The 132,783-nt window shown below is 57.8% G+C and overlaps 28 protein-coding genes across 28 annotated transcripts in view; 14 read left to right on the top strand and 14 right to left on the bottom strand.

Annotated features, from left to right (window-relative positions):
- VOLCADRAFT_106207 (uncharacterized protein) overlaps nucleotides 1-723 on the top strand; it is a gene marked incomplete at its 5' end in the record, with an annotated part of 4,173 nt that extends 3,450 nt beyond the window's left edge. The window contains one exon of the mRNA XM_002953982.1: nucleotides 551-723. Within this exon, the coding sequence (XP_002954028.1) occupies nucleotides 551-641 (91 nt within the window). The 3' untranslated portion in view covers nucleotides 642-723. The remainder of the gene's footprint in view (nucleotides 1-550) is intronic.
- An 853-nt stretch (nucleotides 724-1,576) lies between these two features.
- Nucleotides 1,577-2,511, bottom strand: VOLCADRAFT_94807 (uncharacterized protein; the record flags this gene model as incomplete). Its single annotated transcript, XM_002953904.1, has 2 exons — nucleotides 1,577-1,968; nucleotides 2,367-2,511. 2 exons carry the CDS (start codon nucleotides 2,509-2,511, stop codon nucleotides 1,577-1,579), a joined length of 537 nt encoding a protein of 178 aa, XP_002953950.1.
- A 3,971-nt stretch (nucleotides 2,512-6,482) lies between these two features.
- On the bottom strand, nucleotides 6,483-14,636 carry VOLCADRAFT_106206 (uncharacterized protein; the record flags this gene model as incomplete). The annotated part of the gene is made up of 13 exons (XM_002953903.1): nucleotides 6,483-9,365; nucleotides 9,513-10,390; nucleotides 10,541-10,612; nucleotides 10,794-10,908; nucleotides 11,028-11,078; nucleotides 11,273-11,619; nucleotides 11,973-12,337; nucleotides 12,487-12,635; nucleotides 13,034-13,225; nucleotides 13,676-13,747; nucleotides 14,058-14,093; nucleotides 14,363-14,450; nucleotides 14,518-14,636. The coding sequence occupies 13 exons, from the start codon at nucleotides 14,634-14,636 to the stop codon at nucleotides 6,483-6,485; spliced, it is 5,367 nt and encodes a 1,788-aa protein (XP_002953949.1).
- A 12,375-nt stretch (nucleotides 14,637-27,011) lies between these two features.
- On the bottom strand, nucleotides 27,012-28,773 carry VOLCADRAFT_33187 (uncharacterized protein; the record flags this gene model as incomplete). Its single annotated transcript, XM_002953902.1, has 5 exons — nucleotides 27,012-27,072; nucleotides 27,316-27,470; nucleotides 27,771-27,962; nucleotides 28,156-28,358; nucleotides 28,632-28,773. Coding segments are annotated over 5 exons (753 nt in total), but the record flags the coding sequence as incomplete, so codon positions are not given.
- Nucleotides 28,774-33,973: 5,200 nt separating this feature from the next.
- Nucleotides 33,974-36,437, top strand: VOLCADRAFT_94804 (uncharacterized protein; the record flags this gene model as incomplete). The annotated part of the gene is made up of 6 exons (XM_002953981.1): nucleotides 33,974-34,029; nucleotides 34,096-34,184; nucleotides 34,460-34,620; nucleotides 35,383-35,446; nucleotides 35,719-35,856; nucleotides 36,118-36,437. 6 exons carry the CDS (start codon nucleotides 33,974-33,976, stop codon nucleotides 36,435-36,437), a joined length of 828 nt encoding a protein of 275 aa, XP_002954027.1.
- A 1,493-nt stretch (nucleotides 36,438-37,930) lies between these two features.
- VOLCADRAFT_106205 (uncharacterized protein) lies at nucleotides 37,931-41,149 on the bottom strand. The gene is made up of 7 exons (XM_002953901.1): nucleotides 40,922-41,149; nucleotides 40,452-40,519; nucleotides 40,227-40,296; nucleotides 39,714-39,831; nucleotides 39,102-39,298; nucleotides 38,702-38,770; nucleotides 37,931-38,503 (listed from the first exon to the last, which is right to left on the bottom strand). Exons 1-7 carry the CDS (start codon nucleotides 41,000-41,002, stop codon nucleotides 38,318-38,320), a joined length of 789 nt encoding a protein of 262 aa, XP_002953947.1. The 5' UTR covers nucleotides 41,003-41,149; the 3' UTR covers nucleotides 37,931-38,317.
- Nucleotides 41,150-41,311: 162 nt separating this feature from the next.
- Nucleotides 41,312-45,479, top strand: VOLCADRAFT_109910 (uncharacterized protein). Its single transcript, XM_002953980.1, has 7 exons — nucleotides 41,312-41,504; nucleotides 41,590-41,636; nucleotides 41,699-41,758; nucleotides 41,871-42,071; nucleotides 42,599-42,667; nucleotides 43,095-43,163; nucleotides 43,300-45,479. The coding sequence occupies exons 1-7, from the start codon at nucleotides 41,360-41,362 to the stop codon at nucleotides 43,426-43,428; spliced, it is 720 nt and encodes a 239-aa protein (XP_002954026.1). The 5' UTR covers nucleotides 41,312-41,359; the 3' UTR covers nucleotides 43,429-45,479.
- Nucleotides 45,480-49,181: 3,702 nt separating this feature from the next.
- On the bottom strand, nucleotides 49,182-50,901 carry VOLCADRAFT_118559 (uncharacterized protein; the record flags this gene model as incomplete). Its single annotated transcript, XM_002953900.1, has 4 exons — nucleotides 49,182-50,121; nucleotides 50,198-50,464; nucleotides 50,537-50,776; nucleotides 50,848-50,901. Coding segments are annotated over 4 exons (1,501 nt in total), but the record flags the coding sequence as incomplete, so codon positions are not given.
- Nucleotides 50,902-51,148: 247 nt separating this feature from the next.
- VOLCADRAFT_121244 (uncharacterized protein) lies at nucleotides 51,149-54,836 on the top strand. The gene is made up of 7 exons (XM_002953979.1): nucleotides 51,149-51,464; nucleotides 51,684-51,872; nucleotides 52,060-52,130; nucleotides 52,501-52,613; nucleotides 53,086-53,141; nucleotides 53,473-53,520; nucleotides 53,795-54,836. Exons 1-7 carry the CDS (start codon nucleotides 51,345-51,347, stop codon nucleotides 54,083-54,085), a joined length of 888 nt encoding a protein of 295 aa, XP_002954025.1. The 5' UTR covers nucleotides 51,149-51,344; the 3' UTR covers nucleotides 54,086-54,836.
- A 1,407-nt stretch (nucleotides 54,837-56,243) lies between these two features.
- On the bottom strand, nucleotides 56,244-59,741 carry VOLCADRAFT_94799 (uncharacterized protein; the record flags this gene model as incomplete). The annotated part of the gene is made up of 5 exons (XM_002953899.1): nucleotides 56,244-56,541; nucleotides 57,047-57,641; nucleotides 57,846-59,163; nucleotides 59,580-59,635; nucleotides 59,702-59,741. 5 exons carry the CDS (start codon nucleotides 59,739-59,741, stop codon nucleotides 56,244-56,246), a joined length of 2,307 nt encoding a protein of 768 aa, XP_002953945.1.
- A 791-nt stretch (nucleotides 59,742-60,532) lies between these two features.
- On the top strand, nucleotides 60,533-62,021 carry VOLCADRAFT_45493 (uncharacterized protein; the record flags this gene model as incomplete). Its single annotated transcript, XM_002953978.1, has 4 exons — nucleotides 60,533-60,675; nucleotides 61,005-61,197; nucleotides 61,588-61,701; nucleotides 61,941-62,021. Coding segments are annotated over 4 exons (531 nt in total), but the record flags the coding sequence as incomplete, so codon positions are not given.
- VOLCADRAFT_76090 (uncharacterized protein) lies at nucleotides 61,994-64,757 on the bottom strand. The gene is made up of 4 exons (XM_002953898.1): nucleotides 64,348-64,757; nucleotides 64,218-64,277; nucleotides 63,556-63,669; nucleotides 61,994-63,132 (listed from the first exon to the last, which is right to left on the bottom strand). Exons 1-4 carry the CDS (start codon nucleotides 64,645-64,647, stop codon nucleotides 62,950-62,952), a joined length of 657 nt encoding a protein of 218 aa, XP_002953944.1. The 5' UTR covers nucleotides 64,648-64,757; the 3' UTR covers nucleotides 61,994-62,949.
- Nucleotides 64,758-66,199: 1,442 nt separating this feature from the next.
- On the top strand, nucleotides 66,200-66,815 carry VOLCADRAFT_94796 (uncharacterized protein; the record flags this gene model as incomplete). Its single annotated transcript, XM_002953977.1, has 3 exons — nucleotides 66,200-66,238; nucleotides 66,292-66,375; nucleotides 66,618-66,815. 3 exons carry the CDS (start codon nucleotides 66,200-66,202, stop codon nucleotides 66,813-66,815), a joined length of 321 nt encoding a protein of 106 aa, XP_002954023.1.
- Nucleotides 66,816-69,961: 3,146 nt separating this feature from the next.
- Nucleotides 69,962-79,374, bottom strand: VOLCADRAFT_121243 (uncharacterized protein; the record flags this gene model as incomplete). Its single annotated transcript, XM_002953897.1, has 17 exons — nucleotides 69,962-70,216; nucleotides 70,804-71,720; nucleotides 71,913-72,064; nucleotides 72,403-72,709; nucleotides 73,000-73,056; nucleotides 73,184-73,240; nucleotides 73,320-73,408; nucleotides 74,699-74,846; nucleotides 75,154-75,345; nucleotides 75,561-75,785; nucleotides 76,026-76,151; nucleotides 76,451-76,596; nucleotides 76,956-77,110; nucleotides 77,415-77,521; nucleotides 77,696-77,831; nucleotides 78,267-78,308; nucleotides 79,325-79,374. 16 exons carry the CDS (start codon nucleotides 79,372-79,374, stop codon nucleotides 71,505-71,507), a joined length of 2,205 nt encoding a protein of 734 aa, XP_002953943.1. The 3' UTR covers nucleotides 69,962-70,216; nucleotides 70,804-71,504.
- A 204-nt stretch (nucleotides 79,375-79,578) lies between these two features.
- VOLCADRAFT_94793 (uncharacterized protein) lies at nucleotides 79,579-82,244 on the top strand (the record flags this gene model as incomplete). Its single annotated transcript, XM_002953976.1, has 2 exons — nucleotides 79,579-79,669; nucleotides 79,996-82,244. 2 exons carry the CDS (start codon nucleotides 79,579-79,581, stop codon nucleotides 82,242-82,244), a joined length of 2,340 nt encoding a protein of 779 aa, XP_002954022.1.
- An 837-nt stretch (nucleotides 82,245-83,081) lies between these two features.
- VOLCADRAFT_94792 (uncharacterized protein) lies at nucleotides 83,082-90,752 on the bottom strand (the record flags this gene model as incomplete). Its single annotated transcript, XM_002953896.1, has 8 exons — nucleotides 83,082-83,528; nucleotides 83,786-84,111; nucleotides 84,386-85,118; nucleotides 85,543-85,749; nucleotides 86,103-88,507; nucleotides 88,949-89,080; nucleotides 89,567-90,025; nucleotides 90,317-90,752. 8 exons carry the CDS (start codon nucleotides 90,750-90,752, stop codon nucleotides 83,082-83,084), a joined length of 5,145 nt encoding a protein of 1,714 aa, XP_002953942.1.
- Nucleotides 90,753-90,955: 203 nt separating this feature from the next.
- VOLCADRAFT_48095 (uncharacterized protein) lies at nucleotides 90,956-91,291 on the bottom strand (the record flags this gene model as incomplete). Its single annotated transcript, XM_002953895.1, has 1 exon — nucleotides 90,956-91,291. A coding segment is annotated over one exon (336 nt), but the record flags the coding sequence as incomplete, so codon positions are not given.
- A 5,546-nt stretch (nucleotides 91,292-96,837) lies between these two features.
- Nucleotides 96,838-98,163, top strand: VOLCADRAFT_121241 (uncharacterized protein; the record flags this gene model as incomplete). The annotated part of the gene is made up of 3 exons (XM_002953975.1): nucleotides 96,838-97,085; nucleotides 97,170-97,441; nucleotides 97,848-98,163. Coding segments are annotated over exons 1-3 (822 nt in total), but the record flags the coding sequence as incomplete, so codon positions are not given.
- Nucleotides 98,164-98,903: 740 nt separating this feature from the next.
- Nucleotides 98,904-99,799, top strand: VOLCADRAFT_121242 (uncharacterized protein; the record flags this gene model as incomplete). The annotated part of the gene is made up of 3 exons (XM_002953974.1): nucleotides 98,904-98,957; nucleotides 99,067-99,222; nucleotides 99,411-99,799. Coding segments are annotated over 3 exons (267 nt in total), but the record flags the coding sequence as incomplete, so codon positions are not given.
- Nucleotides 99,800-100,570: 771 nt separating this feature from the next.
- Nucleotides 100,571-105,788, bottom strand: VOLCADRAFT_94790 (uncharacterized protein; the record flags this gene model as incomplete). Its single annotated transcript, XM_002953894.1, has 8 exons — nucleotides 100,571-100,858; nucleotides 101,036-101,092; nucleotides 101,365-103,152; nucleotides 103,546-103,621; nucleotides 104,087-104,846; nucleotides 105,255-105,472; nucleotides 105,619-105,688; nucleotides 105,767-105,788. 8 exons carry the CDS (start codon nucleotides 105,786-105,788, stop codon nucleotides 100,571-100,573), a joined length of 3,279 nt encoding a protein of 1,092 aa, XP_002953940.1.
- A 1,172-nt stretch (nucleotides 105,789-106,960) lies between these two features.
- On the top strand, nucleotides 106,961-115,103 carry VOLCADRAFT_94789 (uncharacterized protein; the record flags this gene model as incomplete). The annotated part of the gene is made up of 8 exons (XM_002953973.1): nucleotides 106,961-107,036; nucleotides 107,125-107,267; nucleotides 107,555-108,353; nucleotides 109,302-111,382; nucleotides 111,536-113,355; nucleotides 113,842-113,992; nucleotides 114,545-114,669; nucleotides 114,905-115,103. 8 exons carry the CDS (start codon nucleotides 106,961-106,963, stop codon nucleotides 115,101-115,103), a joined length of 5,394 nt encoding a protein of 1,797 aa, XP_002954019.1.
- Nucleotides 115,104-115,984: 881 nt separating this feature from the next.
- Nucleotides 115,985-116,611, bottom strand: VOLCADRAFT_64140 (uncharacterized protein; the record flags this gene model as incomplete). The annotated part of the gene is made up of 1 exon (XM_002953893.1): nucleotides 115,985-116,611. One exon carries the CDS (start codon nucleotides 116,609-116,611, stop codon nucleotides 115,985-115,987), a length of 627 nt encoding a protein of 208 aa, XP_002953939.1.
- A 181-nt stretch (nucleotides 116,612-116,792) lies between these two features.
- VOLCADRAFT_106196 (uncharacterized protein) lies at nucleotides 116,793-118,490 on the top strand. Its single transcript, XM_002953972.1, has 5 exons — nucleotides 116,793-116,949; nucleotides 117,039-117,144; nucleotides 117,260-117,428; nucleotides 117,552-117,628; nucleotides 117,990-118,490. Exons 1-5 carry the CDS (start codon nucleotides 116,819-116,821, stop codon nucleotides 118,083-118,085), a joined length of 579 nt encoding a protein of 192 aa, XP_002954018.1. The 5' UTR covers nucleotides 116,793-116,818; the 3' UTR covers nucleotides 118,086-118,490.
- Nucleotides 118,491-118,772: 282 nt separating this feature from the next.
- On the top strand, nucleotides 118,773-120,401 carry rps2 (component of cytosolic 80S ribosome and 40S small subunit; the record flags this gene model as incomplete). Its single annotated transcript, XM_002953971.1, has 4 exons — nucleotides 118,773-118,928; nucleotides 119,125-119,283; nucleotides 119,405-119,467; nucleotides 119,862-120,401. The coding sequence occupies 4 exons, from the start codon at nucleotides 118,773-118,775 to the stop codon at nucleotides 120,288-120,290; spliced, it is 807 nt and encodes a 268-aa protein (XP_002954017.1). The 3' UTR covers nucleotides 120,291-120,401.
- A 1,144-nt stretch (nucleotides 120,402-121,545) lies between these two features.
- VOLCADRAFT_94785 (uncharacterized protein) lies at nucleotides 121,546-121,920 on the bottom strand (the record flags this gene model as incomplete). The annotated part of the gene is made up of 1 exon (XM_002953892.1): nucleotides 121,546-121,920. The coding sequence occupies one exon, from the start codon at nucleotides 121,918-121,920 to the stop codon at nucleotides 121,546-121,548; it is 375 nt and encodes a 124-aa protein (XP_002953938.1).
- A 272-nt stretch (nucleotides 121,921-122,192) lies between these two features.
- On the top strand, nucleotides 122,193-127,344 carry VOLCADRAFT_82578 (uncharacterized protein). The gene is made up of 10 exons (XM_002953970.1): nucleotides 122,193-122,541; nucleotides 122,617-122,719; nucleotides 122,911-123,029; nucleotides 124,042-124,275; nucleotides 124,366-124,482; nucleotides 124,913-125,076; nucleotides 125,185-125,320; nucleotides 125,672-125,900; nucleotides 126,066-126,356; nucleotides 126,510-127,344. Exons 1-10 carry the CDS (start codon nucleotides 122,413-122,415, stop codon nucleotides 126,848-126,850), a joined length of 1,863 nt encoding a protein of 620 aa, XP_002954016.1. The 5' UTR covers nucleotides 122,193-122,412; the 3' UTR covers nucleotides 126,851-127,344.
- On the bottom strand, nucleotides 127,338-130,157 carry VOLCADRAFT_76078 (uncharacterized protein). The gene is made up of 3 exons (XM_002953891.1): nucleotides 129,641-130,157; nucleotides 128,213-129,380; nucleotides 127,338-127,983 (listed from the first exon to the last, which is right to left on the bottom strand). The coding sequence occupies exons 1-3, from the start codon at nucleotides 130,088-130,090 to the stop codon at nucleotides 127,610-127,612; spliced, it is 1,992 nt and encodes a 663-aa protein (XP_002953937.1). The 5' UTR covers nucleotides 130,091-130,157; the 3' UTR covers nucleotides 127,338-127,609.
- Nucleotides 130,158-130,995: 838 nt separating this feature from the next.
- Nucleotides 130,996-132,783, top strand: part of VOLCADRAFT_118552 (uncharacterized protein) — a gene marked incomplete at both ends in the record, with an annotated part of 4,675 nt that continues 2,887 nt past the window's right edge. Inside the window, 4 exons of the mRNA XM_002953969.1 lie at nucleotides 130,996-131,189; nucleotides 131,365-131,520; nucleotides 131,818-132,239; nucleotides 132,382-132,550. Coding sequence (XP_002954015.1) covers nucleotides 130,996-131,189; nucleotides 131,365-131,520; nucleotides 131,818-132,239; nucleotides 132,382-132,550 — 941 coding nt within the window. The remainder of the gene's footprint in view (nucleotides 131,190-131,364; nucleotides 131,521-131,817; nucleotides 132,240-132,381; nucleotides 132,551-132,783) is intronic.

Below are 132,783 nucleotides of genomic sequence, written 5' to 3'. Positions count from 1 at the left end.
GAAAGATGTCTATTATGAAATCCAGCAAGCCAGTTACTGGTTGCGGCCCTTTTGTGCTGTACGAGCAACATTCCTTGCTGCGTACACCTAGGAAGCTTCCTCCCAGCTGACTAGCTTACTTGGCGAGCACGCCGCAGCATGGGTATGGTCGCGTCAGGACCCCGGTCGCCACAAGCTCTTACGCGTATGACTTGCTACTTGCATAATTGTCTGTCTGCGCTATCTACAATCGCGCAAAATCCATCAAGTGAAAGATATATTGTTGTTAGGGCAGTGACGTCTAATGCTGGGACAACACAGTAGCTGCAGTTAACAGTAGCTGCAGCTGTCTGCCAGACGGGTAGGGCGTCGAATGATAGGATGCGTTTTTCGCATATGCGAACAGATGAGAGCTCCAACGCATGCGGGCTTATTTCATTTGTATTCGAAAACAAGGCTACTAGGTCAGGATGGCCTAAATTCCGACCACCAAGACTTGTCAGGAGCTCAGAAACGTTGGGGATGTACATTCTTAGGATGAGCTGTGATTGCGTCTGCCTCACCGCCTTAGAGGGCCGTACTGTGTGGTGGACATCAGCATCCACTCAATGATTCTTCCAGTACGGTACTACCTGCCGCTTGACCTTAAGGGCGATCCTTAAGCACGATTATACCATCAGTTCCCAATAAAAGCGTCTCAATAATCGAACTTCGGTCTGCCGTGTGAAAATTCTCCCCGCCCCGTAACTTGCTCTTTAAATGACTTCATTGCGTCTGCCTCCCCGTCCGACAGGTGGTTGGCCATACCTAAAAGGGCTTTGTACAGCTAGGTCGTATGGATATTTTGCTGGCACCCGGCAAGCTAAGGGGTCACAATCCCTAGCATTACATCCCTATTGCACGCGCATTGGTTTGTGTAAAGATTAGTACCTTGCCGCCGTGCGTTGTTTGCGTGAAAGTCAGGTAGGAGACACGGGCAATCACGCCTTGAGCGATCGGGCAAAAACCAGCAGATAAATTTCATACATGCCTACGAACGAAGTCATTGCAGTACACAGGAGCTGAGGAGGCGCCTTACAAACGCCTAGCTATAAAGATGTGGGAAAAGCTAATCAGCAGCCCAGCAGCAGAGCCCACTGCCATCCACCTGTAGTAGTGGTCATAGTACGTCTAGAATATCAACAGACGTACAGTAAGCAAGGGTCTGATGATCTGTACAAGCGACTCATAACCGTACATCTGCATGCTGGCAAGCAGCGTCAATTTCTGCAGTCAACGTCCATCTACGTCCATGCAAGGCGCCGCCTACGGCGAGCATAGGCCCTCCTACCAGTCTCTATCTACATCTGTTTTCGGGTTGGATAATCACGAATACAAGCAACGGGACTGCCCGTACGAGGCTACCTATGTACATGCCTGCTATGTACACGCTACGCTTTATACATGCTACGCCTTATACACGCTACGCCTTATATACGCTACGTCTTATATACGCTTCATCCTATGTACGCTACATCCTGCACGACCCGGTAGGTCATATAATGGAATCCGTGCACATGCACCGACCGACCGCAACGCACATATAATATAATAACAGTCACGGGCAATAAATTGGTTTCGCGTTGACACCACCGGACTTTCCAGCGATGCGGCAGCGGGGATCGTTGATATCATTGGGTGGGGGCCTCTTCACAGGTGGCGGCGGCGGCGGCTTCTTCACAGGCGGCGGCGGCGGTGGCTTCTTCACAGGCGGCGGCGGCGGGGGCTTCTTCACAGGAGGCGGAGGCGGGGGCTTCTTCTGAGGCGGCGGGAAATCCTCGGGGAAGTCGTCAGGGCAGGGCCTCAACGGGAGTACTGTGTCGGCAGGGAGCTGAGCTAGCCGGCGGAGGGGAATGCAGGGGTAGGGCCAGAGGGCTGCTGTGGCGCTCTCCGCGGCGGCCCTCCTTGCGGCCCTCACGTCCGCCGCCTGACCGCTGTCCAGATCAGCTCCTGCATCAGTGCAAGGAGTGGGGCCAGCGACCGCAGCAGCGGGGCGCACGGAGGAGGCAGGCTGAGGAGGTGCACTAGCGATGATGAAGAACGGTGTGCAGTATGTGTATGTTAACTATGGAATTCCAGGAATAGGTGTACGTCAGTGGAGCAATGTTCTTGAGAGAGGCTATCTAATAACTGCTTTTTCAGCAGGTTTCGCGGCTTCCTGACAACTAAACAGTTGAATGAGTTCTCACCCTCCCAGCGCCTAAAGCTACTAAGGACCACCTGATGGAAATTGTGTCAGCAGCGGACTCGCTGCCATGTAATGGCGTAACCCAACCTACGTTGGTTTCAACGTATTTACATAAAGCACAGCCGTATGGCTGGTCGATTAGCTTGTACTATTTGCCTACCTGCCTCATTCCCGTCCAACAGGGCCGTCGTCTCCTCTCTGAGCGCTCCCAGCCCTCGGAGCTTGGCGGCAGTGCTCGTCCGCGCCAGCAGCAGTCCAGGGGCCACCACGAAGACGAGGAAGAACAGAGACGACACGGTCTTCATCGCAGCCTGATGGATGTGGGACGATGGGCCCGTTACAAAGTAAGCAAAAAAACATGGCAGGTAGGGACGAACAGGCCTGAGGCGACCGCGAGAATAATTTATTGTCAAGCTCAAAAACACTGAGCTTGAAACGTCAGTTAGGCAGGGCCATATAGCTCCGAAGCGCAGCATTCATATAATCATCGGGGTGAGGTCGGCAACAAGCAAGGAATTAACCTAATGTACATCTGTACATCTATACAAATGGAATTTCAAGCATAACATGATTATGCCTTACCCTTAAAATTTGCAAAAATACTGTGCTGGCCGACCAACAGACAGTCTGCGCGGAAGAAGTGGCTTCGACTTCCCACCTTACACGGTGCTACGCTTGCTTTGGCACAGCCACGAACGTAGAATAAAGAATACAGAGGCGTTTAAGAACGATGTGTAAATTTCTGTCGGCTAATTTGATGTTGTTTCCGGAGTGAAATGCCGCTTTTTAAGTGGACACCTATTGTACTGCATGTCCGTGCGCTTCCTTGCTAATCACAGTTCTAGCTTGTTTTGCGGAGCTTCCAAATGGAAGCTGCGTTCACAGCAGCTTAGTAAAGCAGTACTTTCCGTGCAACGGCTAGAAGCTTCCTCCCAACCGCTTGACGAGCATGGGTCTGGTCCGCGGAAGACTTACTGCTCATTCTACGTACACAATCTATACGCACTATGATCCGTAACATACAAAAAACATTAATTCTACCAGAAACGATTTTGTTGGCGCAAGGTTTCTCGCTAAGGGTGCATTTCCAGTGCGGATTAAGGCCAGGGATTAGGGCACGGAATTCCTTGGTACGAGCTTACCACATAGTTTTGTTCCATAAGGGAACCAAAGGTTGAAAAGGCGAGGTAAGTTTGCCAACAACTTAGCCGTTTGAGCAAGTATCGATGGAGGACAGAGGGTTAATCCCTGGCCTTAATCCGCACTGGAATGCACCCTAAGTGGAAGCTGTCCGCGAGAGGGGAAGAAGACGTCGAATTCGTACACATAAAATAGAGGACTTACCACCGACAGCCAAGACCTGCCAATCTGGCCTATTAAGTCAATACGGTAGCTTAGCAACACTTAATGTCCAACTGATGTTTCAAGTGCAGTGGCTGCATGTCACGAAATTAGGTTCCTGTCGATTGGCAAAAAGCAAGGGACGTTCGGGATCTTACATAAACGATCTTTTCCAGATCTTTATAAGTCGCCCACACGCACACGCAAATGCCCGGACCAAATCTCACCAGGGCGGTAGGTAGAATTGTCAAGGCTGCATGTGGTTGCCTCAATTCAAGTTGACTGATTAACGTTGTACTAAATCCGACCGGATCACCGGTGCTTCCCGCCGCAAGCCAACCATGAACCAGCAGATAGAGGCCCCCTCCAAGACCCGCAGCTCCGTACCATGACGTGGAAAGCCCCAAGCAACGACATGAACTGCAATGGGCGTCGTCTGCGATGAAGGTCACGGAAGGGGAGTAAGCCTTGCATCATCGCTCGCCATGCACCAGCCACTAACCGAAGATACCCCAGCTGCCCGCAATGCTGTACAGTGCGTGATTGTGCACATGAGTTTGTGAGTGAGTGTATAGCCTATGCCGCGTGGTTGCGCAGTACGCGTGCACGACGTTCCCGCATGCAAGCCGTCGGGAATGTCAAGACAGGGCGTGTCGATTTGATATCAATTCGTTTGTGTGGGGGATAAGCACGCCGCGTACCGGTGGCCTCGGTGTGGATGCCATTGCCTTGGGCGGCATGTACGCTGGGACATCACTTTCCCCATTCAGCAGTGTTCATGAAGATAATTTGGCACCATGCGTGCGGACCTGCAAGTCCGTGCCGGGTTTTGGTTTAGCTGTCACCCCAGGATTTGTCACTTTCACGTTGCACAGCTCGTTCCGGATTGAAACGCAAACTGATGGCCTTGCCAACCTGGAGTGCGTGTTGTGTCGAATTAGAGACCTTATGTAGTTTTCAGACACTAGGGCTGTCTTGGCCGTCTATGTAGCGAAAATGGCTTCGGTTTAGTCACACGTCTAGCCGTACAATTTCATGCACTGTACAGAGGTGAATCATTTTTGGGGCCATGATCCAAACCTCCATGTGCTAAATTCCATCGGACCGGAGTGGTCCTGTCGTAAACCCTGAGGAAAAACCCCCGAGAAGCAAATCATGTGCATGCAACTCTCAGCTTTCTCTTCGGGACACCCATTGGGCCCAGGAAACCCCCCAGCTTCTCGACATCTGTACAAAACCACAGCCGGTCCCAGGATGCCGTGATTGGGCGACTGGCCCCCCGTTCCGAGGCGCCCCCCTTTGGCGCCTTCTGCAATCCCCCTGCGTCCAGGATATGTCCGATCTTCTGCTCGCTCCCGCTCCCCATCACCGAACGATAATCGTCCGCGCACAGAAAAAGCACTGAAACAGTAACCCCGCATTCTTCGGCCATCGTCCTCGCTCCTATCCGTGTAGTCGACCCCCACATGATCGCTGGAGGCATCTGTCGGACCCTGTGTGTCCACAATGCCTTTTGCCCTGAACCCACCACCGCACCATATTGGTGCCTCCCGCCACTCCCACTTTCACCAAGTTATGCACTCGTATTAGCCACACCGTCCATCTTTAAGGCCACAAGCGGCAGACGAAGACCCGGATCTCACTCGTTCGAAAACTGTAGTGCGGCCTCCTGCAGCTCACCCAGGCACCTCTAACCCCCCAAGACGGCTAGGGAAGCTCTCGCGGTACACCACAACAGGAGGCACACAGATCCTGAGCACCAGAGCTGTTAGCCATGCAAGTCAACCCCGTACCGCGGCCGCCCCGTGCTCCTAATTTGCCCAGTGCGACCCACTTCCACGGATGTGGAACTCAGTACATGACCGCCCGGGGAAGGTGGGGTAGGAAAACCAAGGCGCGTCCTTGTCGGACAAGACAGCGCTTCCCCAGCATATATTCGACCCACATGATGTAACAGTCGTACTCATTCGTACCACTAGGCTCGCAGGGCCACCCGTAAAAGGCCAAGACACATGGTTATGAAACCAGAAGCGCCGTCGCACACACAAGCCAACCTTTCCCACATTGGTAATGTTCCTTTATTTTATGCACGCCCTCCGAGCATACATTCCATCTGGATCGCTTGGATATGGGACAAAATCAGCACCCGGGCCCGGCAGCCTGCTGTGGCTGCGCGCCAGGGCTCTTGGATAGATAGAGCCGCCAAGCAGCCTTAGATCGCAGTGGTGCTCACGTACGTCGCCACCCGTACACGTTGCCCCACGGTGAGATGAGGTCCTTCGAAGGAGTCCATTGCCCACCGGCCGCTGAAAGGCCCGCGGGCGGCGCCCGGGACTTCACAGCAATGGTGCGCTTTTCCTGCCTCCTTTACCCTCCCTCAGGTCCCAGTCCCGGAAATGAATCGCCCTGTTCGGATGCAGTTCTCGCATCAAAGCAGTGCAAATATATGCTGGCAAAACAACAAAGCGAAGCAGATCAAGCAAGCGTGGCTTCGTGAAACAGAGCGCGTCCGTCAGCCAACCCTTTGCGTGGCGCCATCTTAAGCAGAGGACCTTTCCATACATTTTCCAAAATCTGCCAATACTCCAAAGGGCCATCTTCGCACAGCTGCAGCATATGAGCGTCCGCACAATGACGACTCAATCCAACTGCCTCGCAATCCATAAAACGCGTGCGGTCTTGCACGCAGAAAAATGAGTTCCATTGCTCTCAAGTTCATATGCTTGCTGCTACTTGAACCACCATATAGCACCATTCCTACCCTAATCGCTGCTACGAAAACGTCGTGTCACATCCTTCTTGTTGCCACCCGACTGCCACTGTTCTGTTCTCCTCCTACCTTCACTTACGATGCTCTTCCTGCTCATGATGATGTTTGATGTGGTTCTTAATGCAGTGTGACTTTGTTGTTGTTAACATGTAGGATGCGGAGTTGCTACTGCTGCTGCTGTTGATGATGAGGGTTGCGCCTATGTGGGCTGACGTTGGGCGAGGAACCCGTCGGTGCAGCGCCCTTACTGCACAACAACCGCAGGATGCCAGAAGTGCCGGCTACACCTCCACCACCACCCTTGGAACGGGAGCCACGCGACGAAGATGCCTGCACCACAGGCGCGCGGGCGGTGCTGCTCACACGACACATCTCATCCCCGGCGCTGGTCGAGGCGGTAGCCCGGCGCCCCCCTTCACTAGCTACGCTACTGCCCCTCAGCTCGCCCAGAACCTGAGCTGTGTCCCCCTTCGGAAGCTGAGGCAGGGCTAATGCAACCGCCGCATCGGACGTGCCGTCGCCGCTAGCCCGTACAGGCGCGGCAGCATTGTCCTCCTTGCCAACGCTGCCCCCTGCGGCAGCGGCGCCGCCACCGCCACCGCCATTTGCGTGCTTAGCTATTGCAATCTCAGCCGCCGCCGCCAGTCCCGCCCGCGACACCAACCCTGGGGCTCCAGCTACCCCGGACGAAGCAGCCCTCGTAAGCGCCCTCTTGCCGTGCCTGGCAGCTGCGCCGGCAGCATGGCAGCCGCCTGCGCCGGCTTCCCCGCTGGCACAGCCTTCACAAGCCCCACCTCCCGGGCCGCTACCCGCAGACAGACCACTCGCCTCAGTGGTAAGGAAAATGTCAGGTGGCGGCACGTACGCTGTATTGGGGAACACAGACACGCCCCACGGCGGCGCACCGTCGTTGCCGCCGCCACCGCCGGAGCGATCCTGGTCACCTGTTGCTCCGACGCGGGTTATGGCTGCCGAGTGTGGGGAGTCGGAGGTGCGCGGCGCCCCCAGCAGGCCGCGCTGTGGCCGTACGGCAGGAAAACAACTGCTGGGCAAGCCGAAATTCCGGCTGCCGCCCGTATCTGTGGCCCCCCCCAGTGCGATACTGCCATTACCGCCCACACTAGCCAGTGCCATGCTCAGTTGTTGCCGTAGCAGTGCCGCTTCCTTCTTCAGATCCTCCAGTTGCGCCGCCACCGCGCCGCCGTTCGGAGCGCCACCGCCGGTAATGCCCAAGCTGTCAGCGCTCGAGCGGCTGCCGTGCGCCGCCGCCAGTGCCTCTGCCAGTGCTAGGTGAGGCTGCGCCGAGTTGCGGGCCTTGGCCTGTACCGGCATTGACACAGCAGGAACGGCAATGGCGCCACCAAGACCCGCGGCCAGCAGTGCCCGCAAGTCCCGTGCCTGACGCCGCCAGCCGTCACGCTCAGCCGCCAGGGTACAGCATGCCGTACGAAGTGCAGCCACGCGTGAGGTCAGCCTCTCAATGTCTGCCTCAACAACGCGGCTTCGCCGAACCTCTGTCAGCACCTCCCGCATCAGCGCCGCTGCACCCGATGGCTCGCCGCCATCGCCACAGCCCCTGCAGCCGCTACTGCTGCCCCCATCTCCGCGGCTGCTGGCAGCGCCCTCGGCGACTGCACCTTCAGAGGCTCCGGAAGCAGTCGCAACATCTACCAGCGCGGCCACAATGCCAGCAGCTGTGACCGAGCCAGCGTCAGAGCTACATCTCCCCGTGCCACTCGTTGCAGCCGGGGATTGGCCGCCAGCCAAACACAGTCCAGGCGTGTTCGCTGTCGACGCCAGCTCCTTCGCCGGCTCGACCATGGTGGCCTCTGGCAGCGCCTCCGGAGGCTTACTCATCCCGATAGCCACGCCCACCTCTGCTGCTGCCGCTTCCGCCAGCCCTGCCGCCGGCGCCAGCGGTTCAACCACCTGCTTGTGTATCGTGTCGCTAGAGGATCCCGGGGCACCAGCTGAAGCAGAAACGCCGGCCGCGCCGGTTAGGCTTCCTTCTACGGGTTGCAGGTCGATCATAGGGGAGCCCAGGACTATGGCTGGTGCCGTTACCGGGTCTTTAAGAGGCCCCTCCCGCAAGCCGGCGTCCCACGGTGTCACCGTTCCCTCCACCAAGCCCGTGCGGCTGAGCATGCCGTCCCGCTTGTACAGGCCCACCCTGCCCCAGCTGCCGTCCAGGCCACCCCGGCTCGCCCCCATGCGCATCTTGATTACATTGGGTGTGGGCTGCTGCAGCAGAAACACGTCCACAGATGTGGGCCTTGCGTCCAGGTGAGGCCCTTGGTGAGCGACCTGGTGGAGCGGCGACGGCGAGGGGGACGGCACCTCGGACGCGGCGCCGCTGCACGCGGGCAGCATCCTCGCAGCGGCAGAGGAGCAACACGCGCGAGGCGTACCTCCCGTCCCCAACCCCGTCCATGCCGTCGTCGTCGACCCAGACGTGATCGGTGCAGGAGGGGACAGCTCCTGCGCAGGCTGCGCAGGCAGCATCGCGGCAGCTGCTGCTGCCCTCGCTGCGGCGTCCAAGATGCTGTCGCGTGTCCGAATCTGCGCCTTGATGCGCGATACCATCTCCGTACGCTTGTACGGCTTAGTCATGTAGTCATCGGCACCCGATTCGAACGCCTCATCAACTGCCGCGGAATCTCCCTTGGCCGAGACAATGATGATGGGCAACTGCGCGGAGCTGAAGTGCTCCCGCATCTTGCGGCATACTTCAAATCCGCTCATGCCGGGCATCATGACGTCCAGTAGGACGCAATCCGGAAGGACGGCAGGCAGCAGCAGTGGCTGCGCTGCCGCAGCAGCCGCAGCCAGGGAAGCCGCCGCAGACGCCGAGGCCCCCATCACTGGCTGTTCCGAAACTGACGCTGACGCGGCAGCGGCGGCGGCAGCAACGGTGCCAGGCTTCGGGGCGAGCTGCAGGTGCGCCAGCGCCTCGGGTCCGTTCATGCACTTGACGACCTTCCAGGACTGGCTGGTCAGCATCTGGCCCGCCACTAACTGGTTGATGGGGTCGTCGTCTACTGACAGCACCTGTATGCAATCACACAATCAGTCATACATGCCGCGAGACAGTGCGTACACTTTGGCGAGGGGTGTCATTCCCACACATCTAACGCCACCATGGCGCGCATTGTCCTTACAATGGGACAAGGGGAAGTGCCGCTGAGGCACACGCACCTGTAGTGTGCCGTTGTTCCGGTGCCGGAAGTTAGGCCGCAACCCGCTCCGCGCCAGCTGGCGTCCTTCCTCCATCGCGTGTGCCACATCGAACGGTGTCAACGACGACATAACGTTCCCCGTAGAGTTTCGAGTCATCGCGGCGGTGGGCGTCGGTGCGGGTGTCAGCGTCGGCGTCACGAGACGCAACGGGGGTACTGTCGTCACTTGGGGCACAGCAACACCTAGACCCGCATCCGCAACAGCGGATAGAATGTCAGTGCTCGCCGCTGCTTTAGACGCAACCCCCAACACTGCAGCACCCTGCGCCGGCGGCTCCCGCCCACAGCATTCCGCCGTGCAGGAGGCTTTGCAGCGGGACCCCGCTGATGCCGATGCCGACGACGGCTGCTTGTGCTGCGGGAAAAGCAGGTTCCTGCGCTGCTCATCCAGACTCATGCGTAGAGGACGGCTATGGAGGGGGCCAGGGGATTCACCCAAGAGGAATGCGCTAGTGGGTGGATGTTGCGGTCCTGCGCTTGCTATCGCGGCGCCGCTCTCGCCATCACCATCGCCAGTGCGACTCCCAGCTGCAGCGGCGCCGGCGCTGAGCTTAACCAGGCGCGCTGTGGCACAGGCAACCCAGGGCTTTGGAGACGATGGCACTGTCGGCTTGGGCGAGGATGGAGCCGCACTGACGCGTTCGGCTCCGGAACCATCGCTGGCGGTAGTGACGGCGGAGACAGGGTAAGAGAAGCGCGCTTCACCGCAGTCAAAACCGGAACCCGACAGCTGCGCGTGAGACCCGGACTCATAATCCGCATGAGACTGCTGTTGCTGGTGGGTCTGATTCGAGACTTCCTCCACGAGTACCACTTGCTGCTGCTGGTGGTGCGGCCCTGTGAGCGGCTGTGGTGGCGATGAGGGCTGAGCGGTCCCGTTCACATGATGATGCGTATGATAATGATGGTGATGATGATGATGGCCCGGATGTTGTTGTTGCGACTGTTGCGCCAACGGCAATCGAAATCTGAATACAGAGCCAATACCTGGTGCCGACTCGGCAGTGATGTCCGAACCTTGCGCCCGAAGCGCCAGGCGTACCAGATACAGCCCCAGTCCTGTGCCGCCAATAGACCGGGACACCCTCCCAGTGGAGGTGGGAGCAAGCCCGTTCGGCGACGACGACTCGCCCGATGCACCGCCAACCTGGGTCTCATGTCCCGTACGGTACGGCAAAAAGAGCTCGTCCAGCAGGTCCTGTGCAATACCAATGCCTGTGTCCTCCACCGACACTTCTACCTGCGTCCCAGCCGGGAAGCTGGCGACACTGGACCAAGATGACACGGAGGACTGGGACAATCGCGGTCTGCCGTAGCGCCAGATGCCGCCACCGCCCCCGTTGGCGCTTGTATTGCTGGTGGTGGGGGCAAGGTCAGCAGTGGCAGCGGTGGCGGCTGCGGCGCCACCGTCGCCGGGCCGCCCCGAGGTAGTCTCCGCGCCTTCAGGCAGTACCATCCGAGCCGCGACACGCACCTCCCCGTGTGTAGTGAAGCGCATGGCGTTGCCGACGAGGTTGTACAGCACCTGTAAACGCATGAAACATCATCACATGTCTCTGTCAGGATGCGTGGGTGGCAGGCAGTCACAGCCGGAACATGAAGAGGAGTACGTCCCAGGCAAACTCCTCGTTGGTAATATAGAATGTTGGTAATGTTGGCGAACAGGTCCATGCTCTTCCGTTTTCACATCCCATCCCGTATCATCCCAACCCGACCGACCTGGCTCAGCCGTGTCGAGTCCGCCGCCACGAGCGGCAGGACGCTGGGCAGGTCGCTCACAATGGCCACGCCGTCATGCGCCAATGGCCGCAACACCGTCGTCACCGTCTCCACCAGCGGCCGCAGATCCAGCGCAACCAACGGCACCGAGGGAGTTACAGGACCAGACCCGTCATCACCAACGTAGGGGGCGCCCCCTGGCTCCCCCACCCGGCGGGCCGCGAAGCTGTCCAATGTTGACGTCACAATGTTGAGCATGCATGTGGCGGTGGCGCGGACGGTAGCCAGGTTCTGGGCGCTGCTGGGCAGGGCGGCGGAAACCTCCTGGCAGAGGCTCTCCGAAAGAGCTGCGGAGTACAGACGGGCAAGGGCATGGAGAGGTGGTGTTGAGGACGCAGAATGGATGGGCCATGGCGTCGCAATGGAAATGTGGGAGCCCAAGGCCATAGCAGTTTGGTAAGTCCACCATGGCGAACCCTGCAGTCCGCCTGAGCCACGCATCACTCCACATTGCCTCCTCAGTCATGTAGACACCACACGCCCCGATATTCCTGCCCTTCATGGCCCCCTCCACCCAGCAACCCCGGACGCCGCTTCCTCCATAATCTGTAACACCCGAACGCATGGCACCCGCCACTCTGCTCCTTGCACAGAGGCCCCCAGAACGTGGTCATCGAGCGCTCCTTCCCATCTCGCTCACCGACAATACCCGCCAGCGGTGTCCTCAACTCATGGCTCAGCGTGCTGAGGAGGTCATCCCGCTGCTTCAGCAGCGCCGTAAGCCTCGTCACCGCCTCCACTCGGTTGCTCGCCTCCCAGGCCTCCAGCGCCCGGTCCCTCCGCAGCTGCACCTCCGTGAGGTTGCTCTGCCACAGCTGGCTGCTAAACACCACCTTGGCCAGGTAATCACACACGCCCCAGCATATGGCCTCCATCTGCGGACCCATCAGGTGCCAGTCGGCCGCCAGCCAAACGACGGGGAAAGCGCTCCACAGCGCCAGCAGCAGGGCCAGTACGGTACGCAGGGTGCTGCGCTGCTCTGGGGATACATCGCTGGAGAGGGTTCTGCAACGGGACAAGGGCGAGAGGAGGGGATGGAGCGCAGAGGGACACGCGTCTTAGGAAGGAAGCTGAGCTTTTTACGAAAATGGCCGTGCCTGCTCTACACAGCCAAACCTGGCGACGGCAGTCCCCCGGGGCTGGGCGGCACTCACTTGTGGAACATTCCGTAAACGTAGTACAGTACGACGATAAAAGTCCCGAATGAGACGATGGTCATGGCATCCTTCAGGAAGCCCCGTGTGTAGCACGCCGCCAGCCCGGAAGCCACCATGAGCACATCGCTCAGCAGCGGCACTGCCAGCTGCAGAGGGAAAAGGAAATGGGGAGGGGGAAGGGGGGCAGACATCCGGTGTGCATAAAGACCACATCACTCAGCAAATGCGTCAGCTCCACCACTGAGAAACCCAGTACCAGGGTGAAGAGGCCATTAAGCACCACCTTCCAACCCCGCCCTCTTCACGCCTTTCCTCAGCGCTTGCCTGCCTGCCAGAGTCGTGATTGCCGCCGTCAACTGATCGCGGTGCTAGAGCTGCACGAAAGCACCGGGATCGGCCGCGTGGGATAAGCCACCGCGCAGCTTAGCACCCACTCAGATACGTCCACCATGTCTCTAACCGCACAGAGAGACAGGCAGCTGGGCAAGGCAGCTGGGCTACAGCCAACCCAACTACCCTCAGCCAACCGAATCCAATCACGCACCTGGCAGCCACCACAGTCTGCAAGTAAGGCCAGCATGTAAATCATGGTGGGAGTGGAGTGGCACCACTGGACGTAACGCAGCGGCGCGAATGGCCGCCCCGAGGATGAGAACATCACCATAGTGGCACCTCGCCACAGCAGCAGGTCCGTCACGAAAGCTACACCGTTAATGAAAAGCAGCAGCAGGTTGCACTGCAATGCCGAGGCAGGAAAACGCTATGTCAGTGTTGGGCATATCAGGTTCACAACCCCCAGTGTGTGCTCTTCATGAATGGACGGAAAAACACGAAGACCTGTGTCGTGCGGCGTTACACGAGCCGGGGGCCAACAGACGACTGGCACACGGGAGTGGCCGGCAATGCAATGCCTCAAAAAACACCTTATCCTTTCTATGAACAGTAGAACAACGCTTTTCTTTTATACGTTTCCCATTACAATCTTCTGTCGGTGAGCCCTTGTCTGGCCCTTGTGCCCGCGGCTCGTATGGCCCTGTTACACCCTTTGAAAGGCCACTCAACGCAACTCGAGGTGTAAAACACACACACACACATGCACATAACAATAAGCTGCGGTTTGTCAATTTTCCGGCGCCTGCTAACCAATTGTTCTTACGCCCCATATCCCTTGTCAGCAACAGCGCACCTTAAAGGGCAGCAGATGCTGTCGCATTCCCAGATTCAGCAGGTTCAGCAACAAAACAGCCCCAAAGGCCGCCTGCAGGCCAGTGGTGAAGAACGCACAAGGGTGTGACAGCAAAGATGAGACAGAAGCTGTCAAGCTCAGGGTTTCGCACGCTTTGTATCGCACGTCAACCATCATTTTGTAGATCATCAACGCAACCCGGAGGCTCGTCATGCCAAGCAGCCAAGCCTGGTAATGCACCCTCGCCCTTTTCCCAACCCGCATTACTTGACGCGCTGTCTCACTGAGATACCGCACCTCGCCAAGCCTCAGGGATTCCACCATTACTTGGCCTAAACGCCCCCTAACGGCTTTCGCGGTAATGAAGGCACAATGTGCTCACCGTTTGCACCTGGAAGGTCCACTCCACGGACGCAACCTGTGCACACAATCGCCCAACGTAATCGCATCTGGGCTCCGAGATAACGATGGCCCATATGGAGACATACCAGGATACGCAACCTTTATAAAGCTTTTAAGAGTCACGGCATAAGACGTCACGGCCTGGACGCCACGACACGCAGCACACGCGGGAAAAGGTCGTTTCTGGCTTCCGCGTGTCTGAACTTCTTACAACCGAAGAATGGCGACTCCCAGCTGATCGTAACGTGTCTTCAGACATCCCACCTATCATGCCCATCGCCGCACCTGCTCCCCGATACCGGCCGCACAGCTTCTGTCAACGTTTTGGCTGGCGAGGTAAATCGCGCATGCTGCGTAGGACAAGCTCCCAAAGCTGCAACGGCACAACGGAAGTGCTGACACACGCGTTCTCACATGGCAGCAAAAGGATATTGCCGCACCTGACCCAGCCCGTTACTGCCATGTCGACAGCATAAAGCTGACTTATAAATGTCCGAGGCATCCGACTGACGGTCTTTAAGACCACACGAGACTGGTGCCCCAGCACGTCGGACTCCATGGTGGGGACCCCTTCCAGCTACGTTTATAACTTCAGAAGGTGATCATAACTATCGTAATCGTTAAAGCTGAAGTGCAGGCGTCTGGCGGCCAAAGGAATCTATCCATTTTGACTCAAAAGGCTAAATAAAGAGACATATCGAGCACCTTGGATTTATTATAGGTGCGTACAGGAGAATTATCCTCGCCGCTAGATACATAAGATTTCGTTCCCGAGCTCATACGGTAATCGTACATGCGTATCTTTAACGGCCAACTGGCTGACTCACCTAAAGCACAATTGTGCCTAATAACTACATGCCTAACCATGCGCAATAAGGAGACGGGAAAGCCGCCGTTGAGATTCCCTATCTTGCGCGCTTCTTGTAAGCACACCATCTGTTTGCATACCCGCTCAATCCGCCAAATAGCGCATAATGTGGTGCGTTTAGTTAACTAAACCTAGAGCGTCCAGCAGTCCTATGCCAAAGGTCCCGCAGATGCTACCCTTCGCTAAAGGCCAAGGAACTAGCGCCTTGGTCGATCCTTTGTGTGTTAAGGACGCGCTTGCACAGGATAGCCTAGACGGAAAATCTGCATCTGTATTGTTCACAGCGTGCTTGCGCACGAAAGGGGATCGGTCACGGAATTCGCTACAAGGGATCGGCTTTCTAATGGTCCCCCCTCTTGTGTCCAAACTTATAAGTTACTGGGCTTCATACGGGGAAACGCTGTATAGTTCCTCGTCCCAAGCTAGAATTTGCGAAATGGGGGATGGACGCGATAGAATGAGCAGTGCAGAACCCCTCCTATACTAAGTGCTCGGCGGGGCTTGACAACTTAATAGCAATAGTTTTTCAGGAGATATGAATTTCGCAGGATACGTGCCGCTGTCCTCTCCTGGTGAGCTGCTGTAACGGCACCACGCATAGCAGCTTGTGGCCATATTCCGGATGGGGGCATGCGCAAAAGCCACGCCCCTCTGACATTACTTATACAGCCGTGCGGCTTCTATCCAAATGACGGCAAAGAAACCGGACGGGGGGCCCTCAGTCATGAATGGGTGTGAGCATTGCATTCACTGTACGGCACATTGCATGCCGCTCATCCGTTTCCGCCGTCCTGGCAGGCAGGGTAAGATATAGCCACGTGCGCGGTGGACGGATGCGGAGTCCTGCTTCATCCGCGCAGCGAAAGTCACAGATAGCACCTGCTACCTATAAGCTTCGACTTCTCGAAGCGAAGTATGAGTGTAGAGATAGGCAAGTTATTGCGAAGGAACTGCCGTGGTGCGTGGAAGTCGGGCGCATGCATGCATGCATGTGCCGGACCGCAGTACGGCAAGGGACGCCGAGCTCCTACTTGGGTCCCACAGGCGCATTGGTTCTTTAACTGCCGTTGTTTTGACTATTACCAAGAGGTGTGTCCCGCTGCTGGGACAGTGTCCTCTAGTTATGTGTTGCACCGTCTTTTCTTAGCAATACTAGAATCGAATGTCGGCTATGGAAATTGGCGCTGCGGGCGCAGAAAGATTAGTGCTCACTCCCGAAATGCGGGCCCTCTTCGAACAGCAGCTAGCTGAGGAGCGCGAGTTATTTCGCCAGCACTCACAGCTTACTTCGACCGGAGGCTGAAGGAGCACGAGGAGCTAACCCAGCTGATGTTAGCTCAGCCCGAAGCGATAATCTTTTACAATGTGCGGAGCCGCCGGCCCTTAGCCAGCCACCCGCAATTACGCGGATCCTGGGCCTTGGTGAAGGTTGTGCGCGTCGCTATTGAGCGCATTAACTTAATTTGAACAGCAATGGCGGATGATGCGTCCGAAGAAGGTCAGGCGTTGCTGAAAGCTGTCACGTGGTTAACCAACCTCCGCTATTTAGCTTCCATTGCCGCTAGGAACGCCACCATACATTAGGAGTTCAAATCCGTTATGAAATGTTGTTATCTTGAGTTGTGAATTCTAATGCGTACCACTTCGGTGTCGTTTATTCGAGCGTCTTTCACACATACTGTTACACAACTACTGAATTCTCCGGCTGTCACACCCAGTTACAAATAATGTTGTACAGATCCTTTGTCGTATTCGCCACATTTCCGGGGCAAGGTTTACAACCTGCCAGGACGCTGGGCAACGGGGGATCGCATGTTCGAGGACGCCCACGGACGAACCACCACCATTCACACTGGGCTCATGCGGCCAGCAGGCAGCGTGGGTCTCAACGGCTGGGCTAACGCGACAGGCTCCTGCAGCAGGCATGCAACCTACCCTGGCTCTGTCCACCGGCCCCCTTCAGGCACTGGCGGTGTGATGCGCCACAGCAACTACCGGACACCGGGCTTAACTACCACAAGTCACGAAGCCGAGAGCGCTTTCCCCAAGGTTATATCTAGCTAGTACTACCGCGCTTGGACTGCCTGCGCAGGCAGATGTGGCCGACAGTTTTTGGATATCGCGCATCGCCTGTTTATGTGGCCGTTCGGGCCGGCAGTTTCGTGGACCTCGCGCATCGACTGCTTGTGAGGACGTATGGGCCGGCAGTTTTCGTGGAATTGCGCATCGCCTGTTTATGTGGCCGTTCGGGCCGGCAGTTTCGTGGACCTCGCGCATCAACTGCTTGTGAGGCCGTATGGGCCGGCAGTTTCGTGGACCTCGCGCATCAACTGCTTATGAGGCCGTTCGGGCCGGCAGTTTCGTGGACCTCGCGCATCAACTGCTTATGAGGCCGTTCGGGCCGGCAGTTTCGTGGACCTCGCGCATCAACTGCTTGTGAGGCCGTATGGGCCGGCAGTTTCGTGGACCTCGCGCATCAACTGCTTATGAGGCCGTTCGGGCCGGCAGTTTCGTGGACCTCGCGCATCAACTGCTTATGAGGCCGTTCGGGCCGGCAGTTTCGTGGACCTCGCGCATCAACTGCTTATGAGGCTGTTCGGGCCGGCAGTTTTGTGGACCTCGCGCATCAACTGCTTATGAGGCCGTTCGGGCCGGCAGTTTCGTGGACCTCGCGCATCAACTGCTTATGAGGCCGTTCGGGCCGGCAGTTTCGTGGACCTCGCGCATCAACTGCTTATGAGGCCGTTTGGGCCAGGCAGTTTTCGTGGAATGCGCATCGCCTGTTATGTGGCCGTTTGGGCCAGGCAGTTTTCGTGGAATTGCGCATCGCCTGTTATGTGGCCGTTTGGGCCAGGCAGTTTTGGGACTTCGCGCATAGACGGCTCATGCTGCCGCATGGNCCGGGCAGTTTTTTGGACCTCGCGCATCAATTGCTTAAGGTTACTAACGGTTCCGATATTTTTCTCCCCTGCTTGGAGCCGGTAAAGACCGACAGCCGACAGCTATAGGCTGGAGGGGCCAGTAACATCCCACACAAGCTGCTTACGAGGCCGGATGTGGCCAACAATTTTGGACACTCGCTGTGCTTAGGCTGGATGTGGCCAGAAGTCTCTTGTGAGAAGAGCTCTAATACTGCCCGTCTTCACTGTGGTTATGGCCGGATGTGGCTCGCAGTTGTGATTACTTTGGCAGTCGACAGTGACGCACCCCAACCCCGCAAAGGGTACATACTCACGTGACTGCGGTAGGGTAAAGAGGCTACAAGACCCATTAAATCGGTCTGTCGTGCCCTACTGTGTGGGCAGGCTTAAATCACCTTTGGTGCTAAAGCTGCGCGGGTATGCAGAAACCCAATTTCCTTCCTTGCCCCCACTTCACATCAGCTACCCAACCATCCAACATGAGTGCCCACTCCGGGCAAGCACAAGAAGACAGCGCACTGGTTCCATACTCCCGCTTCATCACACCAGTTTTCCCCGATACATCCCGACTTCGCCTTCGTGCTTTGCGTACCTTGCCGCCGCGTCTCTAGATCTTAACACACTACATATACAAGATCTTCCTGGGTGCCCAGCGAACAGGACATGGCTACTAATTCATTGCCATTCAAGGGAACCTGTTCATGCGCGTTTGCAGACACGCGTTCGTCTACTAAACGATCTTGTCCCGCTATTCAATGAAAGAAGAGGCTTACTTAAGAAGCATTGGCCCCCTTTTCCCGTCTCCTGGCCGGCGGCCTGCAACAACCAGCGCGCCCGGCCGCACATCGGCCGTCATACAGCTTCGACCACTGTGGTCGTCACCAAACAGTGCATCTTCGTCGGGCGCGATCTTATGTACGTAGCAATGGCTCAATACCATCGCAATCGGCAACAAGACCAAATCTACAGTTACTCTTTGGCTCAAAATATAGCGATCCCTCAGCAGCACTGATTATACCAGCGCGTCAAACGCAAGTTTATCCTCCGGATGCCGGACCGGCCTCGAGTCGGCCGACACAAGTGCCCCATAAGAGGCGTGACACGGCAAGCCAGTGCCCGCAACCAAGGTGTCCGCATTTCCCCGGAGAGAACACCGGTACCGACAGGCCCTGAACAAGCGCACACCCGGCGCGTGGATGACATGAGAGTTGTCCCGACATTGAAGGTAAGGAGGGCCGGGACGAGCTTGCCGCGCGCAGACAAACCTAAGTCCAACCAGCCATCACAGATGAGGGCCCGGTTGAAAGCCAAAACAGCATGTTGGAAGTTATTTATGCAGTCCCGCCTGGTCATGGCCTGGGTACTGTTCGGTTTCCGCTGTTGTGCGAAGCACCCTACAGCCTGGCCAACCGTCGGCCTAACAGCAGACTGAATTTTGTGATCACCGAACTGGTCGCCACTGGGGCGGGACCATGAGTCGATTGCCAACTGCGCTGCGTATTGCCCCTCGGTTTTGTTCCTAAAGAAGGCCACTCCCAAATTCCGCCTAATTTCTGATGCACGCTATGCTATATTATCGAACACCGTGTGGTGCCGAGCTACAGGTATAAGTCCCGTGGGATGCTTGTGGGACGTGCCACAACCACACGGCTATCTGCCCACCGTGTCTCAGAAGTCCGGCTATCACCACATTGATATGCACAAGGAAGCTCGGCAATCTTAGGCTTTGCACAGCAAGGGCGAATTTTCCCAGGTTGTGCAGTGCCCAGTAGGCTGGCACCAGCCTGTTGGGGTTTTTTCGCACACCAGGGTGCGGGCGCCCTACCAGCGGCGAGAGCGGGTTCTCACCGACTTGGTGTTGACACCATCAACGGCTCAATTCGTCCCGAAAGGATGAGACTCGCAGTGCAGAGGATGGTGGAACCTGCGCAGCGTTCAACAGCTGTACTCCCTACTGGGTGCATGAGATCGCGGACCTTTCGGGCATGTCGCTATTGCTGCCCCAATGTGGTCCACAGTTTTACCGGTCCAGGTCTGGTCCTACCGCCAGCCATGAGCTGTCGGAGTCGCCAAATATTGCACGTTTCTTTGCAGTCTAGGGTGGGTTAAACTCTTTTGGCGACCTACCCACGCGCACCCATTTGCCATCCACACAGATGCTGTTCCGAGTTTTTCGTATGGCGGCTGGGTTGGTTGGGTCCTTGAGGACGGTGCCCTTGCTGTGGGCTGATGGGTATCGGAACTGGAGGGTCCATCTCAGACTCCTGGAACTGTCGGTGATGTTTAATGTGTTACCGAGCCTCATTCGGCAGGGGTGCTTGGACGCCCAGCGGGTGCTGGTGACAATCAAAGCCAACCTGCTAAAGACTTGATGATCCAAAGGTGGACCCCTTGTGGCCATGCACATGACGTGTGTGCACCACTGCTCTGGTAATAGGGCTTGGATCTCAGTGGATTGTTTCCCTCTTGAGTGCCACCAGTTCGCGGACGCACCCTTCAAGGGGCATGGCCCTTTCGTTTGGCTGCTAAACCCTGCTTTGTTTGCACAACTGGCCAGACCGTGGGGTCACGAGGATAATTTGCAGTTGCCTTAGTCACATCGACAGCAGTCACCTAATGCTCCCCCTTACAATTTCACCAGATACTGACATGCGACAGGGTGCGAATGTCGCTGGGTGGTGTTTCCGCCTTCGCAATCATCGGACAAGCCCTGATGCATGCAACCGCCACCATGCACGGCTTTGGTTCACCATGTCTCTCGGGCCTCATGCAACCTGGTGGCCCAAATTCATAAAATCCATAATAATAGTCATCATATCATCGTAATAATTACAGTAGTAGTAGTGATAGCTTAGTCTTGGCTGCAGCTTTTCCGTTCGTCCAAGCTAGTCTGTGTTACTGAAAGAGGGCATAGTCCCGTCCACTCGGGGTCACCCAAGGGGTATCCACCCGCCAAGATGATACACGATTGCATTCCCAGTGGACTTTGCCGACGGCGCCAACTTTGTGCCAGTGCCACCCCTGAAATGCAGACCCTGATACACATATCGTGCCCCACTTGTAGTGGTCCGTGTGTGCTGCAAGCGGCACCGATGGACACGATATGGGTTGTGCGGCATCGTCACCACCATCCCTTCCCTCCGCTGGGTCGTGGCCAACTCGGATGGCATGCTGAGCTTGGAGCAGCATACCACGCCGCTTAACACAACCATCCCACTAAACCATACAGACTGCTCCGGGCCCCCTGTGGAGGCTCTTTGTGGAGGCAGGGCTGTCTCCGCGCTTTGGAACACACTCACTGCACTCTGAAGGTGTGACCGCTGCCGTTAACAACCGTGCGGATTGCAGCTTGGTGCAGCAGCTGGGTGCTGGAAGAGTGCGGAGGTTTCGAGAGCATAATGGTGAAGACAGCACCGCGGCTGGGGCATGGGTGAGGACCCTCTTGACCTATACCAACCAGTGATCGTTGCACTTGTGGGTCCTTTCAAGACCTGTCATTACTATCGGCCACTAATGCAACTTTCACAATGGGTTGGTGTTGGGAGGGGGTTTCGCAACGGGTTGCTTTGCTACGGAGTTGTGCTTGCGGTTGGCGGCTTAGCTACTGTAACGCACCACGGCAGGACTGAGCAATAAGCTTCGACTTCTCGAAGCGAAGTATGAGTGTAGAGATAGGCAAGTTATTGCGAAGGAACTGCCGTGGTGCGTGGAAGTCGGGCGCATGCATGCATGCATGTGCCGGACCGCAGTACGGCAAGGGACGCCGAGCTCCTACTTGGGTCCCACAGGCGCATTGGTTCTTTAACTGCCGTTGTTTTGACTATTACCAAGAGGTGTGTCCCGCTGCTGGGACAGTGTCCTCTAGTTTCCCCCCACCCACCCACAGGTCGATATCGTACTAATTGTCCTTTATTATGGGTTTAAGTTTGGAGTACCCGTATCGGTGCGTTCTCTCATCAATTTTCTGTGCCTCGTCGTTCCCCCCACCCACCCAGGGCAACCCCGGGGGTTGCCACAATGCAGCGGTCCCTGGTTTGTCCTTGCTGGTTTCGGGTGGGTCGCCCGCGTGGCTCTTGTCGGGGCGCTTGAGGTTGCAGATTCGTTAACGGTGCAACACAGGTAACTGTCATTACTATCGGCCACTAATGCAACTTTCACAATGGGTTGGTGTTGGGAGGGGGTTTCGCAACGGGTTGCTTTGCTACGGAGTTGTGCTTGCGGTTGGCGGCTTAGCTACTGTAACGCACCACGGCAGGACTGAGCAATAAGCCTGCTTAGATCCCGAGGCCGATTGCGTAGCTATTAGGAACGCGAACAGTCCTGAAACCAGTACGGCAAAGCTTCGTCAATATAGCTCCCCTCAGTCGATGTCCATAGCTACTCCCAGAATCACTTGAGGTCACTTGAGCGCTTCCCAACAAAGCTCTGCGCCCTGACTGCAACAGTGTTCGCACATGCTCCTTATGCTCTTGTGCACGATTCCTATTTCCCATCCAAGCATCCACCATGTACACCCACAGTCACCCAACATGCCTGACCCGCGTGAGCCCGCGTCCTTGCTTCCTGGTACACCAATGCATCGTGCACCTGTCCTCAGCAATTACGCCACCCGCCCACATGCTCCGTAATGCTTCCTCCTACAAAAAATTCAGTTTCGTGCACGTAATTTGTTGGGCAACCCCACCGCCGCACCATTGCCCGCCGCAACAGCTGCCGCAAGGCTCTCGTCCAGCGCCGCCGTCACTAGCTGCCTGTCCCGTGTGCGAGCATGCTCCAAAACCACACCAGCAGCCCTTGCGTACAGCAGCTCCAAGGCCTCAAACGACCAGTCCGCCGTTGTGGACACGGTGCGCTCCAGCAGCGCCTTAGCCCGCTCCAGGGCTACCGGGTCCTGGGGATCACGCACCACAAGGGCCACCTCTGAGCCCATACCCTGCGCCTGGTGGCCAGGGTATTCGGGCTGCGCCCGCAGCTCATCGCTTGCATGCCCCCCAGCCACGTCCTTCAGAATGTCATCATCATCATGATCATTATGATTGTCATCGTCCACCCTGCCGCGGGCCGGCGCTGGTGTCCCTTCTCGCAACTGGCCCTGCGACCCTGCCGCCTCCGCTTGCGTTCCTGCGTCCACCTCCATGGCTCCGTCCTGCCCCTCAGCAGGCTGTGTTTCCCCAGGCTCCCCCGCCTGCAACCGGGTGCCTGTCGCATCCAACGTCCCGCCATTTGCCCGGGCCGGTATGTCCACGTTACCCGCCGCAGCCACTGTCGATACGGCGGCAACGGCGGCCGACGTCCCTCCCAAGCCGCTGGGCCCGGCCTGCACCCCATCCGACACTCTTCTGGCCCCAGTCTGCGGCTGTTGCTGCTTCGGTTCCGCTGTGTGAGCTTTGCCTGGCGGAGACGTCGCCTCCTTGCCGTCGTCAACCGCCGCGTCATGTCCCGCGGACCCATCATCCGGCCTGGGTCCCGCCAGCTGTGCGTGCACATGCGCCTGGGATAACCGGCAAGCCTGCGCTGCGCCGGCCCCGGACACCTGCTGCTCGCGCTCCCGCTGCTGTAACAGCCGCGTCTTCCGCAGTAGCGCCTCCGGGTCATCGAACATGGGCATGCAGGGCCCGTCCGAGTGACCGCCATGACCACCGGCTCGCTGCCGCGTTGCATAGCCGCCGGCACCAGGCCCACTGCCGCCGCCAGTTGCGGCAACGCCACCAGCCCCAGCACTCCCGGTCCCACCGCCGCCGGCCGCTGCTGTCCCAACAGCTGCCGTGCGCGCCGCCGCCACCACCTTTGCCCTGGCTACTGCCAGCTCCTCCACCAGCTCCATCCCGCGCGGCGGCGGCGCGGGACCTCCCCGTGCGAGGATGTCCTCGCAGCGCTTAGCCAGCTCCAGGGGCACCCGGGCTTTAACTAGATGCTCCGCCTCGTCCGCCAGGGCAGTGGCACGACTGAGATCACGGACGGAATCCACGTAGTACTCCCTGGCTCCCTGTGCGACGCCGCGCGCAACCGTGGGACCAAGTGCTTGTGCAATTTTATATATTGCGCCGCAAGGGATGGCGCGCGCGCGCGTGTGTGTGTGAGTTGGGTCAATGGGCAGCGGGCCGCCCCTCCGTGCGTGCTTAAGAGGGTTTCCCGAAACGACTACCTAGCGTGCGTTCATAGTCCGTGGAGTTGCATGATGCATATGTCGCATATCCAGTCGCGCACTGACCCAGATGAGGTATAGCCTTACGGGGCCCGGCCGCCTGCAAGGATCCCCCCAAGGGACACCGAGACGACTAAGAACTCATCCAGCAGTCCTTTCGTGCTAGATTTATGCCTATGCGAGCAGTCGGCCGGTCGCAGCGAGGGGCCGGCTGGCAGCTCCTACCTGCAATATAAGCGCCACATCCGACAGGTACTGGCCAATGGTGACGTAATGTCGAGCATCCACGCGGGCCAGCACCGTGGCCAGGTCCATCGGGTTGCTCACCTGCAACTCGGGACACGCGGCGGAAGGAGAGGCCGTCTGTAAAGGCAAGGAAGCTACGTTAGGAGCTACGGCAAGCAGACCGGGGAGGAACGGCTCTCGTAGTGGCCACCACCAAGTCTTCTGCTGCTGCTGCTGCTGCTGCTGCTGCCGCTGCTGCAGCAGCCATCACGGCCATCACATCCCCCATCTTACCATTCAGTACTGGCAGCTCGTTCCAGGTGTTCAGTGACTTACGAGCCCCAGTGACCTAGTGACTTACGAGCTTTGCAGCCCAGCATCATAGCGCCGGGCCCAGCAATCCACATCGCCTCTCGGCGCACAAGCACCCATACCATCCACCCGCACCTGATACTGAGGAAACCCCGCAGCCCAAGCACCGTCTTAACCATCCCCCAGTTTTCACTCACCAGCCGCCAGTAGTCCGGGTCCTCCGCGGGATCCACAGGCGCAGAAAACTGTTTCCATCGCCGCTCGTTAAGAAGGGTCAGGGTCACGCCGCGCAGCGCCATCCGCAGCGACCGCAGCGCCGCCTGGTCCTCCTCATACGCCCGCCGCGCCGCCAGCTCCTCGGCGCTGCGGGCCTCCGCCGCGCGGGCCTCCGCCACCGAAGGGTCCTTGGGCAGCGGCTCTGCCGCCGCCGTGGCAGCTGACCCGGACACGTCAGCGGGTGCGGCCAAGAGGGCGGGGTCCACCGGCTCCGCGGCGGCCATGATGGGCTCCTACAAGTTACGTTCACATGGCTTATATATACGCGTCCACTTTACGGTATAGTGCTCCCCATACGGGTGATGCCATGAAGAGGGCTATGGAGCAGGCAAGCCCTGGGAGGACTCCAGCCAGGATGGTTGCTGATATCTGGTTAAGACGCATAAGCTTGTGATAAGTTTGCTTTTTTTCTTTTTTTCGTCCTTGTCGAACTTCCCTTAGCAGGTCCTGGGCTCTCTTAAGAGCTTCCACAACCAGCACGTAACATAACAGCTTAGGTCGTTAAAGCACATGTCAAAACCAAAGATGCGGACGGCAGGATGACTAGGAGGTCACGAGGCATTAAGGCTTGGTTGTTCAGCTACTGAAGGGGTATGGTGGGAAGACGAACCACACACGATTGAAGCTGCTGCCAGGGCAAGAGGGTATGGTGGGCCGGAACGGGCACATGCGGTGCAAGTTGAGGATGAATTCAGCCCAAGGATGCCGACTCTTGAGCACCAACGCCCCGCACTACGCAAGCGGCTAGCTCCCGCGTCCGCGTCCGCGACCCAGCCGGCGAGGCGGCCTTGCACCGGCGAGGAGGCCTTGCACCGGCGAGGAGGCCTTGCACCGGCGATGGAGGCGAGGCGGCCTTGCACCTCCCTTTAGCGAGGAAGACCTCGCCCAGCCATTCAGTCTTCCAGTGATCCCCACACCTACGCCGATACCCATGATTTCCCCATCCCCGCCTTATCTCCGCCTATCTGCTCGTCCCTCTAGCCTGAGGTCCTCTCTTTCTTAATCCCGTCGTTCAGATTCTCAGAGGATCTCTGACAACATAATCCGCTTGCAAGCACCGGCATGCTCACTTCGTTTTTGCAAGAAGTGGGTCAGCCAACCGTCTCAAGTACAACTGACGTACCCGTCAAGGGACTCAGCACTCTCCAGCACCATGCCTCACCTGCAGCATTTCCCTGCGCTGCTGCTCCATGGGCCGCTGCAGCACCACCACGTCCTCGGTGCCGGAGAAGACGCCCGCCCGCACCCCCCGGTCCAACTCCCCGAACGGCACGTCCGCAGTGGCCAGCAGCAGCAGCGGCAGCTCCGGGGGCAGGTCACGCAGCAGCATCACCAACGTGGCGCGCAGCTGCGGGGTCGCCGTCTGCCACCAAAGCTGCAAGTGCGGTAAGAACAGGATGGCTGGAGCGGACCTGCAGCAGCAGCAGCCAGGTGGAGAACTTTGTGCTATCTGGTCTGGAACGTGGGCGCAAGCCCCAATCTGGCCATAGCGCAGCACTGATGGTCAAACTTCGCCAAGCATACATACAACTACTACCAAAAAGCCGTAAGTTCGCGCTCCTGCGATACCCGCAGCCATCTGCCCGCTGATTTTGTCGTACACTCACGCCGTCTAAAGCGAAAACATTGCTCGTACACCTACCTGCGTGCCTCCACAAACGCCCACACTAGCGCCTCCTCCGGCGACCTGGCGCCGGGGTTGGCCAGCAGCGCCGGCAACCCGATAGCGTGTGCTGGCAGGCCCTCCAGCGCGTACAGCAGCGCCGCCGCCAACTGCGCTTGGCCACATGCCGCTGGACCGCAAAGGAGCAATCGCGGCCGCGACACCAGAAACGACGGCAGGCGGGCCAGCAGGGCGCCAAAGGCGCCGCTGCAGGCGGCACCACCAGGCAGCCGCAACGTGCCGGTGGCGGCGGCGGCGGCGCCGCCACAAGGGCCCACTCGGCCCGGCGGGAGGATGAGGGACGTGGAGGCGCCGGCTCCACCAGCTCCGCCCTCCCGGGCAACGCTGGCCGATAGGCACTGCGCCGCTGGTGGGAAAGTACTTTTGAGGCGGCCCAGGATAGCGGCCAGGCGCGGCGCCAGGCAGAGCGCGGCGCCGCCGGACAGCGGCCGCGCGTGCGCAGCAGCGGAGCGGTTGGAGGCAGGTGTGACGGTGCTAATGGCCGCCAGGAAGTCCTCCCGCTCCACGCGCACGGAGGCGGGCTCCACCAGCAGCTTATCCTCAGATGCATAAATTTGCGGGTACCTGACCCACGGGTCGCACGCGGCGAAAACGTTGCCGTGCACGGTTGATTGCAGGCCTCAGGCGGTGGAGAGCCGATGCAGCAAGCGGGAATCAAGACACTCGGGTGGCAACCATCAGAGGCAACGTGCAGCATGGAGTGGGCGGCGCCCGTATACTGCCATGTGCACCTTGTCCTGACGTGGCCCAGTCAAACAAGCAGAGAAACACACAAGCGCAGCCTAGCATGACGCCCACCCTCCTCACCTGCGGCGCACGGCGTGCAGCGCGGCCTCAGCACAGACGGCCTTGAGGTCCGCCCCGCAGTACCCCACACACAACCCGGCTAGCTCGTCCAGCAGCTGAGCGCTAGGCCGCTCCGACCACTTGCGAGTGTGGATATCCAAGATGGAGCGGCGCGCCTGCGGGACCAGGAGGGCGGTCCACAAGGATGTAGCTCGCTCAAAGGACAGCCACCAGGAAGGGCAAGAGGGTGAAACCCGCTACTACGTCTCCTCAAGCCGCGATGTGCCCTCCTTCCTCTGTCCTGAAACACACCCACGCCCACATCCGGCTTCACGCGCAGGCGCATGCCCCTGCAGGCCGACGTGTACTTGCACACCGGCACTGCCCGACAGCCAATTCCGCCTGTGCCACAACGCATATTGGCTTCAGACATGGAAGCGGCCCAAGAAACCTGGAACCTGTCCCAAGGAGCCCACCTGCAATCCCGGCAGCGGGAACAGCAGCTCCCGGTCGAACCTGCCGGGCCTCCTCAGCGCCCCGTCCAGTGCGTCCGGGCGGTTAGTGGCCCCGATGACCACCACCTGGCCCCGGCTGTCCAGGCCGTCCATGAGGGCCAGCAGGGTCGACACAATGGAGTTGTGGATCTGGTCCTGGCGGCTGCTGCGGACCTTCATTTCGGAAGCGGAAAACCAGGGGAGGAAGGTTGACATAGCATTACGACTTTAATCTCTACGTTATCTACCAGCCATCGTGCCCCCGTCCCAGCTAACACTCCGAAACCCTAGCTAACACTGAGGCTGACCGCCGCCACCGGAATGGCCACACTGTCCACAGAACACACCCAGCCACATCGCCACCCACCGGTGCGAGTCCGTCGATCTCGTCAAAGAAGATGATGGCGGGTGCGTTGCGCTGCGCCTCCTCGAACAGCAGCCTCAGCTGCCGCTCGGCCTCGCCCACCCACTTGCTCAGCACGTCGGCGCCCTTCCGCATGTAGAACGACACCTTGCGGCCGCCGTAACGGCTAGCGTGGGCGGCAAGAGCACGGGCAACCAGCGTCTTGCCTGCAGGACAAGGCCACGGATCCATCCGGGGAGGCCACGAGACCGTCCGAGTCATTCATGGATCGATCCACCCGCGCCGAAACGCGGTCCTTTCCAGCGGTCCATTCCCGACGCCACGGCATGCCCCACACGACTCCCACTCCGCGCCGAGATCCGCCTGCCCGCCGCAACCGTCCCTGCCCTCCCCGCCGCGGGCAGTCTCTGCTCGCCCTCCCGGATTCCCACCGCCCCTCGGCCATAGGGCCCACCAGGGAGACAACAACGCTGCCGTACCCGTGCCAGGCGGTCCGTAGAACAGCACCCCCCTCGGTGGCTGCACGCTGAAGCGCGTAAACAGCTCCGGGTAGACCAGCGGCAGGAACACCATCTCTTTGAGCGCATCGATGTACGAGTCCAGCCCGCCCACCTGGTCAAATCCTACACTGGGGTCGACCTGCGCGTGTTAGACGGGGCCAAGGCAAGGTCAAAACGGAAAGAATGCGGGGTGGTGGAGTGTGACATGTTATGATGCTATGTATGCTTTAGGAGGCAGGAGGGCCGTGAAGGAGTGGCAGGAACCTGGAAGGTAGTGATCGACGCCCTCTCAGCTTACACGGGCTCAGGGCCAAGGCACGCAGCACGATACGCCATGGCGGCGGAGCGAGCGACGCAATCCTGGACAAAAGGCGTGGTAATTAATGAATGCGATGTTTTGACGTGCAATACACCGCAGAAATCGCAGACAATAGACGCTGCTGCCTGCTAGCCAGCAGGAGGGAAGCTAAAGCCGTTGTTAATGGGGGTGAGGCAGCCATCCCCACCCACGTAATGGGAACCGCAGCCGAATTTAATGGGGCAGCCAACCTGGCTCCTCCCGCCCAGGCATGTCTTCACCCTGCAAGAAGCACGCGCGAGCCAAGATCACGCCCACCTACCGCCACAGGGTTAATTTCCGCGTTGCCAGCCTTCTCTTTGCCTCCGGCGCCTGCAGCCAACGCCGCCGCGTCCGCCAGCAGTGCCTGCTCCCAGGCCGCCAGGGGTGCAGCCCCGCCGACACCGCCATGACCGCCGCCTAGCGGCCCGGGTGTGGCTGCGGCCACTGCCGCCGCGGCTGCCGCCGCGGCTCCTTGAGCCCCTGCCCCCGGTCCCATGTGCGCTGCGCTGCTGGGCACCACCTGCGCTCCGCCGTGGGCGGTGATGGGCTGGCCGGGTAGCGGGGTTGCGGGAGGCGCCTGTGCAAAGGCACCGGCCTGCCAAGAAGCCACTGCAGTTTGAGAATTGCATGAAATGGGGGTGGGAGCATGCGGAGTGGCAGGACTTAAAGCAACCAGAGGGCAGGGCAGGGCTTGGTGATTATGCGCCCGTTACAGTTGCAGCTTACGGACGAGCAATACATAACCCACATGCAGAGTGTAGAGACAGAATATAACTAAGGGTTGGGGCCTCAGGAGGAAAGGATGAAGCGGGTTGCAAGGCGGGCGAGCCCGGCAGTAGGGGCTGGTAAGCCATCGTCAGGGGACGTGGTACAGGTCACACATATGCGCCAAGCAGGCCCAAGCCAGCCATCGGCACCGCACCAGACATGTGATCTGGGCCCACCCCTCCATAACCCACATTGTCCAATTCCCTGATGGACGTTGCGCCAGGGGTTGCCACCGCTGGTGCAGTCAACGTCCGGAACGTCGTCATCGGAGATACCGCTGCGCCAACCCCACCCGCCGCCTGAGCGGCGGTTGCTACCTCCCCCGCCTCCCCCTCCCCCGCCACCTCCACCGTGCTTGCCGCCGCTGGCTCCCTGGCCGCGGGAACGGTCCCGGAAACGTTTGCGGGCCCTGCATTGCAGCAGTGTACGGTACCGGGTGCGTGCGTTGGGTATTTAGGGAGGACAGACAGGGACGAGTTTAGGCCGCTGTGTACCAACCGGTACCGCTACAAGTCCGGGCGGGTGCAACAGTGCTTATGGGGGCTGCCTCCGCCAGCCAGCAACTCATCAGCGGTCCCCCGTGCCCGCCTAGATGCGCAAGTTGCGGAGTCACATTTCCTGCCGCCACTCGTTCCATGTATCCCTTCCATGGCGTTTTGCATAACACCAATGCATCTTCCGTTCCCTCCAAGGGCATACCCCGCTCACATCAACTCCCGTTGTCTGAGCTCCTCGCGCTGCCGCTGCTGTTCCTGGACCTGCATGGGCACCATGCGGCTCCGATCCCGCAACGTGTACCGCCGCGCTGGGCCCTTGCCACCGTCACCCTTGCCCCGGCGGCGGCCAACGGACCGGCTGCGGTCCCCACCCCTGCTGCGGGACCGTACTCGGTCCCTGCGGCGCTTGGCCTCCCCGTCCTCCTCCCCGTCCTCCTCCTCGCCCTCCTCCTCCTCGTCCCCATCCTCGTCGTCGTCGTCGTCCTCATCGCCTCGTCCGCCGCCGCTGCGCCGGCTAGGGCCCTCCCCAGGTTGCTCCTCGGAATACCGGGGTCGCTTTGCGGGGTGCTTCCGCAAAGCATTGACTTGGTGTCCTCGAAGATGGTAGCGGCCTTTATACACGCCTTCGTCCTCGTCCTCTTCATCTTCTTCCTCCCCTTCGCTCTCCTCTTCATCTTCCTCGGCAATGCCTTCCTCGTCGTCCTCGTCCTCCTCAGCCTCCTGGCCATCCCTGTGGCCGTTCGCGCGGCGGTGCTGCCCGGTCCTACCGCTGCGGCCATCCTTAGCCTCGCCGACGCCTCCGGACGTGCGCCGCGGGCGCCGGTCATCTTCGGCGTCGTGATCATCATCTCCAATGCCGTCGCTATCGTCGTCCTCGCCACCAGACCTGCCGGAATCGCTAGTGGCGTTGCCGGCTGGGCTGCGGCTTAGCTGGGCGCTTCGTCGGATGCCCCTCTGGCTACTCCGCCGCGTCGCAACGGTCCGAACTGCGTGCTCGCCGTCACTGTCATCCTCAGCTTCCTCACTGCTATGGCTTGCGTCACCACCGTGACGAGCCTGGAGGCATGAGCGGGTAGAGAAATAATGATGCAAGGTATAGCTAGCCATCTGCCAGGCAATGTCAGACACAAAAAATAAGCCCTTCCATGCCAATGGCCTACCTGGCGCTGCTGCTGCTGCGGTATTGTTAACTGCTGAGACTGATGGTTCAGCAGCCGTGCGCTTGTCCGCCGCACTGATAGGCCTCCCGCGTCTCGGCTTGGCCCGCTGCTGCCTCCGCCCGCACCGCCGGCGGCGGTGGCGGGTTTAGCTGACGTCATAGGTTGCTGCTGCAGCTGTCGCTGCTTGGGTGACATTTGTGACCGCAGGCGAGCCTTTTGGTCAGCCTTCATGTACATGCAAGACAGCGGATTGCACTGGTGAAGAGGGGCGTACTGTTACCGTGGAAAAATAGCACAAGGCCTGCTACGACCTATGGGTGGTGCCCTTCAGCTTGGAGCAGCACTGCATCGTGGATGCAGAATGCACAGCGGCGCGTGTCATGGTGGGATGGAGCAAGGAGCACCGAGGTTCACAGCCACCTACTTTACAATGCCACCTTTGAGAGACCCACGGGTCACACGCAGCAGGCCGGCATATTATAACACGCACACAGGTGAAAACGGCCATGCCATAGCTTCATCGTTCCTTGCCTTGAGACTAGCCCCTTACATTCCAGACGGTATTGGTTACACAGCGAAGAATTACACCAGGCACCGCCACACCTGAGGGCTATTATCGACGAACCCCACTTTCCGCTCGTCGTCGTCCTCCACGTCGTCCTGCGACCGTTCCTCCTCCGCGCTAGCGTCGTGCTCCGAGTGACCACCTTCCCGCCCCTGGCCCGAACTGCCGCCTCCCCCATGGTACGGCGGTACGAGGGAGGGGCCTGACAGCCTGGTGCTACGTCGCGGTGCCGCCTGCTGGTTGTGGTTGTGGTGCGAAGAGACACTGATGTTGTTTGCCTTTGAGGACGCAAGGGCATCTCTCCATGCGACATGTGGCGGCCTGAGACTGCAAAGTCCTGTCCATTGACTCGTCCCAATCAACATCCATGACGCTCCTTTACGTACCTGCTGATTCCCTTTACTACCAGGTTTGGAGCCTCCATGCTGCCGTTGTTGGGAAAAGCGGACGTGCTGCGTGCCAGGCAGGCAAGGGGCATAAGCGGGAAGGGAATCAGCAGCCGAAATCCAGACATGTTAGCTGTCAAGCCGTACCTCCACTGCTTTTGGGGGCCCAGTGCAAGGCAACTGGGTTTACCCTTGCCTCAACCTACACGTTTATATTCGGCAGAGGACTGTCAAACGCATTCCTGTCGTGGCGTCGAATTCGTCGCGGCACGTCTGGATCCAGTGCAGGTTTAACCAGGGATAAGCAACGCTCACCAACAGCTGCCGACAGCTAGTTCGCAGGCAGGCAAAGCAAAGCTGGAGGCCCGGGATGGGCCAAAGCTGACAATTTCTTGACTCCCTTCATTACACCGATGTTCCCCGTATGGTGGGACTGAAAGCCAAGATGGACAACGACGTACCATTTGGGTGTTTGGGCCTGCCCCCTTGGGGCCCGCGTCATAGCCGCTGTTATGTAAACCACCTGCTAGATCCTCAGAATCGTCATCATCCGTGTCATACTCCGCATACGTAACAGGCTCCAGACGGCATAGACGTCTGTTCCGGTCCACCTCCCTCAGAGGCGACTGCGCGGGTTAACCATGTCCGGGGCCACCTCTCGCACAGTAACTCGCAATGTGCACCATGTACAAGACTTGATAAGCCAGGACACACCGATATCCTTGGCGTTCCCATACAGGCATCCGAAAGGCTTACAAGCAAATCCATTTCAGGGCGCACCTGAGCTCGGCTGCTATCAGATTTTTTTGCCCGTGTAGAAACCATCTTTGGTTGTGTTTACCGGCGTGCGGCGAACCCCATAGGATTCAGCATAATTGCTTGGCGCGAAAAGCTCTGCCGAAGACGCAAAATGTGACTTTACGGCTTTGAGGCAAGTTGTAACTCAATAATAACCTACATAAACAGTACTAATGATAACTGTGTTAACTTCTTCGGGTAGCCTTAAGACTTCGCCGTACATACTGCAAGTTTAGTCACATGGAACCGGCGTGGTAGAAGCAAACCAAAAAAGCAGCCACGCAAGGGGGTATTTCTATATTGAACTCCTTGGGAGCTGATGGCAGCCCTCCGGTGGCAGGCTTGCCAACTAGCCCAACGTAGTGAAAGCCCAGCTGTCCGTGCTTTTCTCCCAAGACCCTCTCAGGAGCAGCGGCTCCCTCCCGCAGGATGTGATTCTGCTTGCTACCTCGTGAGTGCTGTGTGAGGCCCCTGAAATGACAATCTGGACACGTTATGGCTGTTTTTCCATGGAGCTTTCAGCTACCTATTCAAACCTGCTTAACAGGCCCGCCTACTAGGGTGTGATATCTCGAAGGCACATGCAATCCATTCATGCAATATAATCATATATGTCGTTACATTTCTGACGTTCTCGGTGTTTGCACCCTGATGGGAAGCAGGGAAAGCGGTTGCAATGTCGTCCACGGCATCGATCTCGGCCAACGACATTTTTGCCTGAGGTGTGCCGCAGGTTTGCTTTTTTTTCAGTCATCGATCTTCTTACATGAACATTACGAAGCTTAGCCTATTAGCTCTGTGTAAGAAATGCGGCACGCAGTTCTAATGCTGTTGCAAGCGATAGCGCTTTTGCTTTTGGCTAGGTAAGCCCACAACGAGATTATCTCCTTCATTCTTCCTATGGACATGAACAACATTCTTTCGTGCAGGACGACGGTAGCGGCGAAGTACAACCTTACCGGCACTGTTAAAGCCGTGCTTGTGGCCAGTAATGAGCCTCCTGGAGTTATGTGTGGAGGTAAGTGCAGCTTGCTAATCCTCATGGCGGCTCGAGTCAGGGGTGACTAAGTAATCATGGTGTCGACGCCGGCGGGGTAAGAAGGACTTGATTTCTGCCCCTAGCTTCAGCGTTGGATCATCTTGCTTGCAAGGACAGGACTGCCTGAGATTAGAAGCCTCATCGATTTCCAGCGCGCAAGAACTGGGTTCCTAGCCAGTCCTCCCAGTATGATATACGCTATAATCCTTCCGCTGTCCCCGCCCTACGCCCTATGCCGCTCCCGCGGAATGCAGTGCCGGGCATTTGCAAACCGGCCACTGTGACTATCCCGGCCCGAACCCTGTGGTATTGGTGCGGCTTTCAGACGACGCACCGGACGATTTATGAAGTCACCACCAACAACAAGAACATTACCATCAGCACCGTGTACATGACGAGGCAGACCGTACTGGAGGTGCGCCAATGTCCTGCCAATGCTGACGGCCCGCGTACTGACCCGCCTGAGACACTCATGGCGGTGGCCGGGCTGTTAGGTCCTCGTGGGTGCAGGGGCCATGGAGTTGCCGCCCGTGCTCGCCACGAGCCCAGGGGCTGGTTTGCAGGGGGCGCGGTGTTAAGCGCTGTGGCACATACACCCGGTTACCCACCTGGACCCTCAGGGCAGTGACATCTTACCACTGTGGGCACAAGGCTTGCTCTCGCGGCAGTGTCCAGTTCCGATGCGGTCGGACCTGGCGGTCACATGCGCGTGCGCAGGTGTAGCTTGAGCCGGGCTTGTTGCTTGGTAGATGTAGCTAGAGCTTCGTATCTGAGTGCTTCTCCGTGGGAAGCAGTTTAACGCCGTCGGACTCCATTTTGCACAACGATGGCTCTGCGCCTGTCCGGCAGCATCAGCACCAGCGGAACCTCTTCCACCAGCTGCTCATGCAGGATACGTCGGATCGCGCACTCCTTAAGATTGGACGGAACTGAGTTGCGGCTGGGCTAGGCATGCTGGTGGAAGTCCTTCCCTCACGAACTCATTATGGGACTGAAGGTCTTCGTGCGCCTCTGGTTTCAACCCCACCTGACTTGCCATGGCATGCGACACGGACATGCAATGTTTCCTCTCGGACTCGGACCTCGTTCCGCATGTGCTCTATGGGCTTCATCTGCCACCTTTTTGATGCCTTATCCTGTTGATGATGAGAAACATGCAAACCATTTCGGACTGCAGGAATGCGCCCTCAGCCCTGACGCGGATATCACCTACGCGGGCGAGAACTGCACCCCCATACCCGGTGAGGATTGGGCGGGGCGCTGGAGGCGAGCGCTGCTCGCCTCGCTGCACGTGCAGCCGAGGGAAAGTGCTTCAATGGACTGTGTCGCGAGATGTGGACCTGCATCCCAGCCCATGCAGGGGGGCCGGCAAGATGAACATCCTTTCCCCTGTCCCGCGCCTCACTTACCGCCTCACTTACGTGTGGCTCCCCTTTGCTTCCACGGCATTTCCTGTCCTGGCCTTCCCTGCCTCCCCTTTGCCCTACTCCCATTCGACACCACGTATTTATAGAGTCTTCCTGCAGCAGCAAGGCGACCTGCAGTGTGCGGCTCTTCGGCCTGGTCTTCCCGGACGATTCGTGTCTTATCATGATCAACAACAAGAACAGCGCAATTAACGCCACCGTCCAGATCAACAACTTTTTTGACAGTAAGTTCATTCATGAGCTTCACGTTCTCGCTCACCGCAACGGTATTTCGCCCTTCTCCCCTCTCTTGCCTTGCCTTGCCTTTATTGTTTGGCCTCCCACATTACATGGCCTCTTCTTAACCCGTCTAAGAACATGTGCTTGTCCTAGCTGATGTGATCTTGCATTGGAAGGGTTGGGACCTGATGGCCAGATCTGGTAGCAGCGCCTAATGGACTTCATCGCACAGCAGCTCCCTAAGCGCCGCTCGTGTACCCGCGCAGGGCCACGATACTTCGGCACGGTCTTCGTGCTATTCTTTGCCGTCGTAGGCGGCCTGGCCGTCGTTTCGAATGTGGCTTGGCAATTTTACAACATCATCATTGCGCCCGTGAACCGGCACCACGAGCCAGTCAAGGTGAAGCGCGAGGACCCAATCAAAAAGGACCTGGAAAGTGATTCATCGGGGCCGAGCAGCGGCAGTGCAGGTGGCGGCGGCGCAGCGGCGGCTCGCCCGGGCTGGTACCAGAATGCGACTGTTTTTTTCCCGAAGATTCTGGCCAAGCTGCGGCCGACACAACAAAGCAACGGGCACAAGGCTTGAAATAGGGGAAGCACATGGGACCGAAGTCTACCTGCGAGCTGTGGATGGGGGTCGAAGTCGGCTTTGACTTTCGTGGTTTGAAGTGAAAGCTTGTTTGCTGCTTTATAAACTTCACCGTGGGGCGCAATGGCCAGAGCCTCGTGATGGAAGGGCGGGGGATGAAGGGCGGCGTTTCGGGGGCTGGCATGATATAGCAGATATGCCTGCTACTGGCTTACGCCTCGTGTGAGTATGTATGTGTGCTGGGTATTGCAATGCTTGTTTGTTAGGTGTCTATGGGTTGGGTGGGTGGGTAGGCAAAGCAATGGCGTACTGTCTGAGGTTTCCACAGCTGAACACACAGGAAATAAAGCTAGTGTGCTGTGCATTATGTGTTCGGCCGCCGAGGATTACGGCGGGCACAGCGCGGCATAATGCCTTGGGCGGCGCCCAATAAGCTCATATGACGGTCTGGCTGCGATAAGCTGCACGGCGCCGGGAAAGAGACGCTATGACAGAGTATCACATCGGGTGCACCTTCCACCTGGGCCGCGTGCGCCGCCGGACCGCTTTTGATAACGGGCAGAGGCTTCGTTCTTGGTTACTGTACCCATCTTCTCTTTGCATTGATGTGGGTTAGGGAGTGGGGGGACTCAGTAATTGGGTTTCCTCGTTCGGAGCAATTCAGGGCGCGGTGTTATAGCAGGTGTTAGGTGCGTATTGTGTACACTATGTAGTCGCTTGACTCTAATACATATTGAGCAGCACTTGCAATACGTACGGTAGTTAAAAGGACAGTCGCCGTCGTCATATTAGGGGAGAATAGAATGCTCGTTTGAGATCATGGTGTACGGGACTCCTCCGCACGTAATCGACGACTGGCTAAACAGGAAGGCATGCCGCCCTCCATCCCTGCGCTGGCCCTACGCCAGGCAGGCATTCCCTTACGGATCATGCGTCTGCTCCATGTTAAGTGAACATTTCATTGGGGGATGGGGTCGTGAATGGCTTTGATCAACGTTTTGCATGGTCCCTGCCAAGCGGCCGACCTTTCATCAGGCAGAAGTAAGGATTTATGAAGCCATGGGGTTGGTGGACGAAAGAACAATTTACCTTCGCGCCAACAAGTATTTTGCAACTGAGCTCTGGGATGTTTGGGCGCTGCTGCAGCAAGGCCTAGAAAGCCTAGTCCAAGCACGCGACCTGACGCGAGGGTGGAGCTAATGGGGAGCATACTCACACACACCGCTGCTGAAAGGCCTACCTTACCTTTCAATACCGGATGATTAAGTCGAGCAAAACAAAGTAATGGGATGCAGCCGAACCAACAGCAGCAGTAAGCAGCTAGCAAAGGCTGCAAGGCCACCACCTCATAGGGCCCCGACTGGCACAGGAGCAAGCCAGTACCGGCCCCCACACTACACGAAGCGGACGACGCATACCTGGGCCCCCCGTGTGAAACTCCGACATCACGCAAATATTTCTCAACGGTGGGTTCAAACTGACAATTCGCTGAAAGCACTTATTACAGCGCCGGTCTCTACATATCTCCTACTGCCATCCATTCCAAGACCCCTCCGCAGCACTGATTGAACACTGTTCGACTGTTGGTGGGTTAAACAAATTATTAAGGAATATCGACCTGGTCCCTAAGACTTCTTTCTCTTACAGTTGATCGCAGTCCAATCGTGCACACCCGCCATCCAACCCTTCCTACCCTTCCTGCCCAATACCTTGGCCACACATTAGTACATCGTCTGCGCGCCGGCTGCATGTTCGTCGATCCGCAATCAGCACCGGCACGGAGCTATCCGCAGTTCCGAACCCCTTTGCCCTCGCATCTATCCGTCTCTGTGTGTCTGTTTCTCAAGGCTCCTGCTCCCCAGTCAGTCAGTCCCGGATTACTGCTGCACAAACATGTCCTCCACTCGCACGGGCATCTCCATCACCGGGCTGGCTGCGAAGCCCTCCAGGGTTCGGAACGCCCCAATGGCCCCCGCCTCCACCATGTCGATCACCACGCACCGCTGCGACCGCCGGTCCTTGCCGCTCCCGAACAGGGCCGACACACGCCGCGAGTAAACCTCCTGTGGGATCGGGCCCCAGCCAGGGGTTCGGGACGACTTGGCGCGAGATGGTTGATGGTAACATGTGGGTGGTGGTAAAGAGGTGATATGGGAGCGAGAGGCAGGTGATATACATGCCTGTATTTTTGTATATTTCACCGTAATCAATAAAAGATGCATGCTGCCCACAGTGAATGCACGCACGTATGACGAACCAACCTTTGATGGAGGCAGGTCAAACTCCACCAGCAGGCTGACCCCCAGGGGAAGGAGCTCCTTAGGCAGCGCCTGCTGGGACAGGCGGTCGCAGTGACACAACGGGAACAGCGGCAGTCAGCTACAGCGGCACATTTTCCGCGGTACCGGCGGTCTGTATTGCGAGGCTTCGCCGCGTTGAGCAGCTGTTGGCCACGCCGGAAGAAGCAGCACCTTCCTTAAAGCCCGCGAGTAAAGCCCACGAGACAATAACCCTATCCGATGTAACAGCAGGGGTCGGTGAGCAGAGGCAACAGCGGCGGCCATCCCCACGTCCTCGGCAGTTCGCGCTTCGTGGCGCTGAGACCTCTAACGCACCACAGCTCACCGCCATTCAACCCCACCTGGACCGCGCCCGACCTACCTTGAGACACACGTCCGTCACCGCCAGCACGCTCACCAGGGCCTCCCCCGGGGGCCCCTGTTGGCCAGGCCCGAGCCCCGGTCCCGGTCCGGGTCCTGCCCAGCCGCCACCGCTGCTTGATCCCGCGCCATCCACGAGGCCGGCGCGCTCCCGGCCGCCACCGCTACCCCCTGCGTCGTACCGGTCCAAACGCCCCCCTACCCCATTCCGAAGCAGAACCATCATACGATACCGTGTCGTACAACGATATGGATAAAATCTTTGCAAATTAGGTGCGCTGATCCAGGCCATAACGGATCAACACATGCCTTAATGGATAGGTGGGTAACAAGGTTGGCCCGGGACATCAGTAATGATTGTAATTTGCATAAGACGAATTAAGGAACCACAGTAAGGTAACTTCCGAAGGCGCGGCGGTGTTGAGAAGGCCAGGGTCGGCCACCTGCGCAGTTGCAGTTGCGCCCGTTCGTTGCTGCCGTGAGAATGCCCGTGCATGATTCGGCTATGCCATGCATTGAAAAGTAAAGAAAAGGCGGCGCGGCCGTCTAAACGACGAACTTGCAACGAGGCTGGTTATCTCTCCGCCGTCACAACCGCCGCCTGCACACCCACCAGCTAACTCGGCCGCTGCCACACCACCGACCCCCAAGTTCCCCGCCGTTCCGACAGCCAGCCCGCGCTTGAAGCTCGCCAGTGCCAGTTCCCTCTCCTTATCCGTCAGATCGCTGTGCTGCGTGTGGTGGGTCGGTGCGGGTGCGGCGCGGTCAGGCTGGGGCCCAGTATGCTTGGGCCAGTGCCGCCAAAGATGGCACCGGAGGGTGGGGATGATAGCCCGGCAGGTATCGAGCATAGCGGAGCACCTTTCCATCACGATTGCGTGCACTCGTGTGTAGTCACGGCGGGAAAAACTCATTGACGCAACTGCTGCTACTACAGCTACTGCTGCTGCTGCTACTGCTGTTGGCCTCGGGCCCCAGAGAGGTCGAACTTCTAGTCAGGGTGAAGCTGCGGACATTTAACCACACGTGACACACCTTAATGCTGTTGCTGCTATCTTAAAAGGACACGAAGCCAAGGGGTAAGTGCAACGTCACCAGACACCCCCCCGACCTCTACGGTGCTCACAATTGCAGTGACGGCGAAGGACCGGCTCCGCAGCAGCCAATACACCAGGTTGTCCAGGCTGTCCCTGGCGCTGTGGGGGACCGGCAACAGTGGAGGCGATAGCGGTTTTACGACCGCTCGACACTTACAGTTACATCAGGTTGAATGGCCCAAATAGGTAGCTGTCAACAAGGAGGTAAGCAGGAGGGAACCGCTCACCGTGCCACAGGCTTTTGTCATGCGCACCTGCAGCATATGGCCAGCGGTCGCCTGCATGCGGCCGGAAGCGCTTGAAGGAGCTCCACTAAGGTTGTCTGTCAGTTGGGGTAGCAACCACCGCGTCAGACACATCACATTCGATTGTTATTATTGATGGTAAGCGGTGATGGTGTAGGAGGCAATCGTAAGGGGGGTTGGAAAGGAGTAGCAGCTATGCCTGAGCGTGCGTACGCGAAGTTTGCTGGATGTACGTGGCATTGTTCGTGAAAAGACCAGGTCATTTGGGGGTAAAAGGGATGCCTTGCATAAGAACGCCTTTACATGACGCGTGCTCCGGAGCTAATACAAAGTGGAGGTTTCAGCCCTGTTTCGCATCATATCACTCCGGTCGGACCGCAGCAGGACAAGTGTCAACTCTATATAGAGCAGCAGCGATACATCTTTGGGTTTCCCAACACCGAAATGCCTCTGGAACATGGCAACAGCAATCCACCCACCAACTTGGCCCCTCTGTTGCCTACAGCCGCATAATAATGCCACACGCCTGCTGAGCCGCTAGGTCCACACTCGGCCATCATGACTGTGAATATCAACCAATTTAATACCCCTCATTATCGATTTGATATCTATGACATATGGTTAAACACAATTCTTGCATCTTTTGCCCTTACAACTGAATATTTCCACTTAATAATGTCCTTGCTCAGATGGACCAATCTGTAATGCAAAAACCGAAGACCAGCCAGATTGATGGTTTGGTGGCTTACTTCTAGCGTTGGCCATGTGAGAGCGCACAAGTACGGCAATGTGCGTTGTGAACGTAACGCCTGCGTACTTATGACTGCGCGAATACACCGTAACTTTTATCAAGACGTTGAATTGCACGACAATTGCTGCAGAGTTCTTGATCGTCAACGTAGGCTTTCCTGTCCAAAATGCTCACACGCTCTAGTGCGCCGCAGCGGCCTGCTGGCGTTGCCGCGTCCAGGTCTGTTCGCGCTGTGCGAACCACTATCACTACACGTCTGCCAATCTTGAAGGCAGCGGCAACAGAGGCCAAAAAGGAGGTCGACGTGTCGGGTACGATTGCTTGCGCTTTGTGCAAGCAAATGGATGAAAAGCATCCTGCAACTAGCTTCCTCCTCGCTTTTGACATATGCTTCAGTGGAAGACGAGTACAATGGACCCGATATTGCCCCCAGCACCCAGCAGGTAAGCTCGAGCGCCGGCTAATAGGTGAACTTCTGTTTCTGAGTTCTTGAATTGGATCGCAGGTGGCTTCCTTCCTCAATACGTTGTGCAACGAGACGGAAATCGCTGAGATGCACCTGAAGGTGCGACGAGTCGAGTCCAGCGAGGTCATTGCAGTGTCAGCACAATCCTTAAAAAATAGCGCAGCAGACGTTGATCGAATGTTGGATTTTGACGTCAACCATATAACTGCAGATGGGTAATTTTGAGCTGAAAGTCAAGCGCAGCGTCGCTGGGAGTGCTGCTGCAGCTCCCTTGTACGCCTCTACTGTGGCCCCTGCAACGCCCGCGGAGCCCGTGGTTGCGTCGAGCCCGCTACAGTCCGTTGAGGCGCCCCCACCTGCCAGCGTGGAGGACACCGTGGACGAGAGCTTGGTGTATGTTACCTCACCGAAGGTACGTGCGGAGGGTGAAATTGTTCTTGAATGATTCTGTCCTGCAGAAGGCAAGGAGTCGGCTCTAATATGGTACCTTGATAGTTAGCTTCCACTCCTCAGCCTTGGCACCACTCAGCTGCACTTGGTTGCCTGGTGCTCGCCTTGGCTACATGATTTTTTTTGCATCTAGCTCTTTAACTCCGTGTGCCCAAATGCTGAGCAACGTTTCTGCATGTTTCTGGCATTGGTATTGCGTTGGGCCTCTCCTTTGGGGACCAGAGATGTCCATAAGTTGCAATATAACTTATCAGCGCACGCCAGTGCCCTTGTACCCAGGTGTAATGCCTGAAGCAATCCCATACACTTCATATAACGACTACATGCGAATGAAAACTTGCAGGGGTTCCTTGCCATGCACTGGAGGAAATGACATACGATAGGGTGTTAGGGTTTGCAGGTGGTTTCGGGAACGAAGAGGGAAGGTCAAAGTTTAGACGTAGTTGTTAGTGTCGACACTATGATGATATCCAAGAATATGCCGCGCAGGTTGGCACGTTCCGGCGTGGAAAGTATGCAGGCGGCAAGCGTGTGGGCAAGGGCAACTGTGCCGATGTGGTAAGTAGAACACGGTTCCCCGGTGTCGCGGCTACACGCTACCTCCACTTGCCTTGGCACGGCTGCCGTTGTAAGACCCTTTGCCTACTTGCACGTTGCTTTGGGGGTGTGATCCCCGCGCGTTTTCCTGATGTACCAAAGGACGATAGACTGTTGAAGCCAAGCCGCTGGCATTGAATAAGCTACCTACAGCTACTTTCGATAGGTGCAGTGCTTTATTCTCATGAAACAAAGCTGGGCTGAAGAGTAAGCATAAATTATTGTGGGAGGTGCGGGGCGCTGAACGGAGCAGGGGAACACAGGAGGTATGCATTTGAGGGCGTATAGGGATTAACGTAGGCTGCATGAGGACCGGTTTTCATTCCCCAGCCGTCGTGTTAACCGTGTTTCGAAATGTATGCGCAACAATTGTGTTGCGTGATCGCAGAACGCGCCAGTTAAGAAGGGTCAGACACTTGGGTACGTGGAGCAGCTGGGCACTTTCGTGGAAGTTAAGGTGAGTTGTCAACTCTATATAACAACGTTATAGACGTCATTTTTTGCAACGTGGCACGTCGCTCTGTGCACGACGACGACATCATGTGTTTCAATATGATACATTTGTTGATTAACTACGTTTTATGCACTTGCAGGCGCCGATTGCCGGCGAGCTGGTCAAGGTGCATTTGGAGGACGGTGCACCGGTTGAGTATCAGCAGTTGATCTTTGAGGTGGCGCCATTCTTCGGCGGGCATATCATCGGGGATAGCAAGTATGCCTAAGACGTACTAGCGTGATGGGGTAACGGGGTGGTGATGGGGTGGTGGTAATAATAACGATGGCAGATTTTAGGAGGAATGATATGATGCGTCATTTGGAATGAACTTAATGGAATGGTTGTGTACGACATTATTTGACATTTTTCCCAAACGAAATTGGTTTCAGAATCGTGTAATCGCATGACGCTACACGTGTACTCGCTTTGTTTCTAACAATGAAAAACAACCAACACCTTTCGTACATTACAGACTGAAACTCTTACCGGATTTATTACGTAACCTCAACTGGTAGGGCACAAATGGAAGATGGTACAAACCTCGTAAGACATGTAACATACTACCCAACTTATTACTTTTCCTACCTACAGTTTAGTTAAACCAATACAGGCCACCAAGCAAAGAAATATCTTTACATCGTTTGAGTGAAACAACATACTTGCTTCCAACTACAAGTAACGACCTGTATCCAAGAACAATGTAACCGGCCAAGTAAAACAGATGGAGTGGAATAGTTGCCCAATAGACGTCTTGAAGTTGTCGTTCGGCATGTGGACATCAAGTGCCGAACTCACCGAAACCTGCGATCTGGGTTGTTAAATCGTATAAACAAAGTATGCAGTCGGCAGATTGTAACAACCTTGGATAATCGACCGAGAATATCACGCCGTCCCGCGTACACTGGCAGCGTAGCAATATTCGAGTGAAACCCTCCGCACAGGTGAATTTCGTTATAGCCCCTCGAAGACACGCAGACCCTTTGCTCCGTCCAAGTTTACAACGCCTTAACCCGCTTGGAGGGCTTTATGCACAGGCCTCCGTGACAACTGCAGCGCACGCTGCCATGAATGTCCAAAACAGGCTTCGACAGCACGTGTGTATGGAGACTGTTACATACGGTACGGACGGCGCCCCCGTTGGAAGTGCCAGAATTATAAATCCCTCAGTTTGTCATGCAACGTTTCCCCCGTCGATCTTACCACGAACCCAGCCCGTGTCTTACTGGTGCACCGCTGCCGGCGTCAGGCGGGCCCCTGCGGGCGCAGGTTGGAAGCTTTGCACCTGAAGGAGGGCTCGGCCGTTGAGAACCGCCAGACGATTCCAGGGGTTCACCGCTGTGCGGCCGAGGTTGCTCCATTCCTCGGCACGGGCATGTCGGGGAGAAAATATACGTATGGTAAGCGGGAATGCGGGGTGAGTAAAGAGGACACCGGCAATCGGGACCTCTCGACATCTGCTGGCGGCAACTCCACTTTGCCCCCATCTCGCATGTACACAATGTCGCTTTGGGTATGACGGCAAACGATGCTGTTCGAACCAATGTAATGATGCGCACTACGCGCTTGCTGTAGACTTCGCTTCACCGGACGTCTCCCTTTGCAATGCGCACCCAAAACACAGCGCATTCCATAAACTACGCGTCGCCCAGCTGCAGAGTAAGGTCATGCCCCTTCAGTTGGGAACTCATGCCAAAGCACATTTTGAAGACGGACCTTCGCATGCAACGGTAACGCCATTCCTCATTTCATCCAATCGTTCCCGCGTGCGGGGCATTCTGGGCTCCCGCAAGAGCAATCTAAATTGCCAATCATGGCTGTTGTCCCCGTTTCTAGTTGCGTGCGGCCCATATTCCAGACCGGCACAAACTAAAACCCAAAAAATTGTCTTAGATTGTAGCGAACAGACAGAAGCTTGCGCGTGCAATGCCAACTTTAAACCCTTGGCAGATCCACTCTCGCTCAGAAACCCCTCCCTCATCCCTGATGCGGAAGCTCGCAAGACCTATACAGATTCATCTGGGGGAGCGTGCTCGCGAACAGGGCCGCACTTATCGCCAGCGACCCACACACCGACGAGGGAGGGCATTATCCTTCATGCTGCAACTTGTTCAACCCTTAGGACAAACATTCTGAGACACGCCTGCTGTACTTAAGCATGCAAATACTCGACCAACTACGGGTAATAGTAGTTTTGGTTAGGTAACATTGGTCCCACAAGGGCCGCATGCCGAGGTGGATGGTGGGGACAGTGATAGCACTAGCGCCTCATTCAGTAGCGCGGCCGCTTGTTGTAGTCCGCACCATAACCTGCACTGTAGGCCGCGTATGTATCGCCGTCACGTTTCTGGCCGACCTGTTGTTGCTGTCCATATGCCTGGGCTGGATAGGCGCCTGCCTGCTGCCCATAAACTCCATACGCCTGCTGGGCCTGCTGCTGCTGTCCGTAAGCAGCCCCAGCTGCACCGTAGGCCCCGGTAGCCTGCTGACTGGACGCTCCATACCCCTGCGACCGCCAATGCACAACACTCTGGTAACATACCAAAACATTGAATGCATAACTGCGGCCAATTGCACCTGTATGCGCAAGAGCATGACACACATAACTGGTATGCAACATGGCCTAATTCTCACCGTTGCTTGGCCATAGCCTGCGTAAGAGGTGCCAGCTGAAGCACCGTAGGCAGTAGCCGCACTGTAACCGCCCGCCTGCTGCTGTGCTGCCTGACCATAACCTGAGACTGCTTGCGTAGTTGCACCGTAGCCCGCCTGCTGTCCGGCAGCACCCGCAGCACCGTAGGCCTGTAAATCATTTGCAAATCCTGGCTTTAGATCCCTTTAAAAGCTATCGCGCCACTGGCTGTTGTTGTTACAGAGTGGGAGGCTTCTGTGCCAATTGAACACATTCGAATTGGCGTATCTAGAATTGAACCATACAACACCATCCACCATTACCACACTGTACCACGCCATAAGAACTGCAGTCCAAGGCGGTTGATTCTGCCTTATGGAATCCCTCCTCATCATATTACCCAAACAGCCGTAGAGACAGAGGGTCAAGCAACTCGGCGCCAAAAGTCCTACCTGTCCAGCAGAAGCGTAAGCAGTCGGATACACGCTAGTTGTTCCTTGCGCTTGCTGGGCACCGTACGCCGTTGTTGGCTGTTGCGCTCCATAACCCGGTGTTGATGAGGTTGTGGTGTACGAAGATGCGGGAGCTTGAGTGGCACTAGCCCCAGCGTAGCCATTCGCACCGTAAGTCTGAACATGAGGATAGGCGCCATGGGCAAGTAGGTACCTAGTTAGTGTACGACATGCTCATATGAGTACGCATAAAGCATCACAAATACGGGGAAACCACTCGGAAATAGCTTCGCAATCGCATATAATGCAAACCTCAACTCAAACCTCACCTGTGCAGGCGCGGAATACGACGTGGGGTAGGTGCCTGCAGCCGCTTGTTGGTTGCCGTAACTTGATTGTTGCTGCTGCTGACTACCATAGCCAGTGGTTCCTTGGGCCTGCTGCTGGCCGCCATAAGCATTGGCCTGGCTACCATAACCTGAGGTCTGGCTGCTATACCCCGTTTGGTTCCCGTAACCAGTGCCCTGGCTACCGTAGCTGGTCTGGCTGCTGTATCCGGTGCCTTGATTACCGTATTGCGACTGGGAGGCTTGAGCCCCGTAAGCCCCGCTACCCTGTCCCGCACTGTACGCACCACCCTGATAACTGGTCGCCGCACCAGTTGTAGAAGTCACCGCCTGTTGCTGCTGCGCCGCACCACTGGCGCCGTACCCAGAACCACCATAACCCGGCGAAGCGGGATCGGTGCTGGTTCCTCCTGACGCGCCACCAGCACCGTACCCAGAACGAGGGCCCTGTGGAGAATGCTGATGCCCACCGCGAGAGCCCCCATAGCCCCCATAACCACCGTAGCCACCGCCATACCCTCCACCATAACCGCCTGCACCCTGCCCGCCACGACCCATCATCCCACCACCGTAACCGCCATACCCACCACCCATGCCCATCCCCATTCCCCCCATTCCATAACCACCGCCGTAACCACGACCAGGGCCCATCATGCCGCCACGACCGTGGCCACCGTAGGATCCAGGACCCCCGCGCGACATTGGACTCATGCCGTAGGGAGGCGGTGGTGGTGGAATGTAACCACCCCGCCCTGGCCCCGCGAAGTACGGTGCATTGCGTGCGCTGTGAGGACCACCGCGGAAGCCAGGCGTCATCATTCCACCTCGCCCTGGCCCACCACTAGACCCGTACCGACCACCCGTGACATGTGGTCCGCCTCGGCCTCCGGGACCTTGGGGACCACCCCTGCGGTCCGTCTGCTTCGAAGGGTTGACGAACGAAATAGCCAGCTTCCCAAGTGTTGGCACCTCCTTGCCGTCCAGGGCCGCCATCGCGCTGCATGATGATAGTGACAGGTGTGGACAGGACATGTGAGAATAAAACGAGTTATGATAAAAGCGGAAAGGCGGGCTGGCAAAGCTGTAAGCGAAAGCCACATGCAAAGTAACGAACTTACGCAGCAGCATGGTCCGGGCGCAGGAACTCGATGAAACCGAAGCCCTTGGAGTAGCCTTGCGGTCCCCGGGTGATTGACGCCGACACTACAGGGCCGAACTCGCCAAACACCTTGCGAAGCTGGTCCTCGTCGCTGAAGGACTGTGCATCAGGACAAAGCCCAAGACAAGCCGAATAATACATCATGACATGATGACACGCTGATACAATTGATTAATGCATGCATACGGAACAGCAAGCTGTGTTAGAGCAGCATCAATAATCGCCATAACTGGCCAACATGTAAACCATGTTTGACAAGGTGTGAAACTGCAAGCCGGTGCTAATATGTACCGGTGGGGCAATGCCTGTAAAACGGTATTCAATCCTTTCACCGCGCTCACCATGGGCAAACTGGCCAGGTACAAATTCCGCGAAAATAGGTCCTGGACGCGCCTGATGTTGGTCAGCTCTGCCCGCATGATCTTGCTTGCGTGAGATGGGTGCTTCAACGGCGTGTCCTTGCCGTCGCCCTCTTCAACCTTCTCTTCAGCTTTCGGTTGCTGCTGTTCCCCAGCTGGAACGCCAGTCTCCACGCTTTCCGCCCCTTCTTCCGCTTTTAACTCAGGCGCGCTCTCATCCTTAAGTTGCCCTTCCGCAAGCTCAGCTGTGGGAGCAGTGCCTTGGTCTTTCATCTCCGTGTCCGGCTCGTCCTTAACAGGGACATCGGTTGCTTCAGGCGTGTTTTCACCTTGTGGCTTGTCGCCTTCAGCCTTCTCCCTCTCCTCGGCCATTCCATCCTCGAGCTTCTCACCCATCCCTTGCTCACTGCTTGCCGGCGCCTCCCCGCTCTTCTCACCCTTCGCCTCCGTATTAACCTCCTCGACGGGTGTTGTAGGTGCCGGTTTCGGTGTACTGCTCGCTGAGCGCCCCCGCTGGCGCTGGAGATCATTCTTTGTTGCCATCATGTCCTGGAAGGCCTTGCGGCTTTGCGCCTCCAGTGACTCCTTGGCCTTGAGCGCCTCCGCAGGAGTGGCGTACTCAACATATGCGTACCCCTACATGAAAATAAAACAAGAAGTTAGGAGTTTAGTTAGCAAACCGAAAGCACAACGTAAATGGAGTGGCAAACAGACTGGAAAGCTGTTTACATGAGATTTCCGGCCGGAGCCAACACCGTCATTACTTTACACCACTCAGCCTACGCTAGCTACGAGCACGGTAGCAAAACTTCCACGGCCAAGATTAAACCGAAGGTCAGTAAAATCGATCTTAGCCAAGTGCAAGGGCTTGAGTGCTCAGGAATTCCTAGTGAAGAAAAACGGGCCGCGCTATAACGAGTCCCAACGTGAGCCACCTCTGGGCATGCTTCAGCTGCCTGCGCACGTTACACGCGCCCACCCACCTTCGAAACCCTAGAAGCGTCGCGCATGATGAAGCAGCGAATGACGCGACCTAGCGCCGCCATGTCAGCCTTAAGCTGCTCGTCGCTGTCCTGTGTTACGTTCCCCAGGAACAAGGTGCACTGGAGCGTCGGCGCATCAACCATGAGGCGGTCACCGAAAAGCGTCAATGGGTAGGACAATGCATTAAGGCGCATGGCGGTGTAGCGAGCAACTTTAAGCACGTCGCCATCCGATCGCCCGTCATCGACGTGAAGTACCACGGGTGGGTGCGACGTGGTCACAGGGTGTGACGGCGCTTGCGCTGCCGACTTGCTGTCACCGCTGGCAACTGCAGGCTCCTTGTCCGCCTCCACGGGCTTCGCATCCTCGGCCGCGGGATTCTCGCCATCACCCTCCGCAGGCGCGGCGCCTCCCTCTACCCCTGCAGCAAGAGCCTGACTGACGTCTTCCGATGAGATGGCGACTTCTGGCTTATGGACATTGCCTTCAGGGACGTCAGCCTTGACGACTTCTGCTGGACCAGCTGCTTCCGACTCTGTTGCTGCCTCCTTGAACATTTCCGCAGAGCCCGCAGTAGCATCGGCTGTCGCGGGGCTGTCGCCTTCCGGCACAGCTCCCAAACCTTGCGCCTCCGCTGCTGCTGAATCCGTCGCCTGCTCACCGGCAGCCGATTCCCCAGCAGCTGCCTCCCTGGCAGCTGCCTCCGCCGCGGCCGCCTCCGCTGCTTTCTGCGCTTCGGCGGCTGCCTTAGCCTCCTGTGCCTCCTTCTCTTTGCGCTCAATGTACTTCTTCAACGCCTCGTCAAGCGGGTTCTTTTCCAGCTCCTCCTTGCTAAGTTTCCAGGGCAGCGGAGGAGGAGCCAGCCGGAGCAGAGCCACATGCCGGTTGCGCTCAACGTTATCGAAATCCACGCTATGGACAGGAACACCAGCGTCCTCAAAAGCCTTCTTGACGTCTTCAGGCTTTGCTTCTTGCTTAATATTACGCACCTGCAGGTTCACGCAAACCCTCAGCATAAACGAGATCTATACTTTCCATTATTGCTGCACCTAAATAAAAACTTACACGTAAGACAGGCAAAGGCCGATACTCATCGGGGATGTCCATAGTTTCCCACTCCTCGGGCCCGTAATCTGGCTGCTTAGCTGGCTCCGGCGACTTTTGCTTTTCAATTACATTGTCGCCCGAGGGCTCCACCATCTCTTTCTCTGTCGTTTCCTCATTAGTCACCTCCGTCTCGGGCTGCTCGAGGTCAGTCGGTTGCCCCATCACCGTAGGCTCGGCAACCGCGTCCGCTTCTACCCCCGCAGCAGCCGCTGCCACTGCAGCAGCCTGTAGGAACGTGCCGAAAGATAAAAACGCGCTAACATGTGCAGCTTTGCTCATGCGTGTCCTTTTTCGCACCTCTTCTTCCAGTGGTTCCTCCTTCACGTCTGCTGCATCTGGTGCTAACTGATTCGCGGCATTCGCTTCGGCATCCATAGGTTCGGCTGCAAATGCGCCCGCGGCCTCCGGCTGTAATTCGGTCGGCGCCGGATCTGGCTGACCGCCCTCCGCCACAGGGTCCGCCGCCGCCGGTGAAGCTTCTTGTTCCGTGGCGCTAAGAGCTTCTTGAAGCCGAGCCACAAGCTCCGCTTTGACACCCTAAGTGAATAGCAGTGGTGCCCTGGTCAAGATGGGAAACTGGCTGGACCAAAGAAACGGTCAGAACACACCTTTTCACTCAGGCCTCGCGCCTTAAGCTCTGCCTTGAGTTCTACAACTGTCATCTTTCCTAATGGGCTCATGGGCTCCATGGTTCGAAGACCCTCGCCTTCGCCTTTAGACGGAATATATGGCAGGCTAATAACTGCTACCGACGGTCGTTAAGTAACTAAATTGCCTGTTATTAAGTGGGTCCCTAACCATGCTCAACGCTGCATCGGTTTGGACAGAGAATACAATATGCCGGAGTACGGCAACAACTGAAGCCCCCTTCAAACAACATTCATACTAATTAGGATGTTTGATGGGTGGTATGCTTCTGACAGTTAAGTAAGAGTCGACAGTCTATGAGGGTCTAACCGGAGCCCAGCCGATAACTCCACAACGGTCCTCGGTGGAACTCAGCCCTCTGAGAATGCGAGCTATCTCTACTTGCAGTCTGTGAAGCGCCTTCCCACAGCGTAACTTGCCCCAGATCTAGGCTTGCTGCTGCGAACAAGTTAGAACCATGGCCGCCGCGGGTCTTCCGGAGGAGAATGATACGCGCAAACGGAGTCTGCCGGTGCTCGTATTTGGCGACTTCATGGTCACGGCGTTGTGGGTCATGGCGTCGAGTTGCTTCGCTGAGGTATGTCCGTCCACGCACTTTCCCTCCCTCTCCACCCCTAGCTCCTCGCGCGCTTGTGCATTGAGACGTGGTCTGTGCATTTGCCGGTGGTTGGGTTGCTTGACATGCATCGCTGCCTTTGGCCACAAGCAAAAGACCCTGGTACTCCGCGAAACAGTCTCCGCGTCCTGCCTTCCTCCCCTCGTTCTTCGGATGCCTCGCGCTCATGCGCTGCTCCAGGCATCTGGATACCTGGCCAAGTACACTGGCATGGATGAACTGGTGCTTGGTATTGGAGTCCTGGTTACGACCCTCACCCTCTTCGGTCCACTGTGCGAGTCCTTCGGAGGCGCGCTGTTCAACCCGATCCACTGCGTTGCCCTTATGAGTAGCGGAAAGGGTAGCATAGCTGGTCACCTGTTGCGCATGGTGAGCTTCTACGTCCCTTACAAAACCTAATCCTGCGATACTTCGGCGTATTTCAATCATGGAATGGGCGATATGCAGAGCCTACGTTTGCGTAACCCCCATGCCACCGGCCGAATTACTTTTAGTGCGCCTTTACAAAGCACCCTTACGTTGTTCACCGCAACGTATCCCCGCAATCGTGATGCAGGGGGCACAGCTGGCAGGTGCACTTGCTGGCAGCTTGGCGGCTAAGACATACTTACCCGATTGGCTCCAGGGGTGAGACACAGACTCAATGGGAGAAGCGACAAAGGGGCTCAGCACGGGCAGCAACTTGCAAGGTGGAACCTGCGCAAGCACCTTGGCGTGGAACGCGGCCCGCGCAGCTTGCTGCATATCCTGAGTCCCTAGTGTGCGTGCTATTGCGGAGAATAATTACTTGCAGTTGGGATGAAGCTTCTAGCCTTCCTTTCACGCGGGACAACCTTAACAGCAGGTGATAATTGGCTGGTTGATATGATATATAAAGATAACGGCGCCCCATTACCTTGGCACCACTCCAGCATCCCAATTCTCAGAAGTACATAGGACCACCCCGTGTGTGACCCGCCCCAATTTTCCCTGGTTGCGCTCTCCTTTGCACGGGCAGGAAGTTTCACACTTTGTCCGGGGGCATCAAGGATGGCGTCGCGTTTGAGATCGGGTTTGCCTGCGAAGGCACCATGAGCTTTGTGCTGAACTATGTCTTTTTGTTATCGCAAGGTGAGCCACGGGTTCTCGACGAGTGCCGGGTCTCTAAGCTATGAACTTCTCTATCGACATGACCCGAAATAAGGTCAAGGCAGATGAATATGCTGGTCTGGGTGAATGTGAATGAACGAAGCGAGATAGGCACCTGCATGGAGCTCCAAAAAGCTAGCGTGCTCTCGGCAATTGCTCGGGCCAGCTTCGTTCTCTGTGCTTGTGCCGACTGATCAAGGAGAAGTGAGAGAAAAAGGGAGAGAGAGGCCGAAAAGTCTTCAAATCAATTAAATACACGGGACGGAGCTACCTACGTAGCCCAGGTTTTGCATAGCTGATGCGAATTGCTGCCATTGTAAGCCACACGAGATTGATGACCTCATTGTTGCATGCAGAGTTGCAAACCTTCCACACGGTATGATGATCCCGGTGTGACGGGGTCTTTTGCAAGCGAGTTTAACCCATCTCCTGGGCTGTGCGTTCCTGACTGCAGAGGCGGACAGTCGTTTGCTGACGTTGTGGACTCCCATGCTGTCCACTGTCACCCTGGTACGGCTGTCAATCCCGGAACCAATGGAAAGCTGCATAGTAGTCTTAAGTTGGGGCTTTCCTTTCGTTTCTGGGTTCACATCGCTGCTTGCTATACAGTTCTATAGCTTTTTTTGCCCTTGGCCCATGCATGTGTGGGTTCGAAGTGTCTTCTGCAAATGGGGAGCACCTTTCGCTCCAAGAGGCATGGTCCCATATTGTTACCCTTACCTGGCAAGCGAGGGCCCCTAACCATATGGCCGTACTTGCTATGAGGCTCGCGCTGTCCTGAAGTACTGAAAGTGAAGGCACGTACTGGCCCCTTTCTGCCCTATTACGTGCCCTTGACCAGAGTTGGATTGGCTATTACTTTACGGGACCCTCTCTGAACCCTTTTGTGGTGAGTACGAGTACAGCTGTCAGGGTAACGTAGAGGCTGCGTGCCAGAGCTGACATAGCCGCCGCTGCAAGAAACGCGCATCCGGAGTGCCAAGCAGTTTAGTCGTTCTCATATCGCCCTCATCCGGCATACGCGGTTGCGCGCTGCCTGCTGTCATGATGAATTCCCAGCCCGGCAACAAGTAGGTGACATGTTGATCTGCCAATTTAACATCGGGGTGCTTGATTCGCTAACGCCTTCCCCGTGTCCCGGTACAATGCGCCCTACCTCCCAGAGCTTTTCCTGGCACCTTCATTACAAGCGACAAAACGACCTGGAACATTACCTGGTGTTTTGGAGCGCGCCCATCCTAGGTGCAGTGGCAGCGGGCCTGGCCTTTCTTTTCCAACGCAAACCAGCGCAACGTAAGGGCAGGCGCCCCTCCAAGGCCGCCATTGCTGCCCGCGGCCAGAAAACTCTGCAGCAGCAGCAGCTCCAGAGGCACCAGCACCACAATCAGAACGATCAAAGCTACAGCAACCACCACAACCACCACCAGGCCTACCCTGGAAAGGAAACGCAATGATGGCGCCAGTGCGGCGAGTGACAGATGTGGACCTGTCGCATGCATCCCTTTCGAAAGCCAGTGTATGGGCATTCTGCAGCACCGTCGTATGCGGGCTTCTTCATGGGTCGCGCTACTGGTAGTGTTGGGGTGCAGCGTGTAGGGGATTCAGGGCAGCATGGAGCTTTGGAAACTGGATGTGCGCTCATGGGCGCAAACTGACGCGCACATTGGAATGGTTGCTCGAAGCTTATTGTGACTGCGGTTTGACTAGCGAGAACTTGGGTGATGCTATAAGACTTGATAAACTTGTACTGGCTCGGTTGTGACCGCGGACACGGCCGCTTCCCATATTTGCATGCGTGGCTTTTCGGCATGTGCTTCGACGCAGCTGACGAGCATCTCCGCAACGATGTACACATATTCCCACAGATGGACGTGAGTTCGGGGATGTCGAGTTGCATGCCTCGCGACAAAACTTTTAGTTACACTTGTGGAAAGGGGGATGCCCTTGGGCACTGCCTCGGCAGATATGTGTCTTTCACAGGATAGGTCACATATTCAATGCGGACTCATGGCAAATTGATATTAAATGTTGTTTGGACGATTAAGAGGAATTTGTCCGCGTTTCTAAATTCGGTCGAGAGTCCTGCGGCATTTTGCCGCGCGTGTTTCGTTGGGGGAGGGGTTCCATCTAGGCTTGCGGGGATACCCTGATATGACAAGTGTACACGAGATGACCATCCAAAGACAATGCAAAATGAAGTCGAAGACGAACATGATCATGGTAACGAGTGCGCATGCGCTGTACGATCGGACCGCCCTCCACCCTGTCCCTGAAGCCGTCGGCCTATGCCCGGAGTGTCACACCGCACTGAGGTCGCGTATGTCGTACCCCACCGCTTGTTCACTCCTTGTCTACCACCCTTCACATCTTTGCTAAGTGACACCAGCTTCTCTCGGGGGGAAGCGACTGGGGAAGGCCGTTCGCCTTCCAGAAGAAATGACGCTGAAGAGTTCTACACCGCACCCTGAGGCCGCTGCCGTATGCCATAACTTGGACAACCTTAGAACATAATTATGTACCGGTCTTTGAAGTTCCAAAGCCGATCGCATCTATCGCACTATTCCTACGAGGCGTCCTCCACGTGCAAAACCTGCTATGGGGGGAGACCCGTACACAGCGCAATCCTAAGCTGCAAGCAGAGATTTCCGGAAGGACCTTAATTAGGTCAAGATGAACAAACACTCGACCGCTACGTTAGCTCATTCGCTGCGACAGTGTTCCAGCGCCAGCATGCAAGACGCAACAAGCTACCCCTGCCATTCACAACCAGATCGCATTCATGCGCAAGGTCCAACCCGCCTCCCTCGCGAGAGCTCATGTGCAGGTAGGTACACATGAGACGCCCGCAACTCAAGCCGTAACTTATTTCGCACAGCCGACCGCCCGTATGGGCCGCACGTGCACCTGGGCACGGCAGCCCACTCACTGCCATCCCACTAATCCCACGCAAAGTCACCTTAAAAAAGCTACAGGTCAACGACTTACTCCACGACTTCCAGGAGAATGCATTCCGATGCCCGCGGAACCGGTTTTTAGCTTTTTCTCTTGGCTAGAAACCGACCTGCCTCCCGATTCGTGCATCCACAAATATGCTGCTCCCCGTCCCCATCCGGCCTGTTGGCCGCCTTCCCAGCATCATCTCTCGCACTACAGGCATTCATACCTCGTAATGACATAAGCACGCCATGCGCAAAGCCGGCGGACAGTGGCGCCAGCATCAATGATTTCCTATTAACGCTTTGCCGCATGTCTGCTCCTTCAATTGGCCAAACTGTTCATTGTGTCGATTTGGCCAACGCGGCGACAACCCCGTAGTCGAAACACAGCCCACCAGCGATGCAGTCCCCATCACGCAGCCGGTGCAATGGCGTATGCGGCTCACACACCCCGGAGCCCGCACGACCCAGCCTACTGCTGCTGTCGCATGAATAAATGCTCCGGAAGTCAAAAAATGCACCAGCGCCCGACACAACGGACGCAGCACACATGCGCTGATCATAGCTCCATACTGCGCCGGGTAAAGTATGTCGGCATATGGCCTCGTATGAAATACTGGTACACGCTGTACGCGCAGGGCACCGCAGGGAAGCGTAGTTCCCCGCGCGCACCAGCTTACTTGGGCTGGATTCGTGAAGGCGGCCGGAGGCTCTTAGTGAGCGTAAATCTCCCAGCCGTTTCGCCCTCGCCTCCCTCAGCCTCCTCCATAACCACCACGTCCTTGCCCTGAAGCGCTGTAATCACTGCCTGTACCCGGCTGTTGGCGGGGTCCACGCCGCTGAGGCAAGCCAGGAGCCCCGATATAAAGGCCGCGTCATTGGCTAGGCGGCTCACGTGAAGAGGAGGGTAGCGACCGCCCAGCACCACCGGCGGTGGCAACGTGGTGACGCCACTGGGTTGGTGCTTAAGCGGCCTGGGGAACGGATAAGGGGGAAGACGAACCATGAACGAGTGAAGCGGATAGGGGGGGACCGGATAGGCCGTCGCGAGGAAGTTCCGGTAATGGGAAGGGTTGCGGTAAGACTACGTGATGTGATGCGAGTTGGCGTAGTCTAACGAACCGGCAAATGTCCCTAGCGAAGGCACAGCAGGAATAGCCTCGGGGCCTGGCTTAAGTATGGTCGGTGTCGGGTATGCCTTTGCAATGGGCCCCGTTACGTCGGGTCAAAACTAGTCGGGAGGCGGAATGAGAAGGGGGTGTCCTGTTCCCCGACAGGGACGGGAGGACAACATGCAACGACCAGAATGCAAGAGCCGGCTTTCGCGATCCACACGGCGCAACAGGCAGCACAGCGCGGCGGCCCAGGACCACGTTCCCGTGCTGCAGAAGTGTGACTCAGTCGCGCTCCTCGACAGAGCATGCTGAAATGGAAACCCACGTCCCACGGCTCGCCAAAACCAAACCAGAACGCACGCACTTTTTCTCTGGCACCGCGCTGGGCGGCCGAAAGACAATGTCCGCAATCTCCTGCATGTGCCTGGGCAGCAGCAACCGCGATGCGTGCTGGCTCATCCATTCCTGGATCTGTGCATTGGTTAGCATGCCCGCCAGCCCGTCGCTGTATTGCCGTACGCTGGGCGTAGAGGCCTCGGTGTTGCGCCGTTGCGCTGACCTCAGCACAACATGTCGCCGGTCGTACGGCCCGGACGGCGAGTCGATCGACGTGAAGCACAGAGTTGTACCGCCGGCGCTACCAAGACCGTTTCCGCCTCCAAGCCCGCCGCCGCCGCCAGCGCCATGCTCGCCAGCATTGCTATAACCGTTAGGATGGTAAACCCTGAGGCCGCTAGGTGTCGCGCCTCTGAAGCCGGCGGATGCGAGGGCTGGCTGGCTGGGCCCGAGGCCGCTGCTGAGGTTGCTGTCCGCCAATGTGCTGCGTTGACCATAACGATGTGTGGGGCTGCTGTTGCCACCATAGCTGAGCCCCAGACTGCTCCTGGCGCCCAGGCCGCCCCCGTACTGGTGCTCCCAGGAGGGCTCTTCAGCGCGCCGAAGAGCCGAGCTGCTGGTGCCTGTGTGGCGGGGATGGGTAGGATCAGCCGATGTCGCAATGTGGGAACCAACTAGCTTTGCAGGATGGAATGAACGCGGACACGAAGACGGTGCATCTGCCAATACTCAAAAGTGCGATGGCCACTTGCGGCCCCCCGGCCCTGGCCTCCCCCTAGCGCAGATGAAGCCCTCAGCGTCGCCAAACCCCACCCCGCAAACCTCACCCCCGATGGACGCCTGCAGCTCCTCCGTGCCAGCACCATCCTGTGGCGGTCGCCACCCGTCGCTCTGCTCGCTTGCCCGGGCCCGGTTTGCGTGCCGGTGCCGCAACTCCCCTCCCGAACTCCCAAGAGCCCAATTGGTCTCCCCGGCCGCCATCCCTGCCGGCAGCCGCGAACCGCTGACGCCATGGAGAACATCCCTGGAGCCACCCAGAGGCCACAGAACCGTGATGGTGGTAGCAGGCTGGCTGCCACTCGGTCCTGCCCCGTCATACTCGGGGTCAAGGCCGGGCTGCCCAGCCCAGCTGCTGTGGCTACTATCGCTGCTGCCACCGCTGCCGTGCGGGGTATCCGCAGCCGGCCCTTCCCCCCCCCCAAGCTCCACCCCGAAGGAGCCTAGCTCTCGACCGAGCCCGCGCGGCTGGCCCTCCTGCTCCTGCGCCTCCTCGTCCTCCTCTTCATCGATTAGCCCTCGCGCCCCGTAACTGCCACTGCTGCGCTGGCCCAGCCCTGATTCGAACCCCAGGCCCAGCCCCAGCCCCAAATGCCGCTCGTATTGTGGCTCCTCATACCACGGCCGAGGGCCGTTGACGCGACTGCCAAATGGCATAGGAAACGGCTGTGTAGACGCGGCGGGGTGCGGCTGGGGGCTGGGGTCACGGCTCGCGGAAAGGGACGAGGAGCAGGAGGACGACGCGGCGAGTACAAACGGATCCGCGTCGAGGTACGACCAAGGATCCCTGTCAGCACCGCCCCGTTCGGCCCCAACCTCGTCGCCTTCGCCACTGGCCTCATCCACTTCCGACAGGGTAGCATCAGTACGGCTCGGCCGGTCTCGGCCCTGGTCCCTTGGCCGCTGCTGCTGCTCAGATGTGAGTGTCTGTGTCCGCTGCTGCACCGGCGACTGAGGGGGGCGTGGCGCCTGTTGTGGCAAAACGTGTTGGTAATGCTGCCCTGAATGCGCCAGCGGGTGCGGCTGCGTTGTTCCCAGCGAGTCCCGGTGCTGCAGGCTGCTGCACCCGAAGGGTCCGAATAGCGACCGCCCGGATGTGATGGAGGTATTTCGCAGCGGCGCCATGCCGGCCCCAATACTAGCACTGCCAGTGAAGCGCGCCTGCGTGAGCCCCGACGCGATGGGACTGCTGGGACCTGAATCCCCCGTGCCGAGCTGCATGATCCACGGGTCCCGCTGGTGTGAGTCGATTGCAGCCGGGGCTCCGGCTGCGGCCGCAGCAGACGGGCGTGTCCCCCGGACGCCTACCCTGAAGGGGAACTCGCCGTCGTCCACGTTGCCACCGTTGATAGCGCTTTCTGACTGCTCCTTGAAGTGCGAGACGAGGCGGGGATTGCCACCAGGGACGGGAGGTCCTTAGCTGAAAGTCCGGTTAAAGAACAGGTCGCCTCACGGACATGGGCACCAAAGTCTCTCCATTGCCAAGGTGTTAGTGGAGCCAATGGTGAAGTCTGTAAAGTATGCAGACGATGTGCCAGGTTGCAGGATAGTCGTGGGCTTGGGAAACGTGTAACGTAACCCCATCCTATCCCCACGGAGCTCAGGAACACAGAGGGCATACCTGCTGCACGAGGCCCGGCAGTCGCCAATCATCCCCTCCTTCCCAAAGCAACACTGATGGAGGCGCGTCAAGACCCTGTTTAGTCACCACGGCAAATGTACGAGTATTCCTTAGCTAGGTCTGGAAGCTGTCCATTCCTGGCTGTCGTCGTTAGCCTTCTCACCGGTAATGGCAGGTCTTGGTCGTCAGATATGTCCGTAAAATCGTCAGGATAGTCGTCTGCGGGAGGCCGGAAGGCGTCATGCATTGCAGACATGCAATAGGCAAGGCATGCAGGCAGCTTACAGTCTCCGCCCCCAGTAGATGAGTTATGGAAATGAGCCATGCAAAGCACTAAGGACAATTTTTAGGATATCCCCTGTGGGCCTGTAGGGCTCGTAGAAAGCGGAGTATCTGAGACGCATCAGTCCTAGCTCATATCCATCCAATACAACGAATTATGCGTAGTGCTTTTTGTGGAAAGTAATTGGAGCAATAGATTTGTTCCGACCTCGTGTACGGATGAGCACAAAGGCCACAGCCGGACACAGGAAACTGCAGCCTCGCTCTGTGTCCTCAAGAAGTCTATATGTAGCTCATTTCTTGTGACAACTTATGTGACATCGTGTTATTGGTATCCTTAGCCGATGACTGAACTCAACTGTCCCGCTGCATGGAGCTCATCCAGGACATCCATGTTCTTTACTCCTAATGCTCCGTGCCTAAGATCCGCTGCTAGGCTGGCTCTTGCCGGTCGTAGATTTGCGTTCACGGTTAACGCACAGGCCACGAAGAGCGGAAAAGGCTTCGGGGCAACTGCCAAGGCGATGGTGGAGGTGCCGACTGGTGAGTCCTGCGCGGTTAAAGGGGTGTAATGTTAGTGATGCTGCAGCTCCTACCGCCGGAGATCCTCATAGCTGCCCAGCTCCTACCACCCGGCAACTGTGCAGCGCGTAGAAGATAGCGCGTGACGCCCCTCCAAGCTGTCCCTACAGGCGGCTGAGGAGACGTAACCGCTATTGCACGCATGTGACAATCCTGCCTGGTTGAACATGATGGCATCGCTTTGGGTTCGCCACCAAAGGCGAATGTACGACGCGCCTCGGGTGATTTAGTAAGACCCAACCGTGTCCCCGCACAGTCACGAAGCTCAGTTGGACGAGTCCGCTCCAAATCGTGAAATATCCTGACCCGCGCCTGCGGGCCGTCAATGCACGCATTGGCGTGTTTGATGACTCGCTACTGCGGTTAGCCAACGAAATGATCGAGGTCATGTACCAGTAAGTTAGGAGGCCCTTACCTGTGAATACAGGAGAGACATGTAGCCGTACCGCCTCTACTGCATGCGGACTTAGGCCTGAAACATACTCGGCATACTCGTAGTACGTCTAGTGCATCTCTTTCCTCGTTTTTGTGATACACCTCAAACCATTTCCATCATTCCGTTGATGTTGAACCCCCGTTACTCCGTGCTGCTCTTCACCCTTTCTGATGTGTCTCGTTCCCATGAGGGTAACGTTCCGTTGCCTCATCCGCCCCTCATCTCGGTTCTCGCCCTTTGACTGCGTCGCCCTAACCCGGCCTTGGTTTCCCAACTGCTCGGCCGTAGGGACGACGGCGTTGGGCTTGCGGCGCCGCAAGTGGGCGTCAATATACGGCTGATGGTTTTTAACCCGGCGGGCCGCGACCGGCCCGGGAACGAGTCCATCCTCGTCAACCCGGAAATTGTGGAGCAGCTGGGCGGCAAGGAACTGGGAGAAGAGGGCTGCCTGTCCTTCCCGCGCATCTACGGGGATGTTGAGGTCTGCAGAAGCGCAGTGGCCTTGTGGGGGGCGTTTCTAAGTGTGGGAGAACGATGGACCCAAGGCAGTGCATGTGCTGCCAGCCTTCAGGGCTGATTACAGGCGGGGTATTCGTGGGCTGCATGGCGTGACGCCCTCTTCGCATCGGCGTTGGCCTTCAAGATGACGTTGCGCTGCTCGGGGCAAAGGCCCAAACGAAGAACTTCATGGGATCCAATTTAGTCACAGATGAATGCTACATGGGCGGCCACTGCTATTCCAGCCCTGTTACACCTGGGCACACTGTGCGCATGGGTTCCTGCCTGCAGCATGGACATGTACCACGGGGCGCTTCGTAATTTCTGTTGCTGATCATAGCATTTTTGTGTTGCTGCTATCCATCCGCCGCAGCGCTCACGGCAAATAACGGTTAAAGCGCTCGACGCGAATGGGCAGCCTGTCAGATTGCAGCTGACAGACCCATGGGTCGCCCGGATCTTTCAACACGAGTACGACCACTTGCAGGTGCGTCTGCGCTAAGCCGGTAGCGCTGATCTCCAGGCATCACAACACACGACTACGTCGTCGTTCAGGTCATAGAAGTTATTCAGTGCTGTTGCCAGAAAGAAAATGTGTTGCATGTGTTTTTTCTGAGCGACCCTTAACGTTACTACATTCCTGTGGCAGTGGACTCAAAAGGTTCACTGTTATATGGATACAAAGTTACTGACGGCATGACTTGCCTCACCTGCCTTCTTTCACAGGGCGTGCTGTTCCATGACCGAATGAAGCCGTCGGTGCTGGAGGCTGTGCGGCCGGCGTTGGTAGCGCTGGAGGAGGAATACTTGGCGGCCAATCCGGGGGCAAAGATCGTGCGCGTGCCGCCACCGAAAATCAATAAGGGGTTCGGTGCGGTAAAGAAAGGCTGATTGGGGCCGTTCTAGCTTTTTCTGCTGACTTGACTCCGCATCGGGTTGGATACATTCTGAAAGGATGTCCGGATTACAGAAGCGACAGCCTCTTCAATTTCAATGGTGCCCATAAACACACCGTGAATGCCACAGCGGCAATCGGACGGGATGGTATGACTGCGGCTAAAAATGAACGGGAAACGCAAGCTAACTGTTGACTTGAATTATCAGGATGCATGGGGAACACTTGACCCCAGTGAACGCCATGGCTTCGGGGGCTTGGTTCGAGGCCAGGCAGAGATATCACCTTACGGGGCACACATCAGCGAGCACCGGAAGGCACTTGCTGAAACATTTGTCAACCGTAGGAGCAGTTAAGTCACTATATTTTACACCTGCTGCGAGCCTGCCAGAAGTAACCGCTCGTACAAGTAGCTGTAAATTGGCATCCTTGGCGAGTGCACTGGAAAACGGTCCTGGACAGCACGCAGACCATATCTGAGTCAGCACACCAAGTTAAAGTCGAACAGCAACGTCACGTAAACAACAGCAACCGGATCGTATGGCATCCATACGATATAGTCCCTGAGATTGACTCCGGAAGACACTGCGGGTTATGTTACTAACTCTGCAAACATGCACTTGTTGCTCTTTACCACAGCCTGGGTAGGAGCATGATAGGCACCATCTGCACGTTTGTGAATAAACATACAAGAGAAGCAGCAACGCCTCACCCTCTCAGTTCACTTACTTTTCCTCCTGCGCGTCAACAACTTTATCAGTACAACTAGTATACGCAGCTGAAGCCTTTCCACGTCATTGGAACCAACGCATCACTGCACTTTGCTTCGATGTCAAAAAGTCAATCAAAGTCTGAGTCCTCGTCGGACTCTGTCTTCTTGTATGCGCCGCCCCCGCCCTTCCGAATGCCCTTGGGCGCCGCTGCGGCCGCCTTCCCGCCTGCGCTCCAGTCATAGTCCAACATCTCCGACTTGGCCAGCCGCTCCTCCAGGACCGACGTCTCGAAGTCGTCCTTGCCGCCCAACTATTGCATGGCGAAGAAATGTGGCGCAGCATGAGTTTATAAACGCGAGGGTCTCGCGTTCGCTCACCTTTGCCGTGCTCAACATACGCAAATGGGAACTGCAAGCGGCACGCTGCGTTGCTCTGTATCGCTACGCACAGGCGCCCCATCTGGGTGCAAAAGCGTTGGGTCCCACGCATACAGGAAAGGCCACCACATGGCATGTGGTCCCTGCGGAACCCTGCACCCTACTCCAAGCCACCTAAACCCTCCCGCGCAAAAATGCACCCTCAAGGCTGCTTATGAGTGCACCCAAATGCACCGTGGACTCTGGGCCGCGAGGCAAGCGTCCCCTCCCTGGGGGCAGTGCGCGAGGTGTCCGTTCCCTCCAGCCCGAATCTGATGCTCCCTACTTCCGCCCTGCCGCCACATCGGAGTGCCCACCTGATCAAATCCCACAACATAGTCCACAGTCTTTTCGTTTTGGACAAGCGCCAGCGTGGGCAGCATCCAGATCTTGAGCCTCTCCGTCAGGAAGGGGCTCTTCTCTGCGTTGATCTGCAAAGCGACGAGGTATGGCAGCACAGCACCCGGCGGAGACGCATTGAGATGGCCACGAACGCATGCTGCACGGTTTTTGAAGACAGACCTGATGGAAGGTAGGCAGGTGGAAAAGGTAGCTGTACGGGTGCTGGAAAATTATAAAACTCTGGCGCCATGCAGTCCGAGGGCAAACGGCAAACGAGCAGCACCTCCTACTTGGCACTGTACTTACACGGCACAAACGCTCTCCTAGTCCAGGCCTTCTACAAATAAATGTGAAGGCTCGTATACTGCGTCCCTTTCCGAAGCATACGGCCCATGCTGGCAAGGCGTCGCGTAAGGGTGAAAAGAACAGAGCAAGCGCTGTGTTTGCGCAAACCATGCAGGGAAGTTTTAAAGCAAACCATCGCATAATAAGCTTAACCTCAATTTACCCTCTCATCTTTTACCAGCCACCAATACTCGTTCAGGGGTGGGGTAGATGGCTGAACCCACATCACCTCCTAGCCCCGCAATCTGTAAGCATAGGTACCCTGTTGGGGCTGTACAGAAGCAAAACTTACCTTGACGAACTTGGTCTCCATGTGCTTTTTCGCAAGGATGCTCAAATGCTTGTCCATGACCTGTGTCACTACTCGTGTCAGCTGGGTCCGTTTACCCCGCCCCCTTTCAAGGCGCGCGCTTGTCTCCCACCTTGCACGGCCAGTTTTCCCGGTAAAAGTGGCACACCATACGCTCCTCTCCCTTCATCTCCCTGAAGAAGTCCTGCTCCGTAAGTATTTCTGTATACTCGCCATGCCCGCGAGCAGCCCACTCCTTCATTTTATCTTGACGCTGCTTCATTTCGACCATTCGTTTTTGTCGGATGGCTTCGATGTCATCCTCGCCAAGATGGTCAAGCTTTTGTAACTCTCGGTCGACTTGCGCTTCCATTTGGCGCGCTAACGATACTACTGTCTGCTCAATTAATTGTTGCGCCATATTGTTCGCCATTTTACTTAATCTTATAATTTATTTGATTCCTGGAACAGCGTCTGAGTAAGTCGTGATAGAGATAGGCAAATCAGAGCTCCACAACGTCACCCAAAGCGTATGGACGTGAGAATACTAGCCAAGCACAGTAAGGTGAAGTAAGTGGCGTGATGTTTGCCTAACCTTCGTTGAAGTACGACGGCTGTACTGTTTGGGGCCGCGGGCTACCTAGGCAAGACAAAAGTCGCGCTCAATTGGTCTCTCCAGATGCATAATTTTCACAACGATCAGGTGACAGTTATATGATGCGTGCTTTCCTTGTCGTGATCGCGACTGTAAGCTTGATGAAGGTAGGTGCGCCGAGTACGACAGCCCGCAGGATTACGTCCCGTGTGTGCTAAGTGTGCTACGCGCTCAGGCGTCCCATACATTTATCATCTCACTCCCTGTAACGAAACATGTGCGTCCACGACGTCCGCCGCCTCTAACTGCATATGAATTGCGATGGCGTTGCTATGAGTGAGGGAGGTTTAGTGAGCGATAATACAAGGGGGACCAACAACCAAGTCAGTCACTAGCCGTACATACAGGCACCGCGAACTGTTCAACCTACCCCAGTGGCATATAGTGCCATACGTCCCACAACGGCGCACCAATAAAACCTAGCACCAACCCGAGGCACTGGCAATAACTCGAAATTTAGCCAGGTGTTTTACCTGGCCCTTGTGCCTATGCCTTGGCTATTAACCACAACAGGTTTGGGCCTTGTTTGGTTGCGTTTGCACGCTGCCGCACGGCAATCGGGTCCTTTAGAATGAACTTGATTCAGTCAACCCAAAATTTCGACCGGCGTGTGACTGCCCTTTTCAGCAGCGGAACAAATACCTAGACAAGCGATCCGGGATACTGACGATTTGGGTAAAATACTGTAAAATCTTGTTTGCGTGTCTGTGCAGACCAACGTGAAACGACTTGGTGGGCCGCTAGGAATCAGCTCGTATCAGCGCACCAGACCTGGTACCAACGGTTCCGGAATTCCGAGAGGCTATCCAATATACCAGCCTAGATTCGTACAGCTGATCTGACGACCGTCGACAGCCTCGCACCTTTGGAAAAGCCCCGCTTTTCCGTAACGAATTAAATCTTTATAGCGCTATCTAGCAAAAGCACCTAATTCAGCATTATGTCTAAAACGTTAGCTTAACGCTACACAACAAGAACAAGTTCTGAGCTTACTTCCGTTTCGACGAGACGACAGACAAACTGGGTCAACTTCAGTCTCTCGACTAGGAACGAACCTACACCGTCGCTTTAACTGTCCAGCCGGATGGCCCTCTCCCTGCCGCTCCATATGGCCACCTTCCCAGTACCGGGGGTGCGGAGGCTCGCAGCGACGGCATCCATCTCTCTGAGCTCTGGCGCCGGGCAACGAGCTTCAAGCACGCAGGTAGCTCCCATGAACCTGCCTGCGACAAATTAAAAACAGAGCCAGAGGGTTTGACTTTTGCTCTTCTGTGCATGACGCAGAGCACAGACGCCGTTCCCATGAACATCGGCCCAACGGCCTTGCAAAATGGCAGTAGGCCACAATAGGCCAATTTGTCACGCGCCGGTCAGAACTCCCACAAGTGCCTTTCCACGCCTTGCACGCTTTCGCTGTTGCAGACAACACCAACGACGACTCCGGCTTTCCGAGGCCCTGCGCGTTATGGAACTATGATTGAGACGGAGCCGGAGCTGCGGAGGGAGGTGCGTGTGCGCACACGTTCATCACACTTCCACCAAAGCTCCCAGCGTGCTGGCCGATGGCGCATGCGGCTGTTTGCCGGCCTCTCGCATATGGCACCACATGTCCCAGTGAAGACTTAAGTAACATGTATCTTTCTCCCTTGCAATACCCGCCCTGTGCATGCCCCGTGGTTGCATGCCCCGTCACACCGGACGGCCACCTATTTTCTGTCTCCCGTCTTACTTTACTTGGCAATCCGCAGCAACTTCGAAACGCGATGGCGGTGGAAGGTGCCAACGTGGTCATTTGGCTGCTGGCCTCCCTCCTGATCTACCTGGTAGTCACCAAGCAAGCCCTCACGTCGTGGCTTCTATTGCCGCCGCTCCGGGAGGCTTGCAAGGGGGCGTCAAACGTCATTAACTACGCAGTGGAGTTGATGTGGGTGTGGAGGGACCGCTGAGTTCCGCCGCCAGAGCAGATCGCCACGCATTTGGGGCAGCCGTGCATGCTGCGGCCAGCTAATGAGGTCGGGGCCGGATGCACGTATATGGCCCACTTTTCGGCGCCCGGAAACATATTTTGTGATGTTGCCGGAGGTGTTGGATAGTGTGTAGATAGCGGCGGGTGGGATGATGAGAGCAAACAGCCGCTCAGTAGGACCCTCCTGGAGCCGTTGGGTTGTGGCGCAAGAGCGTGGGCTTCAGTAGCTGTTCTGCAATAGCCGAAGCCGATGAACTGTTGGGTCTGCGGGCTTTTGGACAAACAAGATTCTTGACGTCTTTACCTACTTTATCCTTGGTGGCGCAAAAGGGTGGTCTTGGCGGGGCAATCGTTTTGATTACCCCTGAAGAGGAGCAGGCAAACACGGATGTTTCCACGTCTGTGTCCATCACGTGCGTTCTGCACTCACGCGCGTCATCGTTAGGTTGCGGTCAGTTGGGTTGGGAAGGTTGCGGGTTGGCATGTATTGATTCTGCCATTTGGAGTGATTGATGAACTGGTTTAAATGCACCCTTATGCTTATATTGTAAAATCCTCATGGCAAGCCACAGCGCAACGTTTTTTGTCTGAGACCCGGCCTTCATTATTTTCGACAAGGTTAAACCGGACACCCGAGATCCAACGGCAATTGTTCTGTCGGTTGTAGCGGTTTGGGAGTTGCTTTCGGATAGAGAGTTGGAGACTGGGGTCTCATAGCAGTAGTCGCTTCCAGCAATGGAACGCATCTTTACGCACTACGTCCTATCGGCGAGGCCATGGAGAGGTAAAGTTAAGTGGGACCCCAGGCTTGGCCAGCTTGGCCCAGCACAGCGGCTGAGCAGCAGCATAGAGATACCGGAAACACAAAAAAAGATGACCGATAGCTTATGTTGTAGTTGGTACAAGCTATGGAATTGTACACTTCGTGATCTGTATTGAAATATATAAATGCCCGCCCTTAGAAACGTCGACAAAACGCATCGCATCACCGTCCTATTCGGAGCAAAGTTGTCATGGTAGCATTGCTGAGTTTTCAAGCCGTGTCATAATTGACCGATGAAGATAACCATCCAGCTCGTTGCTCCTCTTTGACCAAAGCAGTAATCTTGCTCCTTCCAAGCGATTAGCCTTATACCCTCTTTAATATATTTTAGAGTTGAGCAACAAATTGTCCTAGTAAACAATTATCATTGGCGAGGATGGCCGATGCGCTACGCAGTCAGCTGGAGGCAGGGCCACGAGACTCTCTCCTCGACGTCATCCTGAACAAAGTCGCAAAAGCTGGAAAGGTCGGCAATCTTTTGCTCTCCACAGGCACGGTCCAGAGAACTCATCCTACCCGTGTACTCCCTGATGCAGAATGTCCTCATCACACGGATAGTATACGTGGCACGTATGGTGCAAAGACACAATAGCATGGAAAGCGTCAGGCGTGAGTCACTGGGCGGAAAATAACAAAGCCTAGCGGGTTGCTACCGGGGGTCAACCGTACACATACCACCAAAACCGACCTTTCACAGCTCTTCCCCTTCCCCCAGCGTTCTCCCCGGCCCCGGTTTCACAGCCTTCCCATTCCTTCTGCAATGCAGTGCAGCTATCGCGCGTTATAGACAAACACGGGCAGGACGGTGAGATCACAGGCTTCTTACTGGTGTACCCTCTCTGCTATATCCACGTTATTGAGGTAAGCCCCCAGATCTTGGCATGGGGTTTGCCCAAAGCAAGTGCTGACATGACCTGTGGACTAATTTTGATGATCTTTCGGCGCTGCGGGGTTTGTAGCAATGGATAGGCACAATGGAACGTTTCCTAACTTCCATGTGCCTGTTGTCTCGCACACCATTGCAGGGGAAAACTCCGCAGCTTATGGGAGTGCTTCGAGACGTGCTGACCCAGGGTTCAGAATTGCGATTATCAGAAGCAAGGGTAAGCGCCTTGTCCAGGACTGGCTGTCGTGCACTTCACCCGTGATACCCTTGCAGGGCGCCATACCAGTTGGCCTGCCGCCTTGCCTTGCTGGACATGGGACTGTGGTGTACATTTATTTTGCTGCGCAATCAGTTTGACACACATGACGTCAGGTCCCTTGTCTGGAAGTCCATTGGGTCAGGCGGCCTGACTATTGTCGTGGCCTGCCTGTCGCCCCATCAGGTCATTTCCAGCTGTGAGGATGTGCCTGCGCGCTACTTCAACGCCTGGTACGCCGCGTTCGTGCCTTCCGCCAGCTCTGTGGAGGTGATGGACCCGCTGGACACATTCGGGTGCGTGTAGGTGGAAGGATGACAGGGAGGCAGGCAGTCTGTGTATGAAGAAGACTCAGGACTGGGGATTGGATAGCTAGGTGCGGGAAGGCGTGCTTGGTATCAAACGAGCTCAAAACGGGCCCCCATACCAGTAGCAGTAAGGGCTGAGTGCCTGGTTGGCGAGCGGTTGTGCCTGTGGGCGGGTGATGGGTGCAGTGGAGCCCCAGGCTTCCGGCAGCCCTACATCGAAGCTGGAGCTCGATGTTTGTTCTTAGGGTTGCATTCAGGCTGCATGTGTCTATGGAAAAGGCTGGCAGAAGAGATTGCGCGGATGTATCGGTGGGCTGTAGGGTCACGGGGAGGAATAGGGGCAGGGAGGAAGGTGATGGGATGTATCGGATTGGAACAGGCGTAGGCCCAGGGCCTACCATCCCCGGGTGGCCAGAGGAGGCCCTGGACTCGCGCCTCTTTCAAAGCAGATAGGGCCGGGTCTGAAGCCCAGGCTGGGGTATAAGATTGAGCGGTTACGGAGGGTTACTGGATAGGTGTTCGAACAACAGAGCTAAAGAATTTCGAATTGCCATGGGAGATGTGACGGATGGCAAGGGGCCGTGCAAACTTGACACGGCAGGTTGCTCCAGGATTGCACCAGGCTAGTATTGCAGGGTGTTTAACCGGCTCTATGCCTTGACCCTGCATGCAGGGCCGTCAAGTCCGCTTCAAATATTAATGCATTCCTTCGGAAAGCTGGCCCGGAGCTTGCTTCGGCGCAAGATGTGAGTCACATTCGCGCATGACCAGTTGTGCTAGGCTCGGTCAATACATTGCGACAACCGTGTCCAATCGAGGGTAGTTCTTAGGGGACCTAGGCAGATTCGCTCCTACTGCTGTACCGATCCATGGTGGCGCACGCTGACCCGTTGAGTAACCCTAGAATTGGCTTTGATACTTCAGACATCCCCCCACGTCCCTTGAGCCACCGGAGTCTTGTATGGCACACAAGTACTTAACGCTAGGTTTTCCGTGCCATGTTCAACGGTGATATCAGCCCGAGACACGGCGCAAGCTGAACTCCGTGGAATCGTCCTTGGATGACGTGCCGGCGCAAGAAGTCGTGCTGTCCCTCACACCCACCGAGGTCAGTAATGCAACTTGATAGCACGTAAGGGGCCACCGCATAGCTTACACGAACGTGGACGTATGCCTAGTATGTATGTTGTTACAGGGTGGTTAACTTCGCCAGCGGCCCCCTTTCCCGGGGCAGTCCTTGCTCTCCCCTGCTAGAGGGGCACCCTAATCCGTCACCCCATCCGACTTCAGAATGTATTCGTTGGGTTCGGCAACTCACCACCAGCATCCAACCAAATCTAGCGGATCAACGGCGCATCAACTTAGTTCCTGGTCAGCTCGCAAGTATGTTGCACCCTTTCCTAAGTGACTCTCAGCCGGTACCCCGGGACGGCGTATATCCTCGAGGATAACCCACATGCGGACACCTGGCTGCAAGCCGCATGCTGTGTTTGCTTGACACACGACAGCTGCAGCTTGTGACGGGTGGTAGCTACCCACTTTGCAAGGGGCTCCCCTTGTACAGCTAGGAAAGTTCACTGCCTAGCGGTCGGTTACATATGCTTTTATTCCAGATGCCTAGCGCAATTGCAACCCATAGAAGACATCATTCCTGCTTTTTCTTACGTGCCCGTCCCTTCTTCTCCCGGTCCTCAGGACGCACCCACCGTAGCTGAATACCTGGATATCTTTGACGCGCCAGTCAACGTAGACCTGGAGAGCGAGCAAGTGTGGCCTATGCCGGCGCCGCTCAAGTACTGAGAGCAACCGACCGGGGTTGGGCAGTTCGGGGTCCAGACGAGAGGCTGCCCACCCTCCCGGGTGTCCCGGTCAGGGCCAATTGTGTGCAGCATGTGCAGGGCCCGTGGACTGATTAGGACTAGATTATGGGGTTGCGTGTCAGGCCTCATTCAAGCTGCGTTATGCAGGTTAGGCTTGAGGATCCGAGTGCTGCTCCTTCCTCGGTTCGTCGAACCTAATCTATCATAGGACGTGGTGTGAGCACAGTTGACGTTCCACCTGAGATATGCCATGGGACATCGCATTTGAATAAGCAGTGCTTACATGGCTGCCTGCGCAATTACGATGCAGGCAACGGCTTTATGGAAGGCCACCTCCAGAGACCAACAACGTACTGCATTGTACCGACAGTGATACCATGCTCCGTGCGCTTATTTCCGCTAGGGCTTGCGTAGCTACAACGTCAACGGGCATGGAAGTCGAAGCCCCGCTCAGACTTTCCGTGCAGACATACCCTTGCCCTCCCTGTTGGCCACTCTTCGCGAAACAAGCAAAGCCTACAGAAGGATCATCGAGCTCTGCCACCTTTGCCAGTGCACAACCGACTTGATTCTGCACTACACGTAGGCTTCGCAGGCAGCTGCGGCGCCTAGTCCCAGCTCCTTGCGCGCTGCCGTCAGCACCTGGCGGCTGCACAGCCGAGACGCCACCGCATCTGCACCATGACTCCGCAGCATTGACACGAGCGCCGCAGCTAGCGCCTCTACTAGTGCAGGCCGCCCCTCCAGCACCATCTCCACCATCACCAGCAGTTCGGCGGAGGCCCCACGCACCTGCGCGAGGGACGCAGCCGTGATTGGAGGGAGAGCTGCGGCGCCTGCATACATCACCATTAGGTGATAACCCGGTGACTTATTTTATTTTCGAGTGCAGCTGGTCACGCGGTTGACGCATGAAAGCATCTTACCTGTGCTGTACTTCGCACTACGCCAGCAAGTCTGCTAACAACGAGCCGGCCAACTAACCTGGGAGTACGACAATAGGGCTGCAGGCAGGCCGCCGACCACAGTGCCTCTGGGCAGCAGCGGCACAGGGCCCTTGCTACCGGCTTGCAGCTGCTGCTGCTGCGATGCCCGTGTCCGAAGCGCAAAGATTAGTTCCTCCTGCGACGCATCCCCTGGAAAAAAATGCATCAACTTAGAACTTACGGTGCTGCAGCAAAAGCTGGGTGCAGCTATCACGAACATGCGCGCTTGGAGGATAGGGGAGATGGCAGCAAGCGTGATTGTGTCCCCAATCAACGAGAGGACCCCGTGTGGCCAAGGCTGGGGTTCCTTAGTCACGACTCTGCCGCTGGAGATGCGTTTCTGGCTGGGGTTCCTAAGTCGCGACTGTCCCGCTGGAGATGCGGAAGTGCTTTGGTACACCCTATTCGCCCAAGCCATCACTGCTGACGCCACAAATCACGCACGCCAGTGACAGCGCGCGGTACCCCTTCCCCCAAGGCCATCGTACCTGCTCCTCGGAATTGCTCTGCCGGCATGGTTCCTAAGAATATTGCGTGGCGATACGACAGCTGCCCTAACACCGACCGCGCCCATGCTGGCGCTCGCGCCCGCGCCACTTCGTAATGACAGCACACCAGCAGCACGTCTTCATGAACGCCGGGACCGGCGGAAGCAGACGGATTCTCGGGCGGCGATGAGCGCAGCACGTACACGGTGCACACCTTATCCGACGGCAGCGCTTCCCCGGCAGCGCAACAAGCAGCAAAGCTGTTGCCCGCGAGGCTTACTCCTGGAGTCAACACCGAGCCTAGCAACTGCAAGCAACGTACATGCGATCAAGACAACACAACTGAATATCGTCTACGGCACTGCTGCAGACACTAGGGTGGTCGGACTGCTAAGCAATTGAGCGATCAGGGGGCCTGGTGGACTGATCATGACCGGTAAAAAGCCTAGAGTGCACGTGTGGACGTGTCTTATGGGAAGTACGTGGTATGGAGTAGCCGCCCTGGAGCCTGCACGCAGTACCGGTGCAGTGTCGTTCCCAGCGGCAACACGGCACCCTGCGGGTTGTGAAACCCAAACGCGCAGCTTGGCAGCTCACCTGCTTTCCGGGCAGGGTGCGCAAGAGCGCACATGACGTTGGACAGGTCGCTACCAGCTGCGAGAATGGTGACCCAAGTAAGGGAACAGCAGGATTTCGGGGCGCAGGCGCCAAGGCGCTCAGGCGTGGGATACATGTCGATATTGGGAGGAGTCTGCCGACCTGGGCCTCAAGGATCACCTACCAGGACTCCGCATCTAATGCCGTTTGGATATAGTTCCTTCAACAGCTTCTTGTTCCACTGCGAGGATTCCCCCACAGGTTGGTGAAACCGTTAGTCGTTCCGGCATTGCGCCGCTGCACTTTCTATGACAGCTTACCACGCAAACGGCTGGACGTAAATACCTAGCTGCGGTAGACGTTGCAGATTCCTCCTCTTCTTGCAACACCGCCCGGCTTGGCGTAAACGCTGCGGCGCGCAGAGGCCTGGCTTCATAACTCTGCCGCTTCCGTTCATGTTGCTACTACTTACCATCGGCTTGCTCAAAGATATCCATCAATCGTTACAAAAAATCAACCGCTTTGGTGCGGACGTAATCTCGTCGCCGGGTCAGTAACAAGTGTTGATGAGGACGTGATCGTTACGAACCACTATGCATATTTCGGAGGAGTTACTGGTGTACTATGTAGCTTGTATGCTAGATCGTAGGATTAACCGTCGCCGTCCGCTTGTCGTCCTGCGTACGCTTCATAAGGCGATGGACGTGATACTTATTGCTCAGTACATATTTTCCCTGTTTCTAACATATTAAACAAATGAGTGAAGGGAGACCCATGGGGCATCCATGTTGCGCAGGAGTTCGCAAGTTGCCTTGTTTAACAGACCACCACTACAACCAAAGCAAAACGGTAGGCAAAACGAACTGCACTAAAAATAATTGGTATTACCAAGGAATTGCCAGACCAGTCACATTACTCGGTCGGTATCCGAAAGCTCACCCACTCGCACGTGCCCATACACGCACCAATGTAGGCAAGCCACACTCAAAAATAGAACCCTCGTCGCCTCTCACAAGCGCAACTCCATACATGCAGAACAGGACCATCAAAAGGGCAAATGGAAACCTTAACTAATTACGATCTCTCATGAACTGTCATAGCCAATGACCTCCGCGGCGTGTTCCCGCAGAGTTCCCGCAGAGTTCCTCTGTCAGGAACTCTCTTGCAACTGCAGAGCACTCCACATCTTCAATGGCACATACCAAATATAACCCTTGAACAAAACGTCAAAACGAAACATGAAAGACACTGGGACGCCCACCTTGCATTTCGAGGCTTCCGGCTTGGGTGTTTTCGCCCGAGGGACCAACCGCCCAATGTCCCATGGACGCAGAGAGCTAACCGTCACCTCATAGCCAAACACATGCTTTGATCGCTGATCGCTGCTGTCAAAATGCGTGCACCGTACTACATCTATGCATTCACAGCTTACAGGTCACAACCAGCCCACGGAGGGTCGATCCTGCCCTACAGGGTACATAAATCCTGCTATCGCATAACACTGCACATGATGATTAATCACCGAACACAGCGAGACAAGATCCTTTCAGCGAGGCAGAGTGCAAATCAGGGCGCTGCTACTGCGCTAAGGCTTAACCTCTCTGTAAAAAAAGATGGTCGCAGTGCCTTTAAAACTTCGACAGCATAACCATCTCGCCGTCGCGACGGACGGGCTTCTGCGGGGCGGCACCCGCCTCACCCATGAAGCGCACGAAGCGCGAAAGAATCTCCGGAAGTGTAGCATAATGCGCGTAGCTGATACCACGCTTGCGGCACTCGTCCTCGACTATCTTGGAGATGGCGGGGTAGTGCATGAAGGAGATCGCCGGAAACAAATGGTGCTCGATCTACGGAAAACGGGAATCAAACCAGTTAGACTGGGCATTATCGCGCTGCGAGGCGTCACGGGTAGCAAAATGCCGGAGGGCCAACTTAGCAAGGTTTCAGCAGGACATGCTCCATTAGTGCGCTTTGGCCCCGCCATAAGTGAAGCGGCTTTCAGCATGCCCATGTTTAGTCTGAAGGTGCCATCAGGGCGACTGGCAGTGCTCTACACAATCCCCAAGGCCTTTCACAAAGATCACCATCGACCATAAGCTCTCAATGCAATATGTGGGCAACTAACACGGCCGCGAACCCAGACCCCAACCCTACCTGCAGGTTCAGCCCACCGGTGAAAAAGTTGCCGACGACGCCGCCCCAGTTGGCCGATGTCAGCACCTGCTGCACGCCCCAGTCACGTTCCAAGGTCGGCTGGTCCAGGTTCTCACGGGTGGGACCCGGGTCCAGCGATTTGGTCTCAGGGACATTGTGCGACACCGCGAACGTGGTCGCCAGCATAATGCTCTGCAGGGTTTTATCAAAAGGTTGGTTAGCTGTTTACGGTGTACCCAACACTTCCGGCAACATGTAGCATACTTTACATACAGCAATACCATTCATTACAAACTTTTAGCGTCTCTAAACGCATTTAGGGCCATCAGGGCTCTCCCTAGGGGTTTTACGGTCATGTCCAGGTGAGATTTCTCTATCGCAGTTCAGTTCCGTTCCACCGCACCCACCTGTGTGAACAAGTATCCCGCCGCGCCTGCCAGCATGGCACCGGGTCCATGCAGGATGGCCGGCAGCCCGTACAGCAGTACGTAGTGCGCCAGCTTGCCCGCGACCACAGTCTGGCGCTCAAATTCCGAGGCACCATACATGGTTGCGCCCACAGTGCGGTTATCCAGCAGGGCCTTCCAGTCGCCCACCTGAAACACGAGCTGCAGGAAGGGGAAGAGCGCCCACTGCGCCAACCACCACAAAGAAGACAGACGGGAAAAAAGGTTTGGTCCCAGGATAAGTGCACGCAAGTCAGGATTGAATTGTCAGTAATTGCTTTACTCGTGTTTAGGCGCGTTAATGGAGCGCCCTTTCTGCACAAATCTCTGTATCATGCCAGCCGGAAGAAGTCCATTCCAGTCCTTGAGACGCTAAAGACAATAAATGATCTAGTCCTCTGCTCCCTGACTTTGCTCCTGTCGTACCATGTAGATGTGCTGGTACTGGTGGTACCAGTAGCGTGGCAGGCGGTCGTCGAAGCGCAGGAAGGGAAAGGCCGAGAAGACGTCCTCGTCGAACGCGTCATCGTTGCAGTGGACGTGATGGGACACCTGCATGGTCGAATAAGCAGCATGCAGCAAAAAGATATTGATTAATTACTTCATCGGAAATGCCAAAGCTAAACCTAGCTGTGTTACCTTCTCGAATAAATTCCGGAAGAGTGTGTGCCGGTATGGAAAGGGGGTGCACTGCAAGATCCACGCTGTCTACCTTCAGGACTACACGCAAGCGCACGACCACAAAGTTAGCCATGCCTCTTCCTCTCTCGCTGCAACCCAAATGGTACGTCACAGCTGAAAAGTTAAGTCCACCATAAGACCCCTTAGGCATCACCCGGCCAATCAATCACCTGGTGGTGGTACCGCCACATGAGGCTGGAGCCCCCCGACAGATCATTAGTGAGGCCCATCAAGTTGTTGACAATGGGGTTGGTGGACATGGCGCCGTGGTTACCGCAGTGCTGGATGGTCAGCCCAATCCAGGCGCCGGCCAAGCCTGCACAAATAGTGGCAGCCCAGATGCCATAACAGCGAGAAAGACTTGCATCCGTGGTGTATCCGTGATTTTGCCGTAAAGCGCATACTGCTTGCATAGACGTGGACAGGAGAAAATCATAAGAGCATTTGACTTTGACAACTGCTCCCCGACTTTATTGAGACGAAAGTATGCGCCACTGGAAACAGACTGTAGCAGCATCCGCACAAAAACCCAGTATGCATTCTCAATGCGACATGAATAGAATTACACATTAGCTCTCACATTAGCTGTCAACACAGACAATAATGCCTGGTAGACAAGGCACGTGCGTTTTTTAAGGTAGGTGGGCTCCCTGATCACACCCCTTTTTCTCTCACCCAGAAGTGCGCCAGTCAGCGGATTGGCGTCATATGTGTACAACGCGTAGGTCGCCGCTGCGTACGACAACACGGCGAATGCAGCGCCCTCGCTGCCCGAGCGGTGAGCACCCTTGATATCTGTGCCCTTAAACACCTCCTTGCGGACACGCTCCCTGGAATCCCAAACGTGCAGGCACACGTGCAAAGGCAAAAGTTACTCGTGGTATAGCGCTTCTCGCAATAAGCGAACCACAGCTGGTGATCACACAGGCGCCTGTGTGCCTTTCTCTTTATTGTAGCGCCAACGGAGTTCCTTTAGGCGCCCCGGCTGAAACCCACATCGCTGTTTGGGACACTGAAGCGCTGCATGCGCCACCTTGCCAATTGCCCGCTGCAAATCCCACACAGGCCCAGTTCGCTGGCCGCAGTGCTGCGCACTCCACCCTTGTAGAAACAGCGGACGGGAAGCCCACACACCTGATTGCGTTGTACAGCTCGCTGTCGTTGGGGCGGGGAGCCTGCGGCACTGCCTCCACCGGGAAGCCCTCCAATACCGGAAGGCGCTTGAGATGTGCCACGGCCACCTGCGGAACCAGACAGTCTGATCCATCAGCCTTAGCCATGGAATCCATCACCTTCCGGCCGGTCACATGAGGACACATAAGATTGCAAAAGCAAGGGTGCCGACTACTGCTAGCGTGGCACCTTGTTGCGGATGCTGTCAGAAGCTGTGGCAAACAGGGCACCGTGTGACGCACCTCCGGTCGCAGGTGGTAGGACTCAAACAGTGCAGTAGCGTCACGTCCCACCGCCAGGTTCAGGAGCCAGCGGCCGCCTGGGTGCCGGTCCATGTACGACGTCAGGTCGTATGCGACGCCGCGGTAGATGGTCCACCTGGACGATGACCATGTTGGCAAGGAGCAAGCAGAGTGGCATCGCGGCCCATGTCCCTGAGGTTGGGCTGCTGTGTTCGCCAACACACAAGGGCTACGCATACGCTGCGGTTCATCCGTGCAGATCCAGTGTCTGTGAGGCTATGTTTCGTAGCTTCCAAGCTGACACGTCCCGCTAAACACCGAGTGTTTGGGTGCGCGTGTGCTCTTAAGGGCTTGTCCATCCGCGTGACTTGGACAAAGATGGCCCACTTGCCAGAAGGTGTAAGAGCGAGAACAATGCGAGCAAGTGTTTGCGGCCACTTGATTTGATGTGATTTTGACAAAAAGGTAAACCTAGTTCAGTTATCTGCCCTTATATTTTGTGAACCGTGTGCCATCAACCCACAAATTACCCGGTTAACAACCTGGCTATAACTGCAATTACAGAACTTACTTATATTTTGCCCACTTCTCATCCTCCCAAGGATCGCCGCCACTGGGAATCGACGTCGTGGGAGGCGCATCAACGACGGGCGATGTCGCAACAGAAGGCTCAGCGACCACCTTGGTTACAAGCCGGCTCCCACGCCGAAGAAGGTTACTTGAAAAAGACTTCGAGGCGCGGCAAGAAATCAGTACAGCGCTCGGCTTCGCCTGCTTTGCAGGGATATTAGTAGACGCAACCACACACCGAAGTTATCGCTGATTGGGCATACAGCTGTATCACTGCGCTATGCAACAATAGTTTATATTTTTAATAGTGGCTCTTTCGTTTTCCTTCGCGCAACGCGTGTTGTTGTGGCCAGAAGAAGCCCAGCCGCGTAGCGACGGCGAGCGCAAAGACAAGTTCATATCAAATCCATCCGCACCTTGCTCGAGAAGGAACAGGCAGTTCTGCTGCTAGCGACTTGCATGGTGAATTGTTGTGCTCAACGATCAACAATCGCCTCTCACCGAACTCTGTCAATCAAAGCAAGACGTCCGCTTACGGCTTGCACGATAATCCCAAATCACCTAATAGTATCCCTCTATTGCACACATGTTTTGGTATCACACTATCTTCAACGACTGGCCATCAAAAAAGTTGTTTGGTACGGCGGGATCCAAAGTGGCTGTCCTCCTTGCCGCCAGTGCTTGGATATTTTGTAACCACAGCGCGCCACAGGCCGACAGCATACCACTTCTGGCACATCAATTGGGTGTATGGCTTTTGTGACAGTTTATGGCCTGACAAGGAATTGATGCGAAGTACTGTGGCATGAAGGAATCATGCCATGGTTTTTCATTATGACTAATATTGTGCATGTAGATAATATACTGGGTTGACACGGCAGTGCGGAACACAGCGACAGATGGCGGAAACAGCTGGTCTGCGTGCGTGGCTACAAGTGAGATAGCATGGCAAATTGTTTCCCAAATAGTAATGGTTATGGTCACAGGAATCGTCACCAATCCAAACGGAACTTCCCAACTGCCCCACTACGTGTGCACCTTCACCTACTTCCGACCCACCCCTCAACACTGCGACAACCTGTCCGCGTATCGCTGAAGTATCTTCGCATCGAGAAATACTTCGAATCCCTCAGCGCTGCTGGCCACGATGCCCAATCACTTGCCCAACTGAGTGATGCAGACCTAGCGGGGTTGGGCCTGCCCCTCGGTGAGCGCTGGAAGAAAACATGTACAACCTTATATATTATTGGTAACTAACACAAGTGAGCATACTTGGGGCCTTTGGGCAGGCCCGCGGAAGAAAATCCTACTCAATGCGGGCGTCATCCTCCAAAGCTGTCATAGCGCCCCCGAGAGCGCCGCCCGTGGCTGTGGGGCCGGGGCTCATCCTGTACAGTGCGGCAGGTCCGTAGCGCCTGGCTGCGAACTGCCGGCGTCTGCACTTTGCAAGCACTCCCCAACAGCAGCTGCGGAAATGACAACGATACCACCAGCGCATACAGCAAGCTCTGGAAATGAAAGCGCAGCCCATTCGCTGTCCTTGCAGCCGAATCAAATGCATCATCGGATTGCAACAGCATCCTTACCTTGGACAGGTACGTACGGCGCTCTGACTACATGGCTGTTTGCTCGTTCGAGCAAAGAAGTTGCGTTCGTCCTGTCACTAGAACGTTGTTGCTTCCATGCCTTGTCGCGCTCCACAGGCCCCTCCGCAATTCAACACCCCGCAGGTCCCGAGGGCCTCACTCCGCCGCACTCCTCCCAACAGCAGTATCCTCAGCCTCACCGTCAGCCACCTCCCGACGGCAACCTAGGCGTCAGCCTGTTCCAGGACCCAGGCCCCAAGCTGCCCATGCCGGCGGCTATGGCCGCCACAGCAAGAGTCTTGCAGTCCCGGCAGCTGCAGGCGATCCAGCGTCACGCACCACCACAGCACCCGCCGCAGGTTAAGACGGTTGCGCTCCCAAGCGCACAGTCGATGTCCAAAACGTCGGTCCCGGGTGTCGGCCCACAGGCACATCTCCAAACCGCCATACCGTCATCGGACCAAACCCCGAGCGCTGGCGCTGAGATCCATCAGCAGCCTGAACAGCAGCGACAGCAGCGGCATGCGCACCACTGCGCCACAGAGATCTCAGGCCCACGGGTCTGTTCCGCAACGAATGCAGACAACGGCTCTCAGGGGCTGCAGCACAAGCTAGGGCGTCTCATGTTGCCGCAGCGACAACAGCAAGAAGGATCGCCGCCCCAGCAGAAGCGGCAGCGGCAAATGGAGTCCGCTGCTGTCCGTTGCACTTCAACCTCACAGCCTGCAGCCTCTCCTCCGCTGTGCCCCGTGTTGCATGGAGGTGTGTCGCTGCCCGTTGCGGCTGCGGTGCCTAGTGCTACTAAGTCGTCCGGGCGCACGTCCGCGGACCCTATCGCTGGATCCGCCCCTCGAAGTGCTAAGGGATCCGAGGCAGCAGAGCGCTGGGCGCTAGCGCAACTATATCTCCCCATGGAACCCCATTGTTCCGGACGGCAAGGCGGTGGTGCTGCAAAGTCACTCCAGGGTGTGGGTACGTACCCAGGTAGCGGTGTGGAGGACTGCACCGCACCGACGGCGAGCAGCGAGGGCGCGCGGGCTGGTGTGGCCGTGACGCTGTTCGCCGCACAGCGCGGTGTCCTCAAACGGTGCCGCGCGTGGGGCGGGGAGCTCGGCGCGGCCGCCGTTAATGGCAGCCAGCCCTGCCAAACAACCGAACCCTCGGCCCGTGGAGCGCAGTGCCGGCAACCAAGTCAGCTTCACGAGCGGTGGAAAAGTGCATGCTGGGCGGACGGGCAAACGCTGTACACTGCGGCTGCTTCTGCACTGCCCGTGGACTGTAGCTTCCGATCTCTGAGGAACACCGCCGTAGCTACCACCGCTGCACACGCGACCGGCACCGTCGCCGTGGGCGGCGGCGCTGGTGCAGCGCATCAGTCCCACGGAGTGGCAGAACCTGACGCCGCTGCGGGGCTGGTGGCGGCTGCGGTTGTGACATCAGGCCAGGGTGGGGGAGCGGAGGTTATAGTTGGGGCTGCCTTGCACCGCACGCTAGCAGCCATACCTGCTGGTGATAGTGATGGAAGGGATCAGCGCCGGCGCAGCAACGGCCAGCATTGCCCGGACGAGCTCCCAGCAACGCAACGCTATCCTGGAGGTGGCGGAGACACGAGTGGCGATAATGCAACGGGCGCTGCGTCGTTGCTGGATGACCCGCGCAACTATGAGACGCCGGAGCTACTGGCCCAGCTTTTGTACGATAATGCGTCCCGCACGGCGGAGCGCGGCGGCACAACGGCAATTGGAGCTGCTGGGCAGGATGCACAGCATCCCGCATCCGGAGCAGCACCACGCAGCCAGCCGGGAGCAACGGAGCGGAACACGGGGCCCGCAAACATGGGCGCTTGGGGATCGGTTGCGGGAGCAGCTGCTGGCATTGCTAACGGCGTAGGTGCTGGTGACGTTGCTGCGGGTGGGGATGATGGGAATGGTAGCGGCAGTGTGCGGGTGCCTCGCGAGCAGCGACTGGCTCGCCTGCGGGCCCTACGGGAGGAGGTGGCTGCAACGGAGCAGCTGCTGAAGACCCTACGGCGCATGGTGGCTGAAGAGGAGGCGGCGCTGGAGGCCTCAGCTCCGACGGTTATGGCTGCCGCAGGCGGCGGTGGAAACCGAGCTGGGTCTTTACCACCGCAGGCTGTAGTGGCACGTCAGGCACAGGCAGCCGAAGCCAGCATCCACCCGCACACACACGGCTGGGAGCAGGGGCCACAGATGCGCGCGGCGGGGGAACGGAACCGCGGGTCTGCGCAGCGGCCACTAGGGGCAGACCCCTCTTCAGTGGCCGGTAGGGGTTGTGGTCCTTACCGGGGGCGGTCTCCCGAGTTGGAGCATCTGCCCACTCAGCAGTGGGACTCGGGCTTGATGCTGACGGAGCGCCTAGATATGCTGGCATGAGTGAGAAAGGCAACGGCTGCTTGGAGGTCGAACGACGATAATGCGCAAGCTCTCAGCCAATTGCCAGTGTAGCCTCTCACATTGAGACGCACACGTGCATGTTCGAAACATCGAGCAGGAAGTCGGCAGTGGTGTCTGCCCCGACCAACAAACTCGCGAAACTATGGATGAACACAGCCCTACGCCTGAACACCAACTACCAACTGATGTACAACGAATACATGAAGCCGGCGCCTACACAAAACTTTTCGCACCGACAATCCTTTCGGATCTGCCGCAACAGGGTGTAATGATTCCTCCAACAAGGTGTAGCACATACATACATACGTACATGCATGCATACATACGTACATACATACATGCACATCTACCCCTGGCCATTCCAGGTGAATTGTGGCACGTCCAGGATCCGAAACTGGTGCCAAACCACGCCCTGTATGAGCTACCAGTGCCCTTAAAGCCCCGCAGGGCTCACCAGGTAGGAGTTTGCAGGCACAAGAACACACACATACACCTCTTCGCAGTAACTACTGTGCTAGCTAAGCCTGCGGACTCACAACCCGTCCGAGAGTCCCAACTGTAAGTGCCTCTCCTGCCCATCTTGCCCATAATCCAAACATCCAACAACACAGCAATAATTGGTTTTCCTGTCCTAAGCCCCCGTCGATATCGCTGCTTCACCCTTCCAACCTAACGCAGAGCCATCCCGACAAAAACTAAGCCCAGCAGCCAAAGCGCACACCCCAATCACCTTCGAATGATGCCGCGGGTCCTGCAAGATAGTCCCCATCCATCCAAACCACACCCAACTGCGCACAACCCATGCAACCGGGTACACTATTCCACCGCGATGTCTAGCTCGGGTATCCGTGTCGCATGCCACGGCGCCTCCAGCCCCTCCAGAGCAGCCAGGAGCGACTGGGCTCGTGGCCCGCAGTCCGCTGCCACACCCGCAGTCACAGGCCACTGCGACTGCTGTGATGGCATGGCGCCGCGTCCTGCAAGTCTACCTGTGCCGGCGCGGTGCAGAGGCGGCAGCAGCGTCCGCAGCTGTGGAAACTTGGGTCCTGGAGCCATCGAAGCACCCGGAATACTTGCCGTACAGCTTGGCGGCGGCCGGCCAGCTCCTTTGGCGGTAGTGAGTGACGGTGGCATGTTGTCTGATGTGTCGTACAGGAGTAGCCAGACACAGTCCGGGTCAAGGGCGGCCACTGCGAGAAGGGTGCCCTGCGCCGCCTCATGGAGAGGTGGCGGATGACTGGAGCCCAGGAAGGGGAGCGAGGCCTGCAGCGCCACACACATGCAAGTGTACATTAGTTTGGCAAAGTGGGAAAGAGGGGTTACGGAGGATGCCCCAAGCTCAAACCCATAAGAGGCCGGGATGAAGATTAAGGAGTAAGGGAAGCTTGGCCATACATATCCTCATGACTCCTACCCTCACCCCCACCAGGGCCCCATCCACAGGAGGCAGGTAACCCAGCACCTGTCATGACCACCTGTCATAACTCTGTTCCATTCCCCGGGGCTTCAGCGCGACGCACCTGTGCAATGCTCCAGGTTAAAGTGCGCACCGCCACCCCGGCATCCCGACAGCGACACACCGCCTCCAGGCAGCGCAACGTGGCCACTCGCACCCGGGTAACTGCGGCAGGAGCCAGCGCTGCCGTCACGTCCTCCCCGCCGCTGATGGTAATGGGTGAACACGCCGTGCCGAAACCGCCGATTTCCAGGCGCTGCCGCGGCACGCTGCGCGCCGCGTCCGTGCCCAGACTGAGCAGTCCCGGCGTGTGGGCCGAACCATGGGTCAGTAAGCGCTGCAGGACGGGCCAGGCCTCCTGCTGGAAGCGCCGCGCCAGGAACGCGCCTCCTACAGCGTCGGCGTTGTCAAGAGGGGTGTTAAGCATAAGTAATTAGCTGCGAAAGAACACGAGGAACAGCAGCGTAAATGAGAACACACCAGCATGATCAAGGAAGCAGATGAATGCTGTAAACCTCCAGCGTGCCAGGGAACGAAACTTGGCATGTTGAGGGTCACAGAGGAGTGGAGGGTTGGAAGGGCAGTTGCCCGAATGCACTTCAAGAGGTTCAGCGGGCCGAACTGCACACAACGCCAGGGTATTAGGTGCCCAACAGCCGCTCACCAGCCACCGCTACCAGCTCCGCCAAGGCCGCCACGCCCCGCTCCACCATGGGCGTCCTGCTGTCCCGCAGCGCCGCCATCAGCGGGCTCCACGCCGTTGCCACTGCAGGGAGGACCTTGGGCGTCTCCGGGCGCACTGGCCGCATGCGCGCCTCCGCGCCGCCATACTCCTCCAACACGGCTGCCTCCCCCTCCACGGCCGGTGTGGCTACCGCCAGCGCTGCCAGCGCGCCCCGCAGCACGTCCAACGCCATCACTGCGGCGCGCAAGTCCGATGACATCATCAGGGGCGTCGCAGCGTCGGCAGCGGCCCCCGCTACCACAGCCGCCGCGTGCAGCCTCCGGAAGCGCAACTCGCTGTCTTCTAGCTGCCGCGCAGTCAGTGTCAGCAGCCGCTGCCGCCCCTCGCCTGCCGCATCTTCGCCGCCACCGCCAGTGGCGGCATTATGTTCCATGAAAAACTGTCGCACGTCCTCATGCCGGCTACTTGCCGCCTCCGGCGCAACATCTGGACCACTGGCAGGTCCCCCGGCCATCGATTCCGCTGCGGCTTCCTCCACCAGGTCCTTGCGGCGTGCCTCCGCCGCCAGGCGGTTCAGCTCCGCCACCTCCCTTCGGGACACCTCCCCGGCGTCTGTCGCCTCGCCCGCGGCCCCAGCTGCCAGCTCCCTCAGCACCGCCAGGTAGGAGTGCACGTAGCTGGGCGCCCAGTGGCGGGACAGCGGAGATAGTCCCTGTGATAACAGTGAGCAGTAGGGACAAGGAAAGCACGGGAGGCGCCGTGTGACAACAGGCACGTGGGTTTCACTGCGGCAGCAGCGCACGACCTGAAATCTCCCTCGGCGACTGCGTGGTACGTCAGTCCCAGATGCTCAGATCCCCTGACGGAGCCCTGCCACGTGGCTTCAAGGTGGTCCATGCGGCAAGGTGGCCGATGGGAAGATGGAACCTTGCCACCAATGAGGGCTTACGGAAACACCGGCCGGCTTTTCCCATCACGTCATGACCCCTGCTACCCTTGCCAGTCCCCCCCCCCTCGCATCCTCGTTCAATATCTCCTCCGACTCCCTCCCCTACCTCGACTCCCTCGCTCCCTTCCGTCGACTCCCTCCCTCCCTCTTCCCAGGTAGGTAGGTCCTAGGCATCACTCGTGCGTACCTGCAATGTGCGCTGCAGTGGCTCCGCCATGAGGGGCAGCAGTTGCGGGGCCACTCCCGCCCTCCGCAGCAGTGCCGCCAACAGGTGGGGTGCTCGCGGGTGTCGCTGCAGGTCCCGCAGCCGGGCGCACAGACTGTCCACCACGTAGTCCGCATTCGCCCCCAGCAGGGCGGTCAGGGAGCCGCCGTAGCCGCAATGCACACAGATCTGGGGTCCCAGCGTACCAAGGTGTTGACGTAATGGGCCAACGACAATCAAGCTAGCCGGGGAACTTGGCAGGAAATGGCAAGCACGCGCAAATAGGCGCCCGGAGGGCAGCCAGGATAGACAGATAGACAGGCAGACAGACCTGCAGACAGACGGCAGTGAGCGCCGACACAGGGAGTCGTCAAAACCTAGGGAGACCCCAACTCAGTGAGACACCTGGGGTCCAGGGAGGGGACCTTGTGGCAGGCGGCAGCCTGCGCGCCTCCTACCCCGCCCCCGGCCCGCTCCTCCATCCCCGCCTCGACCGCGGGGCCCAAACCGCAATTTCCTCCCGCCCCCAGTATCCGACTCACGGACTGCAATGCGGTGTCCGCTGCCGCCGCAACGGGCGGTGAGGGGTCTCCCAGCAGCTCCAACAGCGGCACCAACACAGTCCGTAGCAGCCGGCCCTGAGCCACGAACCGAGGACCCGCAGCCCGTGCCGCTGTGCCAACAACTTCCAGCACCACCCGCAGCAGCATCACATTCTCGCCGAGCGCCTGCGCCGTCAGCGGCCTGCGTGGCATCGTCAGGTCTGGACGTACGACTTCGTCGTACGTTAGCTGCGCAGCGCCGGAACTGGTGGGAGTTCCGGTTGGCCTTCCGCCGGCTTCGTTGTGTGTGGGCAGCTTAGTGATTGCCGGCCGCATGAGATCCTGAAGCATCCCCAGCAGAATGCTTTCGAAGGCCGGGTCAGCGGTGGGGAAGGTTGGCGGTAGCGGTACCTTCCCAACGTGTGCTTCACCGCCACCCACGTCGTCCCGGTGCTGCGCCTGCAGCGGCGCGCCCAGCGGCGGCGCCCACGCATTGGACGCCCCTATAATCACCTCCGCCGTCACCGCCGCTATCGCCGCCGCCTCGGACTGCCAGCTCTCGCCACCAGGGGGCCCCAATGCAGCCGGCGTTGCCGCAGCGATGCAGGCGCCATAACCATCCTCCAGATCATCATTATCAGCTTCCGGCGGCCCTGGGAAAGATGAGCTGTCACGCTGAGCAGCGCCGATGGCAGCGGCGGCGCTGCCCCGCGCCACCGCACGGCGCATCTCTATACAAAGCTCGTCCACAAGACGCCTCAGGACACTGCTCGTAAGTCGCTGTGACGGCACCGCGACAGCTGCCTCCAGGTCCGCCGCACGAGCCAGCCTGCCAAGGCTCCTGACCATCGCCGCCAGCGCAGAGTACGACCGCTGCGAAGCAAGGTATAGCATGCCCAGCGGCATGCGGGGAAGCTCTGCTGCAGCGACGGCCCCACCCGCCAGCGCTGCACCTGCCGCGTCTTTTGCCTCCGCCGTCGCTGCCCCTGCCCCCGTCGCCGCCGTCCCAGTACCTGGCATTCCGGGCGCGGTTTGATTGGGTGCGGCTGCTACCACCGACGGTGCGTATGATCCCGCCTCACCGCGGAGGTGCAGAATAAGGGTAGCGGCGTTGCGATCAAAGGCGAAGCAGCGGAAGAGCCCCACCAGCAGGTCGGTCAGCGCGGCGGGCCGCAGCAGCAGCCACTTTGCAGCCAGGTCGGGGCCCGCAACTAACAAAGCTGTTGTCAGGCAGCGCGCCTGCACCACTGCCTCAGCCTCACCGGCGGTCACTGCGCGCAGCAGGTACGCGGACGTAGCGCTCTCTGCGATCAGGCACTGCAGGCCGGGTAATGCTGGCGGTAGCGGCGACGGGGCACTGGGTGCAGCGGGGATGGCCGACGGCGCGTCGCCGCTGCCGCCGTTTCGGGCTTGCACTACTGGTGACAGTGGCAGCGGAGCGCCCTGGTCGCGCCCGCCGGCGCCCTCGTCAGAACCGCCGTGTAAATCACGCTCGTTCAAGTCTAGAGCGGGCTGTTCCGTTAATACACTATCGGACATAAGGCCCTGCATGAAGCGCTCGAATTCGTCCTCCAGCGCCTTCAGCTCCTCCTTGTGCCGTGGACCGGCAGCAGTGCCGTTGCTGTGGACTCCCCCTTCCATCCCATCCACGGCAGCTGTATTCCCGCCCGACTCGCGACCATCCAAGATAACCCCAGCTGCAGAATCCCTGTTCACGGGCATCGCAGCAAACGTGGCAGCGGGCGCAGCTGTCCCAGCGACGGGTCGGGCTTGGCGCGCAACCCATTCCTGGCACGGCGCAGCCACCTGCTGCCACTCGTCCTGCACCAGCGTGAACAGCAGCCGCAGCAGCACTGGCTGCGAAGGGGCCAGCGCGCGGCCACAGCGGTCCAGCAGCTGCATCAGGGTGGTCGCTAGCTCCGCCCGTACAGCGGGCCGCGGGTGGGAACACAGCGGCGGGAGTGCCCGGGTCAGCAAGGCATTCACGCGGCTGCCTGTGTCCTCGAGCCAGGCCAGGGATCGGTCCACTCGGAGGCGCCGGGGGCGGGGCGGCGCCGCGGCCAGGTCCTTGGACACCGCCGCCGCGGCCGCTGGGACGGGAGGATGAGCAGCGCCGCCGGCACCTGCGGCGCCGGTTTCGCTGGCAGCCGCAGCTGCCGAGGAGGACAGACTGAGCTGTTTGAGCGCGGACAGCGCATCATCAGCACTGCGGACATTCGGCAGGGATCCAGCGGAGACGACGGCGGCAGTGGCGGTGCCGCCGCTGCCGGCGGTCGGCCCCATGATAAACGCCGTACTCTCGTCCGACAGTACGGTGGTGATGGCCGTACGCAGGCATGCCAGTGCTTTCACGGTTGCAGACGCCCCGGGCGCAGCGCTGGGTCCACAGAGGGCGGCAGAGCTGCCTGAAGTGGCGAAATGCATTGCCCGCCAGCCAAGACAAAACAGACAGGCCGACTAAGTGACAGACGCACTGCCTGACGGACTGACATGTATGCATAAAGCATTTACATCATTGACCATGACAACCTTTCTGGTTGGCAGGGCTGCACGTCATGCCGCTCTTTCCAGGCAGATGCCCGTGATGCCCCTACACTCTGCAGGTTAACGTCCGGCAAATGCATAGCCTCCAACTGCTGCAAACTGTCGCGCTACCATAAGTACAATCATGTATAGTCGCGTGTATCACGTGCGCGCACGCGCGTGTGTGTGCGTGTGTGTGGGGGGTTCAACAACATACATGACAAGGCGCGCCAACAGCTGCAACGGGAGAACCCTTTTGGCCCTTCGTGCAACCAATCGTGGGTCCATTGCCACCCTACTCCCTGTAGGGCCTCTGGACTCACCCGCCGTGTACAGGTGTTTTGACAGCCCCGACACGACCCCGGGCAGGAAGAACGCCAGGACATCCGGGTGCGGCAGGGCGGCCAGCAGCTCCCCAAGGCTGGTCAAGGCGGCAGCACACAGCGCCTTACTGCCTGGGGACGGAAACGGCTCGCAAGGGTAAGCCGAACCGCAGACAATTGAAGCAGATACCCGAGATAGACGGGTCTCGCGGGGGAGTGCATGTGGGACAAGGGCAAGGATGCACTGCATCTACGGGTTCAGATGGTAATGACAACGAGGGCGGGGAGTTGGGCCAAGCAGCTGAGAAGTGGGAAGCGGGCTTAGGGCCGCATCAGGCTTGCAACAGTTGGATGCAAGCAGCTGTAGAATTGCTAGTATCGTTGCAGAAGCTGTTACTGCTTTTTGCCTGGGAGCAGGAAGGCACTTGTCGGGCGCCCAGCCGGCGTAGCGGTGCATTGCGAGTGTGGCTCCCGCGGGGGAGCCAAGCCCCACCCCACAACAGGGGCGTTTACACTCAGTTCGCAGACGGCAAGACCCAACACTCCCCCCTCCTCACAGACAAAACCACTACACCCGACCGGAACCATTAGGCGACATGTGCCAGGCACCAGGCGCACCTCGGTGACCAGCCAGGACCTCCCGCTCCGAAACCTCCAGGGAGCTATGCAGCAAGTAGCCAGCCAGGGGTGCCAGCTCCTCGCCACACAACACCGCGCCGCCGTAAGCAACCCCGTCGCCGCCGCAACCCCGTATACCACCAGCTGCTGCACCATCATCGCCACTGGAAGGCGTAGCAGTCGCAGTAGAAGCAGCCTGCGCAGCCGCCAACGCCAGCGGTGCCAACGCCGCCACCAAGCAGCGCTGTAGCGCGATATGGACCTCATCCGACACCTCCTCCCGGCCCAGCTGCAGCAGCGGGGCCAGGTGCTGCAGCGCCGCCACCGACCGCTCAGCCACGAGCCCTGCGCCGCGTGGGACTTCCCTGTCCGCCCTCCCTGGATCGCCACCGGCACGACCGCCGGGAGCTAATGCTGCTGCCGTTGCTGAGGTGCGTTCCAGCAGAGCGAGGAGGGCGCCTGTTGACGGGGTGAGCCGGGGAAGACCCCGGTGGTGGGAGGGGAAGGGGATCGGCATGTGAGCACAGGCAGCGAGGGGAAGCGTGGGCTACAAGTGCGGTTCGTTTCTTCTTCTTCTTCTTCTCCAAGGGAACACAGGAGCAGCACATTGGATAGAAGCTGGCGTGGGCGTGTCCTGCAAACGGCCGTGAGCCCCACTGTGAGCGCCCTTGCGATTCGTCGAGGGGAAGCGGGCGGTGATGCCACCATCGCCACTGGATTTCCGTTCCAAGGACCTTGTACGTCACCCACCCAGCAATGCCTCCACCACTCGGTCGCTGCGGCAGGCTGCGGCTACCAGATCCCCGGTGCGCTCGCCACCAAAGCCGTAGCTGGCGTCGCCGCTCCCGCCGCTGCCGCCGCCGTCAGCACTGCGCGCCGGCCTTGCTGCCGCACGCGATGGTACGACCGCATCGACGAGGATCATGAGAGGGAAAGCCACATAGTCCCAACAGCCATCAACACCGTCAGGGGGCAGCTCTTGCAGGAGGTTACGCAAAGCCACTAGCTGCGGCTGTAGCCGGTCAGCCTGGTCCCGGAGCAGCAGCAGCTGAGTGGTGATGGGGCGAAGCGCTTGGAAGGCGGCCTGGCGGTGCTGCTGGTATTCATAGTGCTGTTGTGTGGTGGATGCGTAGGGGATGGGCCAGGCCCGGGACGGTGCCGTACCGCTAATGGGTATAGATGGCATGGCGTTGGCCCACGCCCCGCAGATGTTACCGTGCAGGGTCCAGGGGAGGTGTATGTGGCGCAGGTGCCACGATGATGCAGTTGTTAAATGGTCTTGAAGTTGTTAAATGGCCCTCCTGCTATTGAGCCGCCCTACTGCCCGTGTATAGGTCCCGGGAAACGGAGGCTAAAGCCGAGACAGCCTCTACGTTAGCGTGATGTCCCACAGATTAAAACCCCGATGGCTACAAGTGAGGTTCCTAGTGCTAGCGGCACGAGGCGGAACGATTCTCCCAGAGCCAAGTCAGCCAAAGCATTAAAGACGAGGCTGCATGCGTTAGCTGCTGGAACTAACACGGATATATCCGAGGAGCCCAGCAAGTATATGAACAATCCGCTCCCACTTTGGTTCAGTCCGTGCGGCACGACAAATGAAGGGGTAAGAACCCAAGTTCCAAGCTTTGAGATCAAGCTTGCATTAGGTGTTGTACAGAGTTTCTTTTGCACAATATCGGAGCCGCGCTTTACAAATGGGTTGGTACTTCCCCACAGAAAGCCTACAAGCAGCGCAGCCAGCGTCCCACGCATGATCGGTCACATCAAAAAGGCACTTCGTAAGGGATTACCCGGATGGATTCTGGCAAATGCACACTTTATTTTACTTGTACGAAACTTCGGAGCTGTTGGCGGGAGCTGTTTTGGGAATGAAGGGCACAGTAAGCTACGATGCCAGATGCTACTGCTTTAAGCGTACTATTTTCTGCAAAATAGAGAATATATGAATGTTTAATTTGCCAGCGAACAAGGTTTTTACCTGGCGCCCTCCAGCAAACGTACCAATGTTTCGTTAGGAGCATATCACTTCTGCTTTGACGAAATGATTCGAGGTACATAATAAAGCGCCATAGGATATGGACAGCGAGGTTGGCCAAGAGGAACCAAAGTGGACCTCGCTGCGGGGCGCGCCGGGGGACTCGATGGACATACTATGGGACAAGTATGCAAGGCTATCCCTCATCGCAAAGGTCAGGCACGCTCGGTTGGCTTCTGGTCCGTTGGCGTTCGCCATGCTGCGCGTGCTTCGGCCCGACACTGTTGACGGCAGCCAGTGGCCGCGGATGCAACCTTTATTCCCAGCTGCGCTGTGTGACTCCTTTCCCCTTTCCAGGCTTACAGGCTGCGCCTCGCACAGCCAAGCAGCCATGTGCCGCCCGCGCCCGCCTGTGGTCCCGTGCCTCTTCCGTTCCCGCTGGACAGCGAGGGTGTTGCGCAGCTTAACGGTCATGAGTCGAACAACAGCGCTCGTAAGCATCCACCGCTGCCGCAACCACAGCAACCAGCCTGCCACGATGCGGCGGCAGCCGCCAACTTGACCCGGATCGCTGATCTGGGTAACCATCAACACCAGGCAGGGGCTCAGCCGCGGCCCTGGCAGTGTCCTCCAGGCGAACCCCTCTGCCTGTCGAGCTTTAGCCCATGGGAGGGGGTTGGCCCATTCCCGCAATCCGAAGGTGACGAGTGGAGTGGCCCTAGAGACCAGCAGGCAGATGCTGGGGCGGCTGATCACACGGTCGCTGGCGCCCTGACAGCACCGGAGGTGAAAGTCGTCGCGTTGGACGTCCAGCACTCAAAATTGGACCCACAACCGCGGCCGCTGCACGTGTCGTCCACACATGTTTTGACACCTGAAGCCGCGGAAGCGCAGCTGCAGGCTGCTGCTGCTGCTGCTCCTGCCGGCGGCGGACCCACGGACGTGTCTCGTGCCGCGAGCTCCACTGATGGTGCCACTTCTCAGCGCAGCGCAGGCCCCTCCGATCGCGACGTAGCCGCAGCTAGGTCAGAAGCTGCTGCTGCGGAGCTCGAGGCCGAGGCTGGGGAGATGCCGGGCCGGGGTGGCGACGGCGATGACGATGTCATATACATGGGAAGTACCCCCGGTGATCCCGCTCTGTACTGCGAGTGGCTGCAACGTGCTCTCGGTGGGGGCCCCAGCCAGCGCCCACCCTCCAGTCGAACGGACCGGCCGACCAGGCAACGCAGCATCTTGCATTTCATTCAGCCATGGCCCTCACAGCAGTCTACCGGCTCCGGAGGGGGTGGGGCGGGGGCGACCCCAGGCGGCAAGGCCCCCGGCAGGCAGAGGCGAGTCGGCCTGTTCCAGTCGCAGCGGCCCACCTCCCAGGTGCTTCAGCCCTGGGCACGGGCGGTGCAACCGTCACCGAGTCAGGAGCAGCACCAAAAAGAACCAAAGCCCGTGGAACAGCAAATAGTTGCGGTAGCAGAAGGTGCGACAGCGGCGGCTGAGCAGGCTCGAGGAGCACAGGTGGACCATGCTGCACCGGCGTCTAGACCGGGACCTGGGCCCGAGGCCGCCGACGACCAACCCGCGGCTTCCGCTGACGAGTCACCTTTTTGCATGGTGCAGGTGCAGTCACCACTTCAGCCGCATCCTCCACCCTGCCAGTCCCTTCCCTCCCGACCCTCTGGTCAGCACCTGGGCAATACAGGGTCCGCGTCTGATGCGCTTGCCGCGGCGCTGCCCCGGCGCGGCTCCGGTAGCCTATTTGCTTTTGCCCGAGCTGGTAGTGGCGGAACCATCACGGCGGCGACCGGCGCGACCATGACCGCGTGTGCATCGAGCCGCCTACCTTCAGCCGCAATGCCTGGGCCACGGAACGCATCGAACGGCTCTCAGAAGCAGCCTCTACCGCCGCTGCCGCTGCCGCTGCTTACAGCAGCCCCTGAAGCCCAGGCGGCGCCGGCCTGCGGGGCAAGCACCGAGGCACCGCTCTCAGACTCACCAGACCCCGGAAGCAGCGGCGAAGACGGCGATGGCGGCTCCCCGGCTGCCTGGCGGCTGTTCCGTGGCCCATCGCGGGTACTGCGCCGCGGCAGGGCTGCCAACCGTGGAGGCGCTGGCGGAGGGTCTCGCCGCACTTCTCGTGTTGTTGGGCCCGACAACGCGCAGCTGCAAAGCACGAGCGCGCCTGTATGGCAGGCAGCGGAGGTTGCGACGAACCAGTTGGTGTTGGGAGATCCGCAACGAAACTTGTCCGGGGCCGAGCAGGATGCGGTGGCAGGCGACCTCATAGTGGAGTCACTGGCGGTGCATGTGTTACCCACCATGCAAGGCGGATCGGAGGCAGTAGCCGCTGGCAGCCTGTCGATGCGCGCCCTCCTGGATGCGACCCTCGCGGACGTCCCGCCGCCTTGCACGGGTATTGCACCTGTGCCTCAGGACGCGGAGGAGCAGCAAACAGAGTTTCATTACGATATCTTCCGGTGTGCGCAGGTGCTCGAAGTCCAACCGCAACCGCTAGGACTTACGAACCTTCTCACGAATCAGGGACACCACCGCAGCAGCGGCGGGCACGACGAGGGCGGCATTGGGGTTTGTGTGCCCGCATCCCACGGCGACTCAGCGGAGGTGCCTGCGACAGGCAGCGAGGTGTACGTAGTGCCCGCCACGCCGATGTCAATACCAGGCAGTGAGGCTGCACCACCGCCATCCGGGCCCAGGTCTGTGGCAGCGGCAGGCAGGGGCAACGCGGGCTTGCACAATGCGGCCGGTAGCAGCAGCGGCGGCGGCCCTGCACATACCTGCGGCAGGGACGGGCTGGGTAGTTCGACGCCATTGGGGCAGCCGCCGCAGGGGGACTGGGCAGCGCTCCGGCAGCAAAGTTGGGCACAGCACGGTACCACAGTCGTCGCCGCGACGCCCCTCCAGCCGAGCCGCTCCGCCTCCCTGACGGCAGTGGCGGCAACACCAACGGAGCTGGCCAGCACACGCCTGGCCGACGCCGCCGTTGGGCAGGAGTACGGCACCGTTACCCCAATTCTTTCACTACACGGCCTAACCGACGTCGCTAAGCCGACAGGTGCTGTCAGCACTACTAATGCTGCCGCCGGCGTCGCTGCCTCTGAAGCTGCGGCTGCTACTCAGCCGTCCGAGCGGGCCGTTCGGCTTCATGTAGCACACGCTGGCCGCTGCGGCTGCGGTACGGGCGGCCACGACGAGCTGGCTCACCCGGGACGGGTCTTGCAGGTGCATGTGGCGCTGGACGCGCTGGCGGACAGGCACTTCCATGGTGTGGACCAGCAGCGGGTCAGCGCCAACTGCGGTACTACTGTAGGCGATGGCGGCCGTGGCTGCTATCTTGCATGTCTGGTTGCTGTGAATGCATTGCCGGGTGCTGGGCCCTTGCCGCTGGGAAGTGATGGAGAGGCGGCATCCTCGGATGCGCAGCAGCGGCCACTGCTGGCGCTGTATACCTGGTGGCTGCCGCCGAACGGGCCGCCAGTGCTACACAGCGAACTGGCCCTCATGCCGGCGTCGGCATTGGTGCGGCGCCCATCTGCTGCAGCTGGCGCAATGCCTTCTGAAGTGGAGGCGGCGGCAGTGGGAGCTTCTGGCTTTTGCGGTGGCGCGCCCTCGACAGGAGTAGGCAGCCTGAGCGGGCCGTGCGGTCGACCGGACGATGTGTGCAGCTCATTTGGCGGCCTCGATATGCGAACGGATCAGGCTCTGCGGTTGCTAGTTACGGCCAACGGCGGCCTTGGTCTAGTGCTTTCCGGCGCTGTGGACGTGCCAGCCTTCCGGACCAGCAACTCACGGGACGGCTCTGCGACCAGTGCCCCTCAGGGCGTGTGTGACCAGACCCGCGAATCGCACAGGGATCATCAGCGCCATCATGACCGTCCTGGCAACATACAGACGGGACCCGGACCTCCGCAACCGTTGTCGCGGTCTTGCCAACGCCAGGGCCCCCATGTCGGTGAGTATGATGCCCCGGTTGGTGGTGTGACTGGCCAAGTCAAGCTGCTCCGGTTCCAGTGCGGCGCCTGGCATCTGGCGCACGTGCTGCACAGCCCTGCGGCCGCTGTTGCGCTGCGCTGTTTGGCATGTACGGCCTGCACCGTACTTCCACCGCAGCCGACGTACGGAAGTGCAGACCCAAAACCGGCTGCGACCCCAGCTCCTGCATCTGCTACTGCTGGCGCCGGTTGTTCACTTGGGGTTTGGCGGCCGCAGTCATGTTGGCAGATCGTAGCGGCGGGGGTTGCGGGGCATGGTTGTGTGTGGCGCCTGGACTCCTCCCTGGATACCGTACTGCAGAGGGAGCCGTTCCCACCGGCACGTTGCGCATCAGCATCGTCGCTGGGAATGGCAAGTGAGGTTTTGGAGTTGGCTGCCCTGCCGCACCAGCCTCGCCTGGTCCTCGGAGCGGCAGCGGATGGCTGCCTAGCACTGTGGGACGTGGGGACGATACGCGCAGTGGAGGTGCGACCGCCGGCTTGGGCTGATGGCGCCAGAAGCCCGAGGCTTGCGGTGTCGGAGGCGCCGGCTCTGCAGCTTGCAGCGGCGGCTCAGATAAAGCTGCTCACCGTCGTCCAACCCCCAGGCTGTGTGCTTCGATGCCTTCATCCGGTAGCAATCCCCGGCCTGGAGCCCCGGATTCAGCAAGCCAGGGAAGGCAATGGCAGAGCCACGTCGGAGGCGGAGGCGAATTCTAATAAAGGCGGCATGTGCGATGATGGACCGGGGGAAGAGTACATGGCTGAGACCAGGCGCGACCAGTCTGAGGACTTAACAGCTCACCTTGACCGCCCAGAAGATGAATTTTCAGCGGTCTCGTTTCTTGCGCGAGCATGCGGGGCGCGAGCCAGAAATAAAGGATTTGGGGCAGCGGACGGGTTGGATGCTGGGCAGTACACGAGCGGTTACGTGACGCCGGTGCTTTTGCGAAAGGACGTGGTGGAGCTGGGTCAGGTCATGGGGTCTCCGGACGTGACGTGCATGAGTGCATGCGCTGGACTTGGGGCGGTGGGTACGCAGCAGGGGAAGGTCCTGGCTTGGGACTGCAATCAGGGCGCACTTCTGGCCGGCTGGCAAATGCCGGAGCCAGTTTTGGCAGTAGCGGTGGGCAGCAGGATGATCTTTGCGGCAGCGGGTGAGAGGGTAATAGTGGGGAGCATTGAAACAGTCTGAGCGAGGATGCCATGGATTTGAGGCGTTGGTACTGGATACGAGTATGGCATTTCGGTTATCGATTACACACTCACATTTATATCATTTACTGCTGATTATTGATGTCCCACAGAGGACGTGACGGTCGCTGAAATGACAACTCTTCAGCTTGGGGGTCGCTTAAACGGATGTTGTCGAAATGTTTGTCCTGGGCGAGCTGTCGCCCGTGCTGTTGGCAGGCTATCAGCTACCGCGGCGCCTGTCTTGGACATGCCTTCTATAACAGATAGGGAACGAGCTAAGCAGGCCCTCTTAGACCTTGTAAAGTTCACAAATCGCGGTCTTGGTGTCCTGACTTTTCAGCGAGGGCTTATCGAGGAGGCTCAGGTATAATCATGAAATGCATCTAGTTATCCTTGGATCCTCAGGCGCTGCGAAGACTTTGTGTCAGCGAAGCAAGTTTAACCGCAGGTGCGGGTAGAAAGCTTCCAAGGCCCAGAGCTAGAGTACTCGAAACTTCCCGGCAAATGGAAGCTGATTTATACAACTGCTTCAGACGTGCTCCCTATCTTAGAAGCAGAATATTGGCTCAGCCCAGGCCCCTTATCGGGCTTCGGCATTCCTCGTCCGTTGGAGGTCGGCAACATCTACCAGCGATTTACCAGTCCCGATGAGGGCGTTGTTGAAAACATTATTAATTTCAAAACCCCGGTGACGTCCCTCACGTTCACCGTGGGTGCAAGGTATGTGGCCACCAGCATAGACACACGTCGGCATAGACACACAAGCAGGCGGGGGACAGGGCTCAACGTTGGGGAGTTGTTATGTGACCTATCCCTGCGTTTGCATAATGGACATGCACAACCCGACGTTGGCAGCCCCACTTTCGGCGGGGACTTGGAAGTTACCGCCGTGCTAGCTTGCCGGTGCGTTTGGACGGTATAAATGAGTTGGCTTTTGGTCAGGAACATCCATTTTTTCCGGCGTGTGGCCTCCTAAAGAAAGTGCGTGCCTGTGCACGATGGTGGCCTCTCCAGCACCGGACAGGCGTGGAAATAGTTCCGGTTGGGGTTTAGTTACTCCCTGCGATGCAACTGCACACATGATAAGTATGCTTGTCACCCCGCTCCACCGCCACGTATGTAACAGATACGATGTCCGCAGCGGCAAGCGCATTGCGCTCGTGTTTGAGAACGCCCGGCTTGGTGAGCTGAAGATCAGTGAGGCGGCGGAAGCGCTAATTGCTCCGGCACTGCTGCCCAGGGGCTCACTGCAACACATGATCCTGCTGGCCCTGAACGAGTTCCAGCTCAAGTTCCAGTTCCGCACTGCCGCCCAGCTGGCCAGCCAGGCCGTCACGCAGCGGGACAACATCGCTGCCGGATACCTGTTGTCGTACCTGGACGAGGACATGCTGATTGGCAGGGCCATCGGACTGGGTGGAACATTTGTATTTGTACGCGAGGTGTAGGGGGTGCCAAACATGGCCCTACTAGTGCATTTCAGTGTTTTATTATTCGGTACTGTTCTTAGAAATTTAACCGGCTAGGGAGGCAAGCACATAGCGATGGGTATGGATAGTTTTCTTGGCTGTGTGCGCTTGGTTGGTGTCGTTCGGGAGTGGAGACTGGAAATTGAGAGCCATGGTGGATATTCGTTCGCGTTCCTTAATCACATGATTGGAGGAATATTAATCACTAACGGTCGTGTTCGATTTTCTCGATGTTGGTTGTACCATGCAGCGCCTCAGGTCGACGCCACCTGGGGCGATCGTGCCTTTGTAACGTTGGTAACGTCACCCTCGCGTGGTTTGAGGGAAGCCAGATAGCCCACCACTTATCATGTAGGTGCTGCGCAGCTTTTGTACCTGCGTGCTTAAAAGGTGGCACGTGGAGGAAATGTTCCAGGCAATGGATAAAGTACATTGTAACGACGGCTGGCTTTGAAGCTATGTAACCCTGGGAGCTCAAAGCTTAAGAAATGGATCCGAACCAAGGAAGGACGCGCTTGGATGCAGGACGGCGTCATAATCCGCACAACCGAACTCGATGCTGCCACTACGGTTTCGATCCGCCCAGTACGACACGCCATGCTTATTGCCTGCGAGCGCTTTGGTTCGAGCTCAACGTTCTTTATATCCACGAAGCATTAAAGGACAAACCAGGATTGCAGAGAGAAGATGCTAGTTTTCGTGCCGTTGTTGCTCCTCACTCTTGCAGCCAACGCGCGAGTGGACCAACCAACTTGTGATGAGTTAGGGTACGTATCAGATCAACTAGATCATGGCATTTCAGTGAACAAACAAATCCTTAGCTGTCAATCTGGCTCACACATATTGCATCCGTTCCGGCTTCGAAAATCGGTACAGGTTTACTGGAGAGCAGATATGCAGCGACTGTGATGTACTCGCGCAATACGTGAAGGACGAGGAGCTCGTAGCAGACTGCAAAGCCTGCTGCGCCAAGGATGCGGTGACCGTCAAGTACACAAAAGCGGAACTGCTTGTAGATCAATGGCGCCTAGGGTGAGTAGCTCCCCTAACGACCTTGGGAGGTGGAAGAGGAACGATAACAGGGCAGTACATGTGTGTATGGATCACACATTTGCACCGGAAAACTCCCCGCCGGTGGCGTTCTTGTCCCGGCTCCCTGTAGCCTAACCACTACCTAATCCGTTCTCACGGAGATCCAATCGATGTTGCGTGCAGCTCTCTGCAGCAAATCAAGGACTTCATCGACAAGCGCTCGAGCGCATATTTGCCTCATCTTAAAGTGAGCTACACCAGTAATGGGGCTGCCCCGCGGCTGCGCATGAACGGACCATCCGGCACAGAAACCATCCGCATTGACAATTGGCGCGCCTCCAATATCGCGGAGTTCCTGGATGAGCGATTGGAACGCGGCGGAACGGCCAAGACCGCGGTCGCATGATCTACCGCTGCAAGCGCGCGAGAAAGGGACACGGCGGACAAAGCACTGCGGAGTTCCCTCAACTGTTTCGGGGATGCATGGGATTCGTTTACCGCTGGCTTTCCCAGTCGACGTTGCGCATCGATATTGCATGGCAAATTCAAAGAACGACCGCCAGGCATGGCTGTAACGCGGAACGATTGTGAGCGCGGTTTCTATGTGGGGGGGGTTCGCGAAGCTGTATGCAAGGGGCGTCTCTCACTAATTGCCAGGCTGGTTGCTACAGGGGTGGTACATGTTCAATCGTTGCATACGGCATCATTAGCAATTGCTGGTAGCCATCATCTGACGCATTCACTTTTCTTCCTGGCGTCTGGCGCCCTGACCAATTTACATCATGTAAGCTTCATAGCCGCTGTCTGCCCGCTTCCTGGCTTCCCTCTGTCGCCTGTCAGATGCCGTACGTCAGCGCACAGACGTTAACTCCCCACGGGACGCAACGCACCAACCATGGATTACACGCTACTACCCCAGGCTAGTTTGGCAGTCCACACGCTGCGACCGTTCGCAAGGCTTCGGCATGTCAAACCCCAGGCGACTCTCAAAAGGAATGCTCCACCAGGCCCGGCTCCATATGTTTTGCATGGTATCCTGGTCTCAATTTGTAGAATTGTTCGTTCTATCCCTGAGGAAGCCGCAGTTGCAATAACCGCCACCAACAAATTCCCATTCGAAATGCAGCATACTCGCTTCAAGGCGGCCGCATCGCAAAGGAGCCTGAAACTTGGACATTGGGCTCCCCTCCGGGCACCGTGGGTCCTCTGTTTAAAAGCCTGCGATGCCAACAGACATCCTGTCGCGTCGCTTCCACCATGACCATGTACGTCTGACGCAGCGACATGTGCTACTTAATACACGTATTCATCTAGTTATCGTGCCGAGCTCCTGCCACAACTAATTGCCTCACGCTAGCTCGACGTGCTGCGGTGGAATGTTCCCCGCCTCAGCCCCGCTGCCAGCGCCCGCTATGGGTGCCGCAGCAGTGCCTGGCGCTGCCGCCGCTCCCTGCTGCAGCAGCTCCGCAAGGAGCTCCTCGTTGCCCTGCAGCGCCGCCGTTGCCTCTGCTTTGACTCTCGCAATGCGGTCCCGCAGCATGGGGTTGTCCAGCCTGACCATCCGGTTGGACAGCACCGCAGTCTGAACTCGCAGGTCTAAGGCCTGGTCGCGCATTACCTGAGCCTCCAAAATCATCTGGAACGTAGGGAAAAGGCAGCGAATGATGCCGACGGTGTTGCCAGTGGAAGAATGAGTAAATGGGTCCAAGGGATAACTGACTTCCTTAACAGGTGGTGCCGGAGTTTTAGCAGTTATGCCGGAGTGCGCCTCCAAGATGATTGAACGACGTTGCATCGGAAGCCGCGGACTCACCGGTGCTGCCCGCATGTACACACTGCGGGCCAGGAGAGGCCCCAACAGGTACTGTAGCTGCGACAACATCCCATACCGGGGCCCGGAAAGCATCAAGGAACCCAAATTGTCATCTTGGATTCCCACGTGGCCCCAAAAGCATAGGTCGCTCGTCCAGCTGTAAAGGCTATGCATGCAGCTGAAATGACCAAATGTGTTCTGTATTTGGAAATGCAAATTATAAATTAAAGCCTCTATCAATGCTGCGCCATCAAGGACAAGTCGCAATGAAGGCATACACCGTGTCTCATTCCGCACGACCCCATGCGATTATGCAGCTTCCTGCTTACCATCTCAAGCGCCTTAATCGGGTCTGCCAGGACAGCTGCAAGGCTGACGCGAGCAGTTGCGTCCCCCCTCAGAGCGGAAGCGGCGGGCGCGGCCGGTCCGGGCAGCGTTAACGGAGGCGGAAGCGACAGGGATATGTCAGGGCCGGAGACGGAGGCTTGCCAGGCCGGGCGTGTGTCCGGAGCTGGCCCTGGAGCTGCTCCCATAGCTGCACCGCCAGTTCCCAGCGGCAGGCCCTGCACCGCCGCCACCGTTGGTGGAGGCGCAGAGGCAGGGACGGCTCCCGGTGCAGCTGCCATGATAGCAGCCGTCACGTTAGGCGCAGTGGGACTCAGTGGAGAAAGCGGCATTGTGTGCACCGGCGTGGGCGCGCCACCGATCGCAGCCGCCGGCGTTGTCAACAACGGAGTGGTAGGCCCCGCGCCGGTGGGTGCCGTTGTGCGGAGGGCGTGGGGGGACACTACGCTGGTAGCGGTGCTGCCCACTACCTGTGTAACAGATTTGCCCGTTCCAGTGCCATCCGCTAGTGTGGCAGGAGCAGCTTCGGCTGCTGCCGCCGGGCTGGCGGAGGGCCGGAGCCCCAGGACCAGTGCTGGGCGGGCCGAGGGCGGCTGCAGCACCTTGGCTGGAGCAGCAGCTGTCGAAGCAGCTGTCGAAGCCACTGGTAGACGACTGGGAACAGCGGCCGCGCCGGCTGGCTCATGTAACTGGGGCTGAGCCGGTCGTTGCGGATTCTGCCGCGGCGGCGGTGGCAGCGGCAGCAGTGACGGCTGTTGTTGCTGCAGTGAGGCGCCTGTCGCAGCTTGCGGCACCGGCGCCGGCGCTGGGGGTTGAGCAATTTCGGGGTGTGGCCGTTGGGCCGATACTGCTGGCGCGATCGGTGCCGGCTGCCTGGGTGCTGAAAGGTTTAAGGCCGGCCGGCTGGCTGATAGCAGGCCTGAACCTGTGGATTGCTGCTGCTGCGGGGTGGCCAGGAGCCCGCACGATCGTGGGCCGGTGTTGGGACCCGATGCGGAGCTGAGACTCTGCTGCTGCGGCTGCGGCATCAAGCGCGGGTTTTGCGTCGGCTGCGGCTGTTGCTGCACCTGGTGCGGCGGTTGTTGTAACAATTGCAGTGTCTGCGGCGCGTTAAGTGGAAGTTGCGCAACAGCGGCCGGTGCGCGCGGGGCTCCGATAAGGCCGGGGCCCGCCAGTCGACGCTGGCTCAGGGCAGACGATTGCAGGGGCCAGAGCGGGTTGGCTGCCGGAGATGCTCCGGCAATATTGGCACCGGCTCCGACTGCGCCGCCGGTGCTGTTTTGCATCGGGTGAGCTTGGGCCGGGAGCGCAGACGGCACGGAAAGGGGCTGCGGACTTGCAACGCGGCCGCCAAATCCCAAGCCGGCTTGTTGAGGACGCGACGGCAAAGATATAAGTGGAGCGGGAGGAGCCTGTGTCGGCGGGGCTTGCGCCAGCTGAAGGTTGGGCTGCTGCTGCGATGGTGGCAGCTGCGGCTGTGGTTGTAGCGGCTGCGGCTGGGGCGGTGGCGGCCTCGCCGTCAGTGCAGGCCGTTGCTGCAATGGCCACCTTGTGGACGGCTGCTGCGACGGTGCCGGTGGCGGCGGCTGCGCCTCCGCAGCAGCGGGTGCGCTCCCGCCTGCCGGGATTACAGGCGCGCGTGCTGTCACTTCTGCCGGAGCGTGTTCCAGCTGCGCGTCTGCGCCGGTGGGGGCACACTCGTTGTTGACCGCGGTGATAGGAGCAGCCGCGGCCACCGGCTCGGGCGGGACGTCCGCGGCAAGGATCCGTAGCTCGATCGGCAGGGGAAGGGTTGTCCGTGGGGTAGCTGCTGGAGCTGCCGATTCCTGCGCCATTTCCTACCATTTGGCATCGATATGGGTCACGGTTGGCACGGCGGCAGATACCAAAACAAATTTCGAGTTATCCATCCCCGTATACCACGCCACAAGCACTTTTAACTACCTGTTTATGTTGTTATTTAGGGTTGACAAGTTTAATGCCTAGCGACCAACATTGCGCTACCCTGCCGCAGCGGCGGCACTCAAGAGCCCCCCGCCTCCAGCATTCCGACCCGATCGCCTCTTACGTCGCCTAATCCCGCATATCGTCGGTCGACATCCTGCCCAAAGAACCCGGCTATGTTACTTCTGGCTTGGCAGTTGCTCATCCCATAACTTCCTCACCAGCAAAGCGTTGGAATTGCCATCCTCGGCCGCACCGGCAAGTAGCGTCCGCCCCTGGACTACGGCTTGGTCGCTCCTGCAGCGGAAAAGGGAGGAGGCAAGAATCATTTGTTGGAGCGCATTTTTGGGGGAAAAAATCTTCGCCTGCCCGCCGCCGTTTTATATGCAAGCCTCAGTATTTCGTGTGACGATCGGTGCCGCTAGACAGCACGCTTGCATTTCCCTCTGCGTTCCGCTGCGGCATTTGCTACGGTACGGTATTTGCAAACGAGGGCCAGCACAGCCGTTTAAGGTAGCCTGCTGCGGAGGATAGGACGTAAGGACAAATATGTAACTGGATCACAAAACCAAGTGCAAGGAGGATGCAATCCCCTTTGGCATTCCTCCCGCGCGTATTCTGTCATCTGCCTGCTGGTGTTTCACCAAGCTGAGCGCACCGCATGACAAGGCCACCGCCATATTAACGGGGTGCCGAACGCGTTCCATCATGCCCTCAAACTCAGAAAATTCGGCCAGCAAGATACCGCATCACGAACCCTACCTTGCTGCTTGCTCCACCTCTATGGATCTCGTGGTGACCTCGGTAGTAAGAGGGATGTCCGCAGCTTGTTGTCCAATGTCAATCCTCGGGCTGACCTCTGCATTCCCAATTATTGCTGGCCCCATCCCGCCATCCCCCCGTTGCTCCCCCCGGCAGCCGGCATCGGCGAGGTCCGCATCGCCCGTACTGCCGCCCTCACCCGACGCCACGGCAGCGCCCATCACATCCGCTGGGGCTACAGCAGCCGCAGTCGCTTCCGCTCCGCTCCCCATCATCTCCATCGTGACATGCTCCGCGGGCTGGGGTTCAGCCTGCGCAATGCTTCCGCTGTGCTGCGGGGGCTGCTCCTGCACATGCATCTGCTGTTGTGGTGAACGTCTGACTGCTTGTGTTGCTGTTTCGGGCTGTGGAACTGGGTCGAGCTCCGGAGCTGGGTCGTGTTGCGGAAGTGCGTGTGCCTGTGGAACTGGATCTGGTTGTCGAAGTTGATTGGGCTGCAGAGTTAGCTGTGGTTGCTGGTGTGTTACCTCCAACTGCTGCTGCTGTGGCTGCTGCTGCTGCGCTGGCTGCTGCTGTTGTGGCTGCTGCTGCGCTGGCTGCGCTGGCTGCGCTGGCTGCGCTGGCTGCTGCTGCGGCTGCGGTGGTGGCGGCGGTGGTGGTAGCTGATGCTGCAACTGCTGCTCGGGGCCGCCTCCGACAGCTGCGGTCTCCTCGGGCAACACTGCGTCCCCATCCGCCATCAAGATATCGAAATCGTCGCCTTTTGATGGGGACAGGGACGGGCAAGGGACATGGTGCATGTGGGTCATGTTCGGGTCGACGGCCGGCGCCATGAGGCGTCCGCGGGCTGGGTTGTGATGACAGTTGGGTCCTGACGGGACAGCGCGGACCTGGTGTTTCTGACAATATTTGCTCTGGCCACGGCTGGTATGGGCCAGGGATGCTCTTCCGCATCCATAGCTAACATAAGAAGTACCGTGGACCGCTGGACCACATCAACCCCTGCTGCCGGCCCACCGCACACACGCTTGTGTTACCCAACAAAGGCCATCCAATCGGAATCCGTTTTATGGAGGTATTTAGCTTTCGGGCAACCGCTGGGCCATCGCCACGCCATGACCGAAATCACGACTGACGCCTGTTGTATAAATGGACATAACTTACTTACCGCCTAGGTTAAGATCGTCATCCGCGCCGTCAACATTAGGGGCTGGCGCGGCCTTGCTAGCCACAACAGGTGCCGCAGCAGCAGCCGTCGACGGCTTCGGCGCAGATGGCGCATCCAAGTCGTCATCTACATTAAAATCCTTGAAGAAATCATCGTCGTCGTCGTCATCGTCTAGCAGCGACTTGCTTAAGAGTTTGGAAGCCTGAGGGGCCGCGGACCTGCAGGCAGCAGCAACGGAGTGTCGGATAGTTGAGCCAGCATTAACCCCTGTAGATTAGCTCAAGGCCACGCAAAGCCTTGCTCTTGGTGCTGCCAAACACTTTGCCATAGGTCCGGACGGACCGTTTATGCCGCCTCGACTTACTTAGGCTTACTTGGCGCCGCGCTTCCGCTACCACCACCCTTGCTGGGCTTAGAGAAGAAATCCCCATCATCTGTCCGTTACACGGAGAACCAAACGAGTCGAAAAAAGGTTTGGTCAACAAAAAGGTTTTCCGCTTGCTCAGCCTTACCCGCATCATCAAAAAATCCCATCGTGATAGTGGCCCTGAGTACCAATTTCCGCCGTCGCTGGTAGGATGTCGTGTTGTCTATTTTGTGGATGTTCAGTAAGCCTCGTGGAGCTTTTGCTGGATCCAATGTTTGGCTTGGCGCGAAACGGTAACATCCCCCGCATGACCCATGGGCGCTAACAATATGCACAGTCTCTTGGCCACATGCCAATACATCAGGTAACTGAAACAGTAGCATAAGAACGTATCCTACGTCAGGGTGATTACGCGGCACATGCGTCGATTGGAGTTTGCCCCGACAACCCCTGCCATGCGCGGCCCGAGCTCTGCTTTCGGTTTCCTTACGGAAAACCCAGGGCTGTGATTCTGGAAATTGCTGCAGGATTGGGAGACTGGACAAAGTGTTATCTTCTCGTCACGGCAGGGCAGGCGGACGCCCTTCCGGGCCGAGGGCACTCGGTAAGAAAGCAACAAAAGTATCGGACGCTGTGTTGCCCTCTAAACGTCAGTAGTGATGTCCCTGCTGACAATCCTAACCTTTTCCTGTGGTGATCCTTTCGCAGAAGGCGGTGCCGAGCCGCGGTGCTGCGAGGTCGCGGTGGTGCTGCGCTGCTGCTCGAAATGTTGCCGCAGGTCGCCGGTAACAATCATCCATCCTCTTTGGAAGCACCTCAGCAGTACATCGCACATCATTTTTCGACGCATCACTTCCAGCAGGTTCAGGCTAGCAACTTCTATGCCAACAGCCAGTTTGGTTGGCCGCTGCAAGTCGCTGCGCAAACGCCATACTCTCTTTCGTGTCCCGCTGAGGCTGCTGGCAGCATTGTCGCGCCAGGCTGGCAAGTGACTGCAGATCATCAGGGTTCGCCACCGTTCGGAGATTGGCACTCGGTTTGCCCCATGGCCATCGCCTCCCAGCCGTGGCAGCCGACCCCGCAACATCAACTCCAGCAGCAACTACACCACCAGCCCCCTTCTTCACATGAATCACTGCCGCACCTCCAACACCTACACCAGCATGAACAGTTGACATGCATGCCGCTCCTCAACACTGCTGGCTTCCTTGCGCATCATCCGCTCAACTCCATTGAACCCATAAGTGCCCATGGCGAGGGCGCCATCAGTACATCCCGTGAACGCCGTCGGTCTTCGCCCGGTGGGTCCCTAGCGGCCCATACGTGGCCTTTGAGAGGTATGATTAATCTGCGCAGTCCGGCTACCACCGGTGGGTCTGGCTTCCGGTGCCTCCCCTTCGGTGGGGCTCCCGGCGGTGAGCTGCCATCCGAGGACACCGCAGGCCCTACCAGCGACGCCGCCACAGCGGCTGCTACCATGAGGCCACCCTCGGCACGTCCCAGGACGCAGCATCAGGTCGAAGGCGTACTGGAATGCGGCGTCGCGACTCCGTCTCAGCCGCCATCTCAGGTGCAAAATCGAGGATTACACAACAGAGGCGCTGCGACCGACGCATCGCCAACGCCAGCGGCTGCCGCTGCCGCAGGTTCAAGCCCCTGTTGTGGTGCAGCTGTGCGTGTGCACGGCGCAGGTTTTGCCGAGCGGCTTGCACAGGTCCATGTCGAGCAGCAGCTGCTGCAGCATGGACAGCTGCACCAGCTGATGCAACTAAGCCACGGTGGCGCGTGTCTCGAACCAGCGCTGAATCCAGGATTGTTGCCGCCGCCTGGCCAGCAGGCACAGCCACAACCACAGCCTCAGCAACCTGTTGCACTACATGAGCAGGGCCATCAACAGTCACTTTCGTTGCCGCCCACAAACGTCCAGCTGCAGACATGCGCGGCAGCGACACAGCGGCCGCTGGCTCCGCCGTCGGCTCTGCCTCAGCAACTACAGCAGCATGCGGACGAAAGCGCTGTGCAGCGGACCCTGGGGGAGGTCTGGGCAACCGGAGCACACGCAGACACGGCTGCGGCCGCGCTAAGACAACCATTGTTGACGACGCCTGCAGCCGCGGCAACGGCGGCGGTAGCGCCGGCACTGACGTGCGTCCCCAGCTCCGTACCCCTCACTTCCGCCATCAACAGCTCAGAAAGCCCCAACGGAGCCGAGTACGTGAGCGGAGTTGCCGACGCCACCGCCATGCCGGTCATGTTAGGCGCGCAAGCTGCCACCGAGCCGTCTGTGCAGCAGCTCGCCACAACTGGCGCTGCCGATAGCCCGCCGCCGAGCTGCATGCTGGCAGGGGATGGCGCTGGCGGCGCTACCAGTCCGTTTGGAATGGACGCTTTGTACGGCATCTGCTCACCTGCAGCACTGGACTTAAACACGCCTACCAGCGGCTCGCCGTTCATCCTCAGCCCCCTGATGCGCCTCCAACGAGAGGACACCGGGGGCCTATCAGGCTGGCTGGCATCACCGCCGTCGGCGCTGGAACGCACCAACACAAAGGAAGCTGTTGGCGGTGCCGGTGCCGGTGCCTCGGGCTGCTGCCTTGCCGGGGCGCACTCGACGTTCTCCGCTGGTCGCTTCTTTGGTTCGATGAGCTCGCCTGCCAAACGGGGTGGGGATGAAGCCGGTGCAGCAACAGCCGGCGCGATGGACACGTCAGCCAGAGCCGATGCGCAGGGCGGTGAGCCGGGTTGCGCTCATCTTCCCCGTAAGAGCACCGAGGACGCGGCCACGGCAGCCGCCACCGCCGCAAACCCTGCCGATGTTGGACCAGTAGCAGCGGCGGGACCGGCGACAACCTTAACGGCTGAGCCTGGCGACCAGCAGCTAGGAGGAGGGGACATGGATGCCGACAATGCCGCGGCCGCTTTGCCCAGCTTTGGGAGCTGCTTGCTCACTGTGCATGAGGAAGAATTTGCGGGCTTGTCTAGTCCTGGTGTCGTGCATCTGCAGACCTGCAACTGGCTGGGCATGGGCCTCGGGTCACCTGCGGCGTCCTTTGGGCCGCCCCTTGGGACCTTCCTGGCGATGCCGCCGTTCCTCGGCAGTCCCCCTCCGTCGGGGAGGGTGAACCACGACGGCCCTGGCGGTGGTAGCGCCGGCGGGAATGGCAGCGGCGGCGGAAGCGGCGGTGATGGCAACAGCGGCGATGCCAATAGCGGCGGCGGGAGCGGTGGCGGTGATCGCAGCGGTGGTGGAAGCGGCGGCGATGGCAGCGCTGACGGCAGAGGTGGTGCTGATGCCGCGACTATGGCTCCTGCTGGCAAGGAAGACTCTTCAGACCCATCGGCACGTTGTCCGGATGTGTATGCGCCAGATGCAATGGTTGCCCAGGCGGATGGTGGAATCAAGGATCCGCCTGAGGAGGTTGACTTAGCGAGAGGCGGCAACGAGCTGGCAGAGAACCGACCGACTTCAGCACAGCGGCGGAACGTCAGCGAACGCCCCTGTAGGGACACGGCGCTGGCGTGCCAGGATTGCCCGCCGTCGCCGCTGCAGCAGCTGCAGCAGCAGCAGCAACAGCAGCCCGCCGGGCCTGAGGGGTTGAGCGGCGCCGCGGTGGGTTTGCATAACCGGGGCGGCCGCCGAGCCGCCGGCCAACCTGTGCCTGTCAACCCGGCGCTGGCAGGCCGGAATGCAACGGACGATACGATGCGGCCGAACCATGGACAAGCTAGTGGCACACAGCAAGAGACACCCGCGGAGGCCCCTCTGGCGCCGGAAGATCCTGGCCGGGATGGCCCGTTGGCAAACACTTCAGAAGCTGCAGCCGCCGCAACAGCAGCTGCGGCGGCAGTAGCGGTTGCGGCTGCAACACCGGCAGGCGGAAACCCCGCAAAGGACGTGCAGAAGGAGGATCTCGTACAGCGGCTTTACAGCACACCGATGCATGCGGGGAATGCCCCCGAAGCGACAGCAGTTCAACCCAAGGTGGTAGATAACCCGGCGGCTGCAATGGGGCCGGCCCCCAACGATGATCTTGCACTCGGCCGAGAGCCTGGAAGTGACTGCCGTAGCCCGCAGGAACCGGCGGTCTTGCCGTCTAAGCCTGGGCCACACGTGGAGGACAATGACGGCGCTGGTGGTGCCCGCAGCAGTGGTGTGGCTCCTGCAACTAATGCCGGTGCAGCTTCTGCAGCTAATGCAATGGAGTTACCGCAGGGGAAGGAGAACGCTGCAGGCGCGCCCGAGGCGTGCCAGGCTGCTCCCGCAACTTTTCCCGGCGCTGCGGGTATGGCTCCCATGCTGGAGGTGGTACAGACTGCGATGTCACCGCCGGCTGCAGCATTCGCGGTGTCAGGGCGTTACGGACGCAGGGCGCGAGCCCGCAAGCTGCAGCTTGAACTGGACGTAAGTGCTTGCGGGCGGAGTGATCCAGAGGCTACTGCTGCTGCGGCGGCGGCGGCGGCTACGGGCCAGGAGGGCAGCGCCGCCGTGCAGGTGCCGTCGGAGGCATCCCCGCTGAAATTGAACGGGGGAATCTCGACAGGATTGGGCATTGCTGAGCTGTCTCAGCATGCCCCGCAGCACACGAAGGTAGAAGGCGCCGGGCAGGCGTCGCGGCGGGCTCCTTTCCGTCGGGGGGTGCGCTCGGGAACTCGATCGGCGATTGCTGCCGCCCTCGGCCCTTCGGCGACGGCCGAGCCTGCCGAACGCATGATCGGCTTGGGCTCTGCCGATGCCGGCAAAGCTTCAGTTGAAGGAGCGTCCGCGTGCCTCACTCCAGCGGCAGCAGGAGCTGCAACTCCCGAAGCAGGCACGATGGGGATTCCAGAGGGCAATAGACACAGCGTTGCTGCAGCCGCACCTTTTGCGGATGCTGCCTCTGCGGCAGGCACTGCAGCCGCCGTTCCAGCAAGTGGGCCAGCTGGCAGCGCACCTGCGGACCCCTCCTCATCTGCTGCTGTTGTCCCCGGAAGGATGGGGAACCAGCAGTCATCTGAGGCGGCTGACGTGGCCACACGTCGGCGGTCATCCAAGAGGCTCTGCTTGCGCAGGCTGAAGGCTAACCATATTTGCGAAAGGCCGGAGGCGGAGCAGGCGGGCACGGCAGCCGAAATTCTGCCTGATTCTACCCGTACTAATAGCAATCAAGCGCAGGATCAGGCGCGACAGGAGCCGGTCCGGCCATTGCCGACGCCGGACGTGTCAGCCGAGCCCCTGCGGCTTGCCCCGCTGGAAGGGCCCCCGCCTCCACAATCGCCAGGTGCGCTTCCGGATTCGGAGCTGCTGCCAACTATGGCCGGCGATCCCATTGGGAATCCGACTGCGGATCCCGCTGCTGGTCCGCTCCCTGAGGCGCATGGGAATATCGGCACCGCGGCAGGCTCGGCGACGACAGTGAAGCCTGATGTAGAAGTACCGGGAGGCAAGGCACCACCGGTTGCCAAAGCACCATCCGCCGTGGCCGCGCCTCCATTGGCCTGTAAGGGAGGCCCGCCTAGCAAATCGGAAGTCGATGCACAGCTTGTGCTGCCTCCTGTTACCCGCAGCCAACACGCGGGCGGCGGCCCCACGCGTCCCATTCGTGGCGCCCGCGCCGCGGCGTCCCCGACTGAGACGGAGATCGAGGCCGGACAGGACGGTATAAAGCCGGCCTTGCCGGCGCTCCGCAAGCGTCGCCGCCTTCGCGGATGTGGCCCAGTGGATCCGCCAAGCAGGTCTGCGCCTGTGTGTGAGGATCCAGCGCTGCTGAGAACTCGGAAACAGGTTGGGTCGCAGGTGCAGCCGCAGGTGCAGCCGCAGGTGCAGCCGCAGGTGCAGCCGCAACCTGGCTCACAGCAGCTGTCCTCCCAGCCACAGCAATCTCAACCAAAGGACCAGAGGCAGCACCAGCCTCAAGTCCAGCCACGCTTTCCGCAGAAGAAGCGTCCAAATGAATGGGACCTGGAGCTGGAGCTCAGCAGGGAGGCCGCTGAGAGCCGCCGAGCGCCAACCAAGGCCTCGGGTCCCCATCCAAAGGCCACTGAAGCTCCGGCCTCTACCGGTGCAGCGCGGCCCCCACGGCCTCTCCCCCGGACTCCGCAAGAAATGCGTCCCGCGCCGAGGCCCAAGCCCGCGCAGCAGAAGCCTCTTGACGGTGATGACATCTGTGGTGAAGTTAAGGAACCAACGGCCAGAGGGCGTGGCCGTGACCGTCGGTGCCTGGCCACCGTCGTCGGTGGCCAAGCTTCTACAACAGTAAATGGCACTGGTGAGGAGAAGCCTGTCGATGACGCAGGCAACACCAGGATGATGGGTGAAACCAGTTCACAACTGCCGCTGCAGCAGCAAGTGGCGCCGGCGACTGCTGCGGAAGGCGTGCCTGGGACTGAAGGCACGCGGCCCTTAGGGGCGACGATACAGAGTGAAGAAGCCCTTCGGGCTCAGTTGCCGCGTGCGCAGCGCGAACCACTTCTAGGCCTTGATGCAGCAGCATTGGCCCCAACGAGCGACGCGCTCACGGCATCTCACGACCCTGACAGAGACAGAGAGGCTGAAGCGCCTCGCTGTCAGGCTGATCCTGCTAAAGCCGCCTACCGCCCAAGCTCCTTTACCGCTTCCGGCGACGTGGGCGTCGTCGCCAGTGACCATGTAGAGGAGAGCAATCGTGACTGTGGTCCGCCAGCAGGCGGTGCGATGCTCTCTGACGCTGCTCTGACGCTGGCGGCGGCAGATCCGCGAGTTCCCGGAGCTGGATCCAATAGAGCGATCGTTGGTGGGGACGTGCCGACAGAGGAATTGGGCAGGGTAAAAACTGCTAATCGCGGCAGACGGCGCAGACCGCCCCCGCCTGTTACACCGCCCTCGCCTGTTACAAAGAACACTACTGCTGCCGGTTGCGGTGTACATGGTGACGAACTGCTGGACGATGACCCACGGACCAGCTGCATACCACCAGAACCAAGCGACAGCCGCGCCGCGGGTGGCTTTGGCGCAGACGGGTTGCCCGTCCCCTCACATGCAGCTGCCCTCCCTGCTGCGGCGGCCCTCACGGCCGTAAAGGGCCGCGGCGGTGCAAGTGGCAGCAGTAGGAGCGGCGGCGCCCGCGCCCCGCACCCCACTGGGCTCTCCCAGCAGCCTGGCGACAAGGCAGGCTGTGCGAGGCGAAGGCAAGCAGGTACATCGGACCAAGTGGCTGCGGCCGCGGAGAGCGAGGATCGCCCTAAGCGGCGCAGGACGTGCCATGGCGCGAGCAACCCGGCACCCATCACACGCAGGGCGGCTGCTGCGGCTGCAGCTGCCGTGGACGCTGCAGCAGCAATAGCACCAGGATTGGGATTGCATGGTACCGCAGCTGCAGCTGCAGCTGGTCAATGCTTCGACAGGCTGGAAATCGCTGATGACACCTGTGGGGACGCTCCGTTACGCAGGAGACCTGCAGATGCGGTCGCTTTGGCCGGTCCGAGCCGCACACTGGTGCCAGCGCCCGACAAGGAGCCCACAGGCCTTGAAGCCCAGGGCGTAGCTTCACCCGCCAATCCAAGACAGACGGATGACGCCGGTAATGGCGAACTGCCTGCTGGCGCGCGTGCGATGGCGGACGCCGCCGCCGCGCTGCGGCTACTCAGCAAGAAGCGCGGTCCACGGGGCAAGCCTGTCGCGGCCGACGTACACTTGGCGCAGTATAACGAGGAAGGAACGCAGGCAAGCGCGCGGCCTCAGAGGCGATGCGTGGGGCGAGTACGGGACGTAGGAGGGACGTGCGGATGGTGTTTGTAGAATGTAACGGCGATAGTGGTAGCACGGGTGCCGCATCCGCCCCGGCAGAGTGATGGCAATTACTGGAGCGTACTCGCCCTGTAGCAGTTGGGGTTTGGAGCCGATTACAGCGAACTGGGCTTTGGAATGTTGTCTGTCCCTTGGTTGGAGTACTGTTGCTGAGTGATAGATGCTCCAGTCGTAGCTCCACACACACTACAGTGATTGCAGTTCCATGCATATTTTGCTTTCCTGTGCCCTCCTGCCCATCCTCGAATCTAACGGCCTGTTTATGCCCTGTGGGCGCTCAGCCAGGGGATGCGACCTAGGGCTCCCCAGGAAAGCCCAACCGAGGCGCATAGTATCCGCATGGGCTCCTGCCTAGAAATATAACATCGGCGGCGCCGTACTTACCTGCCGTCCACCGCCCGGATGCCTAGGCCGACACGCGGTCTGACTCACCTTCGCTCACGGACTCCGACGCGGAGCCGCCGCGGAGACGTGGCCTGCGGTCCAGGGTGGCCGCTACTCCTGCGGCTCATGACAGAGGCCGAGGGCAGGGACGTGGCAGAGGGCGTGGTCGAGGGCTTGGAAGGGTCGACGGAAGTCAGCGGCCACCCAGGGCGTCAACCCGTGGCCGTGCGCAGGTAAAGGCCGGCACAGTTGCCGAGGAAACGGGCGCGCAGAACGTGGCAGAGCAGCGCGACACCCCTCCCGAGGCAGCCGCCATGGACGAGAACCTCGCGGAATCCGGCGGGCAGGAAGTCGCGACAGGGAGCAGAGCGGCCGCGGCCGTAGCGGCAGCTGCTGCCGCTGCAGCTGCGGCGGTGGCTGCTACAGGGCCCCCAGGCGAGGGTGGCTCGGCGCCGTCGCGGGGGCCAATAACGAAGAAGCGCGGGAAGCGCCAACCGGGGCAGGCGAGTCTGGCTGGGATGCAGCTGCGACCCCCTAGGAACTCCTAAGCTGGCACTTATTCCTGTTATGGCAGGGCGCAACAACTACGGCAACGCTGCGCTGCAGTGATCTGTTTTCTACATACCCAAGAGTATGGATTACATCACGTGTCTTTCCATGTCCTACGCTTTGGATGCACTGGCCAACACTCAGCAAGCTATGCAAGCCTAGGTAATGAGAGGTAATTGACAAGGTACCATGCACCTCCCCCGATGCCGTCGCCCTCGCTCTCCAAAGATCCCGAACGTGCTGGCGGCAGCTGCGAGCATCCTGCTGACCATGCAGCCCGGTGTCAAGATGTACGAGAAGATCTTCCGGCAGGAATTTGGCAACAATCCCGACACCAGCAAGGCGCTGCGCCTGTGAGTACAATTGTTATTGCCATATTGTTCTGCTTCTGTGCCGATGTGCCAGATGGGAAAAGGCTCCCATGGCAGCCGGTTGCGCCGGGGCCAGAATCCTGGGTCATCTTAAAGGCATATACGAAAACCCAACCCCCAAAAGGTGCTATCTCTTTCGCCTCCGCCATCGCGGATGTGCCACTGCCTATAATCCGGGATGCTATATAAATGTGCGTTGCTTCTGCTCACGTCACAGGCTGTGGGAGCGGGGTCATGTTGAGCGTACCGGCAACGGCTTCCGGTGTGACCCGTACGGATACACAGTTACGTCAGCCGGGCTAGAGGCGGCTGCAGAGCAACGTCAACGGGAACGCGAGGCTGAGCAAGAGCGGTTACGCCGGGAGCCCGCTAGGAACGCAGCGACTGGGGCGCTTGGCGCAGGCTTGATGGTTTGAAGTATGCCCTCCTCTGCGTGTTCGCAGCATCGCAGGCCGGTCCAGTCAGGACACAGCGCGAATCTGTTAGGCGTGGCGCGCTGGATGCGAGCGCAACGCCTTTGCTGGCGTCTAATAAGGAGAAAAGTGCACCAAAGACTATATGCGGGGATCGTGCGGAAATTAGTATACACTTGCATGCAAACGCAGGAGTAGCGTGCAAGGGCGTGCGTGCGTATGTTAGCCGCGCGCGTCTGCGCCGTGCATGTGTCCGCAAGCATTCATACTTTCAGTTGGAGCGCAGGATGGGGTAATTATAAAAAACTGGCCGCGTCTTGTTACACATATCGAACAGGGTAGGCGACTGATCAATAAAATTCACTAGACTTCGGCAATTGGATTAAGCAACCGATCTCACATAGTCCGCCCAGTTGGAAAGCTCCCGTTGGGCTGTCCCAATCCGATCTGCGTGCCAACGGCATCCTCGTCCACGACTGCCTTTTGCAACGCAGCTGAGGACTGCACGTTAAGCTGCCTACGGTACATTTCCGCTCATAATATAATGCGCGAAAAGATGGCGTGTCATGCAAGGCACACCGGCCATTCGTCAAAGCTGTCACGCATGGTGTTTGCCCCTGTAAGGCATGGTTCTGTCCATCCTCATCGGCCTATGTAGGAAAGCGAGGGACAATACCAACTGCTGCACCCATTTCCGCACTCCTCTATCGAGGGTATCCTCAAATTCCGCCAAGAACACCATCAATGCAGGACCCCGGGAACTATCATGCTGCACCGTCCCATGGGTCGTCCCAAGCCTGGCGCTCCCCTGTGCCTTCCATATTGTTGGGGAACGCTTTTGCTGTTCAGCTGCACCCACGCAATGATCCATGATCCCCCGGAGGTCACCGGATCTGCTGGTCTGCAGCCTCGGCGATGAAAGGTATCCGCGCCCATTGACCAAGGAAGCTGCTTACGACACCGTAAGCGACCCACATGGTCGTGAAGACCCAGATGAAGCTCTGAGACTGAATGTATAGTTGTGCACCCCAGCCTGACGCCGGTGGTGTCAATACCGTCTCCAGCAGCCGCGGTAGCGCCAGGAGGATGTCCAGCAGGATCGCTTGCACTGCATTGAACCGCACGAACCGGCTGAACCGCGGGTTATTAACAACCCCGATGTAGAGGCCGAAAAATGCGATGAAAGAGCCAAACGGCAAAGAATGGTACAAGGCCATAGCGGGAAGGAACGGCTGGATGGCAGCCTTGGCAGCTGGATAAATATGGAAAAGATATCTTCCATAAGAGACAGCGTCGAAATATGGCAGGATGTAAGGCAGCGCTGCGACTACACGGTCGACGATGCCGGGCGATGGACTCCAACCCCCTCCGGCTGGAGAGTACCGTGCATGTGCTATCACTGAAGGCTTACGCCTGAGCGTAGCAAGGTTAGGGAGGCATACAGCAGCGAAGGGTAGCTTTGCGGCCGTATACGCTCCGCGCTGAAGTGGGCAGCTAATCCGGGTATGCATTATGGTCAGCTTTGGTCTATGCCAGAATCCAGTAACAAGTGGCAACTTTTATTAGAAAGGGTGATGCGTTCCTTCTGCTGCTAACTAGAAATTTTGGATCCTCCGTACGCAAACCAGCGGAAGTTGAGAATTCCTACAGCATTCCATGACTCTTCCCGTTAATATTGTAGCGCGTTGGTTTACAGACTAGGTGTAACTCTTAATACTATGGCTGAGACTACTCTAAAAATTGCGGTCGTGGGGCCTTGTAGGACAGGCAAGACGCTTCTATGCAGAGCTTTAGCTGAGCAGCCTATACTGCTTGGAGAGATGGCGTATCAGCCGACGGCCGCGGTCAGGTGAGCTGCGGGCGCATGTCGAGCTTGCATGCCTACGCCTTGACGAAGATCCGCTGTTAGTTTGACTCTTAACTATCTGTTGGACGCAGAATACAAGAGATTAGCAGAGTTTTAGGTATCGACCGTGTTAAAGTGCAGTTTTGGGACTGCTCGGGCAGCGTGCAGTACCAGTCCTACTGGCCCGTGCTGGCGAAGGTGACACATGCCCGGGCTTCCAGGGCAGCCGCCGCGCTGGCATGCAGCTGGCGCGCAGCTGGCTGCAGATGGCAAGCATGAGCCCCGTATTTATGCGGCCTTATCCTGCATGCAGGAGCTGGACGGCCTGCTGCTGATCATTGACCCCGCCCGGCCGGAACAGGAGCGTGAGCTGGAAACCTTTTACCGCAACTTCGCCGAACCTAACAATCTTTACACTCGGCAGTGCATGGTGATGGCCATCCAAGTGCAGAAAGAGGGAGGAGGTCTTGGAGGCTGGCAAGGTACGCGGTAGAATGAAGCTGGGTTGTCAGGGCGGACGGCAAGGCCTGGCCGTGAAGGGCCTGGCCAAACGAATGGACGCAGTCGATTGGACATGCTGTCATGTCACATATTGACACTTGCAGGTTTGCAAGGAGGCCTGAAGAAGCTGGCGCAGTGCTACGTGGCGATCAACCCTAGCAGCCCGGCAGCGGGCGTGCAGGTAGAACGGGTAGCATATGACGAACAGTTTGAAGCTTCTGGGTACATTTACAGGCTACAAGCCGTCTATACTCCAATGTTTGGGGCAACCCGTCCGCGATTTCGGCAGCCACTGTCATGTGCAAGTGCAGAATCCATCACTGCAGTATGGTAGGAAAACTGGATGATTGCTGAGCCTCGACCTGCGCGGAGTGCTGCTAAATGCTTGACTTGTTTCTGTCACTTCCACCAGTACTTTCCTAGCATTGTGTTTAGGCTGTCGTCCCTGCGACATTTGTCCCCCCTGGCTCCGCCCTCCTATCGCCGGGAACCTTCGTGGCCTGCATAGTCGGCCCATGTGATGTGTACCGCTGGCTTTGCAGGAGGCGTATTCGCATCTGGACGTCCTATTCCAGGGGGCGCTTCAAAGCAAAAAGGAGGCTCTTGAGAGCTCGTACATGAACCAGGAGGACTCGTAGCCCAAAGGCTTGATCTTTGGCGATCATCTGTGACCATACTTTCTGTACATAGTCGCCTTGCGCGTCAGGGCTAGGACTTGGGGTCGGTATGCTCCTTTTCGTTGGCAATACAGCACGGTGGACCTGGTGGGCCGTCCTGTGGGTAGCGACAGCGTGCCGGTATGGGCGACACTCGGACGTGTGGCTCTGTTAATCGGGACGTCCGGAAAAAGAGTGCTCCCGGTGGATTCCTAATGGGAATGCAAGTACCAGGTGCATTCCCATGTCATAGAGTGCATATGTTCAGGACGTCACCAAGTTTATGCTCGCTCTTCGGGTTTGTATAATTTCCAAATTTGAGGATGTCGTTATGTAGCAAGACATAAATTTATTGGAAAGGCTTCACATGTGTAAGGCAGTCACCTGTCCGGGCATACAGTGTCAACGCTGCTTTCTTAACATGGAATCATGTGCTGCTAGACAATAAGCAAGACTGGATAATGGCAATTCTCGGACTGAAATTGGTTGCCTAGTACTGCAGGCGCCGTACCAGCCACACCACATAGTCCGCCGAGCTCTGAGTGATGTCTCTCTTTCGCTTTACGCGACGCCGTCTAAACGCAAGGTGAAAATATAAGATGTGGGCTGATATCGGAGAAGCTCTCAGGTGTCTTACGCGTTCTTTTACTTTTGCTCTCCCTCCAGAACATGGCTGATCGCGGCGGTGAGCGTGGCAGCTTTGGCCGTGGCTTTGGTGGACGTGGTGACCGCGGCCGCGGCCGCGGTGCTCGCCGCGCTCGCGGCAAGAAGGAGGATGAGGAGAAGTGGGTACCCTGCACCAAGCTTGGCCGCCTCGTGCAGCAGGTCAGCCTAAAAACAACTTTCAGCATGAACTTTTGTTGCCATGGTTTAAGGATTATGATGCTATTAGCCTGTAGGATGGCATAGAGGCGCCGCAATGATGGCGCCGCCGCACCTTCTGCAATGATTTCTTTGGTTTTCTGTTTTGCAAGCAGCAAATTAAAAAGATTTCCTTTCCAAATGATTTTCCGTTGCGCAGGGCAAGATTAAGTCCCTGGAGCAGATCTACCTGTTCTCTATGCCTGTTAAGGAGTACCAGATTGTGGAGTATTTCCTGGGCTCTGCACTGAAGGATGAGGTTATGAAGATTATGCCCGTGCAGAAGCAGACGCGTGCCGGCCAGCGCACCCGCTTCAAGGTGCGAGGCGGGGCTTGTGTATATGCACAGGAACATTACCCCTACCAGCACTTCTGGCCCCATATTAAACTCTTGACGACGCACTTGCTGTATGAACATGTTTTGCTTTGCGAATCATCAGGCTTTCGTCGTCGTCGGTGACCACAACGGCCACATCGGTCTGGGCGTCAAGTGCGCTAAGGAGGTGAGGTTGGGTGCGATCCATAGGTCTGTGATTTAGGTAGTTTGATGCGTCCAGGGCGTCAGCATTGGCGCGAAGCAGGAGCTATCCTAAAACCCTAGGTTCGCCTAGCCGCACGTCCCTTCAACCGGGCATGAGCTTGCATAAATGGTACGGCAATTGTACGAATTCATTGACCAATACCTTCGCCTTGGCGAATTGACATTAGCCTAGGCTCAGTCATGTCGATCTGTGGGTCTTATTAATTAGCGAATTGATTCAAGCAGCCTGCTGGGAGCTTAGTCTGGGGCGATCTAGTGTCAGCGTGTCCCGACTGGATGTTCGGCACCTGTACTTCATCTCGGGAGGTTGGTACGGTTTGGTCCTGGGTAAGCTATTGGTCCTTACGGTCGTGCAGGTTGCCACCGCCATCCGCGGTGCTATCATCCAGGCTAAGATGTCCGTTGTTCCAGTCCGCCGCGGTTACTGGGGCAACAAGATTGGTAAGGTGCACACAGTGCCTACCAAGGTCACGGGCAAGTGCGGCTCCGTAACTATCCGCTTGACGCCCGCGCCCCGTGGCGCCGGTATCGTGGCGGCGCGCACCCCAAAGAAGGTGTTGCAGATGGCTGGCATTGAGGACTGCTACACTTGCTCGCGTGGGTCGACCAAAACCCTGGGCAACTTCGTGCGCGCCACCTTCAACGCTCTGTCGAAGACCTATGGCTTCCTTACGCCCGATCTGTGGCGGGAGAGCAAGTACACTAAGGCCCCATTCCAGGAGTTCACGGATTTCCTGGCGAAGCCTACCCTGGGCGAGGCTAAGGCTGAAGCGTATGCTTACTAAGTGTACTTCGAGCATGTAAATCCTGCGGTCAAGCTTTCGCCATCTTCGTTCCGCACACTATCCATGGAAAAGCATGCCGCACCGCGAGCAATGTAACTTCGCTGCTGCGTTACCGGTTCTCTATGTCCCGTCTATGCCTGCCAGCCATTGCGCAGACATGCTCAAATTAGTCAGGGTATTTTATTACTCCGCATTCCTGCGATACTTCGATTGTGCCTGCCGTTTCCCACCACGAAGGAAAATGTTATGGGACTGATGGGATCGTTAAATTTCGCTGATCGGCGAAGCGCAGGAGCGGCCGTAGGATGTGCTCAACAGTGATTTAAAGTTGTTGGTATTTGAACACCGAATGGAGGGGGATGCATGTGAATCGCAGAACAGTACCCACAACGCTCTCATACGACCCTGAAGCTTGCGTGTATGATCGGACCGTTACCATGCGAATTGTATTGCCATTCCTGCACAGCCAGGCACGGCAGTCGGGCCCCAGGCGAACGCTTGTCTCAGCACCGGACCCACTTCCCTTGTGTTAGAAGGCGATGGATAGCTTGAAGAGAGTACCATATGAGATTTCTGATAACCCCTCGATAACTCGTGGCAGTGTCATCTAGACTTGCAAACATAATCATAAGGGGGCTGTGGGAATAACGAAAACTGTCGTGGTGAGCGCATGCTGTCGTACATCGCTGCTCATTACCAAGACTGTCAGTCGATAACTACAGAGCTGTCGTCTTGCAGGCATATGAACCTGAAGATCAGCTATTTCTTTTCGATATAAGAACAAGGACACAACGAGCACACAAGGCGACACATATCCGCATGACCCGGACACATGCTCCAAGGGTGCTGACACGGTCATACACAATTTGCTGCTGGGAGAGACTATTCTTTACTGGTTGCTGCAGAGCAACTTCACAAATCACGTGGGCGGAGCCGCTGCATGGCTCGTACCTAAGCTGATAGATATGACGTCTGTGGCCCTTGAGTTATGAATGACACGCACGGCTGAGCGCTATCGACTAGGAATGGCACTCGAAGCGCCAATCGACTCTCCACTACAGCCAGGCGTCCTTGCCGCATCGCAGAGCGCAGGATCAAGCCATGCAGAGACAACAGAGCTGTGGACACAGGGAAACGCGGCGGTCCACATGCTGCTGCGGCGGCTGCCGTATTGTCAACGCCCGCGTATGCATCTGACGTCGTGACGGCTTCCGTGCGTCAGGACAACCGCACGTCGTTGGCACTATGCTAGCGTTTATGCGAGCACGCCCAGGCCGCTTCGCGCTCGACTCGGCAGTGCAGCTTCTTTACAATTGTCAGGGTGTTCGACACCGCCGAATCCGACATACGGGTGCGCGCTGCGCGCAGTGCTGGTTGCAAAGGGCATTAGAGCGCCTTCGATACCTAGACGAGTATCATCGTTTCGACGGATGCCACTGGCCACTGGCGGTAGCTCCTTAAGTACGGCTGCGTCGAACCCAGAGGCGCCTAAAACCACTACAGGCTTATGTAAGTCGTGCAGCGAAGTGCCATGCAGGTGCTCGCAGGCGCCATCATACTCAAGTGCCTTCGCTGCTGCCTGAACCCCGGGACACAGATGGGGACACGTCCGCGACAAAAGATCCAGCATAGTGACCAAAAAGATAGCTACGAATTGGATGAGGCTTAGCTTAATCCAATAAGCGAACGTGAATTAAGCTGACAGGTGCCAAAGGCATAAACTCACACTTATAGTAACACACTAATGCACACGAGGCAATCTTCTTTTATAGGACAAAGATATAACAGCTTATAGTGTGCGCCTTTGAAAGGTAATGCCTTGGCAAGCCTGTACGGTCCGTACCTTGCTCCAGGGCACAGGGAAGCAAAAGTCTCTCAGGCTTCCTCAGAATTCCCCTTTCACACAGGCGGCAGCCTACATACCCAAACCGTGGCAGGTCCCTCATGGTGTCTTGCTGAGGAGGGCCCCAGCCTATCACCCTATCAAAAAAAACCGGGCAACCGGCAAAAAAAACAGTAAAAGCCTCTCGTGGGCACAAAAGAATATATTCTAGCCTTCTTTCCAACCACCCAACTTTTCATCTCCGACGCCGCCGACCGGCCGCGCGTCTCTCAGTAAAGAATGGCGACCACCGAAGCCGCCGCTCCGGCCGCACAGACGACCGCTACTCCTCTGACAAATTCGTCGCTCTACGTGGGTGACCTGGAGAAGGATGTCACTGAGGCCCAGCTGTTCGAATTGTTCTCTTCGGTAAGCTGATAAGCACGGCGGCGGACATCAAGTAGCGCTGGGTCCTTACTTGGCTGCGGCGCTCAACATCCTCAGGTTGGCCCCGTCGCCTCCATCCGTGTGTGCCGTGATGCCGTGACGCGCCGCTCGCTGGGCTATGCCTACGTCAACTATAACAGCGCTCTGGACCCCCAGGCCGGTAGGCAACCTTGGAGCTGGGCCAGGGTTTCAGGAAATACAGTATGTGAATTTTAAAATATATTATCAGTTAATTTTGGAAGAGCGTGGAAATGGCTTGAACGTCAACGAAGCTGTATGCGCTCATGGGCCAGCTGATGTCTTTTAGCTGGTGATCCTGATGCCTGAAATGGATTTGACTATTGCGTGCAGCGGAGCGGGCCATGGAGACGCTGAACTATCACGTATTAAATGGCAAGCCCATGCGCATTATGTGGTCGCACCGCGACCCCTCGGCCCGCAAGTCCGGTGTGGGCAACATCTTTATCAAGGTGAGGCGAGGGAAGGGGAAAGGCGGTTCCAACTAGTGAAGAGGGTGCTGCGATTTGGAGACCAAAGGGGGGGCTAGGAGGGGTGATGTGCAGCTTTAATGAAACTCGCAAGCATGACGGCATGCAGTATGAGCACCTGCATATGCTTGTTGGGCTTTAAACATCTTGGTTTTAGGCAATTTAAGCCTTGCGCTCAGGAGAACAAGCAGCGGTAAGATCCAGCAGCCTGGCTGGAGCGGATTTTCTGGCGAAAGCAGCGATTCGTCAGTTGCATTTGGTCTCCATGGTGTTGCAGTGTTATGGTCTTACAGCAGCATGCTATCAGAAATATGGCGTCCCCTGGTATCGGCTACCAACGTAGGATCCTGGTTCCAGCCGACTACAAATGTTGTCCTGGGGGCTGCAGTGACCCCAAACGACTCAGCAGTGGAATAGGGGACCGTCTGATTGTCAGCGCGCAGAGGACCGTGATACACGTTCGGTAATGGTTTCCGTGGTCGAGGTTCGGTGCCCCGGTCCCTGTGGCAAAGTTATGTTCCATCAGGGAACGAGAAGTTGATAATGTGGATGTGTGTTACATGGTTGATAATGTGGATGTGAACGCAACAAGTTGCCCTTCATGGATTCGGGTCTCTTAAATGTTGGGTGGATGCAAGATCCCCACGTGGATTGGTATTTCACGCTCTTGCATCCCCGTGCTGGGAAATATCCCCGGGAATGGACGCAGAAGGTGGACTGATTGGGTGTATCTCCTTCCTGTATGGGTAACATGTATAAAATATCATCATCTGCCACGGAACTAGATATCTCTTCTTGGCATGAAGGAGGAAGGGGCGGGCGCGGGTCTGGCAACTCGTGAAACTTTAGAGTTCGGCTGCCGGTGTTGTAGATGTTCCCTTCAAGGATTTTGTCAAACGGTCTGCATTATTGCATGTCCAGGTATGTTCCTAGTTTGGTCGGTAAATCTGATCCCCCGCTCCATATGTATTCCCTCGCACGTTGCCCTGCCCAGAACCTGGACAAGTCAATCGATGCTAAAGCGCTGCATGACACTTTCTCCGCGTTCGGCAAGATCCTTTCTTGCAAAGTGGCCACTGATGCGAACGGCGTGTCTAAGGGCTATGGCTTCGTGCATTTCGAGGATCAGGCTGCTGCTGACCGCGCTATTCAGACGGTCAACCAGAAGGAGATCGAGGGCAAGATTGTTTACGTGGGCCCCTTCCAGAAGCGTGCTGACCGGCCTCAGGTGGGGCAGCAAGTAGAGTGGATTGTTTAGACGGTAGCCCTTTAATACGGCATCATATCTTACCCTGAAAAATTCTGTAACTTCCCGCAGGGCAAGGATGTCTACACCAATGTGTTCGTCAAGAATCTGCCCGCGGAGCTCGGTGACGATGAGCTGTCTAAGATGGCGACAGAATTTGGGGAGGTGACCAGCGCCGTGGTCATGAAGGTCCGTATTGCGATGCGATGCAACGTGAAAGTGCAGTTGTAGCTGCCTGGTGGGCTCGCGTCAGTGCAAAGCAGATTGCCCTAATCGTGCTTGGGTTTTCGTACATTAACGAATTGGTGTGTAATCCGAAAGTGGGGGCTCCTTTAATTACGCTTGGGAGCGCGCAAGCGTATCGGCAGTGTAGTGGGCCTTAAGCCAGTGAGCAAATGCCGGCTGGGGGTAGATGTGTTTGCGCTACCGCCCTTAGGTGCAGGCGTGGTCGAGCACTAGTGGCCCCCAGCAATTCGTTAGATTGCGAACAGGATGCAAATACAGGTTACGGTCATCGCTGTGGTAATTGCTAGCGAGCCAAGTCAGGAAATCGAGCGTAAACTAAAATCCCAGGAGTCAGCCTTTTTTCAATTACGCGTACTTGGCTGTTGTGAAACAGGACGAAAAGGGCAGCAGCAAGGGCTTCGGGTTCATCAACTTCAAGGATGCTGAGTGCGCAGCCAAGTGCGTTGAGGCTCTGAACGACAAGGAGATCGGCGGCAAGGTGCTGTATGCGGGACGCGCCCAGAAGAAGACTGAGCGTGAGGCGATGCTGCGCCAAAAGTGAGGATGGGTAATGGATTCCAGTGGGAAGGGCTGCTACACGTGGTCTTAAGCCGTGTCCAACAAGCCAAGGTCCAAAACTTACATGTGGATTTCTTTGTTTTGCAGGGTGGAGGAGAGCAAGCAGGAACGGTACCTCAAGTACCAGGGCATGAACCTGTACGTGAAGAATCTTGCCGATGAGGTTGATGACGACGCCCTGCGCGACCTCTTCACCAGCTGCGGCACCATTACTTCGTGCAAGGTGCGTCTATGCTGCGGGATTATGGGAAACGGATCTCAGCGATGTTCCGGACCGGTATGTCTCCATGATAGTTGTGTTTTGCGAGGCACAGTTTGATTTTGTGCAAGGGCGCATGGACGCCTCATGCTCAGTTGTAGCGGTATTGCGTGTGCAAACAAGTTTGGGCATTGGAAAGCAGGATGCCTTCCTGAATATCGTGATAGACCTGGACACTCGATTAGGTTAGGGGACTTACTTAGCAAGCAATGTGCGGCCTCTGTGAAGACTTCCTTGTAGGCATCTTGATGCTTCGTTCCGTAAAACGTTTATGGGCATTCCGACGTAGCGGCTCTTCAATTGACCTCCCTTCAGGTCATGAAGGACACCAGCGGCAAGTCCAAGGGCTTCGGGTTCGTGTGCTTCACTAGTCATGATGAGGCCACCCGCGCCGTCACGGAGATGAACGGCAAGATGGTCAAGGGCAAGCCCCTGTATGTCGCTCTCGCTCAGCGCAAGGACGTGCGCCGCGCACAGCTGGAGGCCAATGTGCAGAACCGCCTTGGCATGGGGGCGATGACTCGCCCGCCGAACCCCATGACTGGTAAGGGCTGACTTCTGGAGGGGTTGATAGAAACCGTTTGGTTATGGGCGCGTCCGCATCTTCGGACATTCCATCCCATCAGTGTACAGCAAGGGAGCTGCAGGAGGGAGTTTTTCGCTTCAGCAATGCAAATAATTCTTGAGCGGCGTGTCTTGTCCCTCGCAGGCATGGGGCCATACGGTCCTGGTGCGATGCCGTTCTTCGCTGCTGGACCTGGTGGCATGCCTGCTGGACCTCGCGCTCCTGGCATGATGTACCCGGGCCCCATGATGCCGCCGCGCGGCATGCCTGGCCCTGGTCGTGGCCCGCGTGGCCCCATGATGCCGCCGCAGGCGGCTGCCTTTGGGCCCATGATGGCTCCACCAATGGGTCCCGCCCGCGGCCGCGGCGGCCGTGGCCGTGGTCCCATGATGCCCATGGCACCGTACCCGGGCCCCGGCCCCGTGGAGTTTCCGGGTGGCGGCTTCCAGGGCCGTGGCCGTGGGCGCGGCGTCCAGGGCCGGGGCGGCCAGGCTGGTGGCCGCGGTGGTCAGGGCGGCCGGAACAGTGCCAATGCCAATCAGCAGGCGAACGTCAATGCCGCCAAGGCCGTGGAGTCTCCAATTACAGTTCCTGCGCCATCTGTCGCTGCTGCCTCTGTGCCGGTGCCCGCTGTTGCTGTGCCCGCGCCGGAGCCGGAGGTTCCCGCTGCCCAGCAGCCGCTGACCGCGGCCGCTTTGGCCGCTGCCGCCCCAGAGCAGCAGAAAATGATGATCGGCGAGCGCCTCTACCCGCAGGTGGCAGAGCTGCAGCCTGACCTGGCTGGCAAGATTACCGGTATGCTGCTGGAGATGGACAATGCCGAGCTTCTGATGCTTCTAGAGTCGCATGAGGCGCTAGTTGCCAAGGTGGATGAGGCTATTGCTGTGCTGAAGATTCACAACGCAATCCCGGAGGTGCCGAAGGCGTAAGGGCTGAGTCTGTTGCTGCATGTTAAGCCGGAGCTCTCCGCCGATGCTGTGCTTCGGCCTGGGTGGTATGGATTCCGGCTGTGGTGGCGACTGCTTATGTCTCTACGGCGATGGCCTGGTTGCGAAGATGAGCTACGGTATGCAGGGCAACGGCGTAAATTGAAGCTTTGCGTCGTAACGAGTGTGTACGTTGCTTGTTGAGTCATCTTTCCAAATTCTATTGGGTGTAAGGTACGCTTGTGGCAGGCTCATTCCCACGGTTGCGGCAATATGCAATCAATTGCGAAGGACAGGTTGTCGGAAGTGAAGGTGGATGGATCAGTGCGACATTGCTGTCGGATTTCCAGTTCGGTATTTCCTTTAAAGTAGCTGAACATGTTCGATTGCATCGTGCTGTCGTGGATCAGATATTTGGAAAGGAATACCGGGTTGTTAACGAACTGGCCAGATGCTATAGTTCCGTGTATCAATCCTGTAAAAGCCGGGTCTCTAAATTTTCTTTACATCCGTAAAAAACTGGTGTATAATCTACAGCAAAATTTTATTATTGGAAATATTCTAGAAACAACCTAATAAATTCTCAATAATCTATTTCATTACTTGAAATAATGTCGTAGAATCTGTGCACAGCAAGAATCAACTCAGTTTTCAAAACTTCAAACTTTTATATAGGTGCTACCACGAACCTGCCCCTACCATTCCGGACCAGATTAAATCCACCGGACACGAATAAACGACTACCCATAATTAGACATCAGTTCACCACACATCCCGCTGATATCGACCATAATCTGACAGCTCCTTCATGATCGACTCAGCCTGCGTCCCCGTGCAACCTTTCGTGTTCTGCACCAATGAAATGAACGCCTTGTGCACGTCCTTAGCCATGTTCTTGGCGTCACCGCAAACGTACAAATGCGCGCCGCCCTCTGAAATGAGCGGCCATAAAGCTGCTCCCTGGCTCTCCAAATGGTGTTGCACGTAATCCTTGGCAGCTTGGTCCCGGGAAAAGGCGAGGTGAAGATTCGACAGAACGCCCGAGGCCACGTAACCCTCCAGCTCCTCCTGATATATGTAGTCATGATGCCGCGAGCGACACCCGAAAAATAAATGGGCGGGACCTAGTTCCACACCTGCAAGAGATGCATAGCGTGAGGGACGCATGATGCATTGAAGGTGCATAATGCGCGAACAAACACGACTTAAGAACTCCCGTATATAAATCCCTGGTCCCAGGTAGGAAAGCATTAGCCTAGCCGTCGAAATGTTTCGATTCTTTAAGTAATACTGCCTTCTTAGGATTGGCCCCACTTAGCACCAAGCCAACTAAGTTTTATCACCCCCCTAATGTTAACAGCTCACCCGATGCTAGCTGTGTTGCGCGTTCCTGAAGGAAGCCACGGAAAGGTGCGAGGCCTGTGCCCGGGCCCACCATAATGAGCGGTGTCTTCGGTGACTGCGGCAACTTAAACTGCGAGTGCCGCACAAATACGGGCACGACTGCGCCCATTCCATGCCGCTTCAGCCACGTCGAGCAAACACCCTCGTGGACGCGACCCGTAGGCATCAGGTCGCGCACCACTGCGCAGGTAATGTGAATGCTCGTAGGATGCTGCTTGGGCGAGGAAGATATTGAGTAGAATCGTGGCTGAAGGCGCGGCGCGATGCAGCCAAAAAACGCTCCGATAGTGGGCTTTGCGGACGGGAATGCTTGCAGAACCTCGAGCAGGCTGCGGTGCGGTTTCCCAATAAACTCGGCATAATCCTGTTTCCCCAGGGACGAGCCCAGGTGCGCCAGTCGCGCGGCTTCCTCCCGATCCGCAGCGAAGGTCGACAGCGCCAACAGGGCATCGCGATGTGGGCTGGAGAGTACATCAGCAAAGTAGGAAAGCGCCGTACGGATGCTAATCGGCCCTGGGAATGGAGGTGGCAAATCGCTGCTTCGACCACTGTCACCAGAGCTAGTGCTTCGGGGCATGGACAACACGATGCGCGCGTCCAGGTCGAAACCCAGAAGGTCCGCGACTGCCTTCACGGCAGCTTCTCCGTTCTGGGCATAGAGGGCAATGTGGTCACCAGCCTCATACGAAATACCGGAGCCGCCGACGTCCACCTCCACATGCACGCAACTGCGGTCTGATTGGCTAGTGTGCAGCTCCCGCACAGCCGTAATCTTGGCCCAAAACGGGCTATGGACATCCTTGCCGGAGCCGCTGGGGAAGGCTGCCACCTCACGCGTCTCCATGCTGCGTACGACATCAACATCGTAAGAAGGCACGCATATAGGTGCAGCGTGATGAGCACCATGGTCGACGCGCGTGCCAACAAGCTGGGACTTGTCCAGCACGTCCAGCAGCTCCGCGCACCATTTCTCAAAGTCATCATCAATGACGCCATCGTCGTCGCCATCACCGCGACGGACGATTGGTGTTGCGCCGCACGTTTTAAGCGATTTGTACACCTTCTTGCCGACGGCATTAAAGTGCTCGTACTGCTTGTTCCCCAGGCCGAAGACGGCGTACGAGAGACCCTGTGCAATACCGGTTGAACACCCCGACGCGGGTACAGCGGTCTTGTAACTTCGCAGAGAATAACTTGCATGGACATATGCGACAGCTGCTATTGCGCTCTAATTGCAACTTAGAACAACACTTAGGGGAGGTATTCAATAAATGCAATTGGCGCCTTTACGTCAGGCTCTGCGCGCAACAAGATAAATGCAACATTAAACCCATTCATTCATACCAACTTAACATAAAGATTACATGGACCTCAGACTAACTCCACAACCTGCAAGAAAGGCTCCCTTCCTCCGCTCTCCACTGCTTCTGCCTCCTTTAGCAACCAGGAATAGAAGACTGCTGCGTTGTCAGTGGGCTCTCCATCTCCGTATGTGGCCATGCAGAACACCACAAACTTTTCCGTGACGAGTTTCTGGTCTGCCTTGTACGTCTCCACATCGCGCACATCCACCACAGTGCTATCGCCATAACGGCTGCGCAGGTCGTTTCCAAGTTGTTTGGAGAAGCGCTCAGCTGTGCCCGTTTGAGTACCATAAAGAATCCTAACGACGGGCTTGCCAGGGTCGTCCGCGATTGACGGCCGCGGCAGAGCGTAGCCGTTAACGCCAGCCGAAGGCACTGGAGCAGTGCCTTTTAACGTCTTCCTACGAATTGAGAGCAGTGCTAGAGCCGCCACCACCACAACAAAACAAACAATCAACAAAGCTTGTGAGTCCATCCTGATGGCAGGTTTATATTAGCCAGTATGACCTAGCTACTTATAGCATTCCCTCGGTTCGGCAATTATACAACATATCAACAAGGTTTGCACCATCGTTAAAGTAAATTGAAGGTGACCTATCATTATTAGGCAGTCAGATGTCGGATCGTACCGTCCAAATTGCTATTTACCTAATAAGCCCCCATGGCATCTTTGCATAATCTCCACACAGCTGCTTTACAACTGAGCAAAATCATTTGGTCATGTCAATCATTTTACTTAGTCCCTTACCATCGTGCGTATAGCTTTCTATGGTATCAGTTGTGCGGACCGCGGGCCCTAGGAATGTAGGAGACATCGATGCTCATGACCACCTAATTTTCTGTCAAGTTTGACCAAATGATCCTAGAGGCATTAAGGAGGCTTTTTGTTGATCCGTGTATGACCCTTTTTGATTAGTGACCGTCGACAGCACGTGCGGCTGCCAGCGATATCGGTCATGGCGGGCAAGGAGAAGCGTCGTTATATCAATTACCGGGTGCGTTTCCTCCGTCCAAGGGACATATGGCAGAAGTGCGCTGGCGCGCCTTAACAACATATTCCATAGGCTTGCCTGCTGATTTGCGTTTTGCGAATTGTTAAGCGGTGGTTTCTGGTTATTAACATTCGGTAAATATGAATTACGCAGGTCGACGCTTATTTGCGCGACCGATTTCTCCAGTCGGGGCGGAAGCACAAGCCCCGGGAGCTATGTGGTGGCGGCGAATCCCTGATGCGGTGCTTCAACCACATTAAGTTTTGCATTGTCTGCTGCGCGTCACTCTCTCAGGCGGTGGTGAGGCTATCGAACCGTCGCCGCAGGGCCCCGGGACGTGGTTTCCGTGCAGTTTTGTATACCCCCTCCCCATCGAAATCCCCTGTAGGCTCCATGGATGCTCTGTGCCGTAGAAGTCTTAATCGTGCTGCTTATCTACTTCATGGCCACGTCGAGGTCCCTGGTCATACACCACCACCGCTTCTCTTTTACCCGGAGCTTGGAGGACATCGTTGGGCTGTCTTGTACCCGCGCTGCAGTACTGAGCCTGGCCTATGCTGTCGGGCAGCGCTCCGTGCACAGGTGGGTTTGTGTTCCAACCGCAATCGGGAACCTGGGTTTGTGTTCCAACCGCAATCGGGAACCTGTACGTAAAGGATTGTCACTGTCAGGCAAGTTGACCCGTCCGCATTATCGGGATCACTCTTCAAAACTGCGTGTATGCCCCACCCCACCCAACTCCGCCTCGTAATTGCAGGCCGTATCTGTATGCCGCATACCTGTTGGCGATTGCATGCATCCCCTACATCGCCATGAAAACCATGTTATTCCGCTACGGGTCGGACAAAGTAGCGGCGGCTGCTATCCTGGTGATTACGGGGCTGAGCAGCGCGTGCCATGTCTTGGCAGCCAGGTGAGCCCTTTGCACAGGGCCATGTATAGGCCGGCAGGGGGGTGGCGTAGACCTAATGCGTAGACCTAACCTGATGCCTGCCTCGCCTTGGTGCGGATGGCAGTGACGAAGAGGGGTGACCATATCAGGACATGTATCAGCCCATATATACCTTATTGCAATGCCTTGGTGACGTTTATCGAAAGTTCCGCATGCGCTGATCGTGTCATGGCCAGAATTCTGCGCTTGAATGGCTTTGCTTTTCTTGTTGTGCTTCCAAAGCACTGACCTTACTTCCGGACCGGCCCGCACGAACAGACGCACTGTGGACTGGGCTCGGCGGCGCTACCAGATGGGTCTAGCGGGCTTTGGCATGCCATGGGAGGAGGGCGAGGACGCGTGGCTTGCAATGCGGCGACCCGACTTGGAGGACCTGACTAAGACCAGCGATGGCGGCGGCCCCGACGCATCAGACGACGTCCCGGCGGAGATGCTCGCCGATGACGATTCCAAGTTTTTGGAATTGGAGCCGGGGCTCAAGGTGCATTACAAGGAGGTGGCGCCACCATCCACGGCAGCCACCATCGCGGCTTCACCCTTCGGTGGGCCGGATGGCGCCACAACGGGCATTGTGCTCGTGCATGGCTTTGGTGGTGGCGTATTCTCCTGGCGCCATATCATGGAGGCACTGGCAATGCAATGCCATTGCAGGGTGATTGCGTTTGACCGCCCGGCTTTCGGTGAGTCGGTTAATCAAAGGGCTTAGGGCTGTCGGCTTGTACCGTGCCCTCTCTCGGGTCATCTGAAGGTAACACGGTAGAGCCTGAACATGAACAAGCATATCTAACCCGACCCAACCCCATGCAACCCAACCTGACCCAGGCCTGACATCGCGGCCAAAGGCCACCGAGCAGAACAACCCTTACACGGTTTCATCGCAGTCGCAGCTGCTGTTGCAGCTCTGCAGTGCCTTGCGGCTACGGCAGGTGGTACTGATGGCTCATGCGGACGGGTGCCTCGTGACACTCCGGGCGGCAGCCACATCCGCCAGGTATGGCTCGCAAAAGCTTATTCCGAAGTAAAAGGGTGGGACAAGCCGTGTGCCATGACGTCTGTACGGTGTGGTTTAAAGGTATGCTGGTTAACTTTGCGAGAGGATGAGCTCTCGTAGCACCGACGTAATGCCTTCAACTTGAGACGGTAACTCTCCTTGAAACGTTGCATCCTTGAGTAATGTCACATGAACATGAGCACATTTATCCGCTGTAGCTTACTCCTGTCCCC

Source organism: Volvox carteri (assembly GCF_000143455.1).
Source record: "Volvox carteri f. nagariensis unplaced genomic scaffold VOLCAscaffold_39, whole genome shotgun sequence".
Lineage (NCBI taxonomy): Eukaryota > Viridiplantae > Chlorophyta > Chlorophyceae > Chlamydomonadales > Volvocaceae > Volvox > Volvox carteri.
This window is presented reverse-complemented; position numbering and strand designations above follow the sequence as displayed.

Bases quoted from the DNA above. Each gene is read 5' to 3' on its own strand.
- VOLCADRAFT_106205 (XM_002953901.1), bottom strand. From the start codon at position 41,002: ATGATGGCCGAGTGTGGACCTAGCGGCTCAGCAGGCGTGTGGCATTAT. The intron at 38,771-39,101 runs GTAGGTCGGGCG...CTGTCCCAGCAG, and splicing joins TGACGGACGTGTGTCTCAAG to GCGCTGCCTAAGGAGCTCCT. The intron at 38,504-38,701 runs GTTGGTTCGTCA...CCGATCCCACAG, and splicing joins TTGACCTGCCTCCATCAAAG to GAGGTTTACTCGCGGCGTGT.
- VOLCADRAFT_109910 (XM_002953980.1), top strand. From the start codon at position 41,360: ATGCTCACACGCTCTAGTGCGCCGCAGCGGCCTGCTGGCGTTGCCGCG. The intron at 41,759-41,870 runs GTGCGACGAGTC...ATATAACTGCAG, and splicing joins TCGCTGAGATGCACCTGAAG to ATGGGTAATTTTGAGCTGAA. The intron at 43,164-43,299 runs GTGAGTTGTCAA...ATGCACTTGCAG, and splicing joins GCACTTTCGTGGAAGTTAAG to GCGCCGATTGCCGGCGAGCT.
- VOLCADRAFT_121244 (XM_002953979.1), top strand. From the start codon at position 51,345: ATGGCCGCCGCGGGTCTTCCGGAGGAGAATGATACGCGCAAACGGAGT. The intron at 51,873-52,059 runs GTGAGCTTCTAC...ATCGTGATGCAG, and splicing joins CTGGTCACCTGTTGCGCATG to GGGGCACAGCTGGCAGGTGC. The intron at 53,142-53,472 runs GTACGGCTGTCA...GCCCTTGACCAG, and splicing joins TGCTGTCCACTGTCACCCTG to AGTTGGATTGGCTATTACTT.
- VOLCADRAFT_76090 (XM_002953898.1), bottom strand. From the start codon at position 64,647: ATGGCGAACAATATGGCGCAACAATTAATTGAGCAGACAGTAGTATCG. The intron at 64,278-64,347 runs GTGGGAGACAAG...GTAGTGACACAG, and splicing joins GGGAAAACTGGCCGTGCAAG to GTCATGGACAAGCATTTGAG. The intron at 63,670-64,217 runs GTAAGTTTTGCT...GTCGCTTTGCAG, and splicing joins TGGAGACCAAGTTCGTCAAG to ATCAACGCAGAGAAGAGCCC.
- VOLCADRAFT_106196 (XM_002953972.1), top strand. From the start codon at position 116,819: ATGGCTGAGACTACTCTAAAAATTGCGGTCGTGGGGCCTTGTAGGACA. The intron at 116,950-117,038 runs GTGAGCTGCGGG...TGTTGGACGCAG, and splicing joins CAGCCGACGGCCGCGGTCAG to AATACAAGAGATTAGCAGAG. The intron at 117,145-117,259 runs GTGACACATGCC...TCCTGCATGCAG, and splicing joins ACTGGCCCGTGCTGGCGAAG to GAGCTGGACGGCCTGCTGCT.
- VOLCADRAFT_82578 (XM_002953970.1), top strand. From the start codon at position 122,413: ATGGCGACCACCGAAGCCGCCGCTCCGGCCGCACAGACGACCGCTACT. The intron at 122,542-122,616 runs GTAAGCTGATAA...CAACATCCTCAG, and splicing joins TGTTCGAATTGTTCTCTTCG to GTTGGCCCCGTCGCCTCCAT. The intron at 125,321-125,671 runs GTGCGTCTATGC...ACCTCCCTTCAG, and splicing joins GCACCATTACTTCGTGCAAG to GTCATGAAGGACACCAGCGG.
- VOLCADRAFT_76078 (XM_002953891.1), bottom strand. From the start codon at position 130,090: ATGGACTCACAAGCTTTGTTGATTGTTTGTTTTGTTGTGGTGGTGGCG. The intron at 129,381-129,640 runs GTTGTGGAGTTA...GGTATTGCACAG, and splicing joins GAAGGGAGCCTTTCTTGCAG to GGTCTCTCGTACGCCGTCTT. The intron at 127,984-128,212 runs GTGAGCTGTTAA...CATCTCTTGCAG, and splicing joins CGCAACACAGCTAGCATCGG to GTGTGGAACTAGGTCCCGCC.